This window comes from Lygodium microphyllum, chromosome 9, assembly GCF_053477565.2.
Source record: "Lygodium microphyllum isolate KBCC chromosome 9, Lygodium_microphyllum_v1.1.10, whole genome shotgun sequence".
Taxonomy (NCBI): domain Eukaryota; kingdom Viridiplantae; phylum Streptophyta; class Polypodiopsida; order Schizaeales; family Lygodiaceae; genus Lygodium; species Lygodium microphyllum.
In genome coordinates, this window is record NC_141143.1 from 53,561,185 (window position 1) to 53,705,363 (window position 144,179).

Below are 144,179 nucleotides of genomic sequence, written 5' to 3' on the forward strand. Positions count from 1 at the left end.
TATGTAAAACTAAATAGAGATCTCATTCTTTTGTGTGAAACTTTTAAGTCTTTCACTTTCTATCTTCTTGTCAACTTGCTTGTTGCTTCCATTTGTCAAGGGTCAGGAAGAGAGAGTGAGAGTCTTGAGTGATGGTAGTAGCAGTGGTGAGTGAAATGGGAGTAGCCTAATCCATGAAGATGTTACCAAATAACCATGCATTGCACTAAATAGTGCCAGAAACTTCTAGTAAAGAATCGGATGACATCAATTTAGAGAAGTCTATTTAAGAGAGATCACTAGCGAGGGTGAAGCTTAATCTTACTCTTTGCTAACCCTAATGTATATAATATTATAAAGTAAATAGAGAGATCATTCTTGTGTGTGAAACTTTTGAGTCTTTCATTTTGCATCTTCTTGTCTACTTGCTTGTTGCTTCCATTTCTCAAGGGTGAGAAAGAGAGAGTGAGAGTCTTAGGTTGAGTGAAGGACTATTGAATGTGAAGCTTAATCTTTACTCCTTGCTTCTATCTCTTCTTTCCATAGCTTGAACTATAAGACGTTTAGTGTGAGGGAGTGTGTGAGGGAGAGAGTAACATAGAGAGTGAGGGACAGATTGAGAGAAGCTCTTCTTCATCCTCTTCTTCTCTATCTTTTTCGCTATCTGCTTTCCTTGACATTGGAATAGCTAAAGTGTGGATTCAAAGAAAGTGAGGTGGACCTTAAGGTGCTACATTTCAATATGAAACCCTCAACATGCCACTCATGCATTTTGAACTAGAATGTGGAGAAGATAAGTAGGTGTGTCTACTATACTCTCTTAATCTCTTTACTTTCTTGCATTCTTGAGGAATCAAGAAAGAAGTTTAGATGGTTTGAAGCTAGAGTATACGCCAACTAAGTGAGAGACAGTTGAGCTATAGATAAGTCGAGCTCTTAAAAGAATAAGACTCTCCATTTGTATCCCATTGTTGAGCTCTTTTCAAGCCTAACATTTTGGTTCCATTTCCAAGACATTGTTGAAATCAAATCACCTAAGATTATGTTAGTCTTACCTGTGTGATGGAATAGGAGGCTTGCTTGAGAGGGATAGAATAGTGAGGAGATAGTCTCCTATACTTAACGTTTTGCTCACTCCAAAATACATAGAGCTAGCTAGGAATCCAAATCACTAAGGAATCAACTTGAATATGAATGTAGATTGGGTTAGATTAGATGCCATTGAGAGAAAAATTCAGAAAAAGCTTGTTAAAAATATTCATTTTTGATGTCATGCATTCGAATACATTGACTATTGCATAAGATTGGGTATTCTTTATGCTTGACTTGCTTGAGATCTTGACAAGGGGGTAAGGCAAAGTGGATAACATGACTAGATAAGACTACTATGAAGAAGTAAAGGGCTTATGAATAAGACTACTAATGCAGTAACCTAAGAGTGTTACTATGATAGTTTTAAAGTACTACTATGGTAGCCAAAGACTACCACTTTGTGACAACCACCACCATTACACTCATTTAGATACAAAAACCTAAGTCATTGGAGTCTTTGGAGTGCATAGTCACCAATTAGAATTGTATAGGACTAACATAAGAAAGTTGACCACAACCAAAAAGAAGGGGTATGCCAAAACTCTTTGACTAGAAAATTATTGTAGCTTAAAATTGATTGTAACTTTCGTGTTTGAACTATCATTTGGGACATTTTGGTTCTTAAGACAATCAAAAAAATTCCATCAAGTAAGGCCACATCAGTAGAATTATAAAAGTCCTTTATTTTCAAAAGATATTGAGGAATCTATGTGCAGTCTTTAACAATGAGCAAGATCATGACCTTGGAGAGACATATACCTATTGCATTGATAGCTTGATTTTAAAAAATGAGAGAAGAGAAAATAATTGAGAGAGAGGAAGGTTTAAATCTCAAGAGACATAGATAGGAGATATATTCATTCCCATAAAGAAGGAAAAAAGTGAAATAAAAAGGGATCGACATTAGGGAAGAGTCTAAAACATCAATATCAAGCATATAAGGTAAACCAAGAGATATTCTTTTTATTGTGGTAGCCATGGAAGCTTGAGTAGTTTTCTTCTCTACATCTCCTCTCCTCCTCTTGAACAATACCATCTTCTCTCCACTTGAAACCAATAAGACCACCCATCTCAATTTCATCCTCTCTCTAGATCCACATCTTGGCCAAGAGATTTTGCATAAGGTGCTCTTGTCATCTTTCCAATTCACTACTTATTATCAATGAATACATATATTTATAAATGTTTAGTGAGAGCAAGGCCCACTCCTATGAAAATTGCAGTTATTCTCAAAGTTACATTTAGAAGTCTTGCAACTATTTCAAAGGTTGTGGGAAACCTCTACTTATTTATACCTAAATCATGTCCACAAAGTGAAAATGTATGTAAAAAGGAAAAGGATGGGTCACAAGGTTAGCGGAAGAATGGTGAGGGTGCTAAGATTCCTAAAACAAACCCTAATATATATTATGTGTAAAATTAAATAGAGAGCTCATTTTTATGTGCACAAATTTGGAGCTTCCACTCTTCTATCTTTTTGTGTGCAATTGTTTGAGAGTTAGGGAGAGAGGGTGAGAGTGAGAGCTTGAGTGAGGGACCCACAAGAGGAAAACACATCTTGTTCTCTAGCTTCCTTCTCTTCTTCCCCTCTTGCTTACATAGCTTAAAGGGTAAGAAGTGAAATGAGATGTTGAGAGTGAGGAAGAGAGTGAGAGTGAGGCATTAGGAGAAATATGGACTCTCTTTTGTGCCACTTAAGGGGGTTTTCTCACCTCTCTCTCTCTCTCTAAAAAGAGATTCAAAAATAATGTTATAATAAGAGATCTACAATCAATCAAATCTCATATTTGTATTTTTAATAGAATTCACCTATAAGGTCACTTTTTCTCAAAATCCTCACAAATAAAAAAATACAATTCTATTTTCTCCAAAAACGAAGCCAATCATTGATACACAACTCTTTAATACCTTCATGACTTTTCAACAAAATTTAGTGGAATCACTCTCATTCTTGCTTATTAAAAGGGCGGAAGTTAAAAATTGGTGTAAGTTGATGTACATATCATATTTTAAGATTTTTTTAACCCAAAGACACCTTTTTGACTCCAAAGTTTCATTGTACATTTTTATCTCTTTTGGACAAGTATATGCCTATTTTTGGGTATTTTTCCTTCACTCTAAAAGCTCTAGTTTTATCCCAATTTTTTTTTACTATTTTCTTTCCCTCTAGAATATGGTTTCTTGCATACGAAATCTCCTGAAGTAGCATTCAGGAGTGGTTTTGATGTCATTTGTTGAAATCAAATAATCTCCATCTACCACACTCTCTACACTTCTACAAGCAATCAAGTGATAATGGAGGCATCTTTATTTTTTAATCTCTGTGATTTTACTATTATTCACAATTGTTGTTTAATCCTTAAGCAATTATATATATATATATATATATATATATATATATATATATATATATATATATATATATATATATATATATATATATATATATATAGAGAGAGAGAGAGAGAGAGAGAGAGAGAATATTTTGGATAGAAGAGAAGAGAAGATTAGAGCCTAATTAAGAGTTGATTCCAAGATAAGATTAGAGGCTAACGAAGGGTTGATTAGGATCTATCATGATTGAAATCAAATGAAAGAGTCAAGATCCAATTGGGTAAAAAAGGATACATGTATAGTGAATCAAATGGGTATAATTATGTGATTTCAATGTTAATCTAAGTTAAAATTGTCATACATTTTTCTTTGTAGAACAAAGGTGCATGACGTACTAAGAGAAAGAGAGATATTCACTTCCAATTGGAGGATGAATATGCACCATTGTTTAAAAGAATTATGAAAAGGGATGATGCAATAAGATACAAGATGCAACAAGAAAGAAAGGCAAGAAAAAAAATGCGGACTTTTTGGGTTGATGAGCATCTAGAACATACACACATAATGAAGTATGATTCCAAAGAAGTTACCTTTGTTTTGAATGCATCCAACAACTTTGTATTGGATATATATAGAGTGTAGGTGCCTATGGTCAAGTTGTACAATATGTCTTTGGAAGAATGTAGAGCCAAGCTTAAGTTTGTCCTCAAACTTGACGAGAGTGAGATTATCAAGGGGCGAAAACTTGAACATGTGAGTATAACACTTATGAATCGATCATTTGACCTCGATATCAATGAAAACCATCATTTATACTTTAGTGTGCAATTAGAGAATGAAATATGGTGGATTGCAACATTTGAAGTACCAAACGAGGACCATAATGTACTTAAAGTTTTTTTAAGCCTCACTAATATGCACAGTCTTATTCAATAGAAAATAATGGAGCAACTTTACATGTTGAAGGATTTTAGGACTATCAAGTTGAATAGCATCTTGTAGGTAATTTAAAAATAATGAAGTGTATGTTTGGTTTATTGAATGCAGCAAATGCAAAATTTCCATACATATACTATATGCAAACTAGGAAGAAAGGGAAAGATGGGAAGAAAGAATGGCTCGCCAAGATAGGATAGCAAGGTACTCCAATACAAAATCAGAAGTCATGAGAAATGCAGTGCTAGGTCCCAGTGGATCCAAATTGCCACCCTATTTTGGAAATACCATTGACAAGGGTTCACTTTTGCATACATAAAAAACCAATATAAGCATAGACGTACGACCAGAACAGGGATGTCACATTGCATTGTTTGGTTAGAATAATTGTGAAGCTATTATATGAATATGTATGCCTCACATACAAGATGCAGCCTATGTTAGAAGTTGATGCTACATGCAAGAAGGTAGAACAAGTCTTCTTTGAAGTTGGATTACACGGGGGCCAAGTAGAAATAAAAAAGGATGAGAAAAAATCAGGCAAGAGTGGAAACATCCCTTGCAAACCATGCTTTGGCGGACTCAAGGCTAGGAAGTTTGTATCTCCACCTCGAGATGAGGAAGGCAATATACTTATGAAACAACTAGAGAAGTATAAAGCATGGAAAAAGTTGCACATTGTTGTTCCAAATTGGAGCAATGGGGGAAGAAAAAGGATTGCAAATGCAAAAGTGTGGATACACCAAGATAGATTAGCAGCTCTCTTACAAAAGTTGAGGTTTAGGGAGGGTGATGCCGATACATTTAAAGAGATAGTTGCTAAATTTCACAACTCTAGGGTGGAGGCATGGACTTCAAATAGCATAACACACCACATGGTCAATATTGTCACCGTTATAAAAATATATCATCATTGCAAATTAGTTTGTATTTCTAATCTCTCTTTCTCATGTAACATATACTTGAGAGACATGGTCCATACTTTGCAAACTAAGGGAGTTTAGCAGTATGGTCAACTCAAGGCATGGAATGATCTCATTGGCAAGCTCATTGTGCTTTTCAAAAGGCAACTAATCCGGAGGTGACACCAACTATTCCAATTCTATGAGGTGATTATTCCGATGGTAGTATAGGAGATTAGAGATATGATACGAGGAAAAAACAAAGAAGTCCAAAACCTCTCAAGTAGAATCTATAAGTAGAGCAAAATATGACGTGAGAAAAGCAAGATATGAAAACAACACAACTAGACAATGCCATGTAGAATAGTTGGCAATCCAAGAGAGAGATGGCAAGAAATGGAGATCTAGATAAAGAGTACAATTTTTATGTATTTAGAGTCCAAGAGAGAGTACAAGTACTAAATATATGACTTATTAATACTCCTATCTTAAACATGAGATGTCTTTAGCACTCCTATCTTAAGCTTTAGATAGTTTGTCTATTTGAATTTGGCCAAAATAGCATTTTGTAAATTTTATTTGAAATTTCAAAGGTTCTAACTATGTTTTTTAAAGTTTTGATAACAATTGCTCTATCTTTTGGGTCTGTTAATCTTAAACCACACTTCTTGGGAGAAGGGACAATGTAACAACACCTATCTTAGAGAGTAAAGTTTAAGGTTATCTCTAATTGAGTCCTTTACTTGACTTTAGATATTGTTGAAACTTGACTTTAGATACAATATATTGTTGAAACTTTAAAAAAATTAAATCTAAATTATGAAAAATCATTTTTAAAATCTTAAAACAAAGATTTGAAAATTTCAAACCTTGGAATATTCACTAGCCTAGAGAGAGAGGAGCATGAGGGGGGGTGGCAAGAGACAGAGAGAGGGAGGGATGGGGTGGAGAAAGAGAGAGAGAGAGAGTTCATTTATACTACAATAAGTTTGAAAGTTAAAGTAATTTTAAAGTTTATCTGTCTTAAAGTAAATTTAAAGTTCACTTATACTACAATAAGTTTTAAAGTTTCGTATTTAAGTCAAGTCTCTCCTTTTATTTTTCCCCATTACTCTTCACTCTACCCTCCACTTTTATATCTTACGACATCATAGCCATGTCACATTCCAAGCTTCCTATCAAGAAGGTGCATAAAATAGTAAGAGCTCAACACTCAGAATCTAGTGAGCATATTGTGAGTGATAATGGCCCCTTGGGTGGCTAACAATGGTGGCCCTATTACAATTAATAATGGTGTCACTACTGTGGCCAATAATGGTGACCCTAGTGTGGTCACTAATGATGGCCTGTCTATCAAGAATAATGGTCCACCATTGTCCAAAAATTGTGGTATGCATGCTCCAATTGCTCTAGCTCACACTACTGCTCCAGCTAGTAAACAAGTCCTCCAACACATAAGAAGCGAAGATGGAGACTAAGCACAGTTGTTCAATGTGAGATAAGGAAATTTGAGAAGACTTCCAACTTAATTATTTCTAAGACACCATTCTCTAGGTTGGTGCAAGAAATACTACAAGATTGGTAATCAAGGCATCATCACAAGTTTTTTTCAAGAAACCAAACAAGGAATGTGGGGTGATGGTCAAGCCAAGCCTTGCTTGCTCTCTAAGAGGTAATTGAAAGTTATGTGATTGATCTCATGAGTGATGGTCAACTTCTAGCCATTCATGCTCGACATATCACTATTAAGCCCACAGATCTGATTCTCATTCATAGGATTCACAACAACAAGGATGCATATAATATTGATGTCAACAACAAGGATGCATTTAATCTTAATGTCAACAACTTGCTTTGAGAAGCTAGCTACCTTGTAAATGGATCTATGTTTAGCTCACATTCGGTTATAGATTTTATGGAGCTTAGTTTTTGGTTATCCTTTTAATAGACCTTCAAGTGTTTAATAGAAATGGCCTTCAAAATAGAGTTGAATTTTGCCTAACTCTAGTTGTACTTGGTGCAATGTACTATCTATAATGTATTTTGTGGTTTTGTAATGCTATATCTAATATGTGATATTCTATTTTTCCCATGATTTGCACTATCTGAATTTTTAAGTTTCCAATTTTGCAAGTAATTTTGTTGAGGATCAATTTTATATGCAATCACGCACACGTTGGTGAATAGTTGTACTTGGGTCAATGCACTATATCGTTATTATATTTTATGGTTTGATAGTACTATATCCAATATATGATATTCCATTTTTCCCATGATTTGTATTTTTTGAATTTTTAAGTTTCCAATGTCGCACGTAGTTTGGTCGAGAATACATTTAATACACAATTACGCACACTTGGTAAATTTTTTCTATTCTCACTCAAGTATAATCTAGTTAATGCATTTTTCAAAAAAGATTCAATTGTCAATATTATAAATCGAAATCTGATGAAACTTCACCCATATACCAAGTATCATAAGAACTCATGAAAACTTGAAAATTGACCCTATTAGAAGCCTCTAGGATACTTGGCTGGAGGCTCACTGTGGGGGTCTAAAATTGGGGATTCAAGGCCCCACATAGGAGCCTCCGACCAGGTGTCTGAGAGGCTTCTAATGGGGCCTTTTCTTTTGTGGTTGATGTGTCCTAGTAGGGTCCACATGTAAAGTTTCAAATCAACCTGATCATTGGTCATATTTTTCTAAAATCTAAATATATTAATTTAAATTTATAAAATTTTAAATTTTTTGGCTATAAGTTGGAAGTTTCATCTCATTTTTTACTCATTTGAGTTTTGTGTTTTAAGTTCTCACTCCTAGAAGACATGGCATGTACCAACCAAGCAACCCGGAGATTCCTCTTCCCCCCCCCCCCCTGCCCCCAGAACTCTCACGTAGCAGAGGTAACCTCCCCCTACTCCACCACCACCACTATTATGCCACCATTGCAAGTGTCAATGGAAGCCTGGCGGCACAGTGGCCCTCCAAGAGATCCGCCATTATCAAAAGACCATGTACCCTTGACACCAAAGACTACATTCCAAAAGGTGGTATGGGAGACAATACAGAACATACTGATTAGAAATAGAGGAAACACTTCCTCGATAGTTTAAGTGTGGATCGACCTGCCTAAGCTCTCCTTGCACTATAGGAAGTTGTTGAAGCCTTACTCATTAACTTGTTTGGAAACTTGGTCTATACAATAATGCATGCAAGAAGGGTCATCATCACCATTGATAGGGATCTATGTGTAGTGAGATTCTTTTGATGATGGAGGGACAATCTTGCTGGAGAGCATTAACAATAGGGGTCTATTAGTGTAACATTTATGGAATCTAGCTTTTGAAGCAATTTTGTAAAACCATGCTTGTATTGGATCCTCTGTAAATTGTTATGAATATGAATACAATTTTTTTGGCTCACCTTATTTTTATTTGATTGCTTGTTATTTGTTTTATTTATTTATTTAAGTTTTCCTTATGTGCCTTTGGATAGATAAATATTACACATGGATTCAATAAAGTATTGTATATTAAATTTAAATAACGAATCATGTAACATATAAATTCGACAAATAAGCATTACATTCAAATACAAACAATATTAAATGACATGTATCACAAACTATATAGCATACAAATCCAACAATATCAGTTTTTATTAATACAAAAGAAGATTATAAACTACGTTACATTACAAAAGAGACATCATTAGGTAGTAAATACATCTAATCTATCCTAGGCTTCTTGGAGCTAGGCTCCCCATGGTCAACGCTACTCTTTATCATAGGCAATAATACATTTTTCCCTAGAATTTCCTACCTAATGATAGTGGGGTCTTCAACTCCACCAACCATACCATGGGCCACTGTGGAGAAAAGTGGGCCAAACCTAGTACTTGTGAACAAATAGAGCAGCTTCGAACATCGAAGCAACACTACTTTCTCCAAGCTGGGGTTGCTTGGGATGGTCTTGAAGGGGCTAGCCTTCATCAGTATTTTCAACTTCAAGAAATTCTCAACAAAAGTAGAAGAACATGTCTTATGAAATACTAGTATGTCCTTGACAAGCTGGCCCAATATGCTCTTTCAATGTCAAGTCCTGCACCCTTCCTTGGCCACCAAATTGCCCACCTTGCCTACATGAAAACTCATGTATATAGATAATGTCTTGCATCACATAAGTTCAGTATCAGACTCACTATGCATGGTTTGCTTCATCACAAAATGATGCCAGTATGCTAGAGCTAGGATCTACCATGGAAAGTGAGCTCTCTAGATTCAAGGTCATGCAAAACCTTGGGTAAATCTAGTCTCCTATAGGCGCATAACATGTGGAGCTAGTCCATGCGGTGAAGGCAAGAGTAGTAGCCATGGCACAAAGAGAGAAAACAAAGGAGAGCACAAGTATAGAGAAGTAGAGAATGAAAGTGAAAATGAGTTTGGCAATCTAACTTTTATGTATTAAGGTTTTAAATAAAAGTTCTCATATAATTTTTAACCTTAAAATTTCAAAGTAAAATCCTAACCATAGATACTTCAATCATAATAATTTAAAGCCACCATCAAAATTGCTCAAATTAAACAAATGCTTCATTACAGTTCATTATATCCTCAAATATGTTTGGATCGCTGAGTATGTTCAAGTCTAACTAGAGAAAATAATAGAATTTTTAAGAAAAAAAATCTAAAAGACCTTTAAATACAATAGCTAGAAATCTAAATACTTACAATACTTATTTTCATTCCTTCCAACAACATAGGGAGTGCTCAAAAAATGAGTAGAAGAGATGAGCTGCAATATATTGTTATGCAAAGATAATATTCCAAGGGTTACAAACTAGTGAAAAAGTTTGTATTCGCTCTTTATACGAATTTTTACAAGGATTCTACTATCTCAGGAATATGTGGAGAAGCACATTGCTTACATGTCAAGGATTTTTCATTATGAGTCTTTACCTTTTTATTAACTAACTTGAAATAGAAGTTGCATAGAGGCTCATTGGACATTAATTGGATCTCTTGTCTCAGAAAAGAAATGGGCCAATAACTCTCTATGCTAACTACAAAAGAATTATAACCACTCACTCCAAGGGGAGGAGGGGGTTCCACCTTATAGAAAATGTAAGATATCACATGAGTTCAAAAGAAAGGGTTTTATATTTAGTAAAATTTACACGACTATATTTATGAAATGGTTTTTTTAATTACAATTTCAAAAAAATCCATAAGTTTAGTAAAGTAAAAGGGGTCGTTTTAAGACCTTATAGCATGTTAAAAAATGGTATTTCTTAATATCCTCTTAATGTATGTTATACAGATGATTTCTCATAGGTGGACCCCTTGGGCCCTCACCACGCCATCTCATTCTTTCCTCCACATGCACACCATGGTCACATGACCATCACCTTCACCAACACTACCCCTATGATACCACTCACCTCTTCTCTCTACACAATTCTTCTCTATCTATACAACTCCTCCATTCTATCCACCCCACCATTGGCGATACCACCATGGTCTCTTGCTATACAACCAACCCCCTCACCTCCACTTTATTTTACGAATCCACATGAATCAACCCTCTCATTCCCTCACCTTAATCTCCTCATAATACTCTCCCCCACCCTATCCCTTCTCCTCTCACACAAAACATCTACCCCAACTCCTACTATATACCCTACTTCCCTCCATACCACACAACCATTCCATCATCGCTTTATGAAATACACCCCCTCTTCACTATCAAAGCCCTAATCACTCTCTCCACCATACACATTACTTGTGCCATCTCCCCTCTGCACTATCAAAACCCTAATTATTCTCTCCATAATACACATTGCTTATACCATGTCCAATCTTCACCCTACACTATACATTCTATGCATCTCAATGCCGTCATCCACATTTACCCACACAACCCCACCCCCCCTCCTTCCCTATCTCATGACCTCACAACCACTCACTATGCTATTTCCCCTCACCACACTTATCTATGAGCCTCATGACTCCCACCTCCACTTCATAACCCACTCATTTTGTAATCTTTATACCATCGCATGACCCATCACCCTTCATGTGACCAGTTAATTTGCTTTTTCCACACAAAAAAAAAATTCTCCTCACCACACTTGCTCTTTCCCTCATCATCATCATCTTCCTTTTCTTGCATGAGATAAATCATCAAGTGGCCACCATCATCTTCCATCATTATCTCAACGTCAAGCAACATATCCTCCCTCTTCATCATTGTCTAATACCTTTCTGCAAGCACCATCTCTAATATCTCTACATCTCAATAAGAACTTTCTTCACCCTTTCTAGTTGTCATACCATCCCATGTATCCCCTACAATAACACTACCCTTTACACTCCCAATCCCATACTCTCACAACCAAAAATTTCACAAGATCCTAAACAACCTCCACCATACCCACCACTCAACCCCCATCCCTCCCTCATCTCCACATGATTACCACACACCAAAATCCATGAGGAGCACATACTTGGAGGGGGGATTACAACAAGCTAGGTTGTGTGTGTGTGTGTGTGTGTGTGTGAAGATTATAGATGAGAGCTGGATTTTAAGACCCAATTTGGACCCGTTCTTGAAGCATTGAAGCTCGTTCTGGAGCGTTGAAGCTCGTTTTGGAGCCGGAAAGTGCTCAAGAGGCATTAAAGAACTAATTTTCATGAAAAATCAAATGGTGGTGAATGGTCAAGCTAGAGTTTTCCTAGATGCATTTCAACATCATGAATCCAACACAAGTCTTGGTTCATCAATCGGAGGTCGTTTGACCCTCCATTTGATCCCCACAAGGTTCGGCGTTATAAATAAGCTACCGGATCGAGAAGTTGTAAAGTACATGGGAGAGGCCAGATTGATGGAGTTTGACGCCATGAAGCCGCTTGTCCAGTCAGATTGCAAATCAAAGTTCGTTTAGGCCTTCAAATTTGAAAAATCCACTTGCGAGACACAGTATGAACACAAAAAGATGAACCGGTTATTTTAATGTTTTAAACCTTAAGCTTAATAAAAGCCTTGAAACTAATGAAAAAACTGTCAAACAGAGGGAAGCGTCAATGCGCCTCCTTATTTTTGCTCAATGCCTCTCCTATTCAAACCCGTTTGGAGAGAGAGAGGGAGATTCTCGATCAAGGTAGGGAGAGGAACAAGATGGCTGCAAGCTTGCCCATTTTAATGGAGGATTTAAAAATCTCATTTTTTAGTATTTCTCTCTCCTCCCTCTCTCTCCCCTTCAGAGGCAGTTCATGCTCATGAAGAAGAATGAAGACCGGTTGAAGGATACTTGTCCGACATGGTATCGGATCACTCCCAGATCAATGGAGGGATAGAGTTGGCTATTCGGAGATGGGCTGAGCCTTGACTGAGGGCTGATATGCAGTCTTGCATCAGATTTTAAAACCCGCAAAGAAGGAAAAAATCTCTAATTCTATTTTACAAAGGAAAATTGCTTGTTTTCGATATTTGATTGAGCCAATGTTATTCTTATGGAGTAAAAATTGGTAGGAATGCTATTTACTGTTTTTTCTATGCTTGCATGATGAAAAAATCAGAAAATATAAAGTCAAAATGCTGGAAATCATTTTTAGAAACCCATAAAACACAGTTTTTATGAGGAAAATTGGGTTTTTGGTGTTTTCGGGTGGGATAAACCAATACACATGGGATAAAATGCTAATAAAATCTACACTTCTGTTGTTCTAAGAATCAAGAGACACAAATCTGAAAATATATTAATATTTTTATTAGAAAAATAGAGAAAATTAAAAAAATAAGAGGAAAAATAAGAATATGCCTTAGAAAAATATGAAAAAATATAATAAGTGGTTGTGGATGTATGATGGGACAAAGCATGTGGTTTGCCTCAGTTTGCCCTTTTTTTTGTCACAATGTGTGATTTATTACTTTTTATACACTAAACCATAACAAAACAACCTCTAAACACTTATGCAACGAAGCAAAACTTAAATGGTAAGGGGGAGTAGATTTTGTGCAACAGTTTGAGGGATGAAATAATACAAATTCTGATTGTTTTTTCTATGTATAGCATTTAGGAAATGGCCTATTTGGAAATTAGGGATCTAGTAGCACAAAGTTTGCCTTGGTACTAGATTCTTGCAATGAAGCATATACATATTAGTTGGAATTCATGGAAAGACTGTTTGCGTACTAGCACGTAGGCTGATTTCAAAACATAATTGTTTGTGCACGATGAGACATCCACTATTCCATTGATCATACATGTGGTATCAACTCCTAGAAATGCATAGCAATTGTTTGAATTATAGTTGACCCATGCTTGAGAGGGTGAAATTCCCCTTACCGTAGGTTAGCCGTTCGTTTCTTGGAGGAGATTATTAGTGAGGAAACATGGTATCTCCTGGATCTCACTAAAAGGAGGAGTCTTGTGCGAATCTATTTATATGTAAAAGCAGTGCATCGAGAGGCCAATCCCCAAGATGTAGGAGAGTTGTAGTGGGGTCACGGCAATCAACCGATGGGATGCCTCCTATGTCTGCGATACATGGCATTTATTGCCAATATGTGTGGGATACCCCCTTTGAGGGGTTTTGGGGAAGATGTCATTGGACTCTTATCCAACTACAAATGCAATATTAGATGTATCTAGTGTGCATATAGTTATTACAGATGCTCCTGGACCACGAGGCCGGGTGGTAGTGGAGGTTTCTATTGTATACATGAGGTCCGGCTAGTGCCATAGCCAGTGCCGCCCCATTTTTGGTCCCATCAATAGAGGATCTTATAGATACTCAAAGCAGGAGAATGGAAGCTAAAGGGAGTGAGCCTTGAAGTGGAAGCATGGAGCAAAAGCAAGAGCTATGGTGAAAGGAGCAAGAGTGAGAGAGTGTGTGTGAGTGAGTGATGAGATATCAAAACTCCAATAGTCACAATGTGTGACCACCCTTCCCTATATTCAAATGTCACTAAAAGAATAAAGAATGAAGTGATAGAGATGGGCACCCACCCCTTGCAACGTACAGGTGTGCGGACATGTGGGCACTGTCAATGTAACTGATACACAAGCGGCTAGGCACTGGCACCTTTACCCCCCAACATCCCCCCACTTAAAGGTGAATGTACCCCTAGTGAGGAGAGAGAAAAAAAAGTGAAAAAGTATAAATGTACATAAGTACAATAGGATGAGGAAAGACGTCATCACATCTAGTGCCCATCAACTTCCTAAGGAAGGCAAAACATTCCACTAAGAGACTTTTAGTGACCAAATCTACAGGATTTTGGTCAATTGAGATCTTGACAAGCTCAATGGACTTGTCCTCAACGACTTCTCAAATAAAGTGATAATGTACCTCAATGCGCTTCTTCTTCACATGGAAGACCGTATTCTTGGCCAACTGAATAGCACTCATAGAATCTAAATATAGTGTAGGGACCACATCAGTAATACCAAGGTTTTCTCAAACTAGAGAGTGCCCTTGCAAGTTTCAATGGTTGCAACATACTCTGCCTCTATAGAAGATAGGCATATGCATTTCTGCCCCTTGGACATCTAAGAAACAACACCTTTAGCAAAGATAAAGACATTGTTAGAGGTGGACTTCCTACTATCTGCATGTCCTGCATAATTAGAGTCAATGTATCCCATAACTCTTGTATCCTAGCCACCAGAATAGATGCACATATATGCTATGCCCATCAGGTGCCTCATGATACCCCTAATGGCATCTCAATGTCGTCTGCTAGGTGTGGCCATATAGGGTGCCACAACTCCCATTGCAAATGCTATGTCAGGACGAGTGGCTATCATGGCATACATCAAACTGTCCACTATGAATGCATAAGGGGTCTTGGCCATCTTAGCCTTCTACTCATCAGACTGTGGACAATCTTCCTAACTAACCTTCACAGTATAGAAGGTAAAGGACTACCAATAGGCTTAACATCCTACATATGAAATCGCTCAAGGACCTTCTAGATGCACTCATTCTGTGACAAGTAGAGGAGTCTCTTCGAGCAATCGTATGTAATGCGTATCCCAAGATATGTGAGGAATATCCCATTTCCTTCATCAATTCCCTACTTGAGGTGACCTTTTAGGGCATTCAGCGTATCATTCAGGAGCACTCCTAGCAATCAACATATCAACCATATACAGGATCAAAAACATAAGGTTGCCATCATAAGCCTTTTTCGCATATAAACACAAATCCATATCATTGTGGGAATATCGTTGTGAATGCATAAAAACATCAAACTTGTGGAACCATTCCCTAGGTGCCTGTTTAAGGCCATAAAGACTCTTTTGCAATCTACACACTAGGTGTTCTCTACCATATTCTTCAAAGCCCTTAGACCACTCTATGTAAGTCTCATCATGCAAATCCCCATGAAGAAAATTCATCTTAGTATCCATCTAATAAGGATCCAAGTCAAGATGAGCAACCAAAGCCAATACCAAGCATAGGGTAGTCATCTTCACAATAGGAGAAAAGACTTTATCAAAGTCCACACCATGTTTGTGCTTGAAGTCCTTAGCAACCGATCTGGCCTTGTATCTTGGCTTGAGGGGTCTAGGGACACTTTTCAACTTGTACACCCACTTGTATGGCAAAGCATGCTTGCCACTAGGAAAATGAACCAAATCTCACATATGATTTTTCTACAGTGAGTCATACTCTAACTACATGGCCCTCTCCCAAGAGTGACTGAGTCACCTCTATACATGGCCTCATCATAGGTAAGAGCTCACCAGCATCTATCACCATAACATAATCCATAGAGGGCTCAAACCATGCATGTTATCATCTATCTCTAATAGACCGCAGGTTGTGGGGCATGTACATCCTATGGAGCATCAGGGATCTGGGCCATTGGGGCATCAAGTGTTGCAATAGGTTTTCTAGCTAGTTGTATAGTAGCAGAAGGCTCCTCATGAAATATCACCTTGCATACCTCAAAGACATGCTCGGGCTGCTTATTTTCTCCTCATGGAAAATAACATCATGGGGCTACAAACAACCTTTCAAAACATGTGGATCTCATAGGTGATAGCCCATCTCACCTGCATCCCCATAACCAAGAAAGATGTGTTTTCTAGACTTAGGATCCACCTTATTACGCTTGTCCTTGGGTGCATGGCAAAAAGCCTCACAACCAAAGATATTGAAATGAGCATATGAGGGAGATCTTCTAGACCATACCTCCTTTGCAACCTAATAGTCAAGAGCAATATGTGGGGACTGATTTATCAAGTGTACAACAATAGTAACTACCCCATCCCAAAAATATTGTGGTAAGGCCTAGCAAAGCATACTACAAACTCACTCTTAAAATTTCCTATTCGTGCGCTTAGCCATAATGGAAACTCAATATGAAACCAACAAGATGCATACATCATTGACAACATCACGACATAAATAGGTGCTGGTCCAAGAGGAATATCAGATCTGCCTATTAAGCATCAACTATGTACATAAAGCATGAAAAGAGCATGTACATGTCACCAAGTCCCACGATCTCACTGTAAGACCCTCAAGCTCCAACTATGTAACCAAATGCTTAATGCAATATCCAAGTGTCAAGTAGTGGCTCCCACTAGTACAAAAGTTGAATGCTAGACGAGCAAACAAGGCTCAAAACATCATGCAGGAGACATCCATACATCCAAGTTCCAAGTAGGATATATCCAGGAGCATCCGACCCACATAACTTGCAAAGCACTTAACTGAAGCATCAAACCAAGCATGTAACATGAACCATAAGCATCAATACATCACCTCAAATAAGCAATAAGCACCCAAGAGTAATAGGCATATGCTTTCTGTAATAAAATAGCATTCAACCCTATTTATTACAACAATAAAGAACCCTTGTAAATGCTCTAATCAATCCCATCATTGTCACATGCAACAATGGGTGAAGAGATTGGAGAGGGAAGGATTTCTATATATGCAGGAGCCCATGGAGGCATGGATGGTTTTTTCAAATTGGTGCAAAATTCTTTTTCTTGAAATTGACTCCAATTTATTTTTTGTTCATAGGCTATAACGGTGTGTTTTTCACTATCATAGAGTTTGAGATAGCCCAACAAAGGGACAAGAAAGAGAAAGAGGAAGAGGAAGAGGAAGAGGAAGAGGATGGGGATGGGGATGGTAGTATGAGGAGCATAGATAAACATATAGAACTAGAGATTGAAAAGGGTTCCATTAGTGGAAAGAGGCCTAGGGTTGTGTTGTATACATCAACATGAGAGTCTTGTACAAAGAGATGGATAGATTAGTGATAGGACAGCAAAGGAGAGAAAAAAAAGAGTGCTTGATGCCATGGCAAAGGTGATTGTGGAGAATATAGGAAAACCATTGTGAAGCATCCTACCATATGGGTATTTTAATATCCTTTCTAGTACTTGTAGAAACTTTTTTAGATTGAAAGTACATTAAATCTTGTACAAAGAGATGGATAGATTAGTCATTGGATAGCAAAGGAGAGAAAAAAAAGAGTGCTTGATGCCACGGCAAAAGTGATTGTGGAGAATATAGGAAAACCATTGTGAAGCATCCTACCATGTGGGTATTTTAATATCCTTTCTAGTAATTGTAGAAACTTTTTTAGATTGAAAGTACATTAAACCATGGGGAGCCATGTGTGAGCAGGGACATGTTGGTGTGGGTTGAATTCCCCATGGATCTAGGTGTGGCCATGATGGACTCTGTGGGATTGTACCATAAAGAGTTTGGAGTTTACTGTCAAATGTAGGTCTTACTTTATGGCAAGATTCCCAGAGAGTTGTAGATTGGAAACAAATCCTCTTACGAGCACTAATGTGTGTTTGGCTATGAGGCCTATATGCATATTTCCAAGGACAAGAGGAGCAAACTTGATCCTAAGTTACAAAAATGCATTTTCTTGGATATGGAGATTCACGAGATAAAGACATTGTCTATGGGATCCAAAGGGCAAAAAGATAATGCACAACCCATGATGCTATCTTTAATGAAGATAAGATAATAGCTAATAAAGACCATTGAGATTTATAAGGTGGCATTTTAGGAAGATGCAAGATAGATGGTTGGGACAGCCAAATGCTGAGGTTAAGTAGGTATTGAGATGATCTACAAGAGTCTCTAGACCTTCTCAAAGGTACACTCTATCTCTAGTTTATGTCATGGTGATAGATTGCAGAGAACCTTTATGTTGTGATGATGTTATGACCAGGGATGATAATCATTGTAAAAGAGTGCTATGTAGTCAAAGATAGACTCTTTGGTGAAGAATGAAACTTGGGAGTTGGTTCTATTTCTTAAGGGCAAGTATGCATTGCCTTGTAAACAATTCTATGAGCTGAAAATGTCTCCATAAGCAAAATTGGTGGCCAAAGGGTTTAACCATACGGCTATCGACTTTGATGAGATCTTCTCACCAATAATCAAGATGACTACTCTTTATACAATGCTTGCATTGGTTGCTAAGGAGGATATGAAGCTTGTTTGGATGGATGTAAAAATAGCTTTCTTGCATGGGGATTTGCAATGAGCAAATCTACATGCAACAACCAATTTGTTATGCAAGGCAAGGAATCATTAGTATGAAATCTTTATAAGAGTCTATATAGACTAAAGGAAAATCTAAGGAAATGGTATCATAAGTTTGTTGCTTTCATGAAGTCTCAAGGTAACACACGGAGTGAGACACATCATTATCTCTGTAAGAGGAAGGTTTTGGATGATAATCTTATAATAATCCTTTATGTTGATGACATGCTTATTGTTGAGAAATCTATACTAGATATCTATACATTAAGATTACATGAAACCTTTGGTATGAAGGATTTAGGGAATCTAGGCCATATTTTTGGCATGAGGATTATGAGGGATAGACATAAGAAAGTTCTCTATCTATCTCAAAATGGATACATTAGCAAAGTACTTGAGCATTTCAATATGGAGAGGGGGAAGGCTATTGATTGCCTTCATATTTGAAGCTAAACCAAGATGACAACCCAAAGTCATACGAGTAAAAGAATGAAATGGCTAAGATACTTTATGTATCTTTGGTTGGTAGCTTGAAGTCTGCTATGGTAGGTACACATCCAAACATTGCTTATGGAGTTAGAGTGGTTAGCTCATAATAAACCCTAGCAAGAAGCATTGAGAAGTAGTGAAGAGTATCATGAGATGTGCTTAAATGGCACATGACCTATGTGCAGTTGATTTGAAAGGAATGATGCATCTATCAATGGGCATGGAAATGTACATCTTATAGGGAATGTAGACTTTAAGAAGTTAATGACAAAAATTATTCACATTCATAGGGGGTGCAATTTCAAGGATCTCTCGATTGCAACCATATCTAGCTTTATCTACCATTGAGGTGGAATATGTTGCAACCATTGGGGCATGCAAATACTATATGGCTTACTTGATCTAGGCATTACTAGAAAGAGATGCCCATTTGGCATAGTGATGGTCAAAGTGCCATCTAATTGGTACACAGCCTTGCCTTTCATGCAAGAGAAAGCACATTGATATGAAGTATCAAGTATCAAGATTCACATAAATGACAACCATGTAGATATTCTTATGGAGAGTTTAACTTTTGAGCGCTTTTACAATGTGATGATAGCCATTGGAGAGTATCTTTGCTAGCTATTCCCCCTTATAAGCACATTGGCCTTTAAGTGGGAGATTGTTGGGATAAAGGCCAATTGCCAAAGGCTAGGCAAATGCCCCTTGTACATGTACACTTTGTGGAGTCATATATAAGTGAAGATAACGAAGAATATAGGCCATTAAGTAACCAAAAAAGGTATTATATGCTTGCTCTGCATGTGCATGTGTGCACACACACACACACACACAGTGTGTGTGTGTGTGTGTGTGTGTAATTAAGTACCCCAAAAAAAAGGTATTATGTGCTTGCTCGCACGTGGGCGCATTCAAGCATGCACACATGCACACGCCCACAGACACACACACACACACACACACACACTCACACACACACACACACACACTCTCTCTCTCTCTCTCTCTCTCTCTCTCTCTCTCTCTCTCTCTCTCTCTCTCTCTCTCTCTCTCTCTCTCTCTCTCTCTCTCTCTCTCTCTCTCTCTCTCTCTCTCTCTCTCTCTCTCTCTCTCTCTCTCTCTCTCTCCCTCTCCCTCCCTCCCTCCCTCCCTCCCTCCCTCCCTCGCTCGCTCTCTCTCTCTCTCTCTCTCTCTCTCTCTCTCTCTCTCTCTCTCTCTCTCTCTCTCTCTCTCTCTCTCTCTCTCTCTCTCTCTCTCTCTCTCTCTCTCTCTCTCTCTCTTAATCCATTGAATCTCCACATCTCATCATCACTTCCTCTCAATGCTCTTAAGTGTCTGTTATGATAATTTATTACTCAATTGCAATGAAAATAACACGTTATTTATATATGTAGTTGATGAATTTTCATTTATTTATAGAAAAATAAGATGTTGTTTATCTATTCATTTTGTGGATTTCCATCTGTTATTCATTGCATAATATTGACTTATTGCACATAGTGCCACATGTAGCATTGGTTGTATTGATGTTGTGAGGGATTTTTCAAGCAATCTAAAGCCTCACTCACAAGTTATAAAAAACCTTACATGTTTAGTCAATAATTAGAAAAGAACTTACTTTTGTCTATGCATAGGAGATGTATGTTCATAAGTTTGTGAAGAGATAATAACATGAGTGCCCATGCCCATAAAAACTCACTTATATGTCATGATATGATGGCCCCATAAGTGAATTGGGGAGAGATATGTATTTAATGAAGATTACTAATAATGATTTTTAAATCAATTTACTCACCAAAAAGATGATGATTTCCATTAATTTGTAATGCCAATAACAAAATCTAGTATAGGCAGTGATTTTTCCATACTTTCCAAAATCACCATGATGATGACAAGAATACTATAAAAGAATTGAGTAGCAGCATTATAGGATCAAATCATGATCCTTGCATCATGATGAGAGGTTAGAAATCACAAGAACGACTCCATGATTTCATATAAAGAGGTAGGGTGTTGTTTTTGGGAGCATGTGAGAGCAACCCACACATTGGTGTGTGCAAGAGGGGGAATAGTAAGTGATTAGTAGCTCGTAAGGGCTACTTTAAAGGTTAAGAGAAAGGGCCTAATCTTCATGTGCATGATAGAAGAAAGTGAGAGAGTTGTTTCAGTGGAGAGATAATGGATATTGGGATTGTTTTACTAGTAAGGATGATTCTATTCACTCTTGATTTTCAAGGAGAGAGTGTATGAAGAAAAGAACACAAGGAGACCATTAGATCCATCTAGTAATCACAAGGATTGCATTTTCATTGAGCTCGTGGGATCAAGTATCCAAGGAAGACAAGTCAAGTGTTTGTGGTACAAGATGAAGTTTCTAACGTGAAGGCTCTTTGCAATATATCACAATGACATAACATAGAGATAAAACGTATCTTTATGGAGATCTAGAGACTCTCATAGATTGTCTCAATACCTACTCCACCTAAGCGGTTTATAATTTCAAATTTCTATCCTATTATATGTGAGGTTGGCAACCTAATCATGGTATATTTACCTCAACATTTTCTAGTTGTCCTAAACCTACATAATGTGAGAGAGGTCACACATGCTGCTCATACGGTGGCTCTCCATCCTCCTAAAATACCACCCTATATATATCAACAATCTTTATAATATCCACTCTTCATTGAAGAGCACATCATGGTTGCATACTATATTTTTGGCCTCAAGATCCCATCATCGGTATCCCATCTCTCTTAAATCTCCATATCTACGAAACATGCATTTCTGTGACTTAGGACCGAGCTTACTCCTCTTATCCTTAGAAAGATGCACATAGGGCTCAGTGCAAAACATCTGCAAAGTGCTCATATTGTGATCCAATGACTTGTTAGGTGATATATTAATCAAGTGAACAAATATCTTACTAGCATTAGCCCAAAATCCATTAGTAAGACTTGCATTTGACAATATCTTCGAGTCCTTCCTTGCATGCTCCTATTCATGTTCTTACAACCCCATTTTGAGCTAGGTTTTTAGGAGTAGTCAACACCCTCTTAATACCCTACATCTCAAAAAGTTCTAAAAGACATGAGAGTATACTTCCCACCACTATTAGTCCACAATAGTTTGAGTTTTTTGCCTAAATGATTCCCTACATAAGTCAATTTTATTTAAATACATCAAATAAATTACTATTTTTTTAAATAGGATATACCCATACTTCTCTTATAGCATTATCAATAATAGTGACAAAGTATGATGCTCCTCCCAATGACATTGTGGGCATAGGCCCACAAACATAACTGTGAAAACTTTTCTTATGTGACACTTTAGTTTGCATCCTATATATACAATGCTCACTTGTCTAAAAATTTAAAAGAAGGAAGAAATTACAAATGATAAATAATTTTCATTCCTACCACATACACGTGACTTAAACAATGATGCCAAAGAGGTACATATAGCTACTTAGTCATACATACAAGATGATCCTTTACACTAGACACATGCAAAGAGTTAAAAGTGCCACACTTTGGCCCTTGTGCAACAACAAGAGGACCTTTGCGAATCCTCTAAGAGCGGCTCAAGACAACACAATATCAATAGTTATTTAATTGTCAAGTATGTGATAATCAAGTTAATATTAAGATTTGGTACATGTTGTACATTCTTAAGTAGAAAGGAAGAACCAATAGCAAGAGAAGATGTGCATCTTTGACTCCAACAATGATACAAGCATAGTAATTGCCCAAATGAACATATATTTTTTTTAATGCATCATAAGAAACAAATCACTCCCTGTGTGAAGTAACATGAAAGGATGCTTGCTAGTCAAGGATCCAATCTTATGACATGACATCATTAATAGCAACAACAAATGCATTACCAAGGGCAGAGGGGCATACGATGTAACCATCATCACTATTGTTGCACTTTCTTAATCTTTGCCTTTGGTTTCTCTTCCTTTTTTCATCAACATCATTCTTTTTTCCACCTTTGCCCTTGCTTTTCCATTTAAAGTAGTCCTTCTTTATGTGGCCTTTCTTTCCACAGTAAAAACACTCTACATCCTTTCTTGTGCAAGACTTGCTTCTAGAGTTTCTTCTGTCATGGGATTTCCCCTTTGCACCACCACAACAAGACCAACAAAGGTGCAAATTTGAGTGTTATGGCAATAGCCAAACAATACCAAACATGATACCAAACAACTAAATTTGAGTGCTATGGCAATAGCCAAACTATACAAAACAACTAAATTTGGATGTCCAAAAAGGGAGTTCAAGAGCTTCTTAATTCATAGCAATTTTGTTGGGGGTAAAGGTGCCTCCACTTAGTTGCCCGTGTATTACTACACTGACAGTACCCGCCATTGCACATTGCAAGTGGCGGGCACTTGTCACTGCCACTTTATTCTTTCTTCTTTTTTAGTGACAGTTGGAATAAAGGAAGCCCCGATCACACATTGTGACTGTTGGAGTTCCCATTTCTTGTCTCTCTCTTTCTTACTCTTGCTCTCCCGCCATAGCTCTCCAAGTGCAAGCTTTGATCCTTCTCACCTTTCAATGGGTAGCAAAGCCTGGTTGCTTGAGCATTTTGACTCGGTTCGTGGTATCTTCAGCTTCCTATTGAATCTCTGCACTCATTGGGTCTCCTTTCTGGAAGCCATAGTCAAGACTCTCTCGAGCTCCCGTCACTCCCCGGCTTCTTAAGCACCTTCCCACTCCCTTTGGGCACCTTCAGGGCATTGCATCAGATGTATTTCTTCACTTGCTTCAGGGTTTCATTGAATTCACAAGTACACTAGGGTTTGGAAGAGCAAGGGCAGCCATAGCTTCACTCTTTGGAGCTTGTTTCTACTTCCCCTTAACTTGAGCCTTGGTAGGCTTGTTTGGGCATACTCTAGGCCTCCATCGGGACTTGTCTTGCCTCCCCCCACCTTGGTTTTGTACAAAAATGTGATGCTGGAATGATTCAGCATTTTGCACCATTTTTTAGACCTATCTACAACTCGTGGCCAGCATTTGAAGCAGCCCCTCATCAATAGGACACTTGGACATGGCTTCTTGAGTCCCCGACACTTGATTTCAACCTTCACCTTACTCTTCAAGCTTGGCATTGAGAATTAATGTGATTTAATTTAGATTTGGGACTATTATACATAGTTTATAGGCAACCCACAATAGTGCTACATTAGCATTTTATGTCTGGACCACTTTGGCATTGACATTAGTTGCCCGGTTGGTCTCGAATGCTCCCCGAATGCTAGGGGAATGTATGCCTATGATGTGAGATGCTTTTGGGAATGAATTTTCTCAACCATTGATTGTTTTATAGAGTCCACATGCAGCTCAAAATAGGGCAGCCCTCTATCATTACATTTTATGCTTACGCTACATGGTCATTTGATGCCCAATTATACCTGTTGGTGCTTATACATTTGGGAAAGTATGCCTATGGTTTTTTGCTTAGTTTACGGATGTTATTTGCTACTAGAATATTCAGGGCTGAAGCTCATTTGCTTATGTTTGGATATGCCTATTGGATTCGGGCTATGTCTTGGATGTGTACATTGATGTAGTGACTCTCGAGGATTGACATAGAGCTTTGCTCTCGGATCATTGGTTGATTGAGCTTGCTTCACATAGCATTTGGATCTCCATCTTTGATGTACTTTGCTTATGTCTGACTGGTCTTGACATGCTTGGTTTCTTACGCCATCTCTATACATTCTAGTTACATTGTCTTGGAGTTGATTGCTACTGCGGCTAGCTTGGGCTATTTTGATTGCCCGGAGCTTACTTTGGCTATTTCTTGGCTTTCCAGAGTTACAGTTTGGATGTACTTTATGTCTATGGATTCTATGTATGGATGCTACAGAGCCTATATGCTCATGATGTTTTATTGATACTTGATCTTAGATCTTCAATTCATTGGTGCTTTTATATGCCTTTGTTGAACTTTTGTACTTGACACTTACGGCTTTTGTGCCAGTGGGAGCGTCTTTGGATGCTTGACAGACATTGAGCATCCAGCTTATGCTATTGAGCACTTTGGATACTTGAGACTACTGGGATCTTCACTTTGGATGATGCTTAGCTTCTACTGTTTGGTCCATTGTACTTGCTTATAAACTGACTTGGGTTTGTTTTCTGTGAGCTGACACCTACTTGTGTCAAGTCTTGGCAGTGGCAAGTACATTTTGCTCCATTGATTGGGGGGTGTACCAACTCACTGGCAGATGTTTGTATGACATGCTTGGATGCTGGTTCATGATAATTGACTATCATATGTGTATGCTATTCCCGCAGCATGATGCCACCTTTGGACTTAGTAGTATTTGATTGACTTGGGACCTGCTTTTGGATTTGTTAGCTCTCATTTTCACAGTTTTAAAATTTATTAAAGCAAGCATTTATGTATGGACTGACATGGAATTTTCATGCTGAATCATCTTGATTTTATGTACTTTTGATGATACTTGGTGGGCAGCATCACTAGGTATCAGTTCGTGGTCAATTTGCCTTGTTTTTGGTGGTTTGCACAATTGAGCTTATAGTATGGCATCTTCTTCCACTGACAGTGCTATCTTCAACATCATTAAGCTTGATGGTATGAATTATGCCTATTGGAAGAGCTAAGTTTGGCAGGAATTAGTGCAGAAATCATAGATAAAGCCACTAAGATTGAGTAGAGAGTAGCGTGAAACTATGATTGATGACGAATGGATGGAGCTTGATAAGTTATGCAAGTACACCCTCATCTGATCTCTCATTGAATAGATGCATTACAATGTGGTTGAGGAAGCACAGAGTGCTTGGTAGCTTTGGGATAAGATCAAGAACCTCTATGACAAGAAAAGTCCAACAAGTCAGATGTATTGGCTAAAGCAGCTTATGGATCTGCGCATGTTGGAGAATGTGATGATGTTTGCTCATTTGAGCCAGTTCCATGCTATTCTCAAGAACTTAACTTTGCAGGGCATTACTTTCAATGATGAGGTTACTCCATTGTTTTTGCTTGGGACTTTGAGTGAGTCATGGGATGTATTCTGCACTGCCTTATGTGCTTTTGCTACTACTTTGAACTTGCATGATGTAGAGAGTGCTCTTCTACAGGAAGAGATCTCCCGTAAAAACTTGGATGCCTCTTGTTTGTCGCATGCTTTGATTGTTAGAGGTAGAGATGCCTCTAAGTTGCGTGGTAAGTCACAGAGCAGCGGCAAGAAGGGTCATATACGCCCACAGTGTCATAAGTTGCGCAATGAGAAGCGGAAAGAGAAGGGGAAAGACAAAGTATATGATAAGTCCTCTAATCACAGCATTGTGCTTGCAAAATCCAATGTGAGAATAGAGGACATAAATGTCATGCAGATTGAGGACTCTGATGGGGAGTACATATTTGTAGCCAGTTCTTATGATGCTATGGCGTTGATCGAGGTTCACTCTATGTATGCGCAGTGCTAGCTTTTGGACTTTGGTGCTTCATTTCATGTTACACCATGCCATGAGTGATTCCACTCCTACCGCACTGTCTCTAGTTCAGTTCGCTTGGGTGATGACATGCCACTTGCTATTGCTGGTATTGGGAATGTACGACTGCAGTTCTCTACTGGCAATACTTTTTTGCAAGATGTACATCATGTACCTGTGCTTACACGCAGTCTTATGTCTGTACGGTAGCTTGATGATGCTGGGTTTCATGATTCATTTGGGAATTTTGCTTGGAAGATCACACGTGGCAGACTTGTGCTTGCTTGAGGTTCCAAGGCTAGTAGCCTCTATCCTCTTGTAGTTGATGGGCCCTCTGTTGACCATGTTTTGTCAGTGGGTTCCATTCCACATGTATCTCTTTGGCATGCCCATTTGGGCCATATGTCCTTGAAGGGAATGAAAATGCTTTCCGGTTTTTGCAGTACTTACCATCCCTTGACTATGCATGTTTTGATTTATGTGAGCATTGTCTTTATGGCAAACAGACTAGGAATATGCATAAGAAGTCTAGTAGGACACGCACGAGTAAGCCCTTGGCATTGGTACATTTAGATGTTTATGGGCCCATGCCCTGTCAGTCTATGGGTGATGCAAAGTATTTTGTGACGTTTATTGATGATTTTTCACGTAAAGTCTGGGCTTATCCCATTAAGCTTAAGTCAGATGTCTTGGCTGTGTTTCAGAGATGGCTTGTATTGGTTGAGAACCAGACTGGGCATATGCTTAAATGTCTTAGGACTGAAAATGGGGGAGAATACATGTCACATGACTTTGAGCAATTATGTGATGAGAGGGGTATTAAGCGTCAATTGACCGCCCCCTACATCCCACCCCAGAATGGTTTGGTTGAGCGGATGAATAGAACCATCCAGGAGCATGTACGCAATATGCTTAGCCATGTAGGCCTACCACAGAGCTTTTGGGCTGAGGTAGTCAGTACAGCTATACATATCATAAATAGATCACCTTCTACTAGTTTGGATTTCCAGGTTGCAAAGGAGGTATGGACTGGGAAACCTCCCTCTTATGCGCATCTCCGTGTCTTTGGATGTGAGCCATTCTGCCATGTGTCCAAGGACAACAAGCATAATAAGCTAGATCCTAAGAGTATCAAATGCATTTTCCTTGGCTATGGAGATGCAGATGAGATGGGTTATCACCTCCGAAATATGCAGGTGCGAGAAGGTGGTCAAGATACGCAAGTTATATTTGAGGAGGATCCATATGCTCTTGCACATCCAATTGGATAGCCTACAACAACAGTTGGTACACATGGCCAGGATGTTGGATAGGATAGTGGACATGTAGTAGAGCATGCGATGAGACGGTCTACTAGAGATAGACGTCCACCTGATAGATTTGAGCCCTCAATGCATTATGTCTTGGTTATAGATGCATGAGAGCCTCTCACCTATGATGAGGCTATGCGTCGGGGTGACAGTCACTCCTGGGAGAGGGCCATACAGTCTGAGATGGACTCCCTGCATAAGAATATGACTTGGGATTTGGTTGCATTGCCTAAGGGCAAGAAGGCTTTGCCATGCAAATGGGTATACAAGCTGAAAAGTACCATTGGGAACCCCATGCCGGCTTTTTAAACAGAAGCATGGAGTTGACTTTGATGAAGTCTTTTCTCTTGTGGTCAAGATGACCACCCTACGCTTGGTTTTGGTCTTATTGGCACAACTTGACTTGGACATGTATTAGATGGATGTCAAAACTATATTCTTGCATGGGGATTTGCATGATGAGATATACATGGAGCAGCTTAAGGGCTTTACAGAACCAAGCAGGAGCACCTAGTGTGCAAATTGAAGAAAAGTCTTTATGGCTTGATGTAGGCACCTAGGGAGTGGTATCATAAGTTCGATGCCTTTATGCAGTCACAGGGCTACAGTAAGAGTGCTATGGATTTGTATCTTTACATGAAGAAAGCCCGTGATGGCTCATTGCTTATTTTTGGTACTTTATGTGGATGATATGTTGATAATAGGGAAAGCTCATGATGAGCTGGATCTCTTAAATCTCAGTTGAACAAGAGCTTTGAGATGAAGGATTTGGGCCAAGCCTCTCACATTCTTGGTATGCGCATTAAGCGCAACAAGCATCAATGACTACTCTACCTCTCACAGAGGGAGTACATTTATAAAGTCCTTGAGTGTTTCTGCATGTAGGACGTGAAGCCTATTGGCTATCCATTACCTTCTTATGTGAAAGTCTCATAGGCCGATTGTCTGCAAACAGATGAGTAGAGAGCCGAGATGGCCAAGATCCATTATGCATCAGCCATGGCTAGTTTGATGTTTGCCATAATAGCCACTCGTCCACATATATGCCTTTGCAGTTGGTGTTGTGGCGCACTATATGGCTACACCTGGCAAGAAGCATTGGGATGACATAAAAGGTATCATGAGATACCTGAAGGGCACAATAGATATATATATTTGCTATGGCAGCTAAGATATAAGAGTTGTGGGGTATACAAACTCTGATTATGTAGGACATGCAGATAATTGAAAGTCCACTTCTAGCTATGTATTCATGTATGCTAGAGGTATTGTCTCTTGGATATCTAGGGTTCAGAAGTGTACGACTCTATCTACCACTGAAATTGAGTATATTGTAGCCATCAAGGCTTGCAAGGAGGCCATATGGTTAGGGTGTTTGGTTCATGACCTTGAGATTGATGCTATACCTACGCTGCATTCGGATTCTATGAGTGCTATTCAGCTAGCCAAGAATCCAGTATTTCATGTGAAGACGAAACATATTGAGGTGAGGTATCACTTCATACGTGGGGTAGTGGAGGACAGGTCTGTAGACCTTGTCAAGATCTCCACTGACGAAAATCCTGCTGATCTGCTCACAAAAAGCCTAACTACTGAGTGCTTTGCCTTCCTCAAGAGATTGATGGGCATTGGATGAGATTGCGTTTTTTCTCATCCTGTTGTACATGTGTACATTGCATTGTCTTTTTTTTTTCTTTTCACTCCTCATTGGGATAGATTCGCCTTTAAGTGGGAGGTTGTTGGGTGTAAAGATGCCATTGCCTAGCCGCCCGTGTAGTACTACACTAATAGTACCCACCACTACGCAATGCAGGTGGCGAGCGCTTGCTATCGTCACTTTATTCTTTATTCTTTTTTAGTGACAGTTTGAATAAAGGAAGACCCAGTCACACATTGTGACTATTGGAGTTCCCATTTCTTGTCTCTCACTTTCTTGCTCTTGCTCTCTCGCCATAGCTCTCCAAGTGCAAGCTTCGATCCTTCTCACCTTTCAAAATTTTTGTAGTTTTTCCAAGCAAAAAGTATCCCCCTAAAAACTTGCATAAATGGGAAAAATGTAAAAGATGCTTTTTTATAGAAAGCCATATTCATCCTTACATCTTTGATAGATGTCAACCAAGTCCCAGTTGTGTGTAATACCCATCATGATATCCTACTATGCTCCTCTCTATTGAGTTCTAAGAAAGGGGACCCCAAGCTATACTATAAAGATAGAAGGCAATCCATATGACACCCATGTAGCTATACCCACATGTTTGTTTAAGCCTATCGACACTTTGTGGTCTCATCTCGTAATGTAAGTCTAGATTACTCTAGAACAAGTTTGGAGTATCTCTATCTCAAGAGGCTCCAAAGGCTGTGCATAAAAATTGGTGTCTAGAAAACCTTGCCTCTAATATGATGCTACATTAACCTTGACCCTACTTTCCAATCCCCAAAATGCTAACCTTGAGTGTCTCCTCCCTAGATTCGATCCCAACATCTAAAACCTTGATTTATACATCACCCGAAACATTAATCTCATACCCTTGTCCAAACTTAGCCCCTATCTATGAACAATGCCTTACGTAGATGATAGGTGGAGTCTTTGTGTCATTATAAGTGTAATTGCCAATAAAGATTGTGAATAACATAGTTTAGGGTCTGATAATACAATTTGCGAGTATGACTAAAACTCTCTCAATGTTGCTTAGTGATACACATTTTCAACCAGAGAAACCACTTACAAAACTAGATTGAAAGAGCTAGTTGGAAGCGTATGATATTTTATGTATCTTTATCATATTGCATCATGGTTATTTTCTCTCTCATTGAGGATGAAGCTATAAGAAACCCTCATGATAACTCAATAATACTAGAGCTACCATAAATTCTATACAATGTGACATGTTACATGTTAGAACATGAATTTGGAGTGTGAATACCATGAATTTGCCCCGTGGTACTTAGAATTGAAGCTACACGGTATGTGAATGCAACATGCTATATGTTAGAACGTGAATTTAGAGAGTGAAATGTATCCGCGTGAGGAAAGTGTCGCCACAACGATAGCATAAATGGTGCAAAGTTACCATGAAGCAGCCTAACATTCCTTGAGATTGCTAGACGATCGAACAAAAGAGTTATATTAGGAGCGGGAACGGCAGCCATGATGATGTCTTAGCGATGGGTGACAAGCCGCTCTTCCCGATTCTTTCAGAATCAGCTTCTCCGCTCTTCCCGATCGAAAGTCAGGTTAGCGCGCATTCCGCAATCTTTCCCTTGTGTTCTCAATACGTCTATGTCTCACATGGCGTTTCACAATTGCCCTGAACCTAGTGTAGCAGCATTTCTAAGCTGAAATTTGTCGCCATGCCGATTCTCTTATACTAGTACGTGAAGTGTGGCCATTTCCTTCCTAGATTATCCAAGAAGGCACTTCAGTGATAATCACCTCTAAGGGTACAAAATTCCTTTACACAAGTTAATGATGAAACGGACAAGGGATCCCTGGCAGTCTGCTGAGGGGCGATATCAAATAGTTGTTGTCTGCCAGAGTGTTTTTTCTTATGTTTTGCGTTTAATTGCTGCAGAAAGTGAGGAGCTTTAAATCAGGTATTCCGTGTTTTCGTTTCCACTAACATAAATTTTTGTCGGAATGCGTGAGTTCCATACCTTCAGGAACAATCATCTGGAAAACTAAAGTACCTAGAATTTTAATCACCCTAAAAGATTGTAATCTTTGCTGGATAATTCGCAGGTGACCCCACAGGCACCTGCATTGCAGGAACCCTTACCATGGCTGTCTAATCAAAGCTTTTCTGAGAGCCTGCTTCCTACTGAACCTACATCCATATCTGAGCTGTATGTGGGGGGCATTGGCAACGAGCAGCAGCCTGAGAACCGTGCATTGGGACAAGATCTTGATCAGGTGCTTTTGAGTCCAAGGGATGACCTCAGGAGAGACAATGATGATCAAGGGGAGGTTGAAAGTTACTTTAAAATGGAAGGAAAGAGAAAGAAGGGAAAGGAAAAGGAGCACGGACATGAACACAAGAAGCATAAGAAAAAGAAGAAGGCCAAGATCTATAATGCATACAATAGGCATGCGAGTGGTTTGGGAAGTATACTTGGGAACCGGGAGGCTAGATTGGTGGACATAGAGACTAGAGACTATTACTTTGATACACGTGGAGATCATGACAATTTGACGTACGGCTCATTATACAGGTTGGTTTATGTGCTGGATTCAGGTTCTTTGTCAAGTTCACTTTTCTGCCACGGCCACTTCTGCTATTTGAGTATCTGCACTATCTAAGGAGATTTTAACAGATGGTTTCTCACTGTTTGTGAACACGTCTTGAAAAATCAAGATGAGAGATGTGTACATTTTTTTCCTTAGATAAGAAACACACAAATGTTAACAATGGAGCACCTTCCCTCCTATTATTAGCCAAGAGAACAAGGCAAGAGCCATGCTGGGATTCTTCCTATGCTCAGCTTGGATAGCTTGCAAGGCGAATGAACAGCAGAGCATGATTTCATTGGGTCCTCCTCCTTGGTATTGGCCTTACCTAGGAGGAGGACCAATTGAGTGTTTAAGTGGGCAGAGCACAGACTTGCTCACAATATAAAAATGGGCTGAAGCACTTTTCACAAGGTAGAAGGGTTTGCATTACTGGTCTTCCTTTAACGGCCCTTGGCTATATTTTTGTGAAAAGGGTCCTATCTGCACATTAGGTGACAGTGACAAAATTGGCTGTTTGTTGTGGGAAACATCCCAATGGCAAAATGTGATGCAAGTAATATTGTTCTTAAACAATTTGAATGATGATCTCATGCATCTATCTTTTGCAAAGAGGCCCTATATTTAAAATGGCTTAGGGTTAAATAATCATGACAAAACCTGGATATTACAGCTTGTAGGAAGGCTGTTTGAGCCACACGTTCACTTTTGTTTCATTGGGATGGATTTGTGTAACGTACCAGAGGCAAATGGGCAAATGCCAGTTTTTTCCTTCTCTTTGTGGCGATAGTGGCAGACATAAAGTTGTTTAGCAAGTAACATGCCTTCTTGCTCAAGAGTGCTTACCACTCTTTTCTGCCCGCAAAAGTCTCTCCAGTTCAATCACTGCAATTGATTGTATTAGTTTAGCAGCTTGGAAGATCTGAATGCACAAAACTTGTCTACTTATTTTAGCGGCAGCAGAATGCTAGACCTGTGCATGTATTTATAGATTATGCATTTATACCTGCAGGGAATGTTTGAACATCATCTTCTAGATTGTTTCTGATTTGATTCATTTACATTATCAGTTGACACTTAGTTGAGAGCTGCCTGATATTTTAGATAATCCTATCCAGTTAGCTTAATTTGTTTTGCCCTTTGTATCTATCAAGTTTTCTCCACAAGTGAATAGGATTCATTAGACATGGGAATTCCATATAATGTATGTCACATCGAACCTGTAAGAGCATAAGTTGTGCAATGACTAAATGCAAGAATGCTGCCCTAAGCATCAACCTTGATACAATAACCCTTGTATAGTCCTTTCTGATGATGCTCTAGGAGCTGAGCAGATTGTACAGAGCCCAGTAAATATTTCTTTTTCAAGAAAAATAGGGCAGTGCCGATGATAACATGTTTTTGTTTCTCTTTGAAGTCCATTTCTGCAGCCTGCTGTTGATCGTGATTCTAATTATGTACTTCCACCTGTTCTATGAGTTTTCTTAACAAGCTCTGTTAATGGATTATTTTATTGCAAGTTATTGTAAGGTTTAATGCAGGAGTTAACTTAGAAGTTGGAGCTTAACTTCCATGTGTAGGATGGATGTTGCTCAATTCCGTCGTCATCGAACACGACTCCTAAGGTCGGAAATTGACAAGCCTCTTTCTCCTATGCTTGGGTTTACTTGTGTTGAGGAAGATGATGCCACTATGGATGAGAATACGAAAACAGAGAGGCGCTATTGGGCTCCAAAATATGCTGCTTTGGAGCGCAGAAAAGACCTAAAGAGGCTTCACATGTCTTTGAACTCATATAAGTCAAAAATCAAGAAGGATGTTCAAGTCCCATTTGGTGACTTTATTGTTATTAGCGACTCAGATATTGAGCAGGTCAAAACAGATGGTAACCACACACTTAGAGAAGAAAGCTGGGATGACTATGTGATCCGTAAAACAAAAGAGTTTAACCAGTTAACAAGAGAGAGACCACATGATGAAAGTTTGTGGATCTCATTTGCAAACTTTCAGGCAAGCTAACTTACCAACTCAATCGTCTCTTTTCCAAAGGTTTGACTTGCACATGGTGACATGGTGTTTTTTTCTTGGTGACTAAATGGAGCAGGATGAGTTGATTAAAGAGGCTTCAAGGAAGGCTGTTGCACAGCAGGTGTTGGAAAAGAAAATGACAATTTTGGAAAAGGCTTTAGAGTACCATCCCATTAGCGAGGATTTGTTGTTGCTTTATATGGACACATGTAAAAAGAAGGATTCAGCCCCCACGTTGGCAGCTAAATGGGAGAATATGATAAAAAGAAATCCTGGAAGCTATAAATTGTGGAGGGAGTACCTTCACTTTCGGCGTGGAGAATTTTCTCTATTTACAGTATCATCTTTACGTAAACTGTACATTCAAGCTCTGCATGCATTTTCAGCTGCTCATGTTGAGAAGGTGCTTAGGAAGTTTTTTGCCCAGTTAAGTTCCATGTATTTTGTTGCAAAACTAGAGGTGACGTATATTGGAAAGGGTTTGGTCTTGTTTAGCATCTTTACATATACGAGTGTTGAATATTTTTTAGGGCTTTCTCTCTTTACTTTTCCACCTTTATGTTTGGAGTTTGAGCAGTTGACATACTGACAGGAAGTTTTTATATGTCAAAATTGATTGAAGTTCACCAACTTCTTTTGTAATAGATTTGCCTCAATGCATCTTCCTCAGTGACTAAGCATCTGTGAGGAATCACAACAGTATTGCCAAGCTGAAGTTATGAATGATGGGATGTGTGAGATTTTAAGCTGAACTGCATTCACGATGATTACTTGATAGCATTGACTCATTGATTTTAGTGGAGAAAGTGCTTGTTTGGTTTGAACTAATGATTTTTTTGCAATAGACTGAAGTTTGACTGGCAATTGGTACTGGTTGACTACCGAATTTGTTATTGTGAGGCAGAGCTAATTCTCTGTATTCTTGTAAATTGACATCCCTTTATTTGAGCTCTCTGTGATTGAGCCATCAGATGAGCTTGAATGGCTCACCTTTTTCAAAGCAAATAGTGGCTCAATTTGTGGACATAAAATAGTGTTGGCAGCAATGAAGACAGAAGAGACCATAGTCCCTGACAGGCCCCTCAGGCAATGCAGCAATGGGTGAACAGCAGAGAGAGGTTGATGGATTCACCATGTGGCAAGGTTGGTAGGTCTGTTGGACCATAAGTGTATCGCAGGCAGCCCTCAGTGATGTTGGGTCATTTTGATGGATCATTATCCTCACAATGCTTGCTTGTATTTTCCCCTTGTTTATCAACACAACCGTAGGTTGTTTGGGTTATTTTGGCATGGTCACTTTGAGACTTGATTTTGTTTTGGTTTGAGAGAGTTAGGGGGACTGGGCATCTTGTTTTAGAGCCTATCCCCATATATTTTCTGTTGTCCGCAGCTATACAATTATGTTCATTGCTGTGTTTTGGTGCCTGCGTATTTGTGATCAGTCCAAAGGTGTTGGTGGCTGCTGGTTTATGTTTGAGGCCATTGGAGTTTGTTACTGGGAGGATTCAAGTGGTTCTTGATGTGAAGATTTGCAGGCAGTTGGGTTTTGGGGTGTTCGGAGTTCCAAAGTGAACTGAACATTTGCTGCTGCCTGACTCTTTGTGGTGCGAACAAACTGGAAACGAAGTTTTACCAGGCATCCTCTTTCATGGATCAGTGGACCTGAGGAGTGAGAATGTCATATGGACAGAGGGTTGGGGCATGCATGGATGATTGATGATGGCTGTTAAGCAGAGCTGGAGTGCAATTACCTCTCCAAAAAGTCTTTAAATTATTATGGATGGGAGGCACCAGAAGGGCAAGAAGGCCTAAGGTTCTTGACACTCAAAAGGCACTATGGTGGGCTGCAACACTTTTGGTCCTTCGAGTAGTCAGAGGAGGATTGACATGAAAGAGAGTATTAAGGACTTGGAGGGGCTCAATTGTGGGTTGATGCTGCTCTTTCCTTTAAACTTCTCTCTTCTTACTAGTTGCCTTCTCATATTTCTGCTTCTATCCCTCCCATTCTCCAAACTTTCCAGTCTTTTCAGGATTGGGAAGATGTGAGAAATGGATGTGGATTGTTCTAAAAGCTGATGGGATGCCCTAGTGTTTGAGACAACAATTTTTCTCTTCACCTAGAGCAGGTTGTTTTCACTGACAGCAGGCCATTTTTTACATGCTTCCTTTAGCCCCCTGAGACCTGTGCTTGGCAGCCCAACCTCTCCTGCTTGTGGGCTTCTTCCAAGTTGCTGCATTTACTGATTTCAGTTACATATCTCTGAAGGGTTGCTATGCTTGCAGTCATTGCTGCATTTCCTATCCTCAGAGACATCACCTATCTTCTTTGGCATTGAGAAATGGTGGTATACTGTGTTCGGGATCTATTCAAAGGAAGACACTCCTCAGCATCCCTTGGCCCACCACTCCTAAAGACGGTGGCTGTTGGACAGTCTTCCAGCTCATTGAGCTCACTGGTCGTGCTTGATTCATTATACTGTCAGTTTGTTCTTTGAATTATTGTGCAACGTTCTCTCTCTCAACCCTACTGTTTGAGTGTATTTGTTGGTTGTGAGTTGTTGTACATTGTGTTTTCCTTGTAATGTGTGTATGCAGTGCGGAAGCAAGAAAGGAACACAGAGAGAGAAGAACGCAGATGGAAAAGACGGAAACAAAAACTCTGATCTGACTGGGTGCACAGAAGGCTGAATACAGGTCTCCTGCATGTGTGACTGAGCACATCAGTGAGGGCGCTGAAGATGCTCAAACAGTGAGAAAGTGCCGCCCAGCATTGTAATGTCAGTGAACAGCAGCAAAGAAGTGAGCCGAGAAGGCTGAATGTTATGTTGGAGAGGACAGGGGAAGCCATGGACAGGACAACGAAACGCTAATGTTCACCTGATGCTCCTATGATGAAGGTTGCTGTCATGAGAAAAGGGGTGATGGACAAAGACAATGTTTGAGCTCCAAAAGTTCTAGAAGAGGGCTTAGGAAACATGTTTGCTGATACCCCCATCAGGACTTGGGTGTGGTGAAAGGCCAAAGGAGCAGAGAATCCGGTGGAAGGTCTGAACATGTCGATGTTGTCTGTCAATGATGAAATCCAACTGAGTAGCATGATCCTCTCTCAAATGAAGACCTGAAGAAACGGGTGGCAAGAACATGCCACTGGGAGCGAAGACGTCTTGAAAGGGTCACTCTGAAGGTATCTAGTTGACAATGGATGAGCCAAATCACTGGCATAATGAGATGACAATAGCGAGGAGCTATCGAAGGCATTGAAATGGACTCTTGCCAAGGACAAACATCAGGGGTCAAAAGGCATTGTATGGGCATGCTAGCAGAAAGGAAGGGTGACGTAGAGAAGAGGGAAAGCAGTCATTGCATGCTGAAAAGAACCTATGAAGATGAGAATCCGTGAAAGAGCTCAAATCGTGGGAATCCCCTTCTGACATTGATAGAAGGGCTACACAATTCACAGCCATGCCACTATCAACATCCGTTGCTGAAGGGGATTGGGGGTTCAAGGGAACTCTGGAAGGGGATTGGGGGCTACACAATTCACAGCCATGCCACTAATATCAACATCCGTGCTGAAGGGGATTGGGGGTTCAAGGGAACTCTTGAAGGAGATGGTGGGGGATGGAATAGAACTTGTGGGGTGGATATTAGCTTGATGGGTGAGGCAAAGGGGAGATGCTAAGGAGAACCCTGCTTAAATGAAGGGAAGTGGAGGTGATGAAGCCATGTTCCAAACAACTTGTCGAAAGGATGGCTCCTAAGGTACATCCTCTACAAAGAGAGCTAGTTTAATGAAGATTACCCTGAGACAGATAAGGCCATAAACCAAGAGGAGGTGAAAGCCCAAGTTTGAAACATATAGAACTTTTGCTATGGAACTCAAGGGTGGACAGCTGGGAAGTAGTGATATTGTGAACCCAACTACTAGGCACGGATGATATGTCACCTATGGTGAAACCCTCATTGAGAATGGAGATCTTGGAGCCAACCACACTTGTAAGTCATATCACTTGAAGCATTGCTATCCATGAGCCAAGGCTTTTGGGAAGATGTGCAAGCCATAGGAGAACCTCCATTTGATAGATGTGAAGGAGGATGGACTTGGTCATAATGATGGAAGTACATGTGGATGAAGAGAAGAGTTCCTTTGCTCCACCCTTTGTGCCTCCATGAAGGCTCCTGATCCTGCATGGCACGAGTCATCAAACAATGTTTAGGGTACACAAGGGTAGTGTAATGTGCTTGGTTCCTCCGAGAATACCGTGGGCCATATTGCAGCTGCTACTCCTTAGGGACCCCCTCAATCCTTGCGTCACGAAGAGTGTCACGTGCCCAACGAGGAGGAGGCTAGATCTCTCCTCATCGCTCTCCATCTACTAAAGTCTCTAGAATGTCCACTGATTGTTGGGGCTCAATCAGAGAGTCTGGTGGCGGAGAACTAAGCTCCTTATTTGAAGAAGAATCCTCAAGAGGTACGGGCTTCAAAGGGATAGTCACTGGCGCCCAACTATCTCATGGATCTCCAAGAAGGGGGTGCTCCTTACTCCTTTTGAGGTTGGATCTTCCATGAACCGAACATCATCGCTCATGTAGACATTCCGCTTAACGGGATTATACAATCGCTAACCTTGAGATTGCGAGCCATAGCCCACAAACACGTGTCTTTTGGAAGCCACTTCAAATTTCTCACGCTATGTTTTTGGGATGTGAACATGGGCGTCACACCCAAAAACTCTGAAATAGGAAACATCTGGCTTAGATCCAAAATACGCCTCATAAGGTGTCATACCAACAACAATGAAAGTAGGAGATGGATTAAGAATGTGGACTGCAGTAGTCACATCCTTAGCCCATAGACACTGAGGTGTTTGTTTATGCTCCATCATGGTACGAGCCATCTTGATCACATTGTGATTCTTCCACTCCAATATGCCATTCTCCTGAGGGGTATTTGTGTTGCCAAACTCTTGGTGGATACTGCGATGTATACAAAAACGAGCAAGCTCATTAGAAACAAAATCTTTGCCCTTATCCGATTGTAAGGTCTTTGGTTTTTGGCCCGATCGGTTCTCCTCAAAGAGTAACCAATCTGTGAAGTTGGAGAAAGTCTTTGACTTCAACTTCGAAAAGTAAGCCCATGTCATCCTGCTGTAATCATTCACAATTAGCATGAAATACAAGCTTCCTTATAAGGGACTCCATCCTCATTGGTCCACCAAGAGCGGTAGAAATAGGCTCCAAGGGTGCTGAAGATTGCCCCGAAGCCTTCCTGGGAATAGCATCAAGAGTTTGCTTCCCACGGATGTAGGATACATACAGTTACTGGCTCACTACAATATTTGGCAAACCTCAAACAAGCTGTCCCTTAGATGCCTTCCGAAGGTAATCATAGTTGAGGTGGCCAAACTGAGCATGCCAAAGCTTGGATTGTGTTTGAGAGGTAAGAAGAAGAGAAGTCAAAGCAGACGAAGACCGCAACTTGTAGACTCCATTCTCCTCATAACCTGAAGCAAGGATCTATCTCAATCCATGATTAAGAAATCAAAAGGAATCCACATCAAACTCGACCAAGGGGCTAAGGGCACAAATCTTGTGTACCAAAAGTAGATGTTATCCCAAGGTCGGCACATAAAGCACCTCAGATGTATGGGCACCACCCGATCTGTTTGGAATAAGATGCATGTTACCCCATCCCTGAGTAGGGATAGAAGAACTATCACCAATGAGAATCTGCCCATGCAAAGGCCGCAAATGATTAACACCTGTGGTAGAAGGAGTCATGTTAGGATGCACCACTGTCAACAATCCACTCTTAAGTGTGTGGGGCCATCAACACATCATCAGAGGCCTTAAGGATCAATGCCTCAACCACCTCTAAATGGAGAAAAGCAATCAATGAGAGAGCAACCATTGCGATGAATTCCTTTGAAGATTTCTCCTTCTTCTCCTTTTCCTTCTTCTCATTGTCGGGGCAGTCCTCCTTCCAATGACCCATCTTGTCACAAATATGACTAGTGGACTCTTTTTCCTAACCTTTCTTTGATTTGTCCTCCTTCTTTTGGTCCTTCCCCTTCTTTTGAGAGGATTGACCTATCAATGCCTCCGATTTAGAAGCATTGGTTCCTTTCAATTGCTCCTCTTAGTCCAAGACCATAGGAACCAACTTGTCCCAACAAAGTCTCTCCAACCACCCTGAGGTAATCAAGGCGGAATAAAAACCATTGAAATGAGGCGGTAACTGTGAAAGAAGAGTTATCGCCATATCTTTAGAAGTGATCACCTTCCCTACATTTTGCATCTGCATCTGAAGCTACCTCATCTTGTTGATATGCTCCCACATAGAATATGACTTGTTGACACTCATGGTCCTCATTTGTACTTCCAAAGAAACTCGTTTCATGACAGTCATTTGATTCTACATCTAATCAAGCTCCAGCCATATCTCGCGAGTCACCATCAAATGCTTTATATGGGAGATCATAGCTGTAGTGCATGAGAGAAATAAAAATGAGCGGATGCGAGCATTGAGTTTGTCCCAATGCACTTGAGCCTTTGCCAACTCCAACTTATCACTTGTAGAGAGTTTAGACTCGTCTCTCGAAGAAGGATAGTGGATAGCCTTTGTAACAAGCTCCGCAAAATCATAGGATTCCAAAATGGCAAGCATCATAACACATTAGATGTGCTAGTTCTCGTCATCACGCTTTTGATCTGATGGAAGAGTTGGTAACATGGGCATCTTTCGGTCCATGATCTCTTGAAACTCTGTCTCGGCCTCAAAAGACATCTTCACCTAAAATGCCTACACAAAAGACAAAAAGCAACCCCCTTTGACTGTGTAAACACAACCTACTAGGGCTCTTCGCCACTCGTCTCGCTCCTCCTTCACCCGTTCGAGGCGATGAAAAGGTAAAATCTGCACTTGAAGGCCAAAAACACAGCCTTCTTCCTTCTCAAATAGCAAAAATCAGTAGCAGCTTCAACAACTCTACTCCTTCCTTGCATGCCCACGTTCGCCTCAGCCTTATTTGATTCACAGCCCTCCTGCTCGCCCTTCAACACTGAAAATGCAGCGTTGTGTCACGCTGAAATCTCCTCTTCAGGTAGGCCACCCTTAGTGAGTCCTTCAATGCTCTGATACCATGTCAGAGTGAAGTGGTGCGGAAGTGTATGACTAGGACTAAGAGTGAACACAGAGAGAGAGAGAGAGAGAGAGAGAGAGAGAGTGGAACACAAAATATGCAATGAAGAATGCTGTATAAGGAAGTAGATACGTACACAGGCACAGAGTGTATGTCTCCACCTCGAAGATCTCACGGGCTGTGAACCTTGGAGTATGTGCAATAGTGTCCACGATTAGCAATTTGGAAACCTATGATCAGAAATGTATGAAAGTGTGTGGAGGCTGGGTAGAATAAATAGCCCAAAAGAAATGCTAAAAATAATGCAGGTCTGCACCTGACTGCAGAGAAACTGGCCAATTGCTCCTGCTGTGCCATATGGCACCTGTGATGACTGCTACCTGCTGTGCCAGCTGAGGTCACCTGCTGTACAACCAGACTGCCACATTGCCTACTGCGATTGCACAGAAATCTGCCACATGGATATCCTGCCTGCTCCACCAGACAAAACTGCTTGTGAATGCATATGACTGCCTGTCCAGGGGATGACAATCTCTAACAGTTGCATCATCTTATATTCTTGGAGAGAGGGAGGTTGGAGGCATTGCTGCTGGTCATCATTGTGCTGGTGCCCTACTGGTATTGTATTGCACATCTTGTGCTCCATCTTCTAGATTCCTTTGCTTGGTTCACGTGTTCTTTCTTTCTATCAGTGTTCATGCTTTCTCTTTAATGCTTCTGATCTACACGTTCTCACATGGTATCAGATGACCAGGGTCTTTGGTTTGCTAGTTTTGTTTCCATTTTTTGCTGCTGGAGCTTTCTAAACCTGCATTTCGACTTTCTATCCCTTCCTACTTGGCTGGCAACCTCTCTTTGTGTTGGGTGAACTGTCTTAGTGCTGAACGATGTGTCTTGACAGTTTTTGGAGCTGTTTTCCCTGTGTTTTTGCCTGCTGGTTGGTTGTTTTGGGTTGGCATTGCTTCACCTATGCTGTTAGCAGAGTATGTGAGCTCATGTGTGAGTCTGAGTATGTATTATGGCTGGGCACATTAGATAGTTATTTTAGGCATTTCTAGTGTGTAGCATTTCAATGTCTATATATATATTCTGGGCTCCTTCTCCTTAGTTCAGTTCACCACCTGGAGATCTTGTGGAGAGAGGAGCCGATGCCAGTGCCCACGCAACCAATGACTCACTATTGTATGCGACAGTCTCGTGTTTGATATATGGATTCCATTTCCCGAGCATACATCTGAGTTCTCATTTGTATTGTGTTCTTTCTTCCCCTTTCTCTTTTGTCTTGTGTTTCAACAGTTTATTACAATTTATGTCTACCCTGCCATTGCTGCACCACTTCTGACATGGTATCAAATTTCAAGATTTGTGCTCCTACTGTATTTTATTGCTGATTTCAGGACTGTTTTCACCCTTGTTGATTAGGTGACTGCTGCTTCATATAGGTGATTTGTTTTACTTGTGTTTTTTGCAGATTTGCCAACACCTATTGTATATAGTCTCTCTATTGCTTGTGTTTTCAGTTTTCAGGCTGCTGCGACTGTTTTTCAGCCTATTTGTGGCAGTACTCAGCCTGCATTTTGGCGTTCTTGATTCCTTCCTAGCTGGGCGATTGTACTTTCAGGTCGTTTTTGCCGTTTTTGGTAGTTTTTGATTGATTTGTTGATTTTTGCAACAACTTTTGTCTTTTTTTGGTCAAATTTTGGGTTATACTGTATGTGAACTCTTGTTTTTTGTAGTCTATGCTCGTGTTTTGGTTGTGTTCCCTCTCCAAATATCTTCTCTTCTCTACTTCTCTTCTAAATCCTCTACAGATGGCTCCTTCATGCACATCCACTGATGACAAGCTCCATGGACCTGATTATTACATGTGGAGTGCATTGATGAAGGCTTGGTTTATCTAGAAGCGGTTATGGTACGTGGTTGGTGGAGCTATTGCACGTCCTCAACAGCATTCTCCTGTTCCAGCTGATCTTGATGAAAACAACCATGAGGAAGCAGTGCTTACACGGGATTCAGATGATAGCCATGCTTATTTAGCCTTACTTCGGTGTACTTCCAAAAAAGTCCTACTAGCAATCACCTCCTGTAGAATAGCTTCAGACGTATGGTCGAAGTTGCAGTTGATGTATGAGCCTCCTTTCACCATGAGGGCCGTTACTCTCTATGGCTAGCTCTAGCAACTGAAGTTTGAAACCAAAAATATGATCCAATCATTCCTACTTTGAGTTACCTAAATCCAGGATCAGCTTTGCACTATGCGGTCTGCCCTATCAGAGGCACATCTTGTTGGTATGGTACTCTATAAGCTTCCTCAAGAGTTTGATGGAGTGGCAAATGCTTTACGAGTGCACACATCTACGACTCATGTGAGTTTTCTTCATATGTCCTCCATGTTGCTTGAGCATGAGAGGACTCTACGACTATAGGGGCGTCTTTTGTCACATTATGGAGGTTTAGGTGAGGCTCTTGCAGCTTCTGAGAGGGTTTCGAAGATGAAGAAGTCGAAGGCCCAGTGTTAACATTGTGGCAAGAAGGGCAACTTATGGAAGGATTGCAAAGAGTTAGTGTCTTCTAGGAAGAAAAAGGAGCAGAAGACGAAGCGGGATGCGGACTTCTCAGATGAGTCATCATCTACCTCAGATTCTGACTTAGATCCTCCGGCCAAGGCGTGGAAGGGATCCTCTTCTTCGGATGGTGGGAAGGGCTTGGTGGCCCCTTCCTCAACTGCTTTCTAGTGGTGGTGATGAGGTCATCCCTCATGACTCTCTAGTGCCAGAGAGGGAGTGTGAGAGGGTGGTAAGATGGGGCAGCTGTGCCTCATCTATATTTCTATATAGATGCACATGATCCAGAGAGGGACATTCCTGATGCATCGACCGAAGTCTGGCAGGTACAAATCTTGGAGCTAGGATTGCCATCTAGGTTCATGATGGGCTAGTTCTTTGACAGAGAGCGGGTGGCTTTCGTTTGGAGTTCACATGAGGGGACACTTTGGCGGTCTGGCCGAATTCATGGTCATTTATGCGTTGCGGCATTGGTGACAGGATGATCATGTATGCTACATCAGTGGCATTGTTGATAGACATTGAGAGCTGCTATGATTTTCTCTATCTTTAGGAGTTGGTATGATCGACATCGACATCAAGTTCTCTTCGAGGCATCTTGGTGGTGGCTTGATCACCCATTGCTTGGGTATCCATGGTTCTACTTGGTGGTTCTATGTTGTATGGTTTCTGATTCATTCTCATTGTACCATTGTATTGTATCAAATCACCCATGATCTGAGAGAGGGTGTTAGTAGAGTATGTTAGCTCATGTGTGAGTCCGAGCATGTATTATGGATGGGTACATTAGATGGTTATTTTAGGCATTTTTAGTGTAGCATTTTATGCTATTGTGGCATTTATTACTGCTAGTCGGTAGCGTTAAATGCTGGCTGACCTGACATATTTTATGGCATTATTTATGCCTATATATATATTCTGGGCTCCTCCTCCTCAGTTAGTTCAGTTCACCATGTGGAGGTCCCGTGGAGAGAGGAGCCAGTGCCCACACAACCAGTGACTCATTGTTGTATGCGACAGTCTCGTGTTTGATATATGGATTCCATTTCCCGAGCATACATCTGAGTTCTCATCTGTATTGTGTTCTTTCTTTCCCTTTCTATTTTGCCTTGTGTTTCAGTAGTTTATTACAGCTTATGTCTACGCTTCCATTGCTGCACCACTTTTGACACATGCCTGGTGTGAAGGCTCGTACATCTTGCATTTGTGGGTTGATGTCATCCAATGGCTGGTAAACCTGCATTTTTACTGATTTGCAACCTGCACTTTTGTGTTTTTGGTGTTTTCAGTTTTAGAGAGGATCTCGTGTGTCTGTTGTTATGGTTCTTTACTACATTGACTTCATTGCTGCTCTACTCTTTGTTTACTTTTGCGTGCTTGTGTGCATGGTTGTTGAATGGCTGAAATCTTGTTTGATTGGGCTGATTTTGACAACAAAGTGCCCTTGAGGTCTCTCTCTAACTCTTATCTTTCTTTTGTCTCATGGCATCTCAGCGTTGTTCTATTGATGACGAGCTTGAAGGCACTAACTACTCACCTTGGAGTGCCATTTCGAGGCTTGGTTTGTGCACTTACATGGGAGGTTGCGATCTCTAGTTGATGCTCTAGACGTTTGAGCTTTTGAAGGTGCAAACAGTGGTGGCAAGAAGAAGAAGAAGGTAAAGTGCTTCTTATGTGGCAAAAGAAGAAGCATCTCCGGAAGGATTGTGAGAAGCTAGTGGCTTTTTTAGAAGAAGGGGAAGAAGGGCAAGGGCGACTCAAACTCTTCTTTATCCTGAAACTTAGAATCTAATTCCGGTCATGCGGCTAGGACTACTGTGATTGAGGAATCCATTTTTTAGCCCTAGTGATGCCACGGTCCTAGGTGATTGTCATTGTTTGTATGCATTATTATATTATAGCTTTTGGTAGATTATTGTTACAATATGGGGCATGGTGGCAGTTCCTAGGGGTTTGGTGTTTCCCATCTTTGTATATTTCATTATATTCATCACCCATGATTCAAGAGAGGGTGTTAGTTTAGTGTGTGCGTATCATGGGCTTTATGCGTTGTGTTTAGCCTTCAGTTGGGTGCCTAACAAAGGCAGTTGGGCAGCCCATTTTAAGGTTTCTTTAGTTGTCTTTGTCTCGCCTTGAGGATTTCAGGGTTTCTTCACTTGTCTTGTATCTCGCTTTGAGGCATCTATGTATGCTTCACTCGCCTCTCAATTGTCATATCGCATTATCTTGCATCATTGGAGAGAGGGAGACTCGAGGCATTGCTGCTGGTCATCATTATGCTTGTTCTATACCGATATTGTATTGCACATCTTGTGCTTCATCTTATTGATTCCATTGCTTGTTCATTCCAAGTTTTCTTGCATTCATGTGTTTTCTCTTTCCATTAGTGTTTATGCTTTCTTTTTCATGGTTCTAATCATCTGTTCATTCTCATAAGATTGAGGAGTATAGTCTGACCACATTCTGCTCAAGTATTTTGTGAACTTTATGTTCGTCATTTGCTCTCAACATTTGGTGAATAGGAAGAAGATGAGGGGGAAAGATATGTTGCCCTCCACATTGGAACCATATTGTCGCATGAAGTCCTCCAATGATGGAGTAGCTTGATTAGATACCATAGGATTCCAAGATAGAGGTGTGACATAATGCTGCATTAGGTCCTCCAATGAAGGAGTAGCTTTATTACACATCATAGGATCCCAAGATGGAGGTTTCTAAGACATTATGTAGTAGATGCATGTTGTTTGTGCAAACTCATACAAACCAAGCTTTTTGCTATGGTAATTTTCTAAATAATCAGTTGCCACTATGATACACCTCTTCTGTGCAGAGGGGATGATGGGGTAATTGGACCCACGAAATCGATGCCCCACTTCTCGAATGCTAGTATAGCCATGATAAGAGTTAGTGGGTGCTTTCTATTCTCCCTTCTATTATGTCTTTGACATACATCACATCTCTTGACATATGCAAATGCATCATGCCCTCAACGTATGATGAAAAGAGGGAGAAGATGCAACTAATACGAATGAATGAATGAAGAAAGTATAGATATGGTGCTCAAGGAGTAGAGTTGTCCGACAACCATTGACTCTTGTGGGAGTGAGCTGAGGGAGCATGTCGTGCTCCATGTATAGATCTAAGGAGCAATACCACCAAGAATGAACTAGATATAGTTAGATTGGAGCCAAGGATGATGAAATACAACAGTTGAGGTGTTAAGCTAAAAAGGATGTACTACACATTGATTCTTCATTAGCTCATTAAAACATTCCCAAAACTCAAATTTTACCAAAGTTTCTGTTTCCCATAAGCAAATACCCAAACCTTGGGAAGGTCCACATCTATAAATAAGAAGCTGCCTAGCCACTTAGTTCATCCATTGTCTTGTAGATTTCAGCCATCAGCTCTTCTTATAGTGGTTTTCTAGCCTGCTACGACTGTTGTCATGCCCCCTTCATCACTTGGCAATATTCTAGCAGTTGTTGCCTAGTTTACAGGAGGTGCTCTATGGCTGCATTTTGCTGATTAGTTGGTGAGTGATGCATCCTGCGTGGCGACTGCATCCAAACCACCTTTATCATCAAGTGACTACTCCGGCAGCTTTGGAGGTAATCAATTCTCCATTTGGTGCTTTTGTAAGCAGTCCTACATCAGGTCTTTCTCTTACACTTGTTGTCCATCTCCAGCTTGTTGCTGATGATCAGTTGCCATCGTCTTTCGGCAGTTACATTGCTGCATTTACTAGTCCCAGCTCTACAGATTGTTGCATCTTGGTTTCCAGCTTGCTGTGCTTCCACTTTCAGCATCATCTCAGCTCCGATCGGTAGTTACAACACTTAGGATCCATCTCTAGTGGAGGTCACTCTCCAACTACTTTGTCAGCTTACTCCCATGAGTAAATTGGCTGTTGATAGCTCTGCCTTGAGCATCTTGTACTCTCTTTCCTTCATTTATAGCATTCACTCATCCACTTTAGTATTCTCCTTATTGTCTATTTGTGTTTTTGTGTTTTGCGTTTTTGTCTTTGTGCTTGGTAGGTCCTTGGGCAACCAACATGCACACTTGGTGTGACACCTTGTTGTCAAAAGTGGTACAGCAATGGAAGCATAAACATGTGCTGAAATAAACTGCTGAAACAGAAGACAAAAGAGAAAGGGAAAGAAAGAACTCAATATAGATGAGAACTCAGATGTATGCTCAGGAAATGGAATCCATATATGAGACGAGATTGTCGCATACAACAATGAGTCACTGGTTGTGTGGGCATTGGCACCAGCTCCTCTCTCCATGGGACCTCTAGGTGGTGAATTGATTGACTAAAGATGATGAGATATGCTAGGTGAAGGAGTTGTGCAACAAACTTGGATTTCCCAAGTGGTTGCAGTACCCTCACTCTCCCAATGAAATTAGTTAGTCGCCCGGACAAGACACGATGCACAGCTTGTATCAATATGCAAAGTCCGAATTCTGTAAATTGTCCCTTTGGTTCTCGAGGTCCTCCATGCGGATTGGGAAGGCCCGCTAGAATGTGGTAGGCAAGACCACTTGGACCCTTGAACTATTTATCTCCATGCCTCTTAGGCCCCAATGGGGAGGGAAGAACCTATGGGTGACAAATCACGAACACACTGTTGAGTCTCATGAGATGGGATGGATACACTCGCGTTAGTAAGACGCTGTGGTCGAGCGAGTCAATGGAGGCTAGTCTGAGGGCAATCAAAGGTGATGTACCATTGAACCGAAGAGACATAGGAGCCGAGATGGGTGGATGAAGCATTGGTGCTCTCTCCGTGCCTTGAAACCTCTTCGAGAAATGTCGAGCTCACACCACAAAGTGATCCATGAGTATGTCTAGGTTGTCCAATCTTGATCGAGACACCCTGGTAGGAACCACAACAAAATTAGGGTGGTCTCATATTACCCATCATGAATTTTACAACAAATGGATTACGCTCTTCTAGGAGCCTTCCTTGTGGTGGGTTTGGGAGCTCTGCGACGCTAAGGTCCACCCCATGGCCTGTTTATCTGGAACTGCGGCAGCGCCTTGGTAACACAATCGGGCCGGTCGTCAACCCCTTAAGTGACACATGGGGATTTGAAGGACATGTTAGTGTGTCACTAGGCTAGCACCGAGGCGTGCAGGGTGTTATCAGTGTGCCTTTCTCCCCCGAGCCTCAAGGGGAGGTTGTACCTAGAAAGCACTATACAACCAATGCCGGTGAGGGCGGCAATATGGAATCTAACATGGTGGGATCCTCGATGCCTCGTAGAGAGATCCACCCTGTCCCAACGGGGAGAGAGAATGACATGGCACTTGGAGAGGGTGGAAACCCGAATCCTTAGGCGTATTAGAACCGGAATGGTAGTTTTGAGTACCCAACTAGCGTCGTAGCCCATATGACCTCGCGGAATGGAGTGAATGGGGAACCATCAGGTCCCGCGTTCATCTCATTGCCTAATAAGATAGGTTTAAGATCCCGCAGTCAAGGGTTCTACTGCGGGAACGGAAGGAGAACGTCGACTTATGCCTTAGTTGTTGCTTGAAGAAGCTCTCAAGTGACTAGACATAACAGGAGTTAGAGAACTCGGGAGGGATCCTGTGTCATAGCGGCCAATAACGCCTTGGCCACAGCACAGAATGGTGGTGCCCAAATAAGAAGGCAAAGAACAACTAGTCTTGGTAATGGCAACACAATTGCCTCTGTCATGGTGGGAGCCTCGATGCCTCGTGATGAGACCCACCCTGTCCTTACGGGGAGGGATAGAGATATGGCCCTAGTGTTAAGGTTGACGAGCTTGCATACATACCCGAGAATTGTGATATGGGGGATTGGAAGCTTCACCAAGCGGTCTATGTGGAGCGCCTTGAGATGTATGCTCCAATTAGATTTATACCGAAAGGTTAAGAAGTGCGATCGAATCAGGTGCTTGCGAAATTGGTTTGTGCGGTTCAATATCATTGTCGAGTCTCGTGAAGCAACTTTGACCATTTTGACTCGTATTAAGGAAGAACGTACGTTTTGTCGGTGGCACGCTCGCCCGTCGGTACCTTTTAGAGAAAGCAAGATTGTGGCCCCGTCACGAACAAGCCATGGTCTTGATAAGAGACCTATCTTTTCGAGTTTGAATATCAACTCAGTTTGCTCCAAGCGGGGTGAACTCGATATGTTGGCTCATAAAGAACACTAACATGTGATTGGACTGCAAGAGACACGAATTTTCCAAGGTGGATGGCCTCTACGGCTATACAGGTACGACTCATTCCAGCGCATGGGTTTGAATAAACCCGATGAGAGAGGATTGTGCTGAGGCGAAGTGGAAGCAAATAGGGAGTGAGAGTTGTGAGTTGAAGTCAGACACAGTGATCAAGGAGTTCAAGGACTCAGAGCTAAAGAGTGTTTGACAATGATAGAGTGAGAGTAAGTCGTCGAATGGGTGTGTACCAGTGTGGTACACACAAAGAATGAAAGAATGTATTTATACTTAGGGTACGGTACACTTACATCTGTTACGGTGGGTTCGCATGTGTGAAGTAATATATATACGGGAGAGCGTGTAAAGGGCCTTTACACCCAACAACCTCCCACTTAAAGGTCCTAAGCGAACCTTTAACCAACTTCCACGAGTCTAATGCAATGCTCATGTGGAGCCTTTGCAAGACTTTTAGTGAGAACATCTGCAAGGTTATCTTGTGATTTGATCTTAGTCAGGGTGACTAGACCATCATCCAAAACTTGTTTGATAAAATGATACCGAACATCAATATGTTTGGTACATGCATGAAACATGGTATTCTTAGCCAGGCATACAACGCTCTGGCTATCACATCTAAGTATAAGTGTTTTGGTGGGTAGTCCAAAGTCCTGCTTCTTTTGAAGCCTCAATGGCTGAAATATATTCAGCTTCAGTGGTAGAGAGTGCTACTATTTTTTGCAATCTAGAGCACCAAGAAACTGCCACACCTGTCAAGATAAAGATATACCCGCTAGTAGATTTGCGAGTATCCAAGTCACTTGCCATGTCTGCATCACAATACCCCTGCAGATCCAACGTACCCTTGCCATAGCAAATACATTTTCTGTGTGTGCCCTTAAGGTACCGTAAGATACATTTCACTACTTCCCAATGTGCTTTGCCTAGATTGGACATGAACCTGCTTACAACTCCCACTGCATAAGCAATGTCAGGTCTAGTAGCAACCATAGCATACATGAGTGAACCACAAGCTGAAGCATAAGGAACACCCTTCATGGTATTGACTGCCTTGTCATCTTTTGGGCAATCTGCTTTGCTAAGCTTAAGGTAGGATGGAAAAGGTACACCAAGAGGCTTAGCTTCGGACATAGAAAAACGATCAAGTGCTTTGCTGATGTACTTTTCTTGTGAGAGAAATAAGAGTTGTTGCTCTCTATCTCGTGTGACACGCATGCCCAAAATATGATCAGTTGCACCCAAATCCTTAATAGAAAAGGTTGAATTCAGTTGCCTTTTCAATGCATTAATCTGGTTTTTATGCTTACCAGCAATAAGCATATCATCCACATAAAGCACAAGTATAATAAGGCTTCCATCATCAGCCTTCTTAATATATAAGCAGTGATTTGCACTACTCCTTTTAAAACCATATGAGAGCATGAAAGCATCAAACTTTTTATACCATTGTCTAGGAGCCTGTTTCAAACCATACAAGCTTCTCTTAAGCTTACATGCCATATGCTCCTTTTCATGTATAACAAAGCCTTTGGCTGTTTCATGTACAACTCTTCTTCCAGATCACCATACAAAAATGCAGTTCTAACATCCATCTAATCAAGTTCAAGATCCATAGATGCTACTATGGCAAATAACACTCGAAGAATGGTCATTTTGACAAGGAGAAAACACTTCTGAAAAGCAATGCCCTCCTTTTGTTTATAGCCCTTAGCCACAAGTCTGGCTTTGTATTTGGGTTTGCCATCCACACATGTTACTTTATAGACCCATTTGTTAGGAATGGCTTTTCTATCCTTGGGCAATGTAACCAATTCCCAAGTATCATTCTGATTGATAGAGTGACTTCATTTCTTCTTGCATAGCCAGCTCCCACTTTTTCTTTAACTCACATGATAAGGTCCCTTTATACTTAAGAGGCTCACCTTCATCTATGAGCAAAATGCAGTCCAAAGAAGGATCAAACCTTTCTATAGGTCTTCTAACACGTGTAGACCTTCTTACCCAATAATCTGTGTTATCAGGTAGTGGATCCACATCCTAGGGGATGTCAACGACCTCATTGTTTGGCTGCTGAATTGCATGTTCAGGTCGCTGTAATACAATTTCAGGCTGCTGTAATTCATTTTCAGCATGCTGATTTTGGTGCTCAAGCTGATGTTCAGTCTCCCCTTGTTGCCCATTTTCATCTGGCTCAATGATGATACACTGAGTGTCATAATTAGCATAAAAAGGAGCTGAATTTTCAGTGGGCTGATGGCTGTTGTTGCAACTGATCATGCTGAAATTTAACTTTCTTTTTGTCTGAGTCATTAGATGTGACGTTTTTCAGTAGCTTTGACTCATTGAATATCACATCCCGGCTACGTAGCACCTTTTTAATGCTTGGAGCCCAAACTCGATAGCCCATTTCACCTTCATCTCCATAGCCCTTGAAGATGCCTCTATGAGATTTCATGTCAAGTTTGGTTTTGCTATCAATAGGTACATGTACATAGCATTCGCAGCCAAAGACTCTTAAGTGGTCATATGAAGCAGGTTTGCTAGACCAAACCTCTTTAGGGATGCCACTGTCAAGTGCATGATGTGGAGATTGGTTGCATATATGCACCGCGGTTTTAAGTGCCTCTCCCCAAAATGATTGTGAGAGATTAGCTGTGGACAGCATGCACCGAATCTTGTCACATAATGTGTGATTCATTCGCTCAGCCACACCATTAGAAGATGGATTGTAAGGAGTTGTAAGCTCTCGTTCAATCCCATTGTCACCACAAAACTTATTGAATTCTTTAGATACATACTCTCCCCCATTATCTGTTCGTATACATTTTAACTTTAGGCCTTCTTGAGTATTAACCAATGTATAAAACCTTTTAAAAAAATCCAATGCCTCACTTTTCTGCTTAAGCAAGTAGACCCATAGCTTCCTAGAGTGGTCATTAATAAAAGACACAAAATAACGGAAACCACTATTAGTTTTTATTGGCATGGTGAAAACATAAGAATGGACTAGATCCAAGATACATGTCTTCCTAGAGGATCCGTGAGATTAGGGACTCTTTACATGTTTACCAAAAATACAATCATCACAAAAGTCAAGCTTTGAACTTTTCACATAAACTCTTCCAAGTGAAGAGAGTGCTTGCAAATCCTTTTGGCTCATATGTCCAAGACGCTTGTGCCATAACTCCATGTGTGACTGTACCTCAGCAATTGCAATAAACTTTCCAGGAAGTGCCTTGCAATAGAGATAATACAAAGTCTCCTTTTTACCACCTCTAGTGACTAGCATAGATCCTTTTTGTATTTTCCACATACCACCACCAAAAGTAGTGAATTAACCTTTGCTATCAAGTTGCCCAACAGAAAGCAAGCTCTTCTTGATGCCGAGAATATACCTAATATCACGAAGAATTTATTTCTAGAGCCAGGTGTATGGTGCCCATTCCCTCAATATCACATGTATGATTGTTGCCAAGGTAGACTTTTCCAAGATTACCTTCTGCATAAGTAGAAAAATACTCCAGAGATGGAGTTATATGAAAAGAAGCACCGCTATTAACAATTCACAATTGTGACAAACCATCATGAGCCGACAACAAAGCATCTATCACATCTGTTTTAGTGATATACATGTCCTCCACTATAGCAAGCGGATCTGAAAATGCAACTAGCAAATCAACATCTTTATTATCTTCTATCTTCTCAATAACAACACTAGATACCACATTTGCTTTTTCTATCTCTTTAGGGGTGGAGCTGCCATCCTTATCATTCTTTTTACCTTTTGCATTAGCCTGCTTCTTACGTTCTTGTTCCTTTTTAAAGTACCTGCAGTCGGGCTTTTTATGCTCTTTGTGACCACATTGATAACAAGTTACATCTTATTGTTTTTCCTTGCTTTTGCTGGGATTTTTGTTTTTATTTGCAGCATTATACATTTTTTTAGGTCTTCCTCTTACGATGTAGGCTGATTCTCTATTTTTCCCACTTGCCTTGCGTCTAATCTCTTCATTCAGAATAGAACCATGCACACCATCAAATGTCAAGTTGGGATTATTGTTCAATGACACAACCAATACTTCCCATGAATCGAGCAAAGTCATGAGCAAGAAGACAGCCCTCAAATTAGGATCAAAAGCTGGCAAACTTGCATCCTGTAACTAACTCAAAATACCAGTGAAAGCATTCAAATGCTCTGAAGCAGGTTTGGACTCATCAAGCTTCAAGTTGACCAACTCATGGGATGTACTTGATTGACAGGAGTTGTATTCTCATAAGTAGCCTTAAGCTTTTTCCAGACTACATAGGCAGTATCAAGCCCCTTTATATCAACCAAAATGTCATATGTGACGGCCATTTTAATGTAAGTAATGGCCTTTTTATTCATTTTAGCCCAATCCTCATCTGACAAAGCAAGAGGCTTATGTTTTTCCAAAGCATCATCACAATCCTTTAGAAAAAGGATACCCTACATACGATCTTTTCAAAGCTCAAAACCATTTCCGTCAAATTTACGAAATATAAGAGATTCTTTGTATTAGATGTAGATGCACTGCCATCCATTTTCAGCAATACACAACTGCAATAACGGGCTGAATGCTTCCAGCCAATAGCAAGGTTTCTGAATTGTAACAGCAAGTACACACTCTTGTACTTCCAAAGTGTCCAAGAAGCAGATGTTTAGCTGCAAATTTCAGTCTCAAGTACTGATTACAGCATGTGCACGAATCAAATCTGATACATTTGCATTAAGGATAGCTCCCACTTCAGTAGTACATCACCAAAATTCCCAAATGCAATGACCCAAATGCTATATTTACCACTGTTTCACTGCATAATGAGTATTCAGCAATACATGTACCAAGAGAAGCTGCCCTTTTTCAACCATTGAAGCATCCAAAACTATAAAGGCTCCCACTTAGCAGTGAATCTACTGTAGATTTTAGTGTCAAGTCTCAACATGACTCAAAAATGCATCGCCAATGTGAAAAACCCCAAAATTTTTGCAGTGAATGTGCTCCAATTGCATAAATACATCATCCCGAGCATCAAGTGCGGGCTAGTGTTGCAGGAATTTCACGATTTCTGCAAAAGCCCCAAATTTCGGGGTCCAACAATGCACAATTTCTAGGAAATTGGCTCATCCAAGCAAAAATTTCACTTGCATTTGAGAATCCCTAAAAATTTCTGAGACGTGTGTACTCAATGTTTGCAATTTATGGTCTAGAGATCACTGCAATATGTGTCAGGCACCAGATTTGGGAAAAGCCCCAAATTTTAAGACCTAGACTTGCACAGATTTGCACTCTGTGCTTATATGTGTGAACACTTGGTAGAAGAGGGAAAATAAATGTGAGGAAAATTAAAGGGAAAAATGTGGCGTTGACCTTTTGCCGTCGTTCGTGCGACGGCACTTGTTACGTGGATGCCTTCCAGTCCGTCGTGCAGGTCGTTGTGTAGTCGCTTCGTACAGCAATGTCATGCAGCAACACTCCATCATGCACCCTTGCTACGCAGCAGCATTCCGTCACACGACAGCTTTTCCTGTCAGTCAATTCGCCGTCGATTGCACCCGACCCGCAGTAGTTTTTCGTTCTTTGCTTATCGGTTGTCTACCCCTCAACAGTCTGCGAAGACTGTTACACTGTTATGCCTGTGTCCGACCAGTCGTTGACAGTTACACTGTTATGCCTGCACCCAACCAGTCGTTGTCTACTCCTCAACGGCTTGCTTGGGCCATTGGCTCTAATACTAGTTTGTTGAGGTGAAGCAGAAGCAGATAGGGAGTGAGAGTTGTGAGCTGAAGGCAGGCATAGTGATTGAGGAGTTCAAGGACTCAGAGCTAAAGAGTGTTTGACAGTGATAGAGTGAGAGTGAGTCGTCGAATGGGTGTGTACCAGTGTGGTACACACAAAGAATGAAAGAATGTATTTATACTTAGGGTACGGTACACTTACATCCGTTAGGGTGGGTTCGCATATGTGAAGTAATACATACATGGGAGAACGTGTAAAGGGCCTTTACACCCAACAGATTGGTCACCATAATCTCACGGGATTATAGAGCATTTAAGCTATGCCAATCGACTCCCAATTGCCTACTAGTGTAGTTTTTTTCCTGCGATGTAGGGAAGCAAGGGCCATGGATCCATGGGAATGTGTATATTTCTTAGAAACAGTTGTGCGCAACGAGAAGAGAAGTACTAAAGGATGTGTGTCAGAGATTGAAGATCCTACATCAGAAAGGTATTCCAATCATAGTCGGGGGTGATTGGAATTGCAAGCAAAGGATATTAAGTCGGTATTTGGAGGCACACTACCCCCAATTCTTTGTGTTGCGCACCTTTGGTTCCGAGCTTACATACCACTCCAAGATGGGCCATGGAGAGTTGGATCTCGACTTCTACATTGGGAATGACACCACGATTTCTAGACTCTCAGTAGCTCATGTTTTTAGATCGACAAACATATCCGACCACTGGCATGCCACCTACAAGATGCAAGTGGTGGACGATATGGTAATGGGCTTGAACCCCGCTACTCCACGTGCGCCGGGCATCGATGTGAGCAAGGTAGACGTGGCGGCAAGCGCCGTCCTATCTAGCAATGGATGGGCAGCACTGACCGATCTCAATGAGGAGGTAGAGGGAGAGGATCCGCACCTGGATCTCGATTGATGAAAGCCTTCATTTTTACAATGAAGGCCATTGCGTAAGAAAACGGAATCATGTCAGTTAGACCCCCACCATCACCCAGGAATCGTTTTAGACTTAACCCCAGGCATGTCGTGCTATCAACTTGAAAAGGAAGGCTTGGAAGCGACTCAGATCTCGCCTTGAGACCTTCGAAGAGTATGCCGGGATTCGGAAACAAGCCGAACAAGCTTGTCATGATAGCGAGAACTAGAGCTACTCTCGTATAATTGCCAAGGGGAAAGGCCCACAACAAGCGAGGTTGGCTTATAAATGGTGGAAGCTCCAAAAAGGCATTGCAGGAGTCAGTAATCGAGGTGGGTAGAAAGCTCAACCCCTCAAAGACGCAACTGGAACTTTGGAGACGGAACCCCCTGAACTCACGAAGATATGGGAGAGAAACTACTCTAAGGTGTATGATGACCCCCTTGGAACAAGTAACAATGCTGACCACTGGAAGCAAATGGATATAGGCTTGCGTCTAAGGTCCCATATTAAGGACCTAGACGTTCCTATTGCGTGGTACGAAGTCCGACACGTGCTCAAGAAACTTAAAAGACACAAAGTCACAGGCATAGACGGCATCCCACTAGAAGTATTCAAGATTGCATACAAGGACAATGGATGCCATGGACAAAGGGAGACCTCGAAGTCTCCCTATGGGCTAGTGATGTTATAGGTATTGAACATGGTTTTTGAGTCTGGTAAGATTCGGGAGGTGTTGGAATCATCCATTGTGGTGTCCATCCTGAAGAAAGGTAATCTTACCGACCCCGATAACTATCGTGGCATATCTCTAATATCACTACTGCTCAAGGTGCTAACGTCGCTTGTGGTCTCTAGGATCTATAAGGCCTTAGAGAGCTGCAAGTTCTTCCTTAAATCACAAGCCAGATTTTGCGAACATGAGGAGTGTATCGGACAAGTTGCATGCCTCGAAGAGATAGTGAAGCGTCGGCATGTGGAGGGCAAACCCACATACGTCGCCTTCATCGATTTTAAAAAGGCATATGACACGGTGCCGCACCAAGCCGTGTTTTGCAAGATGCATGCTTGCAGAGTGGAAGGAAGTTGTATACGATTCATAGAGGGTCTATACCAAGCTTCTAAGATAAGGGCGAGGGTGGGAGATCTCCTATCCGAAGCCATATTAGTAAAGTGAGGCATACGCCAAGGGTGCCCCGGATCCCCCACCCTCTTTAACATATTTATCAATGATATCATAAACGAGGGTGACGGACTCGGAGTCAGCATTCTTGGTCTTTGAGAAAAAATTCAGGGTTTGCTTTCGTAGATGACTTAATTCTGCTTGGAGAATCCGCCGAGGAGCTGCAAGCGGCGTTAAACCGGTTGAATGAGTGGGCTACCAAGTGGGGAATGAGCTTCGGCATTGTCTTGGATAGTGAATTCTCAATTGAGACAGTAATCTGGGAGAGGATTGAGAAGGGCCGTAAGACCCTTCATGCCTACCAGGCCTTCCTCTCTTCCCGTTTGATCCCCATGTGGACTAGACTCAATGTCTTCAAGGCATGCGTGCTTCTGGTACTTACGTACGGAGCCAAGATTATGGGAGGACATCGTCAGACACTCCTTTAGCCGTTGGAGACAATGGCAGTCACGGGGATGAGGTGGATTCTAAGCAAGGGGGCCAAGTCGACAGCGGTCAACGCAGCCACCTTGCATAAGGAATTCAATATCCCTCCCATTCTAGCGTTCTGTGGCGGGCAACGTGCATGTGCTTTTGAGAAGTACCCGGGGCTTAAGACATGGATTTGAGAGCTTGTGAAACCACCATCATGTACTAAGAAAGTCCACAAGTGGACCTGGTCTTCCAGGACCATACGTTGGTTGGAAAAGTATGTCCTTGAAGCACCTCTACTTGTTGTAAGATATCATGTCTTGAAGAAATGGGAATGGCAGCACGAGTGTGTGAGGCTCTCCTCCTATAATAAGAACAAGTTTGAATGCTCAAGGAACTACCTCTTTTGCACAAATCTATCGGAGAATGTCAAGGCTTTAGAGGAACGGTTTTTGTGCGTGGCACGAGTTGGCGGATAGCTATCGTCACTCTCGGTGACAAACCTGTCCCTTGTGTAGCTCCCATGAAGCAGAAACCTCTTATGTACACATCCTACTCTCTTGTCCTGCATTGGCCAATGAACGGGATAGACACATTTCGGGTATTATAAGCGAAACTCGTGACCTTTTGTCCCAGGGGTGTACCTTAGAGGATGAAGCTACGCTACTCCTTGGTGGGGAGGTTGGCAGGGTGTGTTTACCCAATTGCGTGAGCACTCGTCCGTACTCGAGGAATGTGGTTTCGGGGCATTGCCTCGTAGCAGCATTCCTTGGCGAGGCGATGCCGAGGTACTTGGGAGCATTATATGTGTGATTCCTACCCGTCACGGGTAGGGAAATGACGATATCCTCCCTTTGCAAACTTTTGCTCAAGCTTGTACTCGTACCAATGATGGCACCGCCTGGCCCAAGCAAGCGAATGCTGTCGGGAGGCAGTTTTTACTTGGGTGCGACGGGACACCACCTCTAAGACGATGCCCAACCTTGGGGTATGGCATCCCTTTAAGGGAACCCGCCGGGATCGACGGTTTTAGCTGGTGAGAGTCCAGCACTACCTTGACCCCTGAACCGAGGTGCTACGTGCCTACCCACGCTCTTCCCCTGGGTGGAGTCTTCCAGGGATCTTGATCCTGAAGGAAGTAGCGAAATCATAAGCTAGTGGCACAGGGTTCTGCCTTTGAGTCTGATTAGGCATTCTGCTCAAAAAACAAAAACAAAATTGATTGAGGAGGAGCCCAAAATATACAGGCATGAATAATGCCGTAAAATATGCTAGGTTGGCCACCAATAAATGCCATAAAGCATATAATGCTACACAATAAAAATGCCTGAAATATCTACATAATGTGCCCAGCCCACAATACATACTCAGACTCACACATGAGGTGACATACTTTGCTAACACCTATTTGCTTTGGGGTGGGACGGCTTGAGGTATGATGGGCCAAGCTACCCTTGCAGTCTCTTTGGTTCTAGTTTTGGGCTTGAGAGGGGGTGTTAATCTAAAAAGATGCATGGCACATTAATTCATTAGCTCATTAAAACAGCCCCAAAACTCACATTTTACCAAAGTTTCTATGTCCCGTAAGCAAACATCGAACTTTGGGAGGATCCACATCTATAAATAAGAGGTTGCCTAGCCGCTTGATTCATCGCTTGTCTTGCAGATTTCAGCCATTAGCTCTCCCTCCAGTGGCTGTCCAGCCCACCATGACTATTGCCATGCCCCCTTCATCACTTGGCGACCTTCTACTAGTTGTCGCCGACCCTGTAAGAGGTGCCCTAGGCTGCCTTTTGCTGATGAGCTGCCCAATGACTGCATCCAGCCCACCTCCATTGTCAAGCAAGTGCTCCATCTTCCTCCTATAGCTGGCATCCAGCTCTAGCTTGCCGTTAGTGATCAGCTGCCATTGTCTTTCTGCGGTTACATTGCTATGTTTACCAGTTCCAGCCCTAGAGATTGTTGCATTTTGGTTTCAGCTTGCTGCTCTTCCACTTTCGGCATCATCTCAGCTTTGATGGGTGGTTACAACACTAGGATCCGTCTCCGGTGGTTGTCATTCTTTGACTACATAGCTTGCTCCCAAGAGAGTCATTGGCTGTCGGACAGCTCTCCCCTTGAGCATATGGTACACTCTTTCCTTCAATTACAACATTTATTCATTCACTTCAAAGCACTCCTCCTCTGTTTGTGTTTTCGTGTTTGTGTTTGAGTTCTTTGTGTTTCATTTGATATTTGTTGCCACTTACAAGTGGAGGGGACGTGTATCTATAATCATTGGTGATGTCATTGCATGATATTAGTGGATTTGGGATAACTTTGAAGTCACAGACCATGAGTGAGAAGTCTAGTTTTGCCTTGACCTAGTTTATCAAAGTGCTCCTTTTAATATTCCCAGTCAGATAACAGATAGAAAATCCATCCTTAAGTAATGTGGCATTGGTCTCACTTAAGTTCTCCACAGAAAGTTTGTAAACTGTATACAATGGGAGCATCAAATTTTTCAATTTTACATTCTTAAGTCACATGCAAAAAATGAAAATAATTTATTCTATTACTGCTCCAGTGTTTGCAGAATCACTAAAGATGGCATAACTGAAGAGTTAATTGGTCGAGAAAAACCTCTCTGAGAACAGTATTCTTTGGGACTTATGTTTTAATGAATTTCCATTCATGGTTTGTTATTTTATGTGCTTGGACCTACTAAGGCTATGGCAAGTGAATTTAACAGCAGTTACAAGTGTGTCACTTGTACACAACTTTTAAAATTTTCCTTAAGCTCCCCAATGTTATAATTTTAAGAATATACATGCAGGATCAGCTTGACAGAAGACTAGGAGCTGACAATGGTGATGAAGTTGAAACAGAAAAGTGTCTGATGTCCCTTTTTGTGGATTTATGCCGCTTTGAGTGGCAGACGGGACATCATGAGCTTGCAGTTGGACTGTTGCAAGCACAGCTTGAGTATAGCATTTTGGCTCCCCCCATAAAGATTAATGAGAGGAGCAAGAAGAGGTTATTCAAGGAGTTTTGGAACAGTGGAGCACCAAGAGTTGGAGAGGATAGAGCAACAGGTTGGGCAGCATGGCTGCAAAATGAAGAAGAATGGATAAAGAAATTTGCAGCAGAAAGTCAAGCTAATGATGATTCAGTTGATGAGGAAAAAACAGGAGGGTGGACAGGCTGGTCTGAACCTTCTACCACAACTGCTAAACCCGTTGATGAAGTGGTTCCCTTATCGGATAATGATGCTGAGAATGTTGAAGAGATTCCAGATGTGGAAGAAGTTGAAGATGAGAAAAATGAGGCACTGCTGCTAGAGAGGCTAGGATTGAAGCTTGATTCAGGACAGGACGTTGAAGTGAAGGATGGAACAACTTGGAAGCGCTGGTCGCTAGAGGAGCATAGGAGGGATGCTTCACAATGGTTACCTGTCCGTACAGGTAATTCTACTCTCCAGGAAATCTGGTCTGTTTGCAATCTAGTAGGTCAAGGTGAAAGTAAAGATATCGAATGTCTCAATGGCAAGCCTTTTTACTAATTGAACTCATAAAAATGTTGGAATGCATCTCACATGGTCATTGTTCTCAATTATGATGGCTGATTTCTCCAATTGTCAGGCTAAACATGTTTTTGAATTTTGGCTAAATGGTTGGTTTGACCTTGCACAAGTCTTAAGTTCTAATCATAGTTCCATTCACTTCTATGGCTGAAGAACAGCAAAAGCAATTGATGATGAGCTGCTGCCAGAAGCAGACGATGATGAACTGTTAGAACGAGCTGTCTTATTTGAAGATATTCAAGAGTGCTTATTCTCACTCAATACATCTGAGGCTCGTTTTGAACTGATTTGCCACTTCATTGATTTTTGTGATGGTGTAGATCCTCAATGGTAAGATAATTTTTGATTTGAGATGTTTTCTTTCACAAAATGCAAAGAAGCTATGTTTGTATTTCAGTCATATTGTGGTTATATTTTTATAGGAAAAAGAAAAGTAAGTTGTATCAAAAGGCCCCATTGAGGATAATTTTTGGTTTATGAAGATATTTTCTTTCACAAAATGCAAAGAAGCTATGTTTGTATCTCAGTCATATGGTGGTTATATTTTTATAGGAAAAGAGAAAGGAAGCTACATCAAAAGGCCAAAGTGACCTATGAGACTCTAATCATTACATATATCTTTATGAACAATACACTTGTGAAGCTACATAATAGAGATGGAAATGAGTATGAAATCAATGTCTATGACTCTCTAGGGCTACATAAAGAAAAATTGTTGGGGGTTAAAGGCCACGTGTGTCTAGCCACCTATATTTATCTTGTACTTACTAAGAAAGGCAGCACACATTGCGATGGTCAAAGTTTTGCTTTCTCCTCTTGCTCCATCTCCATAGCTCTTGCTTCTTACTTTTGCTTGAACTCTCATTCTTGCTCATCCTTTCCACCTTTCAACTGGTATAAGAGCAAGCATTTGTGGAGCTTCATCCATTATTCTTAAGCCCGGGAAAGAGAGCTTCAATTGAACTTCTATGGCAGCCATATCTTCATTTGATTAAGGTACATGGCAGCTTTCCTTTCCTCCCAGCTTGTTAAGCAGCTCTAGGAGGACCTTCTCTCAGTGCCAAGTTACTTTGGAGGGTCAAGAGCTGCAGGAGAAGACCTGGGAATAGCTCTTGTATTTTTGGGCGCAAATTTAGGGGCTGTTCCTTGCATCCCTACCTCAGCCATTGGCTCCTATTGCTCCTGCTGCTCATTGTCCAACAGTTGGGGGGTCTTCTTGACACTTTGCACTTTGTCTTAGACATCATTTTGGCTGAGCTGATCAGCCATTGACTTACTGTTATGGATGGATGGGTGTTGTTCACAGTTGGTGGTAGCAAACTCTGGAAGATTAATGCTGGATTTAGCATGTACGGTCAAAAGTCGTAGAGACTTGAGTAAGAAGGGCTTGTAGCACAGAGAGAAGAATTTTGGTAGAAGAAGATATTAAGAAACAATAGGAAATCAAAATATGTTGAAATCCAACTGTAGATTATGACTATGGCATAAAGGCTTATGTGCAAACCATATACAGCACGTACATCAGTAGATAGACCAAGATTTGAGAATATGGCTCAATTTAAACCTGATTATGTTCAGTCCATATGCATTTGAATCACCATACATGAGTTTAGACAACAAACGATGTGTTTGTAGTCCAAAAACAGTCCTATACATTCATTGAACAGTTTGGAACCTGTGCAGCCCATACAGACATGAAAATCCCTATTCTGGGTCACCAAAATACTCTTCTTTCAGCCCCAAACATCAATCTTGCATCCCACAACACTAGACAAGTAAGATGCATCAAAAGATTTAGTGAAGTTCTTGATTTGGGACAGCCAAGAGCATCCTTCAGACATAGATCAGAGAGAAATCTCTTTGGACAGTAGTAGCCTGCATAGGACCTTGTTTCAGATCAGTCCACAACAATCCAGTCTTCATGCATGAGGCCCAGCCTCAAAGAGATTGCTTCCCTCTGTTATCTCCTTGCTCTGTCCAACAGAAACTCTCACTTAATCATGCAAGACAGTTTTTTTCCTCTCTTCTGCTGTCCACATTAACCAGTTCAATAGTGCTTGATCTGCCCACAATTTGCGGCGAAAAGAACGGGTTTCTCCTTCCTGTCTACTACACTTTGTTCCAGCTGTAAAACATGTCTAAGATCCCCAAAATAGTCTACTTCTCAACTCTACTGTCTGAGGTGTAAAATCAACTTGAACTTCTTGATGGATGGTCACTGAATGTATGCATTCACATAGGTAGTCAAATAGAATCCTTCACTAATGGTCTTTCTAAGAGTTTTCAACCATTGTACTTTCATCCACATAACAACATTTTGTCTCTTGTCTTGAAAGGTGGAGCAAGAGCGCGAGCACAAGGGGAAGCAAGAGCTATGAAAGTTTAAGCAAAAGAGAGAGCAAGACAGTATGTGGGAACTCCAACATTCACAATATGTGACCTACCTTTCCTTACTCTATTGTCATAGAAAGAAAAAATAATAAAGTGATAGTGATAGGCCGCCGCCACCTATAGAGTACAAGTGTGTGGGCACTAACTATATAGTGAATGTGAGTGGCTAGGCACATGTGGCCTTTAACCCCCAACAAGCTTTTACTTAAGAGGCGAATGTGCTTGACTGTGGAGAAAAGAAAAAAGTGACAAAGTACAAAATGTATTTATAAGTACAATTGGATGAGGAATAGACGTCATCTCATCCTATGCCCATCATCTTTGGAAAGTATAACGTTCCATTGGGAGACTTTTAGTGAGTAGATTTGTAGAATTGTTATATGTAGAGATCTCGATAAGCTCTATTTGCATGTCCTCAACCACCTCTATGATGAAGTGGTTGTGAAGAAAATATCCTAACGCAGAAACACAAATAATAGCATATGACAAAGCACAGATTGATAGAACACAGTAGGGTTAGAGTAACTCAGAGAATGAATACAGAGAATGAACAAAATGATACGACTATTGAATATACAATGCTCATGCAGTAAACAAATTATGCAGTGAATGAATATTATATCTCAAACTCCTGTATCTTACGGATCAGGGCAGGGGTAATGAGTTGGAGAGTGTGTTATATTTCGAACGTTTCTCGAATTGTAACAAGGCAGCCTTCGGATGTCAAACACCAGTAAACACAGCCAAGGAAGATTGGATTTGATACAGACGGTAGTGCAGGAGAGAGAAAGACTAAAAATGCAGGTGAGGAGAGGGAAAGACAAAATGCAAGTGAGGAGAGAGAAAACAATAAATGCAGGTGTTGCAAGAGAGAGAAAACAGCAAATGTAGGTTGCGGGAGAGAGAAAACAGTAGTGAGAGGCTGAGTAGATGATGGTGATAGTTGGTGGAGAGAGAAAATCTGTAGAGTGGCAGCTAGGCCTTGCAAATGTAGTAGTATGCTGATATGGCAGGCTGTATGATAGCTGTCGCGTTAGCATGATGATGGACACCAGCAGTCACCTGGCTGGAAAGAGCAGCATACTGATGATGGGGGGTAGGAAACAGATGCTAGATGAGTGAAGATTGCAATGGACAGCTTGGACTGCGATGTCATCCACGAACGGGGTGTGGGCAACACGCTGAAAACACTTGAAACTTACAAAAACGAGATTAAGATTGAATGGAGGGGCCAGTATACCTATTTATAGAAAGTTTGGGCCCTCCCAAGTGGGTTTGTGCTTATGGGATATAGATACACTCTAGGAATGCATTTCTTTTAAATACACAAGATTTCTTTCTTAATTAAGTATGTTTTGGGGCTATTTAAGTGAAGCTAATGCATTTTTAGCTCAACATCTCCTCTCAAGCCCAACAACGGTGCCACAAGAAGTAGGCTAGCCAAGCCCTTTTTTTTTTTCTTTATCTTTTATCCCAAGGCATCCCACCCCTAAGCAACCAGAGTATCGGACAAAGGATGCACGTCGGGTGCTCAGTGGCCTATTAAGACTATAGAGGTGATGGTTATCTTACCAAGGGAGCCCAAATGATCACCCCAGAGAGGCCAGGGCATCAGTCAAAGGGTGTACGTCGGTTGCCTAGTGGGCCAGTGGCCTACCAAGTCTTGTAAAGGCGGATGGAATCAGCTATGGTCTTTTTTTTTGAGGGCTTTGTAGTTTTGACAGATTTAACATTGTGTGTTTCAAATTGGTTTTCATCCTATTGAGTATCACTGCCCCAAATGGGAGAGTGATAAGGGATGGTGACCTAAGACCTTTACAAAATAAGCATACCATCCGTGCCATTACTGGGTGTTAGTGAAGAAGGAAAATGGCTAAGGTGTGGGTGACACTAATATAACAAAGATATTGAAACTAACCTTCCTTCCGTGGATTAGTGGTAATTTCCTAATTACAACTTAGTTACAGCCGTAACATTTATTATAAAATTGAGAAATGCAAATTAACTTATAAGCTTGGACAATGGACACCCTCTTGGCTCCAAAACCAGCGCCCCTTTTGGTATTTATTTAACTTAATTGAAGAAGAAGTTGATGTACAATGGGATTCTCCCAATCCCTTTTGGTATTCCAACTCCACTTGCTATCCAAAATGACTAGTAAATCTTCCATTTGATTTGCCCTTCGATTCAGGTAGTCAATTGGCTTTCACTTGCTTTCATGGAGATGGAAAATGCCCCAAATTCATTGATTTGCTGGTTCCTCCATCTAAATTTGATTGAAAACAGCTTAAGCCCTGTGGAATCCAAGTCTTGAAGCTTCCAATTTTGGGCATGCTTCCTGAGGTTGCTGCTAAAACCTAATTTTTGCATGGTTGTGCAGATTAGGGTTTACAATAGAGACATTTAGAATTTCTTAGCCTCTAGTGATCTCAATGCTGTAATATTCGTAGCGTGGCTATAGAAAGGTTGGGAGATGAGAGAGAATACTGAGGAGAGAGAAAAGTTAGACTTTCTTCACGAAGAACTGAAGACAATCTGTCATTTATTGTTGCCACCCTATCTCAACAGCTTGTAGATGCAAAGAATTGAGGAAAACTAGTCATTTATTGCTATTGCCCTGTCTCAACAGGGTGTAGATGCTGTCACCTGCTATTAGGTTGGCCTTCTTTTGCCCCTTGGCTGCCTCAGAAGGTGCTCCAATGGCTATAAATCAAACTAGCAGCATCTCCTTTTTCTCTTTTGTAGACTGAATACACTAAAATGCTTCTCTCCAACCTCTAAAGACGTTTTTTAGGCTTGCATTGGCATTTTTGACAAGTGGCAGCCTTTTCAAATGGTTTTTTCAGCATTATCCATAATTAAATATTAATTTTTAGTCTTTAAATAATTGAAAATTAATCTAATAATTATTTTAGTGCCCTGAAAAATAATTTAGCTGGTCAATAATTAAATTGGCTATGTAACTTCCATTCTCGAGTATTTCTGCGCCATCTTTGACCATTAGATTGGTATTAGGTACCATTAAACGCCACTTCTCTAGTGTCACCAATTGACACTTATGGCCAAATGAATGACCTAGGCCAACAATTGGCACCAGATACCACCAAGTATGTGTGCGGCATAACTTATAACAACTTTTGCCTTTGACATCTCGTGATTTTCTCGGGTCTCAGACTTGTAAATTTACTCTAATTCCAATTACACCTCACATGTGCAACATTTGCTTATCATGTGATTAAAAATTAATTCACATGTTAAGTGAGGTTTTAAAAATACATGTTCTCATGTCAGCCCTTTCCCTTAAAATCCTTGCAATCGTCCTCGATTGCAGTGCTAGATGCACGAAAATAAAAATAGTGGATTGGAATTTCCACAAGACATAGTTAATATAACATTGCGCATTGCTGCTCAACCATTCCATGTGCCCAACACATGCTGAAAATTACTAGCCAATATAACATGATATAAGACTCACAAAGAATCTCAAAAACATTACTAGATTATCATGTGACATGTCTATTTCTCATGAGCTCAACTCATCTAGCAAAACCAAACCATAGCATAGTATAACCAAGCATAAACCGTGGCTAAAACATCAATGTCATCATAACATGTGTTGTTGTCCATGGAACTAAATGCAAACCATTGAAAACTGAGCATAATATGATCATAAATTGATCACTTGCTGATTTGAGAACTGATCATAAATTGCTGCAAATGTGACTCCAAACTGATCACAAACTCATTGCAAAGACTGGCCAGCAATCAATGTAAAAATTGATTCCAAAAGTGACCATAAATGATTCTCAAGTTGATAAAAAACCGAGCTGAAACTGATTAGAAATTTTGTCTCAAAATTGAGGCAAAATTCATGCCAAATTGATGATAAGCTGATGCCAAAATATGGTTTCAGTGCTCGAGTGAAACTCATACTCATCTTTATACATCTAACATTGAGTAGTACACTAAGTAGTGATCTCATGGCAAACATACTGTCAGCACAGTACCTTGGATACATGCTGAATATATCCGAGATCCACTACATATAAGAGCTATCCATAACTAGAGGAGTGGAAGTGCTACTTTTCCCTTGAGCATCAGACAATACTCCGGACCCTTGCTCTGTTGAACATGATGGAGCCCGAACTAAAGTCGGCTCTTACTGAAAGGCATCTAGGTAAAGCTCTAACAACTCAGGATGGCGTACCAAGTCATCCTCTTCCATCCATTTGGCATCTATTGGTAAATAATACTGAAATTTCACCAAGTATCTCTTGAAAACTTTACCTTTGACCTTTATTTCTTTATGTGCCAAAATCTTATTGGGTACCAAAATCTCATCCTCCTCGACCTTAGGCTGAATGTCAAAAGATATATCCTTTGGTACATCACCATGAAAAGGCCTCAACAAACTGACACAAAAGGCATTGTGTATCCGCCAATGTGGAGGTAATTTCAGTTGATATGCCAAATCACTGATCTTCTCCAACACCTGGAAGGGCCTATAGTATTCATACTGAACTTTGGATGCAATCTTTCTCTTCCTTTCATCTTTTCCATCCTTGTCTTTTCAAAACGCAGCAATATGTAATCACTCTCTGCAAACTACAAAGCATGTTTGTGGTGATCAACTACTCTCTTTAACTTTTCTTGTGATATTTGAAGTGCACATTTTATCTTTGCATAGGCTATATCCAAGTTTTCCACATGACGATCGGCCTCAAAGATCTTATCCTTAGTTTGCAAAATAGGTGGTACCTTCTTGCCACCCTCAACCACCTCAAATGGAGCTCTGCCCATAGAACTATACTTTGTGTTGTTGTAAGCAAACTCAACCAAGGGCAAATACTGCTCCCACTGTGCCTTGTGGTTTGAAACATAGCACCTCAAAAGATCCAACACTATGGAATTTGCTTTCTCAGACTGACCATCTATCTATCACTAATAATCGACTTTGGCATACCATGATACTTAAAGATGTGCTGCAAAAACATTCGTGCCATTCCTCATCGGAATGAAATGGGCTTGTTTACTAAACCTGCAAATGATAGTCCATATCCCATCATTCCTTGTAGGTGTCTTAGGAAGCTAAAAAATAAAGTCCATTGCAATGCTCTGCCAAGGCCTATCTGGAATAGGCAAGGGCTCCAACAAAATTGACATCTTTTGCCTATCATGCTTTAACTTCTGGCATACGATGCATATCTTAACAAATTGTTCTACATCATTCTTCAAATCTGGCCAATAAAAGAAACACTCCACTGCCTTGACCGTAGCATCAATACCTTTGTGTCATGTTACAGAGGAGCATGACTTTCAATGATAACTATAGGCCTTAATTGCTTTGTGACACACAATTGTCCATGTATCATTAGAAGTCCATCTCTTAGCACAAAGTGTTCATGCCTTTGGCCATTACAAAGCTGATCATAAACATAAACATTAGCAAATTCTGAATCAGCAATATATTGCTCTTTCATGGCATCCAACACAGTGTGATAAACAATGCTGATGGCTGAAATTTATGGCTTGCGTGACAGTGTATCACCCACAACATTCTTACCATCAATATGTACAATCTGAAAATGAAACATAGAGAGAAAATTTGCCCATCTCATATGCTTCTTTGACAACTTTGTTTGTGTCGGAAAGTACCTCAATGTTTGATGGTCTGTCCGTATTGTAAAATTAGTCCCCCAACAAATAATGCTTTCACGTAGACAGTGCATGACTTACAACCAAGAGCTCTTTCTTATACACTTGTAAATTCTTTTCTGTTTTGGCCACTTTTCAAGCAGTTTTTCAGATCTGCCCCTTTTCTCAGCCTTAAACAACTTCTTATTTGGCTTCTTTCCACTCTCCAGGAAACCCGAACCTTTCCCACGCAGCAAAGCATTGGCTATAGCAGCAGTCTCTATGAGGTGAGATATGCTAGATACGGTGGATTTAATCCAAAAATACTTGATTCCTTTGGGTAGTCCACAAACATATTTTTCCACTTGCTCATGAAGGGGTACGGGGTGATAAGAAGTAACAAGTAGCAATGAATCCCAAAACTTCTTATTATATTGCTTCAAATTTTTACATTCCTTAGCATCCATCTTATTCCAAGCTGTTATGATGTCCATCTCAAAGGTACTTGTCAACCAAATTGATACAAATATTTGCTTGAATTGTACCCACATTGACGACACTCTAGCTTGCATCAAAAGATTGGACCACCACTGTAATGCATTCCCTTTCAAGAAAGTGGCTGCGTTTTGAATCTTTGAGGACTCTGTGAAGTTCCCCCCTGAATAGGCTGCATCAAATTGCTGAATGAAAGTTAAAGCTTTCAACCTATCTTATATACCATTGAAGGATTCAAACTTCACTGCTTTTCCACCCTCATCATAGTATTTTGCTGCCCTTTGGGTATCAAGTTGTCATACACTGGCTGTTGCAAAAAGGATGCATTTGTTGAATTTACATCAAAACCAACGCCAGATGGAGCATTTATATGACCAACATTCATTCCTTGAGCCCTATAAGTATTCGGGGGTGTAGATGCAGTACCAGACATACTACTTTGTGCCCCAGGCATCAAGCCAATGCTGCCATACATAGGGTTTTGCATATTTCCAGCCATACCCAAATACATTGGGCCTTGCACACCATGCATTGGTTGCTACATACCATAGGGATTTGTGCCATACATTTCCGTATGGAGTTCTTGTCCAACCATAGTATGAAAAATCGTGCTTCCACCAAAATATCTTGGATGCCTCATTATAGCATGCATATCCGGTTGTCCAAAATCCATTAGATTGGCACTTCTGTGATGGCCTTGCATTTGCATTTCTTGCCTTGTATGTACCAATTGCTTTATTTCATTACCATGTTTGGGAGCTTCAAATGAAGGGTTTGGCATTATCTTTAGGTGCATCTTGATGTCCCGAAGGTGTAAAAGACGTATTTCTTTTTCTTGCCTTTGTTGTCCATCTTTGGAGCATTCAAAAATCGGGAAAATTGAGGATCCTTTGTCAATTCAACAAAGAGATTTGTTGCTGTCCTCGTCTGATTTTTGAACTGGTAATCAAATTCCTCTTCACTTTGTTGGTCATCAGTCTCCTTATGCCCTGAAGGCCATGCATCTTGCCCAACAACAACATTTCAGCTTGCTGTCCATGGTATAAGCCTTGTCCAAGGTCAGACATTGCATATCCTTCATTCCCATATGAATGTTCATATTGAGAGACATCATCACTGCTTGAGTCCATCTGATTGTATGAAGACATATTGTTGTAATTTCTCAGCTGAGAGTAAAAATCAGCACTAGCACAAAGCTTTGGCTTGCAGCTAGGTATCTTGGGCCCACCAAATCAAGGGATTGAGTGGTAATCTTAGCGAACTAGCCTTTCTTCGGTGGACGGGTGGTAATTCCCTAATTACAACTTAGTTACAGTAGTAACATTTATTACAAAACTGAGAAATGCAAATTAACTTACAATCTTGGACCATGGACACCTTATTGGCCCCAAAACCAGCGTCCCTATGAGTATTTATTTAACTTAATTGAAGAAGAAGTTGATGGACAATGGGATTCTCCTAATCCCTTTTAGTATTCCAACTCCCCTTGCTGTCCAAAATGACGAGTAAGTCTTCAATTTGATTTGCCCCTTGATTTAGGTAATCAATTGACCTTCACGTGCTTTGATGGAGATGAAAAATGCCCCAAATTCATTGATTTATTGGTTCCTCCACTTGAATTTGATTGAAAACAGCTTTAGCCCTGTTGAATCCAAGACTTGGAGCTTCCAATTTCTGGCATGCTTCCCGAGGTTGCTACTAAACCCTAATTTTTGTTGTAGATTAGGATTTACAGTAGAGATACCTAAAATTTCTCAGCCTCTATGCTGTTTTTCAGAGCATGGCTATAGAAAGGTTAGGAGATAAGATAGAATGCTGAGGAGAGAGAAAAGTTAGACTTTCTTTGCAAAGAATTGAAGAAAATCTGTCATTTACAATTGTTGCTCTATCTCAATAGCTTGTAGATGGAAAGAACTGAAGAAAACCAGTCATTTATTGCTGTTGCCCTGTCTCAATAGTGTGTAGATGCTATCACCTGCTATTGGTTAGTCTTCTTCTGTCCCTTGGCTGCCTTAGAAGGTGCTCCAATGGCTGCAAATCAAACTAGCAGCATCTCCTTCCTCTCTCTTGCAAGTTGAATACACTAAAATGCTTCTCTCCAACCTCTAAAGACGTTTTTTAGACTTGCATGGACATTTTTGTCAAGTGGCAGCCTTTCCAAATGGTTTTTTCAGTATTATCCATAATTAAATATTAATTTTTAGTCTTTAAATAATTAAAAATTAATTTGATAATTATTTCAGTGCTCTAAAAAATAATCTGGATAGTTAATAATTAAATTGGCTATGTAACTTTCATTCTCGAGTATCTTTGTGCCATCTTTGACTATTAGATTGACATTAGGTACCATTAAACACCACTTCTCTAGTGTCACCAATTGACACTTATGGCCAAATGAATGACCTAGGTCAACAATTGGCATCAGATACCGCCAAGTATCTGTGCGGCATAACTTATAGCAACTTTTGCCTTTGACATCTCGTGATTTCCTCAGGTCTCAGACTCGTAAATTTACTCTAATTCTAGTTACACCTCACATGTGCAACATTTACTTACCATGTGATTAAAAATTAATCCACATGTTAAGTGAGGTTTTAAAAATACATGTCCTCATGATAGATGTGAAGAAAGCAAGACAAGCAAAGCAACCAAGCAAGCTAGGGAGAATTGCCTTGGAGACTACCATGTGCAATGCCATGAATATGGTGGATGCAGAGTCGATTGTTCTAAAGGACTGATAAGGGATACATGTGCACAGATGTATGTTTATATTAACAGAATGCCAATGCATGGGGTAATGCAAAGGGAGATACAGGATGTCATGCTAATGCAAAATGCAATGCAATGGTGCCACTTAGATAATGTCCTCGCAAGGGAATTGTTCACTTGTCCAAGTGCTCTTTTACAATCATGTTATCCTCATAGCGCGGATGACGTTATAAATGTCCATAAGTACAATATAAAAGAATAAATGAATGAAAAAATTATAAGCATCATTACTGTCACTATGAAGAGACGTAGCCGCTCCTTCTGAAATTAGAAGGGAAAGCTAGAGGGAAGCACCCTCTTCCTATCAATTTGAAGAAGTAGCGGAGGGTGTACCCAAGCTGATCTTGGGTAGAAGGTAGTGAATAACCGGCCGGTTGACCGCTTTGGTTAAAATATTTGCAAAATTGTCTGATGAAGGCACAAACTCTAGGCAGATAGTACCTAGCTCAACTTACTCTTTAAAAAAGTGGAAGTGCACTCCCACATGCCGCGTTCGTGGTGTAATGATCGGATTACTCGCAAGGGCAATGGCACTTTGGTTGTTGCAGTAGACAACGGTGGGAGAGTCACAAGGAAAGTGAAGCTCTTTTAGTAAGCTTCTTAGGTAGATGGCCTTAGTGGTACTATCGAAGAGAACCCTATACTTAGCCTTGGCCGTGGAGGCGGCCATCTTCTCTTGCTACGGTTGGACCCAGAAATGGGAGCCATGCCCAAGGTGAAGAGGTAGCCGCTATGGGAATGTTGGGTATCAGGATATCTTGCCCAATCAGAATTAGTATACCTCTGCAAACATAAACCAAAACCATAAGTAAGGCCATAAGAATAAGTACACCACCGTAATTAACGCAACACACGAAGATATGCAATCCAATGTGACATCCTAGGTACTGTGAAATAGTGACTAAGAATGCTGACTGAGTAAGCTAAGTCTGGCCTAATATGAATTAATCAAAGAAGTTTCCCTACAATAGACCTATAGGTATGCGCATCGAAGGGTTGATCTAGGGTGTCATTCGATAAGTGGACAGTAGGATCGAGTGGCATGTCCACTCACCGTGTTTGATCTGTAGTGAACTATTTCACAAGCTGAAGTGTGTACTTCTGCCGTGACATAAAAATACAACCCCCAAATTGAACTACCTCTATCTCCCAAGAAGTAAGATAACAAACCGAGGTTTGTCATCTCAAATGTAGCACTAAGCTTTACCTTGATTTCTGCTGTGGCAGCAGAAAGTGAGCTTGTGATGAGTGAGTCATCAATGTACAACAAGGTGTAGTTGATCCCCTCTGCAGTAGATTGAACATATAAGTTTGGGTCATAAGGGGTAGAATGGTATCCATGAGTTTGTAAGAACACGTCCACCCTATGGAACCAAGATCGTGATGCTTACTTCAGCCCGTAAAGAGTTTTGTGCAAGCGGAATATCTTATCTTCTGGGTTCATAGAAGGAAATCCTGGTGGCTGCTCCACGTAGACTTCCTTCTCCAGATAACCATTCAGGAAGGTAATCTTGACATCTGTCTGATATATTGGCCAATTGTGGTGAGCAGCTAGTGCGAGTTATAACCGAAAAGATGTCAACCCCGCAGTAGATGCAAAGATCTCTTCATAATCAATACCATGCTTCTGTCAAAACCCTTGTACGACAAGGTGATCTTTGTACTTGTCTAAAGTTCCATCAGTCTTTAGCTTGGTTCTAAAAATCCATTTCATTCCGATGACTTTCTTGTGGCTTGGATGATCCACCAATGTCCAAGTCTCATTTCGGTCAATACTTTCTAGCTCCTTCTCCTTGGCCTCTTGCAATTGAGGATGTTGAAGAGGCTCCTGCCATGTATCCAACTCAGAATGTGCTATATAATCAGCTGTACACGACAACGCAAATGATACCTGAGGTGCAAGCCGGGCAGATCTTCTAGGTCCCTTTGGAGTGGAATATGGTAGTAAGATCCCCGAATCCCATATGGTTTGCTGGTACAAGCGGGGTAACGGGTCTTGCCGAGGAGGCACGGGAGCTGAAGAATCCACAGGTAGGTTAGGAGCAGACAGTAGACCACGCTCAATAGGCACAATCTTCAATGACGTGGAAAGAGGAATCGGATCAGAATTTGGTACACGGGACATCACGATATCCCTCTTGTTAAAGATTACGTTCTTCCTAATGATCACCTTGTTCTTTCAAGGATCGAACAAATGGTATGCTTTCACTTTGGAGGAATATCCGACAAAGATAAGGAGATTAGCTCAAGGAGTGAGCTTTTCTATTTTATTATCAGGGACATATGTATACACGACTTCCGAAGACTCTGAAGTGAGATATGACAAGCCGAGAGCCAAATAATGCCTCATACGGGGTCTTTTGAGAAAGAGCTGTAGTCAGGTATTGGTTGAGGATGTACACTACAGTGTTAGCACCCTCAACCCAAAGGCGCTCAAGGAGTGCTGCGAACAGCATAGTGTGCCATTTCCATGGCTGTCCGGTTTCTACGCTCTACGACTCCATTTTGAGAGGGAGAGTTGGTAGAGGTGAGCTGGTGAGAGATGCCAAGTTGCTGTAGAAACTCGGAAAATTTGTGGGAGATGAACTCACCACTGCTATCACTCCTCATGCAACTAATATGATGACCCGTTTGATTATGAACTAGCAGCACCCAAGCAGAGAAATATATGAAAGTATCAGATTTATGCTTGAAGTACATCCAAATGTATCTTGAATGATTAGCCACTATAAAAAAGTATAGTGCGCCGTTTAAGGCGACAGTGGATGTTGACCCACAAAGATCTGTCAAAGTGCAGCGGTGCGGAAGCGTAGGACTGAGAGAGAGAGAATGCAGAGAGAGAAGGGAGAGAAAGAGACAGTGGACGATGAAGATCTGCTGTATAAAGAATGCTGAATACAAAGATATACAATGGCGCAGTGCGCTGGACTGCGTGTCTCCACCTCGACGATGCAACCTGCTGTCCACCTCGAAGTCTGCTGCAGTCTGCACTGTCTGCTGTCTGAAATTTGTGAACAGAGACAGAGACTGCGCGTCACCGGTCTGTAATCTGCGTCAGAGAAGTGTGTACAGACTGCTGAAAGTGTCGACTATAAATAGTCGAAAACTGCCACGAACTGGGGCGCCAGAAATAGGGCGCAGCCTGGAAGTAAGTCGGCTGCATTAAATGCAGCCGATTGGGCTGCAGACAGTCGGACTGCCACGTGGCAGTCCGACTGCACAGTCCGATTGTGCAGCTGCCCTGCTGGTCCGACTGTGCAGGCTATGATCTCTAACACCCCCTCTCAGAGCCTGGACAGGGCAGAAGCCTGAGGGATCTGGAATGTTGTCGAAGTAGAGCCTGAGGAAGCGCCTTCGTAAACAAATCCGCAAGATTGTCCTCCGTCTTGCAATACTCCACAGTGATGGTCTCATCCAGAAGCTTTTCTCGGATGAAGTGGTACTGAATCTCAATGTGCTTCGTCCGGGCATGAAAAACAGGGTTCCTTGCCAAGGCAATGCAACTTTCATTGTCACATCGCAGTAATGTAGGACGAGTCTGGGGGCACCCAAGCTCCTCCAACAATCTTCGAAGCCACACAACCTCGCATGTGGTGGAAGACGCGGCCCGATACTCCGCCTCAGTAGACGAAAGGGCTACTGTGGGCTGCTTCTTGCTACTCCATGAAATAACACCTGCACCCAAAGTAAAGCAGTAACCTGTAGTAGACCGCCTGTGGTCCACGTCACCGGCCCAATCCGAGTCGCTCCAACCTGCAAGTACAAGATCTGACCCATCTGTCCCTGCGGGGTAATGAATCCCCAAATCAGACGTCCCCCTTAGATACCGAAGTATCCTCTGAGCAGCCTGCCAATGCACCGTCTTAGGTTCACTCATGAACCCTGCCAAGAGCCCAACAGCAAAACATAGATCAACCCTGGTGTTGAGAAGCCAAATCAAGGACCCAATCAACTGTCGATAGCGGGACGCATCCGCCAAAGGAGAAGCTGAATGGGAAGTGGCCTTCTAGTTCGGATCCATAGGAGTAGAGAGGGCCCGACAATCTTCCATCTCAAAAGACACCAAGAGCTCCTGTACATATCTCTGTTGAGAGATAAAGATCCCCCTCTGAGACTGATAAATCTCATGGCCCAAAAAGAAATGGAGTAGACCCAGATCTGTCATCTCAAACGTCCGATGTAAAGCTGACTTTGTCTCCTGGATCTGCTGTGCAGCATCACCTGTGACAATCAAATCATCAACATATAAGACAAACAGCACACAACCATCCTCAGAAGTGTGAACATACAGCTGCGGATCGGCCTTGGACCACCGATATCCCAACTGAGACTGGAGGAACGAATCAATCTTCTCGTTCCAAGCTCGCGGGGCCTGCTTGAGGCCATACAAGGCCTTCTTCAACCTGTAGACTTTTCCATCTGAAGAACCAAAGCCAGGAGGCTGCTGAACGTAGATGTCCTCCTTCAAATCACCATTCAGGAAGGCCAACTTCACATCCAACTGATAAACAGGCCATCTCCTATGGCCAGCCAAAGCAAGAACAGCTCTAATGGTTGCCATACGAGCTGTGGGGGCAAAGGTGTCATGACAGTCAATCCCTGGGCGTTGTGCAAAACCTTTAGCAACAAGGCGAGCCTTGTGCTTATCCAAAGTACCATCACTGAGATATTTGGTCTTGAAGATCCACTTGACTCCAATCACCTTCTTCTTCGGGGGGCGTAGCACGAGTGACCAAGTGTCATTCCTCTCAATAGCCTCCAACTCGGCTTCCATAGCTTTCTTCCATGGGGCGGACTGTAAAGCCTCCTTCACGGAGGTGGGCTCTCGATCCTGCATAACACGGGTCATCAAACAATAGTTGGAGCAAACAAGCTCCGAAGAATGTGCCTGGTGCCTCCGTGACCGCCGCGGACCATCCTGCGGTCCCCACTCCTCAGGAACCCCCTCGATCCTTGAATCACGGAGTGTGTCACGGGCCCAGCGAGGAGGAGGCCGAACCTCCCCTTGTCGTTCTCCATCAGCAGAAGACTCTGGAATATCCACCGGTGGTAACTTCTCAGAGGGGTCCGGTGGAACAGTAGACTCTGTGTCAGAAACAGAATCATAATCAAAAGGCACGGGCTCCAGTGGAACTGTAGAAGGAGCCCAGCTCTCCCCTGGATCTCCAAGAACGGGATGCTCCTCACCCGTTGAAGTAACCGGAACCTCCACAAACGGCACATCACGGCTAGTGTACACATCCCGCTTGACGGGATCATACAATCGGTAGCCTTGGGACTGGGAGCTGTAGCCAACAAATACCTGTTTTCGGGAAGCTGCTTCAAATTTATCACGGTGAGCCTTGGGAATGTGAACATAGGCATCACACCCAAAGACCCGAAAGTAAGAAACATCTGGCTTCATCCCAAAATAAGCCTCAAATGGAGTCATCCCTTCCACGGCCGAAGTAGGGGATCGATTGAGGATGTGGACTGCAGTAGCCACAGCCTCGGCCCACAGAACCTGAGGGGTCTGTCGGTGCTCCATCATGGTGCGTGCCATCTCGATCACACTGCGGTTCTTCCGTTTAAGAATACCATTTTCTTGAGGAGTATTGGTATTGGCAAACTCTTGGTGAATTCCTCTATCTGCACAAAACCGAGCAAACTCATTAGACACAAATTCACCTCCCTTGTCGGATCACAAGGTCTTCAACTTCCGGCCTGATCGGTTCTCCTCAAAGAGAAGCCAATCCTTGAAGTGCGAGAAAGCTTCTGACTTTAGTGCCAAAAAATAGGCCCAAGTCATCCTGCTATAGTCATCCATGATCAGCATGAAGTACGAGCTCCTACACAGGGACTCATTCCTCATAGGGCCACAAAGATCCGTAGATACTAGCTCCATCGGTGAAGTAGACCGCCGCGAAGCTGTGTGGGGAATGGCATCTCTATGCTGCTTCCCCCGAATGCTGGAGACACATGGCTGCTGGCTCACCACTATATCCGGCAACCCTCGAACAAGCTGTCCACGTGACGCCCTCCGAAGATAGTCATAGTTCAGGTGACCAAACCGAGCATGCCATAACTCAGACTGTGACTGTGAGGTAAGAAGAAGAGTAGAGAGGGCAGTGGAAGACTTCAGTTTGTAAATGCCGTTCTCCTCATATCCGGATGAGAGAACTTTTCTCGATCCACGATCAAGGACTCGCACAGTAGAACTGTCAAACTCCACCAAAAGACCAAGGGAGCAAATCTTATGAACTGAAAGGAGATGGTACCCTAATCCTGGTACATGCAAAACCTCTGAGGTATGGGTACCACCTCGTCCATCCGGAATAAGCTGCATCTTACCCCGACCTGCAACAGAAACTGAAGAGCTGTCTCCAATGAGAATCTGCCCACGCGAGGGTCGTAGCTGGGCATCACCATCTGAGGAAGGAGTCATGTGCCGTAAGGCACCACTATCAACAATCCACTCTCGAGCCTGGGGAGCCGTCATCGCAGCATCAGGAGCATTCGGTGAAGCGTCCTCAATGACAGCTAGATGAAGAAATGCAGCTGATGAGGGTGCAGCCACCGCTCCAGAATCCTTGGTATCCTTCTTCTTGGTGTCCTTTGTGTCTTTGTCAGGGCAATCCTTCTTCCAATGGCCAGTCTTTCCACAAATATGACATGTGGAGTCTTTGTCCTTGTCCTTCTCCTTGTCCTTCTTAGACTTGTTATCCCCCTTCTTCTTCTTTTGGTCCTTCCCCTTCTTCTGAGAGGCTTGACCTGTCAGCGCCTCCGACTTGGAAGCATTCTGTCCCTTCAACTGTTCCTCTTGGTCCAAGACCATAGGAACCAACTCTTCCCACCGAAGAGTAGACTCTCGCCCCGAAGCAATAAGGGCAGAGTAAAATGTACCGAATCGTGGCGGCAACTGGGACAATAGTGTGATTGCCATGTCTTCGGAGGAAATCGGCTTCCCCGCATTTTGAACCTGCATCTGTAGCTGCCTTAGCTTGTTAATGTGCTCCCGTAGCGAAGAAGACTTATTTACGGACAAGGTCCGCATCTGAACCTCCAAAGAAACCCTCTTCATCAGGGTCATCCGATTGTACATTTGATCAAGCTCCAGCCATATCTCACGAGCCACCGTCAATCACGGCTGTAGTGCATGATAGGAAGAGAAAGGATCGAATCCTGGCATTCAGTTTGTCCCAATGAGACTGGGCCCTAGCCAACTCCGCACGAGCATCGGAAGAGAGTTTGGACTCATCTCTTACCGAGGGCCGGTCAATCTCCTCCTGTACCAACTCCGTCAAATCATAGGACTCAAGGATGGCCAATATCATGACGCGCCAAATGCAGTAGTTGTCGCCGTCGAGCTTCTGATCTGTAGGAAGAGCCGGTAAGATAGGCACCTTCCGGTCCATAATTGCCTGGAACTCCAAGTCCATCTCTGTAGACATCTTCACCTGCAATGCCTTCTGAAACGCAAAAGCAGCCCCCTCTGACTGGGAAAACTCAGCCTGCTAAGGCTCTTCCGCGTCCTGGAGCTTCTTCACCCGCTGGAGGCGATGAAAAAGCAAAACCTGCACTTGTGGGCTGAAAACTCAAACTTCCTCTGTGTCAAACAGCAGTAAACAGCAGCAAATCCACCACCTGTACTCCTTTCCTGTGCGCCCACACTCGTTTCAGCCTTGTTCCAAGGCGCAGCCCTCCTGTCTGCCCTTAAACGCAAAAAACGCAAATTTGTGTCGCGATGGAAACTCCTCTTCAGGTTGATTCTGCGCTCAATCAGCCCTCAAACACTGCTCTGATACCATGTCAGAGTGCAGCGGTGCGGAAGCGTAGGATTGAGAGAGAGAGAACGCAGAGAGAGAAGGGAGAGAGGGAGAGACAGTGGACGATAAAGATCTGCTGTATAAAGAATGCTGAATACAAAGATATACAATGGCGCAGTGCGTTGGACTGCGTGTCTCCACCTCGACGATGCAACCTGCTGTCCACCTCGAAGTCTGCTGCAGTCTGCACTGTCTGCTGTCTGAAATCTGTGAATAGAGACAGAGACTGCGCGTCACCGGTCTGTAATCTGCGTTAGAGAAGTGTGTACAGACTGCTGAAAGTGTCGACTATAAATAGTCGAAAACTGCCATGAACTGGGGTGCCAGAAATAGGGCGCAGCCTGGAAGTAAGTCGGCTGCATTAAATGCAGCCGACTGGGCTGCAGACAGTCGGACTGCCACGTGGCAGTCCGACTGCATAGTCCGACTGTGCAGCTGCCCTGCTGGTCCGACTGTGCAGGCTATGATCTCTAACAAGATCAACGTGAATCAATCTAAGAGATGCCTTGGCTATATGTGTAGACTGCTGAGGAAATGAGATAAGATACTGCTTTCCGAGCTAACATGCTTTATAGATATCTCGAGCTAACTTTAGGCGAGGAAGGCCCTCAACCATCTCATGGTGAGAAAACTCATAAAGAGTCATAGCCAAGATGTCCTTGGCAGAAATGCCAAAGACACTCATTATTCGTAGGCTCTCAAGATATGGCTAATGCCTGGAAGCTATGGAACATGGAGCCCTCGGCTGTTGGCTCGGTAAGAAAATGAGTCATGTGGTATAGGCCATTAGGCTGTGCCTCACGGCGAGTAATCACTAAATCAATTTGAGGGTCAAGGACCTCGACTTTGGTTGTTGTAAAGAAAACTACTTGTTCCAACTGGCAAAGCTGCTGAATAGGATACAAGCTCACCCCAAGTTGAGGGACATAGTATACATTGTCCAATGAAACCAAATCCGGACCCTTGTCAATGGCAAAATTGACGCAACCTTGAGCTTGGATCTTGAGGGAGGAATTGTTTCCTACGTGGACCTGCCCGGCTGCAGGGGCTTGGGTATGGAAGATGATCTCTATAGGAGTCATGTGATGTGTAGCTCCACTATCCACAATCCAAAAAGGTGTTGATATGCTCAATTGTGATGAGTGGGCCTTTGCGGTAACCTCGTCGGGAGGGAACTCACAGATGTAGATGAGACTTGCATCGAATGTCTTCACGGAGATGATGTGGGCCTCTACAAACAAGTCAGATAAGCCTTCTGGAGTTAGAACATTGTCGACTAAGATGGGTGACCGGTGTGTGGTAGTGTGGGTTTGACCTTTCCCCTGTCCCTTGCTATCACCTTGCCTCCCCTAATGGGGGTCGCCGGAGTGGGGTGAGGGTCTGTGACTTAGGTTTTGGTGATGTGCCTCTTGCCTTTGATTGACACTTGTCATCAAAATGGCCAGCCTTTTGACAATGTTGACAATACCTATTCTTCTTAGGTACATTTTGCCACCTGGGGTTGAGTTGAGACTCGGAGTTTCCTTGCAATTCTCCTGCTTGATTTTGATTTTGATTTGAAGTTTGATTTTGTTTACCCTTCCCTTGCTGCTCCTTCTGAGAATGAGCAATAAGAGCCCCCTTTGAGAGATTATTCATATGAAATTTTTATCGAACAACTGTGTATAACGCAATAGTTGACAATCAAATTCATAGAATGTGGAAAAATTGAGCAGAGAAATCACTTGTTGCACAAAATTGAGGTATTTACGCAGCAGCTTGTCAAGAAACAATGTGACGTGATCGTCAGAGGACTTAGGAGTTCTTGTAATGGAGAATTTGGCAAGGAGACACCGATATTCAATCAACTTGACTTTCAAGTCATCCAAGTGAGAGATTTTGAAGTTTTGAAGCTCATGGTTAAGATTTATTCGATGGGTCCTATCTCGAGCTGCATAGTGGTCAATCAAGAGTATCCATCACATTGACACTAAGTCAAAATGTTGTAGTTGAGAATGAAACTCAGGCAATAAGCCCTGCACCAGCTCGACAGTAGCGGAGGCATTCCTAGCCTTCCATGAGCGGACGACCTCGTACAAAATAAGTGTGGGATTGGGTTGGGGTTTGAACCTGTGCACAAGATCCCGTAGGTTCTGTGAGTCAAGGAAATGTCTCATCAAGTTTGACGAAGTTATAAAGTTTGACGTGTTAAAATAAGTCTTGTCATTGAATGCATGGTTGGCGGAAGATGAGATAGAATCACGAGGTGTCGGGAATGTGGGGTAAGATGGACGTGGAGAATAAGATGATGGTGGTGGTGGAGGTATTTGATAAGGAGGAGGAGGGGAGAGAAGTGGGTAGGTAGAAACGGGTTGTACCAATGAGTGCCGATTGATGTGGAGGCATTGGAACATGAATGCTTCCATAAGGTGCCGATGGAGATGGAGGCACTGGGACACGTAAGCCTTGTCCAAATGTCAGTTGGGAGACAACATAATTACTAGAGGGTCCATTAGGTAATGCCATGGAGGCAAATTGTGGCACCAATTGATCCACACTCTGGAGAGACTGGGGGGAATACCTAGGCTGCAATGATTCCAAAAGTGTGTGAGGAAAAGGTGGAACACCATCCGACTGAGGAAGAGATGAGCTCCTAATGGTTGTGCCTAAGTTTGAAGAACCCCTTGGTGTGGTGAATGAGAATACATATCATCTTACATGAGATGCAATATACAGTGCACTTAATGGAGGCTGAAAGGATGTGGTAGTGGAATAAGAGGGTAGGGTGGGAGCGAGATTAAATGGATTTGTGATAGGTGTAGATGTGGAAAATAGTATGGGTTCCTTTTGTCCATTAAATGCATTAAATTGAAATGATGATGATGAAGATGCATCTACTTCATTTTGACCTTTGAAAACAAGATTGTTTGAAGAAAAAGAAGGGGAAGGAGTGCTCACTGTTTCTTGTTTCAATAGCTTACCTAGTCTTGAGTTTATAAAGAAATATCTATCTTCCTCATTACTAATAAACGATAAATTATTTTGCATATGTCCATTATGAAAATCATCCATACCAATAGGAGAAGGGAAATCATTATTAATAGAATTTGAAATGGTAGACATACCTGCACCAGAGAGAATAAGTGTGAAGGCAATGGAGTGTACTCTATGCCATTTCCACGTGCGGATGGCCAATCCTAGGTGGAGATTGCACCCTTCTTGCATGGTTAGTAGATCGGTGCACCGAATCTAAAGGGTGAAATTTAGACTTACCTTCTAGCTGTTGGGCTTTATGCATCAAAGTGAGATCGTACTCAGTTGTAATGATCTCGTAAGGTTGTGGAACTCCATTGTAGTCCAATGTCTGTCCGGCCATGTCAGGAGCTTGTGAAGTGAGCTATGAGGCCCACTCCGATTCGCTCCTTGATGGATTTAGCTCGGATGTGGGAAGTGGTGCAGAAGTAGTGTTCCAAGTAATTTGCTCTTTTGTTGTTCTTGCTTCTTGTGTGGAGCTTTCAGATCAAGGTCTAGGCTTCTCTCAGAGAACTCGGCTCTGATACAATGTGAAGAAAATACCTAACATAGAAACACAAATAACACTGTATGAAGCACGGACTGATAGAAGAACACAGTTAGGGTTAGGGTAACTCGGAGACAACGAACACAGAGAATGAATGAAATGATATGACTATTGAATATATAATGCTCATGTAGCAAACACACCCAACTTCTTGGTTTTGTTTTGAATATACTATTGAATGGTGATCTTCATGAGGAGATTTATGTTACTCAGCTTCTTGGTTTTGTTTAGAAAGGATCAGAAAGCAAAGTGTGCTGTTTGCATAAGGCCCTTTATGGTTTAATGCAGGCATCTAGGGCATGGTATGAGAAGATACATGCATATTCAATTACTCTTGGCTTTAGTAATTCACAGACTGAGAGCACACTCTATGTCCACTAAGATGGGGATAGCCTCTTGATTCTCATTCTTCATGTGGATGATATGCTGTTGACTGGGCCTCACAAGACACATATTTTAGCTTTAAAAGATTAATTGCAGGACGGTTTTGATGTGATAGATCTTGGCCACTTGTACTACTAACTTGGCATACAGTTTATTGTAGTTGATGGGGGCATTATTTTGCAATAGTCATTGGGTAGCTTCTAGAGCATGTTCAGATGCAAGACTGCAAGCCTACCTCTACTCCCATTGAGACATGCCACAGGTATATAGTTGAGGATGCAAGAGAACCTTTTGATGCCTCTCTTTATTAATTGGCTGTTAGTTGTTTGCTGTATTAATGTAATACATGCTCGGCTATTCAATTTGGGGTCTCTCAGTTGGCATGCTTTATGTACAGCCTTGGTACTACACATTGGCAAGCAATTAAACGTGTCTTTCGTTGCCTCAAAGACACTCAAACATTGGGTCTTTTCTATTCTACAGGCACTACTGTTTGCTTGCATGCATTTACAGACAGTGATTGGGTGGCAATTGTTTCGTGCTTGGTGAATCATGCATTTCTTGGATGAGCAAGAAGCAGTCTATAGTGGTCACATCTAGCTGTGATGTTGAATAGTGGGCAACATTTATAGCTACATTGGAATGTCTATGGCTCAGGCACCTTTTGGTCGATCTTAGTGTGGGATAGCAGTCACCCACTCCTATCTACATTGATAGTCAGAGTGCCATGGCAATTGCGAGGAATTCAATTTTTCATGCTCGCAGTAATAACATTGAGACACACTACCATTATGTTGGAGAGAGGCTCCATGCAGGGGCGATTGACTTGGTTTATGTCCCTACATAGGACAACTTGGTAGATGTGTTCACAAAAGCTCTCTCTGGAGAGAAGTTTGAAGCCTTTTGCAAGGCTCTTGACTTGATACCGTTTGGAGATTGATCTAGCTATTTTTTGTATACGTTCACATCATTTATTTGAGGGGCGTTTGTTACACTTATCTTGTTCTTCCTACGTTCTAATGTGAACGCTCCCTTATCTCATGGGCACTTTTTACCTTTTAGCTGGAGAAGGGTTTTTTCCCTGTGTGAATACTCATTAGTGGGTGTGGTACTTAGTACCTTAGGGATTGTACTTTCATTCATTTTCACATCGTGGATGTGACTTTCCAGCACTCTCTTCTCTCTTGCTGTTCACTTGTTCACAGTGTGTGCGTGCGTGTTGCTGAACCCTATCTAATACTCGGCTCTCTTATAATTTGATTGGGGACAATCGGCTTGACTAACCTTCACATGGGAAGGTAGAGGGGTGCCAATTGGCTTACTACCTTACATGTGGAATTGCTTAAGACTTTGTGAATGTATTCCTTTTATGAAAAGTAGAGGAGTCCCTTAGAGCAATTGTGTATAATGCATATACCAAGTATGTGAGAGGTATGTCCTATGTCCTTCATCTCAAAGCTCTTCTTGAGTTGAGCCTTCAAGGTATCCATGTCAGCATGAGCACTCCTAGTAATCAACATGTCATTGACACACAGTACCAAAATGATAAGGCTACCATCATGGGCCTTCTTTGTGTAAAGATATATTTCACTGCGGGAATAACCCTGTGAATGCATAAAGGCATCAAGCTTGTGATACCATTTTCTAGGTGTCTGCTTAAATTCATAAAGACTCTTTCTTGCCCTTTTTCACAAAGCCCTTAGGCTATTGCGTATAGATATCCTTATGCAAGTCCTTGTGTAAGAAAGCTATCTTAATATCGATTTGGTATAATTCCAGATCCATATGTGCAAATAAGGCCATAACTGATCGAAGGCTTGTTATCTTGAGCACAGGGGAGAATACTTCATCAAAGTCAGCTCCCTTTTTGTATTAAAAACCCTTAGTAATCAAACGGGCCTTGTATGTTGGCCTAGGGTGATCAAAGAAGCTCTTTAACTTACATACCCACTTGCGTGGCAATGTATGTTTACCATTGGGCAATGGAACCAAATTCCACGTACGATTTTTATATAGTGAATTAAACTTAGATTGTATGGGCCTCTCTCAAGAGTGACTATTATCTCTACTCATAGCCTCCTCATAAGTAAGGGGCTCTCCAAAAAACATCACCATGACATAATGCATAGAGGGCTTATAATGATTAGGAGCACATAAGACTCTAGATATCCTCATGCAAGTCCTTATGTAAGAAAGCTATCTTAATATCCATTTGGTATAATTCCAGATCCATATGTGCAAATAAGGCCAAAACCAATTGAAGGGTTGTTATCTTGAGCACAGGGGAGAATACTTCATCAAAGTCAGCTCCCTTTTTGTATTAAAAATCCTTAGTAACCAAACGGGCCTTGTATGTTGGCCTAGGGTGATCAAAGAAGCTATTTAACTTACATACCCACTTGCATGGCAATGCATGTTTACCATTGGGCAATGGAACCAAATTCCACGTACGATTCTTATATAGTGAATTAAACTTAGATTATATGGGCCTCTCTTAAGAGTGACTATTATCTCTACACATAGCCTCCTCATAAGTAAGGGGCTCTCTAGAACACATTACCATGACATAATGCATAGAGGGCTTATAATGATTAGGAGCACATAAGACTCTTGTAGAGTCTCAAACTTGGTTGGGGGGGACTTTTATATCTTGTCCTCTTTGTCCAACATCATAATCCTGCACAACAGGTGGATCGCGGGTCACTACATGATCATCATTAGAGCTGGAGGCCGTCTAGCCGAGCCCTAGAATCAGCCCCAAAACTAAATGCAAGAGGTGGGATGCAATCCAATGTATAGCTCTCCACAAAATGAATGCACTAGAGTGCTTTTAACAAGTGTTTACTCTCAAAGAAACTGCTCAAAAGTGAATTTCGGCACGGCTGTCCATAAAATTGCATTAAATGAGCGTATAGCTGTAGGCAAAATACTAAAATACAAGCTCCCATTGCCAGGGATATCTAGGTAGCAATTGGGATATACAATGCAACTAGCAATGCAAGAAAAGACATATAATCACCAAGGTACCAAATGCTATGAAAGACCCAAAGATGTCAAGTACATAGATGCAATCCTAAGCAAAGGAGTAACATGTATGTAAGCCAACTGTGCATAAGAGATCTCCAAAAGCAAAAGAGATCCATCAATTTGTAACTAACTCATTGCATATGAATAATGAAGCTCAAGTACATAACCAAGTATGCATCCAAAATAGAAAAACCCATTTGATAGGTGGAAGTACCATTGTACAAACCAAATCTAAATCAGCCCACATTTATTAATCTTTGCAAAAAACAATGGATGTTGAAAAACTTCCACTGTCTTTAATAAACCAAACTCGACAATGAAGGGCTTCCATTGAAGCAAATCCGGATTGTCCAAGAGCAAAGCAAAGCTCAATATATGTGTCTCATAACATCCGAGTGCCCAAAGACATAAATCAATACATTTGGGAGCATATACCTACAATAGGTCTTCAAGCCTGTAGAGAGGAAACCATTGAAGCAAATAGCCATTGTAAGTATAAATCCAACGGATCTCAAATCCAAAGGTTAGAGCTCAACATGAGCATATTTGGGCATAATAATCAATGCCAAGTATCAAGGCATCCATATAGCATTCCCAATGCGCATGTAGACATTCAATATATAAGCCTTGATAGCTTGCCGTCCAAACTTTATCACAACAAAAAACCTTCGAGTGGTTGAGCAAAATGAGCTCAACTTAGTCCAAAGAGCATCCTCAATGATCCATACATTATCCAAACATTAATCCATGAGTGCATAAGCATTAGTGGACTACAGATGTTTGATGAAGAGTATGCTGTCCCAAAGTGTACGACAGCAGGTCTCTTCATTGTGGCAGCAAAGAACCGACCTCAACCACTCAAAAACAATGCTCAAATGGAAGCCTTTAATGCCGAGGAGGATGCCAAATAAGTGACCAATGACTTTATCAGGTATGTGTGAGCTAGATGACTGCTGTCAATTAGGGACAAGTGCTGTTACAACTGGCACAAACAGCATGGAGTTTTGTTGGGATACTGCTAGCTGTTGTTTCTCATGTTGAGCAATTCACAATTCTCAAAACAATCCTGAGAAGGTCCTCAGCAAGCTTGAGTAGTGCTAGGAAGGCCTGAAGAGAGATAGAAGTAGTGCAAACCTCAACTAGTGGCTGCCATGAAAGCTGTAGTAGGTGAAGCTCTTTTCTTGAGCTAAAGTAAAGGTTGGTGAAGCTCCTCGAAATGTCTGCTTTGATTTTAGTTGAAAGGTGGAGCAAGAGTGAGAGCACAAGCAGAAGCAAGAGGAAGCAAGAGCTATGGAGGTTTAAGCAAGAGAGCAAAATGGTAAGTGGGAACTCCAATAGTCACAATGTGTAACCTACATAGAGACAGGGAACAGCCATTCTGGCACATAGGAATGGATTAACGCGTTCTGGGAGATTGGAGCCCAGGAAACGCTGGCGGAACGTTCCAGCCCGTTCCATGTCTCCTTCCCTCTTGTTCCGGGCCGTTCCTTGGTCGTTCTAGGGGCGTTTCCTGTTTGGAATGGCTGTTCCAGCAATGGAAATTAGAAAAAAAAAAGTTGTTTGATGGCACCCGTTTAGGGTCACGATTCGTTGCCCGATGACTCCCGCCTCTCCTCTCCTGTCTATAACGCTTGTTGCTCCCGCTTGCCCTGCGTATCCCATCCGCCTCGCCTGCTGCTCCCGCCAGCTCTCGCCAGCTCTCGCCTATCCCGCCAGCTCCCACCTGCCTCGCCTACTACTCCTGCCTGTCCTGCCTGCCTCGCCTACTGCTCTTGCCTACTCCGCCTCTTCCGCTTGCCTTGCCTGCTTGCCCCCGCTTGCCTCTCTTGCGTGCCTGGCCTGACTCCTGCCCATGATCAGGTGTGAGGAAGCTCGTATTAAGCACCGACCAAAGTGTTTCTCTACTCAATATTGATTTTTGTTGAATAGGACCATTATCTCTCCCAAATTTGGGGCATTTTGGATCAGTTGTTGGCAGTTGCCCCAAAATTTTGTGCTTTCTCAAGGATTGGGGCTCAAATTTGGTTGCAATGTCCCCAAATTTGTGGCATTGGATCCATTATCCCAAGATCTAAAAGAGCCCCCAAATTTGGGGCATTTTGAATCAATCATTGCCCCAAATTTGGGAGCTGAAAATGCGCCAAATTTTGGGGCATTTTCAGCAAGGGAATGCAGGCTAGAATGCCCCAAATTTTTGGCATTTTGAATCAGTCATTGCCCCAAATTTGGGAGCTGAAATACAACAAATTTTGAGGCATTTTCAGCAAGGGAATGCAGGCTGGACTGCCCCAAATTTGTGGCATTTTCAGTAAAAGGAATGCAGGCTGAAGTAGCACCAAAGTTCAAGCATTTTTAGCAAACATTAACACATGCATGTTGAAATTTTGATGCAAAATTTTGCAATTTCATTGAACTTTACTGATTATTTGTCACTTTTGTATAGATGGCAGCATTGACATCTATGGGATCTTCATCACGGGGGAAAGGAAAAATAGGGCTGAAGGGAGAGGGAAATCTTGTCTTTTCATTTTGGAGCTGTTGGACTGTTGTTGCCAGCTTTTGGAGCCATTTCCCAGCCATTGGAGACCATTTTGGTGATGAAGATTGCATATTATTGACCTTGGGAAGTTGGCAATTGCTGCTGATGCACTTTCTTATGAAGATCACAATCTTTGATGCTCCTATTGTTGTTGGTGTATCCGTTTGGGGCTGGTACAACAGGGCAGCAGCTGATTTTGATTAGTTCTTTGCGACAAATCTTAGAATTTTTTCTCTCTACAGCATTCTCTCATCTCCTTCAGCCTATTTGGTTGTGTAGTCAGCACTGTTAAGAAACAAGAGTTTGGGATGCATCCGATGAGTTTTTGGCAATAGTTTTGGATTATTGTTGAGCTTTATGCTATGTTTATACTGGCTGGAAATTTTCAGCAAATGGTGGGCATATGAGATAGTTAGCCAACAGTGGCCAATGTTGTGTTGAGTATGATGCCTTGTGAAAATTCCAGTGCAATATTGTTTGCTTTGACACATTACAGTGCAATCGAGGACGATTGCAAGGATTTCAAGGGGGTGGTCTGTCATGAGGACGTGAAAATTTGATGCTTTGCTTATGTTTAATTGACATTTGATTAAAGGATTGATCAAATGTGAAATTAAAAGATGCACGAAATTAAAAGATGCACATGTGAGGTGCAAGCTACTTTTTCACAGTTGAAGGCCCAAGGACCCTGTGAAAAAGATGGGTGTCAAAGGCAAAAGTTGTAACAAGCTACACTTGTTAGATTCGGTGAATTTTGGTGTTAGTTTGTCCCTAGGACCATTAATTGGCCATTAAGTGTCAGTGGTGAAATTCAGCCCTTAATCCATGCCCAGAAAATTGACATTGCCCATCCAAAAATTAATTCACACACACACACACACCATCCCGAGTGAGACCCAAAATCACCGTGGCGCCATCATTCGGTCAACAACAACAACATGCTAGTCCCTAGTGTCACCACTGACACTTAATGGCCAATTAATGGTCCTAGGGGCAAACTAACACCAAAATTTACCTAGAATCTAACAAGTGTAACTTGTTACAACATTTGCCTTTGACACCCATATTTTTCACAGGGTCCTTGGGCCTTCAACTATGAAAAACTAGCTTGCATCTCACATGTGCATCTTTTAATTGCACATTTGATTAATCCTTTAATCAAATGTCAATTAAACAATCAAAGCATCAAATTTTCACGTCCTCGTGACAATGTCCTCGCTTACTGTATGGAAGTACTTTGAACAATCTTGATGAGCCTTTGCTTGGTGTCACAGTCATGAACACTCCTGCTCACACTCTAGAACTCTTGGGACGTGGTCATGACTTAGTATGTTGCTAGCTGCTAGGCTTGGAGGTGAACCCGTTTGGCTCTACAGCTGGGAGATGATGTCAATTCCTTCAATGCTTGTTGTTGTGGATGCTTTTTGTGTTGTTTATTGTTTGCAAGTTGAATCCTAGGGGGATGTTTCAACTAGAAGGGTGGAAATAAAATTTGAACAAAATTCAGAAAACAATATTTGTGATGCTCATATGGTATAGAAACAATCTCCTTTGGAGTTGCTTAGTGACAAGGATGTAAAATATTACACGGCGCAGCGAACAGAATCTGAGAAAGAGATAGAGAGTACACAACAGATAAGAGGAGAATTAGTAAATTCTTTAACTCCAAACAACTGATACAAAGATGACTCTGTCCACGTGTGTGCTTCCACTGTGTGAAGCTTAGATGGCGATCTAGACAGAAAATAGGTGAAGAGCTTAAGGCTAGCTGGAATAACAACTTTGACTGGGTGAAAGATGAGTGAAAGATGGCTGCGAAGGGGTTTAGCTTTTATAGCCCGCGAAGGTCGTTAGGTCGGCCTGCTGACCGACCTACCATATGAGCCTCCACTAGTCGGCCAGGGAATATTACAGGGAATATTCCCTTTACCATCGGGCCGGGGGCGCTGCCCCCGGACCCCCGCCAGGGGGGCCGCTGGCCCCCCTGGGACCCCCCAGCTAGGGGCTGCTTCCACGGCCCTCGAACCCCACAATAGGGGCCCCTTTTAACTCCCTTACACCGCAACTCGATGCAATGCGCCTCGAGTTGCTACCAGCTTAACCACTCCGTCTAACCCAAAGATTAGACCCACAACAGTCACCTTTTTGCCATCCGGTCACATAGACCTCATCTGATATACAAGTCAGGACTCAACCAATGTCCGGGCTCACATTTGGCTTCTCCTCATAATGGGGGCCTTACAACTTTGAGCACCATGGATCATTGGTAGCACCTAATGAGGGTGGGGCATTGATCATATCTAACAAAGGATTTCCTTGTGCATGCTTTCCCAACAATTGCATGTCAAATTTCCAGCAAAGATCTGACAAATGCTTTCATTATTTGGTAGATTTTTGTCATGGTTAATAGTATACTCCCAAGTTTTTCATTTGGGTGAGGTGCTAGGCTTTGTTGATGATTTGGACTCAACGGAATTGTTTTGGAGCGTATTATATTCAGTCCTATAGCTATTTTAAATGCTATGGTGGTTATATAGATGCTTCTTGTATGGATGTGTTTCATTTGAAGCTGTGGAGTGTATTTTGCATCAACATTGATGAGAAAATGAGTAGTGGTTTCACAAAAAAGCCAAAGAGGTGCGAGTGCTCAGTGCATGCATGCGTGTGTATGTAACACATGATTTCATGATTGTTTGACAACTAAACTGAAGTAATGGGCATGCATGTAGGTGCTGCTCCAACAGTCTGAAGTGGAAGGAAAGGGTGGAATCTTTTGAACACCTTTTTGGATCATTGCTTGAGGAAGTTGAAAAGGCAAATAAAAATGAGGGCTCTTCATTGAAGGGAAATGTTTTCAGTGAGCTTATAGGTGGAGTAGAGTGGATGCATGAGAACAATGAAAGGCCAAAATTCCTCTCTAACGCATTGCTTATGTTCTGGCCATACTTTCCCAATAATTATTGGCTACAAGAAAAGATTTTAAATGTTGAGGGCCACAAAACTGTTGATGATGTGAGTGCAAAGACACGCACTCATGGACCTCGCATGTTAGCTAAGAGGCTGTTGAAGAGTGACCGTCAGGTATTGCATTTGGCTCTGCCCATGTAATGACAAACTGGTTGCAATGGACTTTTTTTTGAAACTAGTCGTCATTTTATGCAGGCTATTCTACTGTGGGGAGCTTATGCACATCTTGAAGTCACAGCTGGGAATATGGAAGTAGCTCGGAAAGTCTTTGACACCACATTGACATCATTAAACTCCCTTCCTCAGGTATGTAGTTGGACTGTGCACATGAAATCATGGGAAGCTTTAATGATTGACAAATTCCGGAGTCCTTAAGTGTGTAGTCAACTACTAACTTTGTTTCAGATGTTGCATTATTATGTCATTGTTGAGATTAATTCATCTACAATATTTGTTGGTTTGAACAATGCATGACTTTTTCAGTGCTTCATGTGCTTCTCATCAAATTTCTGCTGTTGTTAACAGCAATTTACACATATCTGTCTTTCCCATCTTAGGCTACAAAATTACTTCTGTCCCTTTGAACCACTACAGGATATAACAGAATCCCCAAAGTGGTAGCCTAGTGATAAGGACTTGGCTTCATTCCACAGGGTGTTCGTTTAAGTCATGTTGGCACTATGAATAGGGGTGCCTATGTCCTACAGGGTTGTTTGCATTTGTATGTGCTGGTTGCCATTTTCAGGACTTTCATTGCAGTCACTCAGTTGCTAGGCCAATCTGCATGCATTGCAGGCTGTCTTGAGAGATTATAATTCTTTCTGGGATCCAGCATGGGATTGAGGATGTGGTGTGTGTGAATGCTTGCAAAAATAAGAAGAAAAATTCTAGTGATGTGTGACTGGTCCTATGAGTTTTGGCAAAATAATTGCTAGGTTTTACTGCAATTCATGTGCCAGTTCAAAGGCAATGTTTTGGTTCATCAGGAGCCATAGTGTACATCCTTGGTTCTGTGTTTGGGTTTACGTCTCTCTCCCAAGGCTTCAGGGTTGTAGAGTATTTGTGTGTCAAGTGCAAGCATGAGCATGCGCATCCATGTGTGCATGTGTGTGCATTTATTTGTTTTGTGGCACATTGCTTTTTGTCTTGACCGAGGATGCTGGTATAACATGAAGTAATGCTTGATGCTATGGCACAGATCTAAGTTACATACTCAAATGATGCTCGTATGCTTATATTCCACCAAAGCTTGAAGTCTTTCTTTAAAAAGTTGAAAATGGTGAGTATTTATTTCCTTGGTGAAAAGTGAAGAGGTTTTATGGAAATACTCAATGGCCTGCATCATTGGCCGCCATCACATTTTCACTCTACTTGGACCTTTGATTATAACTGGAATATTTTCATTATCTGGTTACAGTGTGTTAAACATCAAAGTTCATGCTAATAATTTAAGTTAATATATGGTGATCAATTTACAGGGTGCTTGCTTTTGAAAATTCCTTATATGTTTGTACTTGATCACATATATCATTTCTAAGAGTGTTGAGTTCAATGACCTCTAATTGGTGATGCTGGAAGCCCTTGATATGTGGAGTTAACACACAAAATAAGCCTTTCTGATTGCTATACTTTTTTAATAATGTCCTTGTGGATTATGCTGCAGGAGCTGCAGGTTTATGCTCCCAACTTGTACCTGTTCTATGCAGATGCAGAATTGTCCCATTCACTCTATTCTGGAAAAAATGAAGAATCTTTAATACACCAGAGAGTATTACATATCCTTTCATGCTTGGGTTGTGGAATACCTTATGCTGCCGCATCACTTGGCTCAGAGGTGTCACGCACTCAAATCCTGAGAGCACGACATGGGTTCAAACAACAGCTACAGGAGGCTCGGAAAAAACGTTTTCAAGATTTGAATGATCAGTTGAGAGCTTTGATAACATGTGCAGCTTTATTTGAACTTCTAACTGATGGAAACAGTGCAGCTAGCTTAGTGTTTGAAGACAGTTTTGCAATGAGCCTTCCAGGTGGGTCTTTCTTATCAAGCATATCTATGCACATTAAATGTTGTATGCTTAACAAAAGTAACTAAGAGAAGAAACTGATGGTAGGAGAGCGGTAGCAAGTCAATGATAGGTATTGTCAGGAAGAAAAACGTTTCAGCTGCCTCACAAATAAGATTGGTGCGAGAAGACCTTTTGGGTTCATAGATTGATATTGTTGTGGATGTTGGAGCTAGCTTTTGGCATATTCTCTTTCTTCTGTAACATTTATCTGTAAAGGTTGGACCTTAGCTTTGCTGGATTGTCTTTGGTCCTAGACATCGTCTACCACTTTGCTGGACATACTCTCTGTCCTTGACATTTTACATCCTTTCCTTTGTCACTCACCACACCTCTTTTGGTGATGCTTTCACTTCTTGGGGCAAATCATTTCTAAGGATTGTCTATGCATGGATACCACTAAAGTAGAAGTGATTCGCAACTGACCTCATTTTACGTTTTGAAAGAGAACAAGTCTTTGCTTAGCATCTGTGTGTGCATGTGTGCATGTGCACGCAAGTACATATGTCATACATACATATATGTGTATATGTGCATGTGAGAGAGAGAGAGAGAGAGAGAGAGAGAGAGAGAGAGAGGGTTAAGGGTGGAGATGGCCGACGCCCCGCAGGTCTTGACAGTCCGCCATCTCTGAACCCTAACATTTCTCGTCCTGCTCCGTCGCCAACCTCTTTCCATGGCTGAAGATGCGGAAAAGAGCAGCGTCGATCGTGTCGTCTATGGATCTTCTTCCCCCACGCCAGCTGTCAGCCGCTGAACCCGTCGCTCGTCGCTGCGCCCGTTTGTCCCTGCGCCCGTCTGCACCTGTCCTTCGTACGCCTGTCGCAGCAGCCGTCGCCCGTCTGTACCTGCGCCTGTCACGCTTGCCACGTCGTCTGTACCTGCGCTCGCTTTCGTCCACACCTAGTGTCTGCCCGCCTTCGTCAGACGCTGACGTCCGCCACGCCTGTCGAATGCTCCCCGTCGCCTCTACCTGCTGCACCTGACGTCTGACATCTGATGCCTGACGTCTGCCCGCCTCACGCCTGACGTCTGCCCCGCCGGTCCAACGCTGCCCGTCACTGGTACCTGCAGCGCCCTGCAACGCTGCACCGCCTGTGCCTGACCCCTTGACACCGCGTGTGAAGACAGCAGTATGGCTGGCCTGGACTTGGATTTTCTTGACCAGATGGTGGCAGCCCTTGGCCCTGATTCTGATGCAGAGGAGCCGGAAGATATGGTTCCATGCACGGAGGAGTTGCTGCCGAGTTCTGAACTGCCGCCTGCCGGCAAACGCTCCAAGCATACGCCTGATGAGCCAATGAGTCCTCCGGAACGCTCCTATGCGCAAGTGGCCTCTGATCCTGTGGATTCGCAGGAAATTGACTGGGAGCATTTGCTGGACTTCACCAATACTCTGCTCGGCGATTATGTCCAGCATAATACCGAATCTTTTTCTGTTGCGGGAACGGATGATGTGCTGGAAGCCACGGTGGACCCCAAATCAGTCTTGCGATCCTTCTCGGTGTTCTATGACCGTGCAGTTATACTTTTCTTCACTGGCAGGATCCCAGTGATTTCGCATATTCGCCAGTGGTTGCACCATCTATTGCAAGGGGAGTCTGTTGAGGAGATCTTCCTTGGACCTCGTGGCTTTTATGAGGTCCTGCTGAAATCGGAAACGCATCGCGCTGAGCTCCTGTCCAAGTTGCCGTTATTCTTTGATCGCCGCTTGGTCCATGTTGTGCCATGGCGCCCCATGGCCGACTTCCAGCGTCTGCTTCAACGCGAATGCCCGGTGTGGGTGGAGGTGGAAAACTGTCTGGCGGTCTATTGGTCCATGTTGAAGGATGCGATGGCAGTTGTGGGAACAGTGCTGGTTCCCCCAAGCCTCAAGGCGATGAACCGCAACCGTTTATGCATGCTATGGGACACGGCCAGGAAAAGGCCCGCGTGGCTTCGCCTCAATTGTTCGGGCATGCATCCTTTGTATTTTCACTTGCAATGGGGCAACTTTGCGGGCCGCTGCTTTTCATGTGGTAAATTGGGGCATTTCATGGCCGAATGCCCTGAAAAGCAATCGTCTTTGGAGGATGCGCAGGTTGTGCTGCCCAAGGACGACATGGTGCTTGATGCCACGCCCCAGGAAGCCCTTCAGTCTCCTCATGTCATGGATAAAGGCAAACAACAGGTCCTGAGTGTGGATTCCCGTCGCACTGACTGGATATTGCCAGGCTTAAAGGCCTCTTGCATTGGCAGCTAGATCTCATCCGACACTCCGACTTGCTCCCTCGGGAGGATTTGCATTCGTGGCATATGGCAATTGCCTCTGGGTCGTTGCCATGATTGGTGTAACCTTTTCAGTGCATTACTACGGGGCTTCCCCACACGTTGGCCTAGGGCCCTCGTGTATCTTGTAATCAGAAAAAAGAGAAAGAGAAAGAAAGAGAAAACCTCTTCACATGATGGCTTTGTGTCATCATGTATCTTGTAATCTTGTAATCCAGTAATCTTGTATTTTTTTTCGTAATTAATACAATTACCTTTTACGAAAAAAAGAGAGAGAGAGAGAGAGAGAGAGATTTACGAAAAGAGAGAGAGAGAGAGAGAGAAAGAGAGGACAAGCATTTCCAATGGGAAGTGTTTCTTTTGTACTACTGCTATGGACTCTTCTCGTCACTGATTTCTCTCTCGTCCCTTTGCTAGTAAAATTTTGCGCCTTATTTCAGACATTTGGCATGCTGTTGTGGGCATTAGGATGACTCCTTTTGATTGGGTTTTTGGTAAGCCTAAGCATCATGGTTCGGTGCAACCCCACATGAAGATCCTATTTCACTTTCTTAGATTCTGAGGCTGCTAGCATATTTGGGGTCACTCACAATGCATTCATTTCTGATGCTGCCTTGGGCATCTAGAGTCATGTTGCGAAGCTTAAAGGACTTCTTCAGTGGCAACTTGATCTTATTAGCATGTTGATACTTTGTTTGTAGAGGATTTAGTACCTTGGCATCGGGTTTGTTTAGTGACTTTGCCCTGATTTTTGTACTGCTTTGTGTTCTTTGCTTTGTGATGTTTGTACATTTTCAGTCTTTTGATATATGATAATCACTCTTTATGAAAAAAAAAAGAGAGAGATGAAATGAAATGATAGATTAACATCTGCAAAAGACCAAGATGACCTATGAGACCATGAGTTACAATCATTTGTGTCATGATACTAGTGTATGAAAAAAAAAAACAGTAAATAAAAATGAGTAGTAGAAGAAAGCTAAAAGCTAAAAGCTAATGAAACTTTAGCTTTCACAACAATCATATTTTGACATGATGTCAGAGCCAAAGGCTCTTTGAGAACCAAGAAGATCCTCTACATTGGAGAAGGCTAAGACATGTTGGAGGAGTGGCAACATCTTCTGATTATCCCCCCCATTTTCATTGCATCATCGAAGTTATCCTTATCTTCTTCTCCCTCCCACCCACCCTTTTCTAGGTTGACACTAGTGCTATGGCTTCTCTTGATGGATAGTCCACTGGGTGCTCCTATTGTGGCGAGAATGGTCATACTATCAATGACTATTGACTTTGACTTTTGCTCCCCACACCACCGGAGCATATGTGTCTTCCACTAGGCACTCCTTATGCCACATCCCCCTTTCAGGCTACAGAGATCATTCTACATCGACAATCAAAGTACTACACTCAAGGCGATAAGACTCATCTCATGTGCACTAAGTCCTTGTAAGCAAAAGGGGAATCATCAGGTGGCTCGAACTTTTGGAGATTGCCCAATGTGTTGTTGAGGCTTTCCTCACCTATTATAGAGAGAGAAAGAGAGGGAGAGAGAGAGAGGCTTGGAATTGCGTATTCATCTTGGAAGTTGGGAGAGAGAGAGTGAGAGAGGCTTGAAATTATGATAATAAACATAAGGCTTGGAAGTTGGAAGATATTGTATGGTCCAGTCTTCATGGGCAAAAAGTAGTCTATTTTTTGATAGGAATTGGTATGGATACATATTGTACGATACGGTACAAACAATGTGGAATGAACCAATTGGTACTTTGTATGAATGCAACTATGGGGGTAATAGATGCTCTTGGTTGCACAACCAGGGCATCCATGAGCTACGTTGAGGGATGAGACCCTGTCATTTGATAGAATCGTGCAACCTAGGCAAATGGCCACTCAATCACATCCGTTGGCAAGATCCACTTTTGTGTTTTGGGGGGGGGGCGGGGGGTGGAAGGGGGCGGCACGCTCCAAAGATGATGCCGAGATGCCGAGATGTGGGACTTCAGTCCTGTGCTGTTAATTGATGTCCATCTGACATCCCTACCACTGTTGTGCTAGAAGTGCCTCTCCCAACCACTAAGGGACATGGTTTTCTGCTTGGTCCCTAACGACCTCATCCACCAAAGCTATTGACCGGACTCTTGAGTGAGAGACTACAAGAAGGTGTAGTTCAGCCCATTTGGTGTTGCAAGTAGGTGGGCTTTGCCTCCCCTCAATTTAGGGACCACAAAGATCCCCACCTCCAAGGGAAGTGGAAACTTTGTGTGTTTCATTGCTCTCATGTAAGACCATAGGCCACAACGGAAAAACTCGTGTCATAAGTTGTGCCTAGCACGGGAAAGTGTAAGAAATTGGCACTGTTGCAGAACTAGTGATACTTTGTGCGGGGGGGAGGTATGCTATGGATGAGGTGAGCTAGTAGGGGTGTGGGGGTTGTCGCCCCTTGTGTGGAAGGCTATGTTTTTTTTTTTTTTTTGGGAGGGGTGTGAAGTTAGGGAGGAACAAGGCAAAGGGGTTGTGTGTGTTGGGGGGAAGGGGGAAGCTATGTTGAGGATGGGAAGTGGCTTGTGGTGGGGGCAAGGGGAAGGTGGTCAGTTGGGGCAGGAGTGGGGTGGTGAGTCTTGAGGGGGGTGGGAGGGGTTTGTGTTGTGGGTGGTATAATAGACTACATCGCTTGGGTTGGGGAGTAGGGGGAGCCTTGCTCTCTTGTGCCGGGGGGGCCGGGGGGCAAGGGGGTGCTCTGGCGGGGACCTATCTCACAGCTCGTGGCCCTCTGTTGGCGAGGTTGGGGCTATGGTATCAGTTGTGGCTTGTTTTCCCTCCCCCTCCTTTGACGCCACTTTGTGAACCCCCCATCATCCACCCACACATTTGCCTACTGAGTGGTCCTCGCACCAAAGCGAGTACACTCCGTGGCTTGGTGTTCAAAGCAGTGACATTACGTGCACTGATCAGGCTGCCTTGTCACAATGATATACTGTCTAAAGATGTGCATTTCAGCCTCAATCTCTAAAAAATTCAATATCTTCTTTGCATCTTCCATTGCCACCTGTACTTTCAAAACCCTTGTGGCTGTCACTGCATTAGCAAAAGAAGGGGGGAAGATTGTGCCAAAGATGTGACCAAAGTCCTCTACTGATTGTTGATACTCGACAACAAGTCCGGGAAAAAGCAGGGTGATTGGATGGCGAGTGAGTCTGTTGTGGAACTCAAATCTCTCAACAGTGAAGCTGCTGTACCATAGGACCATGTAAATGACTCCCTTCATGGAGGCTATGGGGGAGCTGCCAACAATCTCCAAAGCTACCTCCATCAAAGTGTACACTCTATGGCCTGGTGTTCAAAGCCATGACATCACATGCACTGACCAGGCTGCCCTGTCACAATGATCTACTGTCTAAAGATGTGCCTATTAGCCTCAATCTCTAAAAACTTCAATATCTGTTTTGTATCTTCTATTGCTACCTATACTTTTGGATCTCTTGTGGTCGTCACTGCATTAGCAAAAGAAGGGGGAGGATTGTGGCGAAAATGTGCCCAAAATCTCTACCAATTGTGGGTACTCGATAGCGAGTCTGGGAAAAAGCAGGGTGACCGGATAGCGAGTGAGTTTGTTGTGGAGCTCAAAGCTCTTAATAGTGAAGCTGCTGTACCACAGGACCATGTAAATGTCTCCCTTCGTGGAGGCTATGGTACAAATGGACAAGAGCTGCTCTTTTGTGAGGGTGATGTGCAAGGGGGTTGACTGGGCTGCACTCGCAGATTGCTCCGGTGTTGGATTAGGGGTTTCCATTGTGGGTCTTCACGGGGGACTGTCCAAGGATGCTACTATTGCATGATGGGGAGGCTGCCTTGAGGGGAGGGGGTGGCAGCAAGTATTCAGAACAGTCTGTCTGTGGTAGTTTATTTTCTTTTTTTTGGGGGAGGGGAAGAAAGGATGTCGCAGAGGTGACCATTTAGGCTTGGTGGCCTGCCTGTGGCAACATGGGGGCAGACTGGTGCGGTATGGAAGAGGAGGTGGCGATGAGGCGTAGCATGTGTTTTGGGGGGGGTTGTGACAGTGGGTCCAGTCACAGGAGTCCAGGTGGAGGGTGGCAGGCCTTGTGGGAAGGGGGCGATGGCGGCACTCTGATAGGCGTGCAGTGGTGGCACACTGTAGATGGGGCAGCGTTAATCGTGCATGCTCATGGCTCATGGGTGATGGACATGGATAATTCCTTATGTGAACATAGACTATGCGCTTATGGCATAGCTACTTGCACCGTTCTTACACACGGATAATCTGACTTGCCGAAGGATACCAGCATGGTCTCTAAATGCTCAATGGAAAGACTTTGGTCAAGCTTATGCTTATGATTCCTTTTTCCTTCCTCAAAATACTCACATCATCTGCAGTTTTTGATAGCTGTGTAGATGTTTGAAGATGCTGCAGGATGCCTTATCAATTTTAGAAAGTCAGTTAGTTGAGAGCTCAAATCCAGGTCCTCCCATCAACTTTGACATTGGTGCTGATTTGCAGTTGCTAGGGCTGGTGGACATCTCTGACTTCACTTCTGATTTTTCAGCTTTAGTCACTTGTATTTTCATGAATGTAGCATTACTTCCATCCTTTTTCTAATGGTCTTATCTGCCAATTATGTTTATTATCTTCCCACTCTGTTCACCAGTCTTGTAACTTGTTGATTCTCAAAGATTTGCACTCTCAAGCTCAGGCAACTCCAACTTTGAGATGCATTTTATCTCTAGGCTTCTAAGTTTTCAACAGCCACTGGACTTGTGTAGTAGTAATACGAAAGATTTGTTGTATACAAGGTTGCGAGTCTGGTAATAGCTTCTGCAGTTACTAAGAAGGGTTGCTCCCATTTTGTGAATCTAGCAAGGTCTGTTCTGAGAGGGGCAAGGTAGGATGTACTTTGGACCAGAGGGTCAAGGCCGTACACACTTGAGTTTGTGTTGGTTATACTCAAGTGTTGGCTATATGTATAGGACACAGTTGTTTTTAATAACTCCTTACCTTTTATGTTACAGTGCATCCTTGGAGACCACAAATAAATAAGTTTAGAGCACTCAGCATATCCAAGCTATGTTTGCATAAACATATCATAATTGTGGTAGTTTCCATGCAAACTATGTAAATCTTTATTTCAGTTTGGCAAATGTTGTCCAAGATCTTTTCTACAACAATCCTTTACAGCCAAATGGCACCTATCAGTGATAAGAATTTTAGAGTTTATACACGAAGTAATTATATGAAACAGTTTTGCATGAGGCTCTCTTAAGTTTGCTCATGTGCTACAGTTAAACGTCAACAGAGTCTTCAATTTGAACTGCTCTATACCAAGTACATCGACCTGCTTCAGAAGGACAAACATTTCGTAAAGCCAGCAACCTTGAGGAGCACCGTTCTACGTGGATTAAGACAGTATCCCAACAATCCACAGCTTCTCAGTGCTTATATTTGCTGCAGTGCACGTCTTGCTTACACAAACGATCTCCGCCGCTTTTTTGATGATGCTCTGAAAAGGCAAGCTTATCTGATTTCTTTTCCCTGTAGAAAGTATCTTGATGGTCCTACAAAATGAGTTGAGTCTAACATCAAGACGTGGTACGCTTCAATCCAGGAACTCGTCAACTGTCATTTTGCTGTTCGCTATTTCCATAGAACTCAGGAAAGCTGGAAGTGGACCTCGAATACATAGCTTGTTTGAAAGAGCCTTGGAAGCTGCAAATACACAGCAGTCGGTGGTATTGTGGCGACTGTACCTGGCATATGAACTTAAAGTGAGAGGCAACACAGATGCTGCACGGCGTGTTTTTTTCAGGGCCATTCATGCCTGCCCATGGTGAGGATTAAAATAAGGTTGTTTGTCTGAAAGAGCTATATGATTTCTTTTGTGGTGCTTTATTGATGTTGCAGTTGTTGACAGGTCAAAGGCATTGTGGCTAGATGGCTTTCAGAAGATGAGCTCTTTATTAAGTGCAAAAGAGCTTTCAGAGCTCCAAGATGTTATGCGAGAAAAGGAGTTGAGGCTCCGGACAGATGTGTATGAAATCCTGCTAGAAGATGAAGAATTGCAACCCGAAGGCTGAGCCCCTCTGGCAACAACATTTATCTCTGTCTTGTCAAATGCCCCTTCGGTTAATTTGCTGAAACTTGCACCCTCAGGATTTGTATCATTCCATTCATGAGCTTTCTCACTCCATTTATCAGCTCCAAGTGTGGGCTTGCTCTCTCTCTAGGCATTAAGAAATCAGAGATAGCTTCTCCACTTGTGGAAGGAGGCGGCCAGCCTTGTATGGACTATCTTGGCAATATGGAAGGGCATATAGGAGAGAATGTTACCTTAAGATCTTCTCCAGGTTAGGCAACCTGAGGCAAACGAGGTGTTAATATGATGATGCAATCTCGTCTAATAAAGGCAATTACATACACATGTACATACACACAAAGTTTTTTGTATAAGGATTTTGTATTATAAAAGGTCTTAATGTGAGGTATGCCCTCATGAAAAGGTAAATACATTGGAAGGACAAACTTAGGCATCTATTGGCAATCTAGATCAAACTTGCTACAATGAATGATGGATGTAAGAGTTGTGTCCATCCATAAAGTTGCACAAATCCTTTGGATGCTTATTCATGGTATGTTGCCAAACAACCAAAACATTCCATGTTTAAATAGTTTTGCAATTTGAGGCTAATAGCAATTTGAGGTAATAACGCGGATAATAATTACACCTTTGTAGTAATGAACATGAGGCTATGTTTCAAGTGAACTTACTATAAAGAATGTCAGAAGTAGTAAGACGATATATTGGTTAATATATTGAAACTTGTAGTGTACCATGGCAAGTTCTAAGGTTTTATATGGCTTCCAAGTTAAATACAAGCTCTTCATTCTAGGCCTAAACGAACAACCTAACATCTCATTCATTCTTAAAAGCATGTGCATCTGAAGTTGTAGGTTGTCAAACATAGTTGTGCCATCATAGGTGGTTAAACATAGTCGGGATGTCACATATCTTAACAACCCGTTCACGAGGGTGCATCAGTCAGTACTAAGAAATTAAGTTTATAGTTATGCTTCATAGAAGTGCTATTGAAGATCAAACAACTAGGCATTGCTATGGGGAATCTTAAGGTTTACGTGCATGTTGGTTTGACAATGACACCTACTCATTTGTGGAGGTGGGGTAGAAGTGTCTTCGCCTAATGTGCTCAAGTTCTTAAGTGGGAAAGAGGGTCGATTGGCCTTGGCCTTTAAGCTACACCAAGAGAAAACTCCTACCCCCTCTCACTATTGGACAATGGAAGGAGAAGTGCATGCCCCCTCTCTCCCCAAGATCTCAATGTTGATGGGGGAAAGGGAAAGCATCCAAAGAAGAAGAGAGAGGTATGTCGAGCTGGAAACTTTGGTAATGAATGGCCTCCAAGGTTGCTAAAAGGAAGGCAAAAATTGGGCCTCAAGAGATGTATGTTGAACTGGAAACTTTTGTAATGAACGGCCTCCAAGGTTGCTAAAAGGAAGGCAAAAACTGGGCACCAAGAGAAGACTCCATGCTAGTCCAGAGTGTAAAGCCCTCTCAAAGAAGGGCAACCAAGATAAGGAGTTCTGAATGATCAAAGTCTCTACTCCAATCAATTGGTAGGTCTTGTAGGGATTAGATTCAATCCTCATGTTGAGTAGGCCCATAGGAAAGGGGTAGGATGTGGCATTGGCAAGGGCTATACTATCATAATAAGTTGTCATTTTGGTTAAAGAAGTGCCATCCAAGACTAGTATTCTAACTAAAGTCTTATAATATATTTGGAGTGCTTAAAGCTTTTCAAATCATGTATTGAAAACTCTCTCTCTCTCTCTCTCTCTCTCTCTCTCTCTCTCTCTCTCTCTCAACATGGCTCATTTCAAAGTTGAGTTTTAATTGATGACAATTATTTTATTCACTATCACAAAGCTATTTATGCTATCTTATGTTGATTGTATCTTGTTTTAGTACAACATCAATGAGTAAATGAGACATCATTCTTCATTGCATCAAAGACATCAACTTGTTGACTTGAAGCTAGGTGATTTCTAAACATAAGAGACTAATTTATGCCCAATTGTCCGAAGCAAGCACGTCTACCTATACGGCCTTTTTAAACCCAGTGAAGAATTGAAGATAATATCCAATTTTTCATGTTAGTATACGTTTTGCTTGTACTATCTATTTCTAAAGAATCTAACATATTTAGTGGCATGATTTTAATCTTAATATAATAGACATGAGGGCATATAGTGAACTTGGTATTAATGCAAGGGATGATAAGTACTGCTGGCCACATTATAATTATGCTTATAAATTTAAATTTGGAACAATCATCTTGTGAGGTTATTATATTTTCCCCATTTTGTATTGCCATGGAATGTTGATGATGTGTTAGATCTTAGTGCTTGGTTGGATATTATAACAATGGATGTTGATTAATAAATGAGAAAGTCTCAAGAGAACTCTTTTCTTCAACATAAATCAAATCTATATAATCATATTTAGGCACAATATTAAACCTTTAGCAATATCAATAGGCCTTGAATATTTACGAGTAAACTCAATAGCATGATTATTAAGCTTACATTGTTCTTTACCTTTATAATTGCATAGCAAGCTAACAATGAAAGTGCTTACCACCTCATTCCTTGTTCTTTATGAATTGGTGCCATATTTTTCAACTACCATTTCTTTGCCACCTTGCTCGCCCTCTAGTCTCTTTCTTGTCCAAGTAGCGAGAGGAACAAAGTTGTCATGCTTCCCTTGCATGAACAACTTGTTGAAATGATGACACAATCAATGTAGAAAACAACAAAAATAATATGTTTGTCCACAAAAATATATCACAAAATAATGTCAATATATCAATTGGTACACTTAATGATCTCATCCACATCTAACCCACCCTTATCACTAACCATAGGAAGCCAACCACCAAGCTAATGGACATGATCACTTTAAAAAGCACCAAATTTATTTATATGTATCATATGAATTGCAACTTTGTATACATGGGAGAAGCAACTGGTAAGGGCATTTGTGGAAAAATCATCTCCGCACTTGTTCTCTACAAATAAACACAACTAAAAACTAAGTATTTGTTTAAAGAAAACCTAGCTTAATATTGGTAGAAGATGCTATGGGCACCCTACATAGTTGATGTTAGGTCTCTAAGCAAGTCATGTGCAACTCACACCTTGCCTAAGAAAGGGGCATCCTATTTGTATGGGATTGGTTCACTTTAGGATTAAGAAGATCGGGTATGACATACCTATCATGTCTAACCTCGATATATAAGGGATACAATATATCAATACTTATATCCTTAGATAGTTGCTTGAATACCTTAAAAAGGATCCTCCAAATGTGCATGTATATCATAATACCCATCAAAGATCTTATGGAAATGCATGTCATATTGAGAAGCGGGATAACAATGGTACCTAGGAGAGGCTATTTGTGCATAATGAGAAGCTACTCCAAGTGCACTTCCATACACCAACCATTACATGTACATCACAACTTAAAAGGGGGATGTGTATTGTGTCTCTTTGTTTAAAAAGGAAATTATATTTATAGAATGAAAAAGATGCGTCAAGAGGAATTTCATTTTAATCAAGAAATTACAACACATTCCAACCCATTAGAGGCATGTGGAATAGAGTATTGTTACAAATGAAGAGGATAGCCTAGTTGACCAAGTAACATGTATGTACAAAGGCAAAACACTTCTTAATAAGCAATGACTATCAAGAAATGTCTTGTAGAACATATTTGTATACAATGTTGGAAAATGATTTGAAAAGCGTTTCTTGCAATTTTATAAGCCTTCAATACTAGGTATTGTCTTAACTCTTGAGAATGCGACATATAGTGGACCATGTGTGAATATGGGAGATTTCAAATAGAGGCCCACATAGGACAATGTCTAATGTTGCAACTATTTGATTGTCAAATGAAATACTAGTTGATGAACCTTCTTAGTGTCTATGATATTGAATTATCTTATGACTTTCTTGTTAAGTTTCTTGCATATCAACCTTGTGCCATTGTATAGTCCCTTTGTAGAGTTAAGTTTCTTAGTAAGATAATAGGTGCATTTTCTCAAAAATAGAAAATGGGGAGTTCATTACTCAACTGAATACAAATAGGAGATTTCATCTTGCTTTGCTATGTGATCCACACATTATTGTATCATTCAAGTTTTCTTGACATCATTTATAGTGAGCAATCATTCAATGCTGAAACCTTTGTGTTTCACCAAGCAAGTATAGGGATTGACTCAAATTATGAAAAATTGCTTCTAAAAATTTCATGGTAAAAAGAATTCACAACCATTGAAAAGGATCCCCCACTGCTACCATTTCATAGGGATCTACACATTGTAAGTTCTTTTTGTCAAAAATGTCCCCACCCACACTTGCCAAATCCACTTGAGATGAAACCATTTCTTATATTACATATTGTGCAACAATTACTCTCGTATATCTTGTAAAAATCTCAAAGTATTAACACATTGCCACAAATCAAAATAAAGAAGTGATGCATTGACAATCTCTTTGTATGAACCCTTAGGCACAATGTAAATATTTGTCTAAAATCACTAACCAACAAAGTAACGTTTCTACTAAAAGCCTTTGATACATGGAGGATACAAAAGGCCATGTAAGTGAGAGGGGTCATATACAAGGGGATGCCAATGCAAGTTGTTAGGGGGATGGTTTCACCACCAAGTATGTGTCCTCACGACTCTGAAAGTTGTAGAAGGAAGAGAAAGAATGATCATGAAGATAAGAATATAATTGATTGATTGAAAAGTATAGCTTGTTAGGATGCTTGGCATCCCCTTATACATGACCCCTTACATGTGTATGAACTTTTGTTTTCCTCACCTAAACAATCAGCAACCAAGAGGCATGCATGGATTTAACAAGACATTGATACAACCTATAGCCAATGATTCATGATTGTCGATGACCAATCCACTTGGCATCCAACATGTGCTTTGATATTCTAGATCCTAAAGACGTTGTCCTAAGGCCTGTTGCATCATTTTGCTTTAGTTAAAGTCTATTGTAATATAGAAGCTATCTAGGGACTCAAAGGGACATGTCCCAGATGCATTTTTGTCTTAATCATGCCAACAACTTGCTCATCAAACTTAGCTTTCATCACCTAGCCCCCCTAACTAGTATGGGAACCTTGTAGACCTTGTTTGGGATCAAAATCATTGTTCCCATCCTAAAGCCCATGAAAGCTTTCCTAGAGCCCTTATCATGGTTCTTGGGCAACCAATCACAACTTGTGGAGAGATTGATCTTCAACGAGATTGATTGAAGCACTTGAGACACCCTTTAGTGGGAGAGCTAGCAAGTTGCTTAAGGATAACTATCTCTACTTGCTATACCATTTGAACATACCTTGGATCGATTACTATATTTAAATGACTATTTTCAATTTTTGAATCCCCTAAGGTGCATTTGGGGCTACCAATCCTACTTCCCTTTGGAGTTAAGGTCTTCAACCCACTATGCAAGCACATACACGTGTGCATTGGCTCTTAAGTAGCTTAATCTATCACTATATCTCCCCTAGAAGTTTTAAGTTTCTATAGTGCTAAGGCTTTCGTTGATTTTACAAAAGTATATTTGATTTACTTATGGGCTTGCCTATGTGAAGTGTTTTGATAGTTGTCCTTCCCTTGTTATATTTCTTGATCCTATTGTGTGCGTGCGTGCGTGCGTGTGTACACGTGCACGTGCACTATCTTACCCTTGTTATCGTATATTCACTCTAAGGTTTAGCCTAGCCTATGGTTAATATGAGTTGGTTTTTTTAGGCTTGTCTAAAATTTTTTTTGGGTCATTTGAGGTCAAATTTTTTGGGTTATGTCAACTTAATCATGCGATTCTCTGATATTCAAGTTCCAAATTAGCCTTAGTGAGTTTTTGTGATGATATCCTTGTGGTTAGCACAAGTTGGTTTTTGTTGAAGTGCCAATGAGACTATATGCACAACCAATTCATTTCTTTTCTTATGCTTGATGCAAGTATGAATGAGAGCACATGTGCCTCATGTGCTCAAGCATCTTTTAACTTTCTAGGGCCAACCAAGTGTGGTTTGTATGGTTGGTCAACACCTATCATGTATTCACATAATGTGTTCCAAGGTTTACTAAATTCAGTTGCCTTTTAAAGAGCTTGAGGACGATTCTTAGAGTTCAAGTTTGTGCTTGTGTGGTGTTAGTTGGCATGTGTGATATTGCTCGTGTTTGAGTTTTTAACAATCATGTGTGATTGGTAAGCTAAAGGCAATGCAAGTATTTAAATTATACAAATCCTTCATGGAAGCATTCCAACAATAAGAGAGAGGCATCTTTGAGGCTTGATGATGCTGAATACCCATTGATGGAGATGAAGATTTATCTCCCCTTCTCTTTCTCTTCCTTGCAAATATGGCTCCTGTTGGGGTAAAGGCACCTGTGCCTAACCCCTTGTGTATTAGTTACATTGATAGTACCCATATGCCTGCATATCTATACACCTGTAGGTGGTAGGCGCCCATCACTATCACTTCATTGTTTATTCTTTCAGTGACATTTGAATAAAGGGAAGACTAGTTACACATTGTGACTGTTGGAGTTCCCACATCTCGTCTCTCTCTCTCTCTCTCTCTCTCTCTCTCTCTCTCCTTCCACCATAGCTCTTGCTTTTGCTCTATGCTTCCACTTTAGGTTTCAATCCCTTAAACTGGTATTAGAATCATTACACCGGCATTGAGGATCTCTTCCCCTTCACTTTACTTCACCCCGAGAAAAGATTTAGCTTGAAGGTTCCATGGTAGTTTAGCCCTCTTCTTCTCAAGGTATGAATCTTGCTCTTGCTTCTTTCCCTATTACTCCCTCAACTTGAGGCTTATTTCAAAACTTCAAGACCATTTGCCGCTTCACTAAGTGCTCAGTAGCACTTAGTACCATCAGAGAGGTAGCATGAGTGGCTAGCAATTCAACGTGGATTGCATCTATTTGCTACCCCTCATCCAAGATTAGTTTGCTCCATCCCCCATGCTCTTGGCACTCTTGGCATCCCTTGTGATCATTGGCAACACCTCCTAGTCCTTGTATTTAGCAAGGCATTAGTTGGAGCTCTTGGAATTAGCCATTGATTCATAGTTTGTGACAGTTTATTGTCATACAGTTCAAGATAGTACTTCATTCATTGTTTGGTGGTCATTTATGCTGTGGATGAGTTCCTTCAAACTCATGGATACCATTCTACCCCTTATGACCCAAGCATATATGTTCATGTCACTTCAAAGGGGTTCATCTATATCTTTCTATATGTAGATGACTTACTTATCTCACTAGCTCAATTTTTATTGCATCAGCAAAAAGTAAGGCTATGCTCTATATCATTCCTTTTTTGTCCATTATCAACAACAGAAGTTGGCCTTCTATATAAAACTTTCCATGATGGATTTACCTATTCCAGAGGATGGATGGAGTGGGGCTTGGTCATCTGATTTGCTGATAGAAGTAGATCGAGCCATTTCATTTGTTTTATGAAAACACCCAATGCATTACAAAAATAGTGTTTTACTTGTAGACTACCCATATGGACGATTTATGTAATTGCAATTGTCTCTCAACCTCATTCCTTGCATTCACATCTTTCCACAAGTTGTGCAAGGCATAGTCTAGGTGGTTAGATCATGCCTCCTTCCAATATCTAGCAAACTCTGTAGGTATCTCCATCGTAGACACTTGAAACTCCTCCACAAGCTCCTTATACCATGGAGTGGATGTTTGTCCCCCTACTATAGATGTGCAATACTTTGGCCATTAGCCACATCTTGGACTAAGTTGCTGATGATCAATGTCTTGTTAACTAGCACAAACTTTTAGAAATAGACATTCTCTTACAATAATGATGGGGTGGCATTTGTCCATGCTATCTTGTAGTGGAACAAACTTAGATACATAAACAACTTTCCACAAATTTAGATACATAATCAAAGAAAGTTGAGTACACCTAAGGGGTTAGTTTAATCTTGAGTACATAATCAAACTTAGATATATAATCAAAGAAGGTTGAGTACACCCAAGGATTCAATTCAATCTTGAGGGTTTAAAATTACTCATTTTGGGCATCTAGTGCCATAAAAATTTCACCCTCTCTCTCCTTTCTAACCTCAAGGAATTGACATGATAGTCTAATGTAATGATTATATAATGTCATTGATTATAATCACACCGAACTTAACTTTGTGAATGCAAGCATACCATGTCTTGAACATCAAAGACAAGTTGTATCACAAACCCAAGGAACAAAGTGCTAATAGTCCACATGTTTATCAAATGTCTTTGAATTTATCAACATCTGTAGTCACAAACCTCAAGGCCTCATTGGGGATCAATTTGTACAAATGTGCCAATGGTGGAGCTTTCTTATTTATTAGTTCTAAAGCTTCTTAATCATAAAAGATTGACATTTCATTACACCCACATGTGCATGCCCCTGCAGACATGCATGTACACTAGTGCATTTGTGCAGCACCATCATGCACCATGCACTACACTTGCACCCATCTTGTGCACATGTGCATCATGCACACTAGTGCACACCTAGCGTGTATGTCTTTCACTTAGCCTTATGCATGCAAGCATACCACTCCAACTTGGTGCACCTCACTCACACACAGAGTTTGCATTTCATCTTGCGCCTAGACCTTCATGCACCCATCCTTGTGCAAAAAGTATTGTACATAGACTTTGATGCACATGTTTCGTGCATAAGGGGTCTTGGAGACCTTTGCACCTTAGTGCACACTACCATGTATTATGTGCACCACACTAATCACTAATCATTGTGCATTACGTCCTATGCATTGATCATTGTGAAATACACGCTAACCTTAGTGCACTAAGCATCATCGCCCATCTCACTAATCATTGTGCACTATGTCCTATGGATTGATCATTGTACATTGTACTTCACACTAACCCTAGTGCACTAAGAATTGTGCACTCACCTCACCTTCCATGTACCTTACCAACCACATTTGTACATAGTGCACATGTGCACTAGTGCATTGACCTCGGTGCACCACTCCTCATTGTTTATTATCAAAGTACCTACAACTAGTGCACACACTACCTTGCACAACATAGTGCACTAATCTTAGTGCACCACTTCTTATTGTGCACTAGAGTACCTACCACTAGTGCACACACTACCCTTGCACAATACCCCACTCTTAAGTTAGCCTCACATATTGCACAACATCTAGTTTAGTACATTCACCAATGTGCACCGTGCATTGGTGCATATGCACATGCAATATGCATCCATTATGCATCTCTTGGTGTATAGTCTATGTGCACAATCTTACATACACCTACATAGTAATAGCCCCACTAGAAAGGATCACGATGATGTAATTATTATTGAGATGTCAAGCTCTACATGAGCTAGTATCTACTACATGCCTTGGTGATGTGACACAATATTATTCATTGGTGTGTTAGATGACCAACATGAGGATATGCTGGTGATTCTAGAGCTGGACTATATCCACATAGTCCATCCTTGGTTATGGCACATTCAAGTTGCTACTTCTTCTTTCCTAGCGAGTTCACACTTAGTGACCGCATGTATATATGTTGCCGTACTTTCATATTAGTCTTCTATAATGTTATAGACTTAGTTTTTTTGTGTGGAAAGAAGAAGAAAGAAGAAGAAGAAGATTTCAATCCTATCTCTCTATGTTCTCAAGTCTCCATTACTTTTGTGTGTGTGAGATCTTGGGTGCTTCAACTCTCTCCCATCTTGTCTGCTTTCATGGTATTAGAGTTGTTCCATGGCTGCATAGAGCTTGATTGAAGGCTAAGGCTAAGGCATTGGAGCACGAAAGCAAGCAAGCAAGCAATGGATAAGAAGCTCTTCCACCTTGCTCGATTTGGCTTAGATTATAGCCATAGGAGGTTCTCGAGGCTAGCAAGGTTGGAGTATCTAATTGCAGTGAAACTTAGTAAGTAGAAAAAATGATGTATATATTGCAATAATCCCTTAGGACTTTCATGTTGTGATTTTTGGCATCTAAGGTCATTTCTATTGGGGTAAAAGGCCATGGGGCTTACTTGGGTATAGTGACCACCCATATTCTTTATTCATATATATATATATATATATATATATATATATATATATATATATATATATATATATATATATATATATATATATATGAGATAGTGCAATACGGCTATCATATCATTCTTGATAGCACCTACATTGTGTGTGCTCTTCTCTCCCGTATCTTCCTCTTCTCCTTCTCCATTGCCATTGCATCCCCTTCAATTAGTATCAGAGCTTGGTCCTTTGGAGCGTGATTGGGCCATGCACATGAGGTACCAGATCCTATTCTCAGGCATACTTAGACCATTCACAGGTTCACCGTAGGGTTTCAAGAAGAGGCAGCCATAACTTCACTTGTTGGAGCTTGTTTCTACTTTCCCTTGGCTTGAGCCTTTGTAGGCTTGTTTGGGGCTAGTGTATGCCATCATTGGCACTTGGCTTAAGGCCTCCCCACCCTGTTTTGCTCAGCCAGGTGCTGCTACACCAGCAGTGTGATTTGCGCCATGTTCATAGCTTGAATGGGCAATAGCTCTTTCACAATATGATCATCATGCTTGATGTCTAGAGCACCTTGGACCACTTGGCAATGATCTATGACATCTATTGAAGCTTGCACATGACTTGGGGCTTTGATCTTAAACTCCTCTTGGTTGTATAAATAGTAGTAGGCCTGCTGTCCTAGACATTTACAGTAGCCCCCATCTCATTTACTTTATTTGGCACTTGGTTATGGCTTGTTGAAGCCTCCCAACACTTGGCTTTGGGTTTGGGCATTGATATTTACGGTTGGCATTGAGCTTGGAGCTGATTTAGCTCAGCCATGGACTATTTGAACATCCCATGACTATCATAAATAGGGCAGCACCCTGTCGTTGATCTTTACAGGTACATCTGATGGTCATTTGATGCCCGATTATCCCTAGATGATGCCTATATGTCAGGGAATGTATACATATGGTTTGGCTATTGATTTGAGCTTGGTTTGAACATTGATTTGCTCAGTTTACAGAGGTTATTTGCTGCTGGAATATTCAAGGTTGAAGCTATTTACGCTACAGTTTGGTTATGCCTATGGTCTACAGGGTACTCCTGGCTACTCGGGATGATGTCTTGATGTATTTGGATGATGCCACATTGATGTTTATGCTCTCGAAATCATTTTGAACCAAGATTAGAGCTTAATTTATGGTTTCATTGTCATTTTTAATTTGCAACTGGCATGTTACTTGAGACAGTTCATGTTACATATCACTTGGGTGATTCTTGTATGACCCTCTTTGGGATTGATGTCTAAGGTGGATGCTTTTGGTCTCAGCTACTACAGGATGGAGGCTGTTTGGGCTTCGTCTTGACTTTCATTGCAGTATTCCTTTGAGCAGTTTGACATTTGGTTGGTTTATCCCTTATGTAGCTTAGATGCTATTTGGCCTTTTGATGCTTCTATGATTTTCTTGGATCTTGGATGTTTGGTGGATGCTTCTACCTGTATGACTAGTGATTGCTCTACTCTTTAGCAGGTGGTTGATTGAGCTTTGATTTCTCAGTGATTCTTGGATCTTTGTGGGTTCTTTTTGATTGATTACTGGACTTCCTAGTGCTAGGGCTCCAGTTATGGCTCTCTTGCTCCTTTGTTGTCTAGCTTCTATGCTAGTTGGTCTACTATTGCCCGTCCATGTTAGAGAGCAGATGCTATGTATGCTTACCTGACTATGCACATGGTCTACTGTCATATACCTTAGAGAGCCACTTGTATGAATGATGTTGTACAGGTATTTGGGCTTCTCTTGGAGCTTGACCATTGCAGGATCTTATGGCACTTATCGGTCTTGCATTGACTTGGATGCTACTATGTGGTCTGATGTATTGCAAAGTCATGCTTGCCATTATGGTTAAGGGCTGATTTCATGGCTGAATACCATATGCTCTTATGACAGATATCTTATGCTTTACCATACTGTGGTTGGTTATGTCATGTAGTTGGCTACGACTCTTCTTCATGTGGGAGCTTTTGCATCCTTGGTTGATGCCTTTATGTCCTCCCATCCATTGAGGTTTCATGAGTCGAGTCTTTGCAACATGCTTCTACCACTAATGTACTTGCAGATGATTGTCTTTATGAGCAAGTTCCCTCTATTGGGACAACCCTCAACTTCTTGAGTTCCATGGATGCTATGGATAGCCCTATTCATTATGACTTGGATTTCTTGTTGTCTTCTATAGGTTCTTCAGTTACAGATGTTGTATGCTTCCATTGTGTAAAGCTTGGGCATGTTAAAAGAAAATGTTTTAGATGGATTAGAGAGCAGCAGAGATAGAGACGGACTCGACATGAGCAAAGAGTTAGTGATGTAGTAGGTGTTACCACTCTTTCTAGTGGTGAGGTATATGTAGCTACCCATGATGATGCAGTTGAGCATGTCCTCATGTCATTTAGTTTCCCTACAGCTTACTTTCTCAATGATCAGGCCTATGTCTTTGATTGGCTGTTGGATTCTTCAGTCTCTAATCATGTTACCCCTCATAGAGCATGGTTCTCTTCTTACAGGGAGGTTGATAGATGTATTGATTTGGGCCTTGAGTAGACTTATGCTATTGTTGGTACAGGGGACATACACCTAGCTTTGCCTGATGGGACTTCTCTTGTGCTCCATAATGTATTACATGTTCCTATGCTTAGTAAGAGCTTGATGTTTATCAATCAGTTGCATGATGCATGTTACTCTATTTCTCTTCAGGATAGGTCATGGAAGATCTGTCATGATTGCTTGGTTTTGGCCAGAGGTTCTAGAGTTGGTTCTCATTACCCAGTGTATGTCTCTCATGTGGGATTCTATGGTTGTAGTTATCCGGATACCACATGCATTGTTATGGCATTATCGCTTAGGCCATATGCACCACAGAGAGGTGGAGATCTTGTCTTGTTCAGACTCATTGCTGCCTCCTTTGTCACATGCAGATCTTGATGCTTGCCCTAATTGTACTTATGGTAGAGCTCCTTTGGCTCATGGCGATCATGAGAGGCATGATCCTCTAGATCTTGTCCATTGTGTAGTATATGGACCTATGCCTTCCCAGTCACTTGGTGGAGCATCGTACTTTATGACCTTCGTGGATCATGCTACCCATCGTGTTTGGGATTTTCCCTTGGTACGGATTGAGGATGCCGCATTTATGCTTGACAGGTTTATGGATTCTGCTGGTTGTAGGCCTAGGTGCTTGCAAATGGATTATGAGAATCATGCTATCTCTCCTAGCTTTCAGTCCAATTGTCAGCAGTCTGGCATTGATTTCCTATGCCCATGGTATTACAGGATTGCTCATGGCATGTGCGTGACTCTATAGGCAAAGGTTGCTTCTATGCTTACCACATCTAGGTTATCTTATGGCTTTTGGGCTTAGGCCCTTATGATGGCAATCTACTTGCTTAATATGACACCGTGTCTGACTTTGGATAGTATTACACGACACGAGGCATGGAGTGGCATGAGACCTTCTATGATTAATCAAGGATGTTTGGTTGCTAGGCATTTGTATGTATGCCAGATATGCCTATGCCACGCAGATGGATCCTCCTTGGTTATGGAGATGGTGACTTTTAGGCTTACAGGTTATGGGATTTGGATGCCCAGCAGGTTAAATGCAGCTATCATGCTGTCTTTTGTGTTTGTAGCTATAGCTAGAAAATTGTATTTGGGTTGTGGAGACTATTTGAAGGCACTGTTGTTGCCTAGTTGAAAAGAAATTGCATTGTCTTGAACTAGTAGCATTATGGCTAATACAATAAGAACTAATAATATCACTCAAATTGTGGGGGAGAGAATGCAAAACTTCTTGATTGGAAGAGGTTATTGAGATTTATGTACTGGAGATGAAGCCAAGCCGAGATTGCCCAATAGAAATAAATCCTACTTCTAAGTAGCAAAGAACTCATGAGCAATGTGGATGGAAAGAGCTAGAAAAGTTTTGCATTGGTTCTCCTTATGCATATCAGATGCTATGGCCATGTAAATCACTAGTTGTCAGACTCCAAAGGATGTATGTGAGATACTTATAAAAAATTATGGCAATGTTACTGATGCATGGAAATTTCTACTGAAGCAGTAGTTTAATAACATGTCAAGAAATGGAAGAAGCATATAGGCTTATACCATGGAAATTAAAACCATTGTAGATCAGTGTGCTTCCATTGGATTGAAGGTCAAGAACAATGATATGATTGCAATTACTTTGAATGGCTTGGGTAAGAAATACAAAGCCTTTGACACATCAATTTTTTCATAATCAGACCCCCTAATTGGGATGAGTTACTTGCATTATTGTTGGATGAAGAAGTCAAACACATTTGAATATAGATTTGAGTATCTCTTAGAGTAGAGATATTATCTTTTACTCTAATCAGAGAGCTAAAGGTGGCATGGCTCATGGAGCCTCTTGAGGTTGTGGTGACACTCAAAATGCTTATGGATAGCAACAACAAAATGCTTGGCAAAATCAAAATGCACAAGATTTATAGAGGATCAAGATCCTTTCGAGGCACATGGAGATCACCTAGAGGTAGAGGTGGTACTTGGTAATCTCATGATCAATCGAATAGAGACAAAGACTATCATTATTATGGCAAGTATGGACATATAGCAAAATATTGTTGTAAAAAGCAAGCTTACATGAAAGGAAAAGGTAGACAACATCATAACTATGCATCCTCTAGAAATGCTATTGATGATCGATTAGATATGCTAATTTCTATGACACATGTATCAAAGGGCATGTTGAGCAAGGCAAGGCTGATGAAAAGTGGTACATTAACTCGGGTGCCTAAAATCATATGACCCTACAAGGAGAATGGTTTGATGAGATGATTGTAGACTCTCATGGCTATGTATGTACTAGTGACGATACGCAACATGACATCAAGCATATATGTATTATACCACTAATCATGCATGATGGGAAGAAAAATAGTTTGTATGATGTGTTGCATGTACCATCTATCACTAAAATTTATTGTTTGTTAAAGCAAAATCAACAAAAATAAATTTAATAGAGATGGTTGTTTTATTAGCCGATACAGTGCGAAGAGTAGTAGTGCATCTTTGTGAGGAGGTTGAATCGCCTTGCATCATGGAGGATGGACCAAGCACTACCCGATACAACATGAAAGGTAGTAATGTGTCTCTATGAAGAGATTGAATCATGCTATATCATGGAGGATGGTGATACAATGCGAAAGGCAACAATGCATCCCTTCAAAGACCTTGAATCACATTGTATCCTAGAGACGTTCAAAAGGAACGAGATAAAGTTTACGATATGGTCCGAGGAAGAGCAATGCATCCCGTCAAGCATTTATGATGATGCTGTATCATGGAGGACATTGCGAGAGGTAGGAGCCGAAAGTGGCACGATTATAATATGGCGGGATAAGGAGGAGGAGGAATTGAAAAATAGCTCTCATGCCATTGCATGATGACTAAAATGAGCTATGTAAGCCAAGGCCCATCTCATATAGTTGGTGTGGCCCATGTCACATGGCTTTTTATCATTGGCTAGGAATTGTGATGTGGCCATCCATGTGGCAAGGTGTCCTAGTGGTGTATAAATACCCATGGCAAGCTCCTTGTACACCTTTTTACCCGATCTTGCACCTTAATTGTCCTATGCTCTTAGTACTATTTTCGAATCTTCCATCTCATTTTTCATGCTTTTTGTTTGGCTTGTTATTTGGAAGAAAATACAAAGTGAGGAGAGTCATTTGTTAGGCTCACAAGTTTATTCGTGCCATGTTGGCATTGCATTGATACAAAGTGAGGACGCATTTCTAGTGTGGTCGGGTTCCTTTTTTCACATTGTATCTTGGACCCTCCAATATTTGATCCAAAAGATTTTCAAGGCTTCTCAAATATGGACACACAAAAGAGGAAAAGAAGAAGCTTGTCCTCATGGCCAAGGGGTTTAGTTTGTATTGCCTTTGCTCTTGAAATTCCTTTAGCTTCTTCTCCATGCTCAATAGCAAGTGTGGGAATGCCTAAGAAATCTCTAGGCAAAGGTAAGTCACCATTGAGGGTTCTTGGATTGTATCAAATCACAAAGGTTTCTCCCTTAGAAAGACTCCTAGACTTTCTTCTTCGGAATGGCATGGAGTTATCTTATTATACAATTGCAAAGGATATTTTCAACCTTGATTGGGATATTGACCATGTGGTGAACTCTTGCAAAAAGTTTTGTGTGGAGGACTTTGCTGAGTTTGAAAGTCTGGCATTGCTCATGGTTGAAAATGATATAAATGAATATGTTCATATACCTATTGGGATCTGTCTTTTGTTGCTTGAGGAGCTTACTAGAAAGACATCGAGGTGTCCCCAAACATCCATCCTTAGAAATGTAAGTTGCAATGTGCTTGCAACATTTGTCGTTATCCCACATAGCTCTCTCCAATACTCCTCTCTCCAATACTCCCAAGTAATGCTTACCTATTTTCTTGCATGGTTTCCTAAAAAGCATCTAGCTTTTGAGCCTCCCATAGAGATATAAGGCAAGATATCTCTTGTTTCCCCTAAAAGTGTTGGACCTTTTCTTAAGTGAACTTGACCCCCATGAAAACTCATTTTTGAGAGTAATGTCTCACATTTATCAATACACTCATCTAATAAAGACAAGGGCTTAATCAAATATACATAGTCGATATGCAACCTAAGAAGTTTGTCAATTATTCTAATCTTTGCATGCAAAGTACAAATATGAAAATTTCTAAGAGGAATTGAAAGACTAGTATCCCATATATCTTCTATGTTTTTAAATTACTCAAATATATGGAGTCTCTAGTTGGGGCTCTTCTTGCTAGGTGCAAGTTTCTCCAATCTTTAGACCCAATATTTTCCATGCGATAAACACAATGATATTTTACATTTGTCCCATTGCATATTCCAAGCATACATTTGATAGTTTTTAAGTTGGCGCTCATATGCCATTCCATGTTAAAATTACCAATCCCATCAATCACCAACATTTCTCTTTCACTTTGAGACTTAATAATGTTCGGAATACCTGTATGAGTGAATAACCATTTCAATGTTTGACGATTCTCAATTGGTACCCGAGTTGCACTTACCCACCAAATCTCCATCTCGAACTAGAACTTTATGCATTGATGCTTGGCCCTCAACATTAATGTAGTCCAATGCCTTGTTTATGACGCAAATGCCAACACTTTTTATCTTTTGTCCTTTTTGAATATGTGCTTCATCCAACTTCAAGGCAAATTTCAAAATACCATGACATTCCTTTGCTATGAGTTTATACATGTGGACCATTGCAATCTATACTCTTCTTAGATCAACCTATATATTGTTAAACACATTGTATTCAAAAATAGACTTTCTTTTTGGCTTTTCATATGGCATAGACCCTTCAATATGAATGTATTTCCAAAAAACATGTGGAATTCTATGATTCATAATAGTCCTTGCAATATCGGTTGCAAGGACATGAGGCAACCCAAAGCCACTTATTCTATTACATTTAAGATTTTAAAACCATAATTTAGAGATAGCACAGTAACCTTTTCAACTAATACCCATAGTATCACACTAGCGTTCTACGTGCGCTTTGCATGCAAAACGCTAGGCCGCTTCGCGGCAGCTTCGCTGCCTCGAAGCGGCAAGCGAAGTTGCCGTGCTATCTCATGGCAACTTCGCTCAACAATCCATTTCTCATATTTCTCTCTCCTCTTTTTCCTCTCTCTCTCCCTCCAAATTCCCTATGTCTAATCTCTCTCTCTCTCTCTCTCTCTCTTTCTTTACCTTCTATTTTAGTTTATTTTTTCTTTTCTCTTGGTTCTCTCTTTTTTTCCTCTCCACTCTTTTTTCTCTCTCTCTCTCTCTCTCGCCTTTTATTCTCCCCTCTCTCTCCTCTCTCTGTCTCCTCTTTTTCCCTTTTTTCTTCTTCTTCTTCTCTCTCTCTCTCTCTTCATTCTCTTTTTAATTTTTTTTCTCTCTCCTTTTCTTCTCTTTGCACTTTTCTCCTTTCTCTCTCCCCTCTCTTTTTCTTTTCTCTTTCTCCTCTATTTTTATTCTCTCTCTCTTTTTAAATTTTATCTTTTCTCTCTCTATAATTTGTTGACATATCGAGCTCCACTCGTGATATGCCAGGGTGACCGTTATGCATTTATGTCACCGACTTGTTAGTTGCAGATGCGGTTGGTACAGAGCCCATGAATAATAGCTAGATGACAGCTATCCTTATCTACTCTAGTTCGTGGCTCAGTTAGTATACCACCTTAGTTAGTTGAGTTTGGTTTGAGACCCATATATAGGGTTCTTCTATTTCTTTGTATGAGAGTTCTTTTTGGCTTACACAACTAAGAAGAGGAAAACTGTTTTCAGTCTCCACCTTTGTGTGTATTCCTCCATTGTGCAAGCAAGAAAGCTACAAGTGAGACTCCTTCCTTCTCTCCCACAATCTTGACATGGTATCAGAGCCTTGTTCGTGGTAAGGAGATCAAGAAAGCAAACCAAGTTCGCAATGTTCTGGTAAGAGGACCAGTGTTGCTTTCATTTTTCTGTTTTGGGAGCAAGTCTCTACAGGTAGCACAACCGGAAAGTGCAAGAGTGCATTGTCTCAGATTGAGACGCCCTTCGCGGTGTAGCAAGAGGGCAATATATGCTGTGGGCGAGGGCTTTAGCCCTCGGTTGCTCTGGTTTTTTTATTTGAGGCCATTTCGGGGCCTGTTTTGGAGGCAAAAGTTTTCTGCACACACTTAGGAAAAGGCCCTGTTTTATGCTGTGCAACCACTGTTCTATAGATCGGTGAAAAGTTACTGTAGAAATTGCATCGTATGCCTGTGCACAGAGACATTGGGAGTTACAGAATCATCCTTGTTGCTTATTGATGCAAAATCGTCACTAGGAAGTGACTGTGTAGTCAAATACCACTTTCGTTAGTTTTGCAGATTTGCCCTTGTGAGACTGAAGCTATGTTCTTTGCAGTGATAGAATTTTTTGCAATGTTCTGTAATGGCGTCTGATTCTCTTTCACAGATTGTCACTGAAAAGCTTGACAAGAACAACTTCTAAGCATGGAAGTTCAGAATGACGAATTTCCTTATGGGAAAAGGATATTGGAAATTCGTTGCAGGAAATGAAGAAGAACCAGTTCTTCCTGATGTTTCCAATCAACAGCAAACGTAGGCATTTAAAGCATGGCATGAGAGAGCCAGGAAAGTTATGTACTGGCTGTCTATCAGCATTTCAGACTCTATGATTGTGCATATTCAAGATGCAAGTACGCCAAAGGAGGCATGGGATACTTTGTCAAAAATGTATAGCACAAATACGCAAGCCATGAAAATGCAGCTCAAGCAAGAGTTGCACAATGTGCAAAGAGAAAGTATGAGCATCAATGACTACCACATGAAGGTGAAGAAGATCGCAGATGCACTTGCTTCCATTAGGTCGCCAGTGGAGATGATGATTTAGTTTCTGTGACCTTGAATGGTCTAGGAAAGGATTATGCACAGTTTCAAACATCCATTTCCGTTCGTGAAAGATTTCCTGATTTTGAGGAGTTGATTGCTCTTTTAATTTCTGAGGAGTAGAGAAATGGCGGTGCATCTTCTTCAGGAGGAACTTCAAAAGAAGCTGTCTTCTACTCAAATGCTGGAAGAGGTAGAGGTAGAGGTAGAGGTAGAGGAGGCCGATCTAGAGGCCATGGCAGAAATCAGAATATGCAGCAAACTCAAGAAAACCAGTCCTATGGAGGAGAACGTGGTAACTCTAGAGACAGGGGGAGCCAAAGAGGTCATGGTGGATGGCAAAGAGGCCAAAATGCAAACAACAATGTTGAATGCTACTACTGTGGTAAAATGGGTCATATGGCTAAAGACTGCTATAAAAAGCAGAATGACATCATGAATGGAAAATTGCAACAAGGAAATTATGCATCTTCTAGTAGACAGGGTGATGACAGAAATGAGCATTTGTTTATGGTGCAGCACATGACCAATTCTGTGACAAGTGCAGAAGAAAGCAACGATGTGTGGTATGTTGACTCAGGTGCATCAAACCACATGACAGGTCATGCAGAATGGATGTAGGATGCAAGGAAAATGGAAAAACCAGGATTTATGGAGACTGGCGATGATACTGCACATCCTATTGTGCAGATTGGAAAAATTCCTTTGTCTATGCAGGATGGGAAAAATAATACCTATCAGATGTATTTCATGTCTCGAATATCACCAAGAACCTAGTTTCTGTTGGTCCAATGGTTGAGTCTGACTTTCTCACGGATGCTTTGTTGAGGATATGAAAAATAAAGGTCACTTGATAGCAAAAGGAAAGAAGAAGGGCAGAATGTTTATGTTGGATGCAGACATGCCTAAATTGAGTGCAGCAATGTTTGCACATGGGACCAGTGTAGTTGCAGATATTGATATCTGGCATAAACGCATTGGTCATGTTAATGTACAACGACTTAAATCAATGCAAGCCCAAAATATTGTTTCAGGATTGTCTAAATTCAAGGTTGCAGAAATGCATAAGGTATGCGAAGCCTGTCAATTTGGAAAATAGGCAAGGAAACCATTTCCTAGACATGTTCAAGAGAGTAAGAAGCCATTGGAATTAATCCACTCTAATGTGTGGACTACTAAAGCTGCATCTCTTGGAGGCTATCATTATTTTGTCACTTTTATTGATGACTATAGCAGAAAAATTTGGGTGTATTTTATGAAAAAGAAAAGTGAAGTTTTTGGGCATTTCAAAACTCTTAAAGCTATGGTTGAAAAAGAAACAGGCATGCAAATAAAATGCCTAAGGTCAGATGGAGAGGGAGAGTACCTCTCAAATGAGTTTGCAAGGTTCTTGCAGGAGCATGGCATAAAGCAGCAATATTCATGTAGTCATACCCCATAATAAAATGGAATTGCAGAAAGAAAAAACAGGCATATTGGAGAGGTATCTCGTGCCATGCTCAATGAAAAAGATATGCTAGATTTTTATTGGGCTGAGGTAGTTGCTACAGCAGTCTACATAATGAATAGTACTCCCACTGCAGCAATACATGGCATGACTTCAGAGAAGAGGTATACTGGAAGGAAACCAGATATTTCTCATTTGAAAATTTTTTGTTGCATTGCCTATGTTCATGTGCCAGATGAGTTGAGATCCAAGTTGAATCCAAAAGCTGAGAAGTGCATCTTTATTGGTTACTCTCTGCAGAGCAAAAAGGGTATAGATGCTATAACCCTTCTACTCGTAAGTTTACAGTGAGCAGAGATATTGTTTTTGATGAGATGAGTAGCTGGTATAAACCAGTAAATGTGATTGATAATATAGATGCACAAAATGGTAATGCTGCACAGAATTCACATTAGCAGTAACAAGATATTAGTGGACGTGGAGCGTCCTCTAGCAGTGGTTCACATTCTTCGCCATGGACAGGTAGATTGAGATCAGGAGAATCTTCTCAAAGAAATGCAGATAGTGGTATGCAGGTATCACGAAAAGGAAAAGAGAACGTAGATCAGCCCATGTTTGATGTGAATGCAGGTCACTCTCATGTGGACGGTGAATCCAGTGGCTCAGAACAGAGCATTGATGATGAGTTGGGTATTCTTTCTATTGTTACACCTGGAGTAAGGAAGACCAGGGATGTTTTGAGAGCACCTAGGAGTGAACCTACTTTGCACAGGTCTACCAGAGCTAGGTATCCTATGGATAGGCTGAAATATGATGGATTTACAGCCATTCACTATGCCTATATGGTCAAAGTGATACAGGAACCAGAACCCACTTCTTTTGAGCAAGCCATGGGAAAAGAAAAATGGGAGAAAGCCATGGATGAAGAAATGGATGCCTTGGAAGCAAATGCTACATGGGAATTGGTACCTTTGCTTAAAGATAAGAATGCAATTGGTTGTAAGTGGGTTTATAAGGTGAAGCACAATGCAGATGGTTCTGTGAACAGATACAAGGCAAGATTAGTAGTCAAGGGGTATGCACAAACATATGGCATTGATTATGAAGAAACATTCAGTCCGGTTGCAAGGATGGCAACCATAAGAGCAGTCATTGCTATGGCTGCATCAAAGGAATGGTCTTTACATCAGATGGATGCAAAGAATGCCTTCTTGCATGGTGATTTGCAAGAAGAGGTATATATGGAGCAACCACTAGGTTATGTGCATGTTGTTCATCTTAAGTTTGTTTGCAAGTTGAAGAAAGCCTTGTATGGTTTGAAGCAAGCACCTAGAGCATGGTCTGACAAGATAGGACAGTATCTTGTCACTATTGGCTTTCAGATTTCCAAGGCAGATTTCTCACTTTATGTGAGAAAAACAGAGAAAGGTATTATGTTGCTTGTCATTTATGTTGATGATTTGATTATCACAGGTGATAGTGATGAAGATATCCTTCATGTGAAAATGCTATTGAAGCAGAAGTTTGAGATGAAGGATTTGGGAGAGCTGCGTTATTTCTTGGGCATTGAGGTGATTAGATCACCAAGTGGGATATGGCTCTTGCAGAGGCAGTATGGATTGGATATGCTGTCCAAATATGGGATGACAGGCTGTAAGCCTATTTCAGTTCCTTTGGAGCAGAATGTGAAGCTGAGCGCAGATGCAGGTGAGCTTCTGGAAGACCCTACTATGTACAGACGCATAGTAGGAGGTTTGATTTATATGACTATTACCAGGCCAAATTTGAGCTATGCTGTTGGATTGGTAAGTCAGTTTATGCAGGCTCCAAGGAAACCACATTTGGATGCGGCGAGACGCATACTCAGGTATGTGAAGTCCACATTGCAGTATGGATTACTTTACGAGACTGGGGTTCAGATACAGTTGCATGGATACACTGATGCTGATTGGGCTGGTAATATTTCTGATAGACGATCTACCAGTGGATATGTGTTCTCTTTTGGGAGTGCTGCAGTCACTTGGAGCAGCAAGAAACAACCTACAGTTGCCTTATTGAGCACAGAGGCTAAGTATAGGGGCGCAACAATGGCTGCATGTGAGGTAGCTTGGTTGCATAAGCTACTTTATGATATGCATCAGCCTACAGATGGGCCAATTGTCATTTATTGTGACAACATGAGTAGTATACACTTGGCAAATAACCCAGTCTATCATGCTAGAACAAAGCACATTGGGGTGAATTATCACTATGTGCGGGAGAGGGTTTTACTAGGTCTTATTGATCTAGTTTATGTCAACACAGAGGATCAGGTAGTTGACATATTTACGAAGGCATTGGGCATAGAGAAGCTGCGCAAGTTCAGAGACCTGCTTAGTGTGCAGGAATTGGGATTGAGCTCGAGGGGGAGTGTTGAGATATCAAGCTCCACTCGTGATATGCCAGGGTGACCGTTGTGCATTTATGTCACCGACTTGTTAGTTGCAGATACGGTTGGTACATCGCCCATGAATAATAGCTAGATGACAGCTATCCTTATCTACTCTAGTTCATGGCTCACTTAGTATGCCACCTTAGTTAGTTGAGTTTGGTTTGAGACCCATGTATAGGGTTCTTCTATTTCTTTGTATGAGAGTTCTTTTTGGCTTACACAACTAAGAAGAGGAAAACTGTTTTCAGCCTCCACCTTTGTGTGTATTCCCCCATTGTGCAAACAAGAAAGCTACAAGTGAGACTCCTTCCTTCTCTCCCACAATCTTGACATAATTCTCTCTACATGTTCTCTCTCTCTCTTCTTCTTCTTTTTCTTCTTCTTTCACTTTCTTTCCCCTCCCCCTCAGTCTCTCTTAAAGTATGTAAATTTTATCTTTTCCCTATATATAATTCTCTCTTTATGTTTATATTCTCTCTCTTCTCTCTCTCTCTCTCTCTCTCTCTCTCTCTCTCTCTCTCTCTCTCCTTTTTATTCTCTTATTCTCTCTCTTTTAAATTTTATCTTCTCTCTCTCTCTCTCTCTCCCCTCTCCTCTCCTTTCCTTCTCTCTCCTCTTTTTTTCTTTTTTTCTTATCTCTTTAATTTTTTTATTTTCTTCTTCTTTTAAATTTTATATTTTCTCTCTCTATAATTCTCTATGTGTTCAAATTCTCTCTTCTTCTTCTTATTTTCTCACTCTCATTTTCTTCTCTCTGTCTCTGTTCCCCTCTCTCCTCTCTTTTTTTTCTTTTTCATTCATTCTTTCTCTTAAATTTTATATTTTCTCTCTCTATAATTCTATTTCTCTCTGTTCCTCCTCTCTCTCCCTTCCTCTCCCCTTCTTTCTTTTTTGCTCTTCGTTTATTTCTCTCTCTCTCTCTCTCTCCTTATTTTAATTAAAAAGAAAGTTTCTATTTTTTTCTTTTCTTTTTTTAAAAAATTTTATCTTTTCTTTCTCTTTAATTCTCTTTCTATGTTCAAATTCTTTCTCTATAATTCTTCTTCTTATTTTCTCTCTCTGTCTCTCTCCCCCTCTCTCCTCTCTTTTCCTTTTTTTCTTTTCTCTCTCTCTCTCTCTCTTAAAGTTTATATTTTCTCTCTCTATAATTCTCTTTCTTTCTTTTAAATTTTATCTTTTCTCTCTCTATAATTCTCTCACTGTGTTCAAATTCTCTCTTCTTCTTATTTTCTCTCTCTCTCTCTCTCTCTCTCTCTCTCTCTCCCCTCTCTCCTCTCTTTTCCTTTTTTCTTTCTCACTCTCACTCACTCTCTCTCTCTCTCTTAAATTTTATATTTCATCTCTCTATAATTCTCTTTCTCCCTGTTTTCCCTCTCCCTCCCTCTTCTCTTCTTTTTTTTGCTCTCTCTCTCTCTCTCTCTCTCTCTCTCCTTATTTTAATTAAACAAAATATTTACATTAAAAAGTTTAATCATATATATATATATATATATATATATAGAAAACCTAGGCCCTACGCATGACAGAGAGGGGGGAGGGGGAGAAGAAAAATGTTTAATTAAAAAAAGACTATTCTCTTTCTTTTTCTCCCCCTTCTCTCTCCGTCTTCTTCTTTTTATCCTTCTTCTTCTTCTTTTTCTTCTTCTCTCTCTTTCTCTCTCTCTCTCTCTCTTTTATTTTTCTCCTTCTCAAAGTGTGTGAAAAACTATGTTCGAAAAACTTTAAATTAAAAAAATTAAAATGTTTAATTAAAGAAAAGTTTAAATTAAAAAATTTAATCTAACACACAGAGAGAGAGAGAGAGAGAGAGAGAGAGAGAGAGAGAGAGAGAGAGAGAGAGAGAGAGAGAGAGAGAGAGAGAGAGAGACTTTTGATTAAAAAGAAATTTGATTTAATTAAAGGAGAGAGAGAGAGAGAGAGAGAGAGAGAGAGAGAGAGAGAGAGAGAGAGAGAGAGAGAGAGAGAGAGAGAGAGAGAGAGAGAGAGACTTTTGATTAAAAAGAAATTTGATTTAATTAAAGGAGAGAGAGAGAGAGAGAGAGAGAGAGAGAGAGAGAGAGAGAGAGAGAGAGAGAGAGACTTTTGATTAAAAAGAAATTTGATTTAATTAAAGGAGAGAGAGAGAGAGAGAGAGAGAGAGAGAGAGAGAGAGAGAGAGAGAGAGAGAGAGAGAGAGAGAGAGAGAGAGAGAGAGAGAGAGAGAGAACCTGGGCCCTACACATGAGAGAGAGAGGGGGGAAGAATTTAATTAAAAAGGGGATGGGGAAAAGAAAAAGAGAGATTATAAGTGAGAGAGAGGGGAAGGGGTTTTAATTTAAAAAAGGGAGGTGAAGGGAGGGGAAGGCTTTAATGAAAAAAGGGAAGGGGAAGAGAAAATGAGATATTTCACGTGAGAAAGAGAGGAGGGGAGGGGGTTTTGATTGAAAAAGATATTTCACGTGAGAAAGAGAGGAGGGGAGGGGGTTTTGATTGAAAAAGGAAGGCTTGGAAAAGGGGGTAGGTTCGAGAAGCCCTCTGGAAGATATCTCTATAATTTCATTTGGTTTTATCGTGTCCTTTAATTCCTTTACCAATTCTTTAAGAGTTGGGCTTCTCAAATCCACATTTTGAGGTGACTTAAGAATCCTAAAAATATATTTCTTATTCATGGTCTCTTTTAAAATATTGATTATGTCCTCACTCTCTCAAATATTAATGTCTAATATGTTGAAGAAATTTCTTTGCAAGATTTAATCTTCCTTTCTTTACTCTTTTACATAAGTTGGTCATATTTTTTAATGGTCTCTTCCTCTCTTTGAATCCTGTTGGAGTTTCCTTCAAGAATGTTAGCTTTTCTTGTAATGACTTATTAGCATTTTTCAAAATGTTAATCTTATCTGTTAGCTCAAAAATACTTGTTTGTGTAGTTAATAATGTTGTTTTGATTTCGTGCATTTGAGCCATGTATGTGTAACATGTAGAGCATAACCTTGTACAATAGCCAAGCATCCTGTCTAGCCTTCTCCAACATATCTTATGTAGTCAAGGACATTGAAAAAAGGAGGAGGTTTACCCGTAGAAGGGTCATTGGGATAAATATTTCCACCCACCCACAAATATATATGCTTCTTTCCTTGTATTCACAATCTGTTAACATTCATCTCATTTGTTAGTACTACTCGATGATGTATACTTCTCCAAGATGTATAAATTGGATCTAGTTGAATGGTAATTTTGTACTTGCATGTGCTTGCACATGTGTTACTTGAAGAGGTATTGCTAAACATTTTAGCAAATCAACCACAAATGAATCTCACAATGATAGAAAGTAAGTGCAAAGAAGAGAATGGCAAAAGAGAATGTTGTGTGAAAAGAAGACATAGGACCAAATGAACATGATTTTAGTGCAAATATCTCGAAAATACAAAATTTCTCAAGTTCTAAGACAAAAACGGTCAAGAAGGCAACCTTGACATAAATTAAAAGATGAGGGCAATTAATGGCTGACCCCTTCAACAAACCAAATATTCTCTCATTAATCACATATGAGCAACCAAATTTGACGGTTTCATTCTTTTGAAATCTTAACTAATTAGCAACTTAATAATTTTCTTACAAGTGCATTTTTTGAAATGTTTTTTACCCTAATATAACTATGATTTGAAATAGGTAGATATGAGGATATTGCACCAAGGGACTGCAACTTTCCTCTATGTGCAATAGAGCCAAAGTCAAAGGAGCACTACATATGCTATTGCACAATTTACTAAGAGATCAAAGGGTGATACCCCATTTCCTCTGTTACGTCGCGTCATAGAATATGAGAACCAATGATGTTTGGGGCTATTCTACATTGTAGAAGTGATTATGAATGCATAACCACACTCTCATGGTCATCAACCCCAATTGCATTTTGCACATTAGTGTACTAGCTACTCATTTCATAAAAAACAGCATCCCTGCTAACTCTCAGCTCATGTGCAATAGGGTTATAATATCTATATCCCTTTTGCTCAAGAAATATCCAACAAATATATATATTTCTACTTTGGGATCCAATATATTGTGCAAGTTATAAGGAATATGCATATAAGTAATACATCCAAACACTTTCAAATGGGACAGATTCGGCTTTCTACCCATAAGCTTCTCTTCGAGTGTCATACCATGTACAACAGTATTGGGTATCCTATTCATAATGTATACAACAATAGTAACCACTTCATCCCAATAGTAATGAGATAAGTTTCTTTTTGACATTAATGTACGAGCCACCTTTGTAATATGCCTATTTTTCTACTCAATAACTCCATTTTGATGCAGAGTATATCTACATGTATATTTTCTATGTATACCATTTTTCTACAAAAATTTAAAAAACTCATTGGAGAGATATTCTTCCCCTCCATTTGATCTTAGGCATTTAATATGCAATCCTATCTCATTCTCAACCAAAGCCTTAAAGCTTTTAAAATGAGTGAGTACCTCAATTTTCTCACACATAAAGTAAACCCATACTTTGTGAGTATAATTCATCAATGAAGGAAACATAATGATTGCAACCACTCAAAGTTGCAATCTTTGTAGGACCCCAAACATTAGAATGTATCAATTCAAATGGCTTCTTGTATACATGCTTTTCATGTGGATTTGGATGTCTTGCTTCCTTTCCAAATTGACATGCTTCACATACTTTATGTATCCCATCGAATCTAAACTGGGGCAAGCCATCCACAATTTGTTTTGATTGCATGTCTTTCAATCACTGCACATTCACATGACCAATTCTCTTATTCCGAATCTCAATATCAACCACAACACTTGAACCTTGTGCAAACATGGCATCATTCATTTCACATAGACTTATCATCAAGAGTAAACAATCTACCAACATGTTTTCCTTTTGCCATCAACTTGTGCTCATTTTTGAGATCTTTTATATAACAACCATTATGTGAATGGAACCTGCAATATTAACTGATCAATAGAGACCAAGTTTTTTGTAATATTTAGTACATATAACACATCATCCAAGTACTTACTTTTGCCATCCTGTGTACTCAAAGAAGGAACATTTCCAATATGAGTAATGGGTGAGCTATATTATCCCCTATCTCCACATAGCTTAGAGACTTCAGAATGTGCATCTCTCTAAACCACTCTCCATAAGAAGTCCAGTTGTTAGAGACATCTTAATCTACATACCATACATCATTCTTTGATGAACCATCAGTAGTCATAGTATTCATAAAGTACTGCATAACAAACAATTGTTCACTTTTATCATCATTATTTTTGCTAAATCGTATATATAATTACCTTGCTGCTTTTTTCCATTTCTAATTTTAGCCTTCTTTTTGAAGCAATTTTTAGAAATGTAGCCTTTTTTACTACAATGCCAGCACTCTTTGCTATCACAAGAATTCTATCGCCTATTAAAATCTACAACTTGCCCTCTTTGACTCCCCCTTCCTCAAGACTATCATTCACTATTTTGTTGTGCATCATAACTTTGACCATGACCACTACCTTGGCCTCTGCCCCACGACCTCTACCTTTGCTGGTAGAGTAAAATACCTATTCATACTTGTTTTTGCTTTGAGAAGAGGAGGAATGCAAGCCAAAGTTCTTTTCCTCAATTATTAGCATAGAAATTAAGTCTATAAAATCAGGGATATCATTCCTTGTATTCATAGACAACTAAAGCTTTTATATTCATCTCCAAGTCCATCTAAACATGCACACACAACATCATCACTACCATCAATTACCACTCTAATAGATCCAAGAGCTTCCATAATACTCTTGGTCTTTAAGGTATAATTATTAATGGATAGGTTCCCTCTTTTCACTTGGTTCAACTCCTCTAACTTGAGCTACAGCTTTTTGGCCTTTGTATTTACTTCGAATAGTCTTGCCAAATTCTTCCATGCAATAGTAGGGCTTCAAATTCCTACAAATAGGACATCATGCCACCTATGACACTAACAAACAACCAATACACGACTTTACTCTATGTTTGCTCCCACTCCTTTTTAGCCTTTAATTGTTTCACACTAGCATTTCGTGTAGGAACTTCAGGTACTATTGCCGTGTATCCTTCAATGTAAGTCCAAATACCTTTGCCTTTTGAGAAATTTGTCATTCTAAACTTCCATGCCAAATAATTATTCTTATCAAGCTTCTCTCTGACAATTTGATTGAAGTTGTCAAACATTTTGATAAAACAAAAAGCCTTGCAAAAATGCAATTTGTAATCTGTATGCAAATGCCTTTTGTGTCTACAATCTAGCAAGCACCTTAAACCTTACACTCAAACTCTATAACTTGTGCACTTGTAAATAGCATGACTGAAACTGCAATATACCAAAAAGCTGCCATTGGGACTACTTGCAAGTGCAGAATGGGGGCCAAAATTGAAGGGGATGCAATGGCAATGGAGAAGGTGAAGAGGAAGATGTGGGAGAGAAGATCACACACAATGTAGGTGCTATTCAAGAATGATATGACAGCCTTATTGCACTATCTCATATATACATATACATATATATACATATATATATGTATATATATATATATATGTATATATATGTATATGTATATATGTATATGTATATGTGTATGTATATGTATATGTGTATATATATATGTGTATATATGTATATGTATATATATATATATATATATATATATATATATATATATATATATATATACATATACATATATACACATATATATATACACATATACATATACATACACATATACATATACATATATACATATACATATATATACATATATATATATATATATATATATATATACATATATATATACATATACATATACATATACATATACATATACATATACATATATATATACATATATGTATATATATATATATATATATATATATATATATATATATATATATATATATACATACATATATGTATATGTATATGTATATGTATATGTATATGTATATGTATATGTATATATATATATATATATCTATAGATATACATATAGATATACATATACATATATATATACATATATATATATATATATATATATATATATATATATATATATATATATATATATATATGAATAAAGAATATGGGTGGTCACTATACACAAGTAGGTCCAAGGGCCTTTTACTCCAACAACCTCCCACTAAAAGACCAATGGGCCATGGAGTGAAAAAACAAAGAAAAAGAAAAGAGAAAAGGTGAGGAATCATGACATCTCACCCAATGCATAATCAGAAAACGAGCTATGCAATAAGCATCGGGAACCTTTGTAGAAGAGTGAAGCATCCCCAAGTCAATGACATCCAGGAGACAAGCGATCCCACAACTCCATACATTGGATCAGTCCAAGAATGCTTCTCATAAAGCAAGCACAACCCATGAGTGCAAGGTTGTAATGCATAAGCATCTGATTTGGCGCATAGCGTCAGCGTGGTGCATAGGAGACAACAGAGAGCACATAGACTCTCCAAAGTCAATCATAGAGGAAGGGCCATCATCCCGAACACATGTCGGATGGGGTCTCAAGATAGTATGTGACCTCAGTGAAGCAGAAGACTAATATATGACTATAGCATCAACCATAAAGCACACTGAACGTGCATCAAGAGGCTTGAGAGATGTTTGTGTTCAGCATCAAAACATGTCCATATGACATGTATAGAACTCATGCAAACATGAAGGAGATTCTTGCCAAGAACAATAGCCCCCATAAGGCCTGCTATAACCAATAGTAAACCATCTCTAAACTGAGCAAACAATGCTCAAGGCATCAAATATTGCAATATCAAAGCATATGGAGCATGTAAAGAACAATATATGTTGTCACTATCAATCATAAATTAATATCTTTAGCCCTTAGCCCATCAATGAGATACAACATCAAAATATTACCCAAGAGCTCAAATATATCAATGTTTACCATCCATAAGCATTTGCCAAACATTTTACTAACATCTTAACCCAAATGAGAGTGTTGTTCATTGCAATAAGTAGCCAGTTTGCAGAAGTTTGTGTAAAATATCTCAAAATCCATGCAGAATTTGGAAAAACTTTCTTTTGCAAAGATGTAGACCACATTGAAATGGTTAGGGGGGAAGGGCAAGAAGCGAGTTTTTTTGGGCAACCCCTCTATTCTTGTTCCACATAGTTCACTTATTCTAGCCTTAGATATATTCACCACCACCACCATCGTTGCTGTCGCTGCTAGCTCCGCCACCACCACTGCCATCACTACCTTTGCCACCACCTTCACTCTCACACACACACACACACATACTTTCTACATGTAGGTAGTTCATTCTCTTTCTCTCCTCTCACACAACACACATTCTCTCTCTCTTTCTCATAAAAATTATGCCACCTATCTCACCATCACCACTATCTTTCACACACACACACACACACACACACACACACACTCTCTCTCTCTCTCTCTCTCTCTCTCTCTCTCTCTCTCTCGCATGTTTGCAATATAGAAACATTTGTGCAAGCACTCCAAATCGATAGAACTTGTATTACATTGGATTATGAAATGTTTTGCAACGAACATTTCTCTCTTTACCGATATATAGCTCTCTCTCTCTCTCTCTCTCTCTCTCTCTCTCTCTTGCAATACAAAATTATTTGTGCGAGTACTCTAGGTTTGACAGAACTTGTTTTACATTGGATTATGACGTGTTGCAACAAATAGTTTGCGCTTTACTTGTAAATAGTTCTCTCTCTCTCTCTCTCTCTCTCTCTCTCTCTCATTTACAATACATTTTTTTTTTTTGCAAGCAATTTGGATCTAGATTCGTATTACATTGACCTCTGGCAAGTGTACTATTGTTTCACAAATGATAGACAATGACAGTAAAAGATTATCATAAATTTAATTATAGCTAACTAAAGCAAGGTATGTTTGTATTTTTTCAACAAAATAAAATGCAGTTGCTCTAAGAATTAGCAAAGTCTTTGCTTTGCTGGCCACACAATGGGTGACATTGAAAAAGTTCTTCGCTTTCCAAATATGAGATGCAAGTTCTCTTAGGTAACCATGGGTTGGTGTATAAACATGTCTACATTTGCATCCATTTCAAATACTCACTAAAAGTTTTTCTTTATACATGGCTTTATCAACCTCATTAAATGTTGGTTAAAAAATAAAAACTCATTATTAAAGCTTGTACGTTTGTAGATTATTTGTTGTGGTTGCAAGAAGGGATATTGATTAGTGAAAATAAGTATAAATTCAATGCTCAATCAAAATGCTTAATGAGAGAGAGAGAGAGAGAGAGAGAGAGAGAGAGAGAGAGAGAGAGAGAGAGAGAGAGAGAGAGAGAGAGAGACTATCATCTTGGTCTCTCATTGTGCATGTCTTTGTTAACTTGACATAATGTTGCGTAAATATTGATATTCATAGGCTATAAAATATAGTTATACTTCTTTCAACTAATCATATGTGTGTACATGTGTGTGTGCACGTGTTAAGACATTCAACACACACACACACACACACACACACACACACACACACACACACACACACACACACACACACACACACACACACACACACACATATTAATGAGAGAGAGAGAGGGACAAATAGAGATTTTTAGTGACAATAGTTTTTGAATGAGAGAGAGAGAGAGAGAGAGAGAGAGAGAGAGAGAGAGAGAGAGAGGGGGGGACAAATAGAGATTTTTAGTGACAATAGTTTTTGAATGAGAGAGAGAGAGAGAGAGAGAGAGAGAGAGAGAGAGAGAGAGAGAGAGAGAGAGAGAGAGAGAGAGAGAGAGAGAGAGAGAGAGAGAGAGAGAGAGAGAGAGAGAGAGAGAGAGAGAGAGAGAGAGAGAGAGAGAGAGAGAGAGAGAGAGAGAGAGAGAGAAGTTCTTAATGAGACACACACATGCGTGCATGCATGCACACACACATACACATAGAGAGAACAATCAAGGTAGGTTTGTCTAGTGTATATTACAGAACTAAAGACATAGCTTTAAAGATTATTACTCATACAAACTCTAATCCACCTTAACTAAGTAATTCATCAATGGTTTGCCTAGTCTTTAAATTAAAAAATATATTTTAAATATTTTGATATAAGAAATTTCAATTGGAAGGGTTTTAGGACTTAATGGAGAAGAGAGGGAGGAGAGAGAGATAAAAATAACTTTAGGATTATATATATATATATATATATATAAGAGGTATCTTTTTAAAAATTATTGATAAGAGAGAAGAGAAAGAAATGTGAAAAGTAGTTTGGATAGAGAGATACCTTTTTCAAATTAATGTAGGAGAGGCCCAAAAGTAGTATTGTAGTATCATAGGAGAGAGTGCTAGAAAATTTTGAAGCCAAATAAGGGGGCGTTGGCTTTAAAAATAAACTCTCTTATATAATACTACCTTAGACCCTCTCCTACATTAATAGCCTTGGATTTTTACACACACACACACACACACACACACACTCTCTCTCTCTCTCTCTCTCTCTCTCTCTCTCTCTCTCTCTCTTAATACTATAATATTATCTTTAGGCTTTTCTTACATATTAATAGCTTTGAATTTTTATTAAAATGTATACACACACACACAATCTCTCTCTCTCTCTCTCTCTCTCTCTCTCTCCACATGTGGCTTTAAAAATTTCTAGCAACTCTCTCCTATAACACCATAATACTACATTTGGACTTATTCTATATTAATAGCTTTGGACTTTGATCAAAATACACACACACACATACTCTCTCTCATCCCCAAGGGTTAGGACCATTGTTTTCAGGTTAGTGGAGTATTTACACACAGAATCCAGATTCCAACAATCATTTATTTAATGGTGTTGCATGCATCTCAGTGCCTTCCTAGAAAGCATTAATGTGCAAGGATTTTGGCATAGAGTGTAGCGTTAGACTCGATATTTGTGTTTCTGTGTCCTGATCGTGCATATCCGACGCCTGTTCTCGTGACTCCTCGACCCACTGCTTGAGGTTTTTGCCATAGGGTGGGGTGTTGCTTAAGCAAGTTTCCTAGGCTTAACGTCACTAGGGTGGTCACTAGCGTGGTGAGGTGATTGTCATCGCCTCTCTCCTGTGCCGAATTGTCCTGGCCAATGTCCGTGACTAATTTGTGGGCCTTCAGCATCAAGGCTTGCCCTAAGGGATGCTGTCTGGGGTGCAGTTGCCCTTCTTGACTTTGGTTGAAGGGGTGAGTCTGCCATGGTCATGTTGATGAGATTCTCGCTCCCGTCCTCTAGGATGGGCTCAGCGTCTCTTAAGTGTGCTTGTGTCTCTTTTACCCAGTCCCTCACCTTCTCTATGGCCTCAAGTTGGCTCTTCGGATGCAGGTACTCTCCTACCTTGGCACTCCTCTTTTCGGCCGTCTTGGGGGCTGAATTTTGTCTCTGCATCCTTGACTTTCTTTCCAATAGGTAGAGTTGTAGCACTCTCAACTTTCAGTGCAATCTTGGCCTCCTGCCTCCTCTTCCTTCGACTGCGGCTCTTTTTTTCCGTCGAGGCTACATCGAGGTTGCTAGGCCCTGGTAGTGATATGCTGGCCTGCTTTGTCTGGGCATGGGTCATGACCCACAATGGGATGGGTGTGGCCTCCCCATCAAGGTTCTCAACGTCGAACAGCCCTAATGGGACTGATGGTACTTCGGTTGAATTTGTAGAAGGTTTTTGCTTTGGGCAATCGACAAAGAGATGGGTGATTCCACTCTCGGGGCAACGAGATGAGACATGACCTGGGTGCCCATAGGTCCAACAGATGATTGGATCCTGCGTCTGCCCCCTAGGCCTCTACCTCATCCTCTTCCTAACGCCATAACTGGTACTGGTCGATAGTCCGTGAGGATGGCGTTACACTCTTCGTCATGAGAGACATAAGGGTATAAGTAAGTCTCTTCCTCATTTGGCTCTTCCACGTAGTGGACTAGAGCATCACTCAGTGGATGGGTCACATAGGGACCGGGCGGCCTACGCATACCTGTGGGGTTTATGTCCATCCTGGGGACAGCCAGCTTCATGTCGTTAGGCACAGGAAGGGCCAATGGGGCTCCCCTTTCGAAAAGTGGTCGCGATCATTTTGCTAGGTAAGACTGATCATATGGTTGGGAGTACGGAAGTCTCCTGGGCAAAATGCAGTGCATAGCGTTGTGACCGAACCTACCGCAGTTAGCGCAAGGTCTCAACCGAGGGTCGGTTGGCAAATGATTTTCGCCACAGTACACACATTGGATGTGTGGCCACATTGGTCATCTCCACAGGTCTTGTAGCTTGACTATCTCCATCTTGACATCAGCCAAGTCATGGTTCGTCTCGGTGGCCTTCCCCCTTATCTTGGGATGATGGTGCGGGTCGTTTACCAGAGGTTGTGGTGCTCTTTCCAAACCTTGCGAGCTGGTTTCTTCTAAATTGGAGTTCTTGGAGCTCCTCTCTTTCAGTTGGTCGTCAACTCTGATAGCTTCCTCAAAAACCCTAGCTAGTGCGTCTTGCTGCAAGCTCGAGTTGGCTGCCAAAGCCTTATACAATTCCTCGTTTCGAATTCCGCTGATGAACACAGTTGAAACTGCTCTTTCAGTCGGTCATTCACCTGTAGGGATTCTCTTGAAGAGGCTTCTTACGTGGGTTACGTAATTGCGAATGTCCTCCATCTCTTTCTGCTTGACATTCATCAATCGCACCAGCAGATTGTCGGAGTATTCAGGCTCGGCAAATCTCTTAATGAAGAGATCCTTGAGGTTGTTGAAGTTTGCCCGCTCTGCAGTGTCTAAACTTGTGTACCAGGTCCTGCCCTTGTCACCTAAGCAGAGTCCGAACGCTTGAGAACATTGAGTCAAGTCGCTGAGGCCGTTGGCTTCACAGACTTGCTCGAACTGCTCTACAAAGCTGAATGGGTCGTCATGGGGTTGGTACTTGTCGAGTTGCTTTGCGAGTATTGGGATTTTAGACTGGCTCTTAGAGCCTTGGGTTGCTCCTAACCTTGCCAGTAGTGAGGTTACTAACGCTGTAGCACTTTGCTCTACTGCGGTGTTGTCTAACAAGCGCTTCATAAGAAGTTCGCTCAGTGTTAAGTCTCCTTCTAGGGCTCTCTCGTGATCTGTTCAGTTTTTGCCGACTAAGTTTAGCACTCGCTGTACCTCACGCAACTCCATGCTTTGCCTTTGGCTCCTGACCTGTCGGTCTCTATTGTACGCGGCTATGCTTTGCAATGCCTTATGGGCTAGCTTCCTCTCTTCTTCCAAGTCTGCGATGATAGCATCTGTTGTTCGAGCGTGGTGCTCATATTGGGCATGCGCATTGTAGCTGGATCAATTGCTAAATAGCCTCTGGGAAGACGCCCAAGTCGAGTTTCTCGTTAGACCTGAGGTCTGAGCTTTCCTCCGCCATGGTCGAGTTCTCGTGCTTCGCCAAGCTATCAATTGGATTGAGTGGGTTTGTCAAATCCCCTTCGCTTGCACCGCTTGCTTGGTCCTACTTTGTGTGTTGATGGTTTGTCTCTATCCGTGGGTTCTCTCCTATTTGTGGGTTCCTTGATTGGCTTATCTGAGTGAGTTGACTTATTAAATGCAGTTCTCAAGTTATCTCCACTCCGTGCGGGTGTTCTTTCTGGTGCACTTGTGTTCAATCAGGCTTTTAGTTTTTCTTAAGTGCCCTTCAAGTGCAGACATTCAAGGTGAGTGAGACAAACAACTTCTAAGCGTCTCATGCACCCTTGGGCCTAATAGGCTTGGCAGATCAATTCTCTGGCAGTCTAGGAGGGATTTAGGGCCTCTCGGCTACTTTGCCTTGCCATTTCTTTTAGGCTCGATCAGGGTTTTATGGCTCAACAGGTTACCCCTAGGTTTCTAGGTTTCTAGGTATCGCAACAGCCCACTCAAACTGTCAAGCGGCTATGCCTTACGATTTTGTCTACTCGGTGCGCCAGAATTAGGCTTTAAACGTCAGGAAGGCTTACGACAGGTTGTGCCGATGAGCTCCAATTGGGTCAAGTCAAATCTCTGAGACTGAGTTGGGGCACACACTCGGCCCAACTGGTCCGAATTGCAGGGGCCGAGCGGGTGACTTGGACGGGTCGAATCTCGCGTGTTTGAGTGCAATTTTGAGTGCAAAAAGTTTTTTCGTAGTAAGAGGTCCGAGTGAAGTAACTCAGACGGGCCGAGCCAGATGTTGCGCCGAGGGCCAAGAATCGTGTCCTGGGCTGAGTGGACTTGGGGTCGAGTGTTAGTTTGGTCAAAGAGCCGAGTCGAGTAACTCAGACTGCGGGCCGAGTCGAGTATCGGGTCCGAGGGCTGAGTGGGGTTTTTGGGTCGAGGTCCGAATGGGCGGGTCTGAGGGCCGAGTCTGGGACTTGGCCTAACAAGGGCCGTTCGGACAGGCCGAACGCGGCGCGATGAATGCCACACAATGACGAATTCAATCGAATCTCCCTAGTCAGGCAATCATCCCCTGCATAAACTTTCAGATCCTGGCTAAGGCACCAAGGGAAGTGATTGGCATACCTAGGGTGAGCGGTAGGCTCTCCGACAATGCGATCGAATCGAATCTTTGTAGGCTCTCTCTCTCTCTCTCTCTCACTGCAATGGTTGCGAATGAGCTCTCTCTTGGCCTCCTGACCCTTAAACCCCTTCCCGGGCAGGGCTTTGACACTCTCAATCATTCACTTGATGACATTAAGTATCCCAAGCTAGCTTTTTGCCATTTTTTGCATGTTTTATGCCCTGTTTTGCCCTGTTTGCAACATTAAATTCTACCCTTTCCCGGTTCGATTTCCTAATGCTATCCTACACTAAATGCAACAAGAATCGAAAGCAACAAACTGACATGATTTCTCCCTATTTTCCAATCATCAAACAAACAAACAAACCCAAAATACTTACTTGTTTCGAAGATCAAAACACCCAACCTTCCTACCTACCTCAAGCTCCATTTCGGGGGAGAATCCCTTACTTCGATGCTTGATATGGGGCGCACAAGCGCTCAAGCTTGAATCCGTGGTCCCAAAAACGGAACCAAAATGTGGGAGCTTTCGCTCAAGTGCCAAGACCCATGGACCGCTTATTGTTTCAAGCGTTCCAAGCGAGCTCTAATGGCTACCTCTCACATAGCTGACGCGCCCTTGATCCTACAAGTGTAGTGAGCTTATCTTGATGCCGATATGAGTTGCCTCCTCTCTTCCATACTTTGGTAGGTCCATGATCCTAGATGCTAGCTCAAGCATACTCAAGCCTCCTCCTTCTCCAAGCTCCAATCACCATAGCTGTGCGCGGAAAAGCGGGAAAGAGAAGAGAAGATGGTGAAGAGCTTCACCCCCTTGATCCCTCACTTCCACTCACTCCCTCCCTCACTCTCACAATCACTCCCTCTCTCAAGAGTACACACAAGCAAGGACATGAGAAGAAGAGAAGAGCTCTTGTTGAGCACATACCAACGAATGAGCTTCCATTCACTTTTTGAACTTTATATATACAAACCCTAAAACTCCATGGGCACCCCATCCTTTTCTACATGACCGGCCATTGTGGCAAGGTCCCTTTTTCTAATTTCCTCTTTTTGCTTCATGCCCTAGGCCTATATTCGACTATTCTTTTATAGGTGGGATAGGAGGAAGCCTGGCGCTCTTTTACAAGAGTTTTTGGAGTTTTTGAGGCACCTTTTATTTAAAACTACGCTTTTGGCCCCAGCTTAGCTTTGGAGCCCGCCTGCGTGTCCTTGCTCCTTTTCCATTTTCTTTGTGCTTTTTCATTCGTTCTTCTACCTTCTCGGCTTGGGGTTAACACCAGGTCATGGATAGCATAATTCTTTTCATGCTCTTCAATTTCCTTGAAGAATATGCTATGGGATGACCTTCTTGCATAAGTACACATCCTAAAGTAAGTGCGCTAGCATCAATTACCACTTCAAACTCCTTACTAAGATCAGGAAGTTTCAGGATGGGTGCTGATACTAAGCTTTGCTTTAGTTTGTTAAAGCTGGTCTGTTCAGTAGGTGACCATGCAATTGCTACTTGCTTCTTTAGTAGATCAGTCAGAGGTGCTGCAATCAAAGCATAATCTTTGATGAAAATTCTGTACCACCTTGTCAACCCAAGAAAATTTCGTATTTCTTTGACAGAAGTTGGTGTTGGCCATTCCAGAACATCTCTGGCCTTCTTCTTGGCATAAAGCTTTGCTTTAGTTTGTCAAAGCTGGTCTGTTCAGTAGGTGACCATGCAATTGCTACTTGCTTCTTTAGTAGATCAGTCTCAGAGGTGCTGCAATCAAAGTATAATCTTTGATGAAAATTCTGTACTACCCTGTCAACCCAAGAAAACTTCGTATTTCTTTGACAAAAGTTGGTGTTGGCCATCCCAGAATGTCTATGGCCTTCTTCTTGGCATAAAGTTGATACAATGAATCCCATATATTTAATCTATCGCTTGAAAAATGCGCACTTCTTCTTCTTGGCATAAAGCTTGTGTGCTCTCATTGTTTTAAGAACAATGCGAAGCTGGAGTTCATGATTCTTTCTCTGTTTTGAGTAGACTAGGGTATTGTAAAAAAAAAGAGTACGAAGTCATCAAGATAGGGTCTAAAGATATCCTGCATTAACCTATTGAAGGTAGCAAGAGCATTCGTCAGTCCGAATGACATCACTAAAAATTCGAAGTGTCCATACCTTGTATTGAACGTAGTCTTCGGAATATCTTCTTCCTTGATC

The 144,179-nt window shown here is 41.2% G+C and overlaps 1 protein-coding gene across 2 annotated transcripts; it reads left to right on the forward strand.

Annotated features, from left to right (window-relative positions):
• Window positions 1-31,056: 31,056 nt before the first annotated feature.
• LOC148031043 (uncharacterized) lies at window positions 31,057-104,678 on the forward strand. 2 transcript variants are annotated; one of them, XM_087684562.1, is made up of 12 exons: window positions 31,061-31,285; window positions 31,791-32,260; window positions 33,857-34,286; window positions 34,381-34,707; window positions 61,312-61,939; window positions 62,217-62,388; window positions 93,391-93,742; window positions 93,824-93,934; window positions 95,292-95,658; window positions 103,258-103,483; window positions 103,581-103,802; window positions 103,887-104,678. In XM_087684562.1, the coding sequence occupies exons 1-12, from the start codon at window positions 31,217-31,219 to the stop codon at window positions 104,047-104,049; spliced, it is 3,537 nt and encodes a 1,178-aa protein (XP_087540688.1). In that variant the 5' UTR covers window positions 31,061-31,216; the 3' UTR covers window positions 104,050-104,678. The 2 variants fall into 2 exon arrangements, with proteins under 2 accessions (XP_087540689.1, XP_087540688.1); XM_087684563.1 differs by lacking the exons at window positions 103,581-103,802; window positions 103,887-104,678 and having other exon boundaries at window positions 31,057-31,285; window positions 103,272-103,424.
• The last annotated feature ends 39,501 nt before the right edge of the window (window positions 104,679-144,179 follow it).

Bases quoted from the DNA above. Each gene is read 5' to 3' on its own strand.
- LOC148031043 (XM_087684562.1), top strand. From the start codon at position 31,217: ATGGGTGACAAGCCGCTCTTCCCGATTCTTTCAGAATCAGCTTCTCCG. The intron at 32,261-33,856 runs GTTGGTTTATGT...TTCCATGTGTAG, and splicing joins ACGTACGGCTCATTATACAG to GATGGATGTTGCTCAATTCC. The intron at 62,389-93,390 runs GTAAGATAATTT...GCATGCATGTAG, and splicing joins GATGGTGTAGATCCTCAATG to GTGCTGCTCCAACAGTCTGA.